The sequence below is a fragment of the Apus apus genome, chromosome 16, assembly GCF_020740795.1.
Source record: "Apus apus isolate bApuApu2 chromosome 16, bApuApu2.pri.cur, whole genome shotgun sequence".
Lineage (NCBI taxonomy): Eukaryota > Metazoa > Chordata > Aves > Apodiformes > Apodidae > Apus > Apus apus.
In genome coordinates, this window is record NC_067297.1 from 6,430,864 (window position 1) to 6,557,842 (window position 126,979).

General features: G+C 39.9%; 7 protein-coding genes across 9 annotated transcripts; 3 read left to right on the forward strand and 4 right to left on the reverse strand.

The window, feature by feature from the left end:
- Positions 1 to 966: 966 nt before the first annotated feature.
- Positions 967 to 34,963, reverse strand: LOC127391398 (protein HIRA). Its single transcript, XM_051634106.1, has 25 exons — positions 34,664 to 34,963; positions 28,051 to 28,113; positions 27,191 to 27,301; positions 26,346 to 26,436; positions 25,765 to 25,859; positions 24,852 to 24,947; positions 23,566 to 23,726; positions 22,562 to 22,729; positions 21,951 to 22,064; positions 20,155 to 20,225; positions 17,126 to 17,231; positions 16,328 to 16,555; positions 15,564 to 15,649; positions 14,901 to 15,095; positions 13,321 to 13,491; positions 11,989 to 12,193; positions 11,123 to 11,224; positions 10,174 to 10,322; positions 9,757 to 9,918; positions 8,949 to 9,007; positions 7,850 to 7,955; positions 5,938 to 6,060; positions 4,571 to 4,734; positions 2,490 to 2,578; positions 967 to 1,924 (listed from the first exon to the last, which is right to left on the reverse strand). Exons 1-25 carry the CDS (start codon positions 34,698 to 34,700, stop codon positions 1,808 to 1,810), a joined length of 3,069 nt encoding a protein of 1,022 aa, XP_051490066.1. The 5' UTR covers positions 34,701 to 34,963; the 3' UTR covers positions 967 to 1,807.
- A 280-nt stretch (positions 34,964 to 35,243) lies between these two features.
- MRPL40 (mitochondrial ribosomal protein L40) lies at positions 35,244 to 37,937 on the forward strand. Its single transcript, XM_051634362.1, has 4 exons — positions 35,244 to 35,361; positions 35,983 to 36,066; positions 37,036 to 37,191; positions 37,540 to 37,937. The coding sequence occupies exons 1-4, from the start codon at positions 35,288 to 35,290 to the stop codon at positions 37,847 to 37,849; spliced, it is 624 nt and encodes a 207-aa protein (XP_051490322.1). The 5' UTR covers positions 35,244 to 35,287; the 3' UTR covers positions 37,850 to 37,937.
- Positions 37,938 to 38,316: 379 nt separating this feature from the next.
- Positions 38,317 to 39,419, reverse strand: C16H22orf39 (chromosome 16 C22orf39 homolog). Its single transcript, XM_051634363.1, has 3 exons — positions 39,362 to 39,419; positions 39,096 to 39,263; positions 38,317 to 38,550 (listed from the first exon to the last, which is right to left on the reverse strand). Exons 1-3 carry the CDS (start codon positions 39,383 to 39,385, stop codon positions 38,425 to 38,427), a joined length of 318 nt encoding a protein of 105 aa, XP_051490323.1. The 5' UTR covers positions 39,386 to 39,419; the 3' UTR covers positions 38,317 to 38,424.
- Positions 39,420 to 40,507: 1,088 nt separating this feature from the next.
- On the reverse strand, positions 40,508 to 48,284 carry UFD1 (ubiquitin recognition factor in ER associated degradation 1). Its single transcript, XM_051634098.1, has 12 exons — positions 48,114 to 48,284; positions 47,607 to 47,739; positions 46,833 to 46,865; positions 45,879 to 46,000; positions 45,400 to 45,530; positions 45,120 to 45,192; positions 44,343 to 44,411; positions 43,386 to 43,451; positions 43,042 to 43,089; positions 42,585 to 42,673; positions 41,728 to 41,809; positions 40,508 to 41,332 (listed from the first exon to the last, which is right to left on the reverse strand). The coding sequence occupies exons 1-12, from the start codon at positions 48,114 to 48,116 to the stop codon at positions 41,258 to 41,260; spliced, it is 924 nt and encodes a 307-aa protein (XP_051490058.1). The 5' UTR covers positions 48,117 to 48,284; the 3' UTR covers positions 40,508 to 41,257.
- A 477-nt stretch (positions 48,285 to 48,761) lies between these two features.
- Positions 48,762 to 62,594, forward strand: CDC45 (cell division cycle 45). Its single transcript, XM_051634101.1, has 19 exons — positions 48,762 to 48,812; positions 49,998 to 50,057; positions 50,357 to 50,449; positions 50,899 to 51,036; positions 51,655 to 51,798; positions 52,675 to 52,730; positions 53,335 to 53,383; positions 54,096 to 54,157; positions 54,524 to 54,574; positions 55,381 to 55,500; positions 55,893 to 56,024; positions 56,632 to 56,730; positions 56,982 to 57,143; positions 57,286 to 57,424; positions 57,762 to 57,845; positions 59,018 to 59,136; positions 59,565 to 59,641; positions 60,396 to 60,462; positions 61,620 to 62,594. Exons 1-18 carry the CDS (start codon positions 48,762 to 48,764, stop codon positions 60,458 to 60,460), a joined length of 1,701 nt encoding a protein of 566 aa, XP_051490061.1. The 3' UTR covers positions 60,461 to 60,462; positions 61,620 to 62,594.
- A 14,791-nt stretch (positions 62,595 to 77,385) lies between these two features.
- Positions 77,386 to 81,135, reverse strand: CLDN5 (claudin 5). The gene has a single exon (XM_051634325.1). It carries the CDS (start codon positions 81,053 to 81,055, stop codon positions 80,405 to 80,407), a length of 651 nt encoding a protein of 216 aa, XP_051490285.1. The 5' UTR covers positions 81,056 to 81,135; the 3' UTR covers positions 77,386 to 80,404.
- A 9,397-nt stretch (positions 81,136 to 90,532) lies between these two features.
- LOC127391571 (septin-2) lies at positions 90,533 to 126,353 on the forward strand. 3 transcript variants are annotated; one of them, XM_051634466.1, is made up of 13 exons: positions 90,533 to 90,636; positions 96,163 to 96,214; positions 97,308 to 97,407; positions 98,915 to 99,001; positions 99,565 to 99,688; positions 104,401 to 104,535; positions 104,942 to 105,059; positions 108,716 to 108,817; positions 109,637 to 109,782; positions 110,838 to 110,921; positions 111,465 to 111,522; positions 118,401 to 118,494; positions 125,560 to 126,353. In XM_051634466.1, the coding sequence occupies exons 2-12, from the start codon at positions 96,188 to 96,190 to the stop codon at positions 118,467 to 118,469; spliced, it is 1,050 nt and encodes a 349-aa protein (XP_051490426.1). In that variant the 5' UTR covers positions 90,533 to 90,636; positions 96,163 to 96,187; the 3' UTR covers positions 118,470 to 118,494; positions 125,560 to 126,353. The 3 variants fall into 3 exon arrangements, with proteins under 3 accessions (XP_051490426.1, XP_051490424.1, XP_051490425.1); XM_051634464.1 differs by lacking the exon at positions 90,533 to 90,636 and adding an exon at positions 90,645 to 90,739; XM_051634465.1 differs by lacking the exon at positions 90,533 to 90,636 and adding an exon at positions 90,645 to 90,739 and having other exon boundaries at positions 125,563 to 126,353.
- Positions 126,354 to 126,979: the final 626 nt, after the last annotated feature.

Here is a 126,979-nt window from a genome sequence, read left to right on the forward strand (position 1 = left end):
TGCAGAGTCAAGCTGTGCCATCACTACATCTCCCACTGCTTGTTGACAACCCTCTGATGCCATTCTGAAGAGTCGCTGCTAAGTCAGTTGTTTTTATTTCTCTTCAAGACAATTCCAGGTGCACATGAGTTTGCTGTACAAAGAAGTAGCCTGGTGTCTGTCAGGTCTGGCAGTTGAATACAGGAGGCAACAAAACCCTCCAAATGTGGGGTTTTGTTGCCTTAAAGAACACATCCCTCCCTCTAGGATCCCAACACCCATGTAGATGCAGAGCTGCCTCATTGAAGAGGGTCAGCCACCTTCAGCCAAAGCCCACAGTAGCACAGCTAGTCCTCCTGGGTGAGGGATATTGTTTGTTTCTGCTGGAAGCTTAGGGGAGAAACTGCCCTCTTACAGAAGTTTACATACACTTACTCATTTCAATACTAATTTTCTTACTCAGAAACATCTCCAAGTAAGGCAGTAAATTAAGGCATACCCAAGTAGGTAGGACCTGGAAAGAACCAACACACTTGCTTCCTTCCCAGCACCAAGCATACTCTGGGGAAGAAAAGTTGATTCATTTGGTTTCAGTGGAATTCCAAAGCCACTTCAGAAGTGAACTGCTGGCAGCAGACCAGCACACTATTTTGGCATTATGAAATGCCACACAAGAAACATGGACATTGCTGCATGAGCTCGTATCTGTTGCAGCACTGACCACTTTTGGCAAGGGGGCAGGGGAGCCCATTTTGCTTCATGTTGCCAGAGATAATTGAGCACTTCCACACAGCTCCTGCTCCCTCAGCTGAGATGTGGCTCCAAATAAAAATGTAGGGAAATCACAAGTACTTGTCTGATCATAATTCAGAAGAAAGATCACCCAGATGGTAGAATTTATTTCCAGACATGTTAACATGATTCAGCCTGGGTTGACATTTGTGGAGATGCCTGTGCCCTTTGTAATAATTCAAGACCATGTTTTTGCTTTTTGTTTTTTAAACCAATGCAATGTTCATTTATTTTTGTACTTACAAAAAGAGTTACCCCATTGTATCCCTCCCCCTCCCCCCAAAATGTCTTTTACAAACATTTAAAAATTAAAAACCAAATGATGACAGGTTAATTTGGTAGAGTTATTTTTGAAACATAACTTTTGTATTAGAGTTAAACTTCCTACAAGATGACTTTTTAGATAGCCTGATTATTGGCCAAATAAAATTCCATATTACAAGTTAGCAAATTCTAGTACAAAAATAGTCCATGTGTTAGAACAGCCTCTTATTATTATTATATTCACAGGAAAGAGTCTATTGGCTGCATAATACCTTAATATTTATGAAATTTCTTTTTATGTGGCTCATTCATCTAATTTAATATAGTGTTGAGCCTAAATAAATCCTCAGGCAAAAAACCCTAAACAGGGTTAAATATGCTGTTCAGTGTACTCTGAAGCACTGTGCTTTTCACAGGACATCCAAGAAACCTCGCAAACAGTTCTCAGCTAGATTTGATATCAAAATGAGATCCAGATCCAAATGGACCCCCCTGAAGTACATATCCACGACTTCCCGTAGAACCAGAGGCCACAGCTTCCATGGCTGAGTTTCACTTGGGAAACGGTCTAGCTCTTCCACTCATTTTCAGGAATCCACTTGTGAGCTTTAAAAACTAGAGCAGGTCACTCTGAAGCATGTGGGACCCTTCTGGCACTGCCCTCCTCAGGAGTGTCCCTGCTGACCAGGCTTTCTCTCCTCTCCTCTCTCTGGTTAATGCTGTCCAGCAGTTTCTCTCGGACCAGGCCCCGCAGGGAAAATCTGGGGACATGCTACTTGTCTCTCAAGATGTCTAGCTGCTCTTGATATTCTGTGAAAAGCCTCTGGAAGCGGAGGTTCTGTCCAATAACAGGAAGAAGCTCTTTCAATAGTTCTCTCTTTCGTAAACCCTGCACAAAAAAAAACAAACACGAAAGCACCCTCAGAATATATTTCTTGATATCATGAATTTAGTCCATAGACCTCTTTAAGATTCATGCCTTTTTTTTCCTGCCTGGAGAGAGCTGTGTATTTTATTTTCTTACTCTGCTTACACAACTCCCAGAATAAAACTGTCTTTACATTTATATACATTCATTAAGCTAGTACAGCCTCTGCAGTTGCAGACTCCAGACATGCTTTGAGAAGGGAGGACATTTCAGTGGCATGTCACTATTTCAGTTGCATGTCACTATTTCAGTTGCTGTCAGAAGAACGTGGAGAGCTGAACACACAACTCTGCTCCTTCTGTGTGATACTCAAGGCAGCACCAGAGCCAAGACTGTGGCACTAAGGATTTGCCTACAGTTTCACATGAAATAAATACAAGTGCCATGGGAGGAAGCCTGTTCATGAGATTAGAGCAGAGTATGGAAAGGGCTCCGGGGTCAGCAAAAATAATCTGTGATCGTTTTTTTTTGCCACTAAGTTTAATCATATTTTAAGTTCTTTTGTCTATCTATGTTCAGGACTTACCATAACTGTTGATTCCCACTGACTTCCAGCTGAGTAATGGACTGGACCCAGTAAATCCTTGCATAATTCTCGCAAACGATATTCAAACCCTGAATATTATCAGAAAATAAAATCACATGCATAAGCATTTCACTATATAAACACTCCACAAGGTAACTGATAACATTCAGGAAAAAGTTACAAGAATCTAGAATACAATAAAGCCCAAAACATCGATTTCTGAAAAAGTCTATTCTTCTCCTAACAGCAAAACTTTGGAAAGATGATTTGTAAGGGATTTATTTTAGAGTTTCAAAGGGCTTTATTTTAAGTTCTCAAAACCAAAACTGCTACTAAATATCTACCACAGGGAGAAAAACTGAAGTAGTTACTCCAGTTTAAGAGTTGCCCTGAGCTCAACCTCACTCCCCCCTCCTACATAAATATAACAGCTTTCAAAGAACAAAACAAAAAACATTGGAAAACTGAGACTTTAACAGCCAGAAAACTATTACAAAAGAGATATCACAAGAGTTGGAAAGCCACAAGATGAAAACCAGTGAAGGGGAAAAGTCATTAGGTTGCATTTAGTGGCAATATATGAACTGGGAAAAATGGAGCCAGTAGTGGGGGAAAAAAATAAAATTCAGACATTCTTGTGAAACATTATAATATTACTAAACTAGAAAAGATCTCTCAAACCCTTAACAAAAAGGCTTATAACAAAACTAAACTGGATCAAATTTATCTGTATGCATGTTAAAAAATTAAAATAAAAACTTTAATAAAACCATACAGTTTTCAGGGCAGGGTTATTCACTGAAAAAAATCAGAGGGGTGAATTCCCTTGCAAGTAACAAAGTCATCCATTCAAGAATAACTTGCCAACCAAGTTATAATGGATTGAATAGTTTTAATGGATTAGAATTGATTAAACATTGAAACCAGCACAGGAGGAAAGGGTCAATAATAGGATATGCAATTTTCAAAATTTAGCAGACCTAGAAAACTAGTGAAGCATGGCAAAGCAGAATGTGCAGTGACATCCAGTGCAGGCACACACACAAGGCAGTGACACTGGCACAGTGCAAGATGAACCCTGCACACACAACACAGGTGTCCTCAATTAGTAAAGACTTTTAAAAGTATAACTGTCTCTTTAACATATGAACTAAGATAAACATTTTAATTTCAACTGGGGAAGGACAGAGAGAATCACATGCAGTTTATCATACTCTCTTGTTAAATAAGGTTGGGGTCAAAAGGTATGAATTAATGAGCTCAATTTTAATTCTGCCAACTACTACCAGGTGGCCTAACACAAACCATTTACATTTTGCTTCCCTCTGTGCAAAATGAGTATGCATGGTGAGAAATAAGGCTGAATTAATACGTGTCCTGTACTAAATTTGGAAAGACAGGCAGAGATATAGCAGAAGTCTTTAGAATCCAAGAAGCATGAAGTCAGCCTTATTTAACCTAATGGTAAAGAGATACTGTGTATTCAAATATAAAATACTGACAAGCACTCTTTCCTGTGGTTTCTTTCCTCACAGAATTTAACCTGTGGAGCCTTTTGAAAATTTTTTGGCTTTTTGAAATTTTGGAATGTAAAAAAAGAAAGTATAAAGTAAGACAAGCAAATTCACTGTAGTTTTATGTGCTCTGGCACAAAGTCTCAGAAGCCAAGATTCTTCCATTCACATCAGGCAGCAACTGTCAGTTGGCTGAGGAATGTTACGTATTTTACAGGGTGTTGCTGGTTCCTCCAAAACATCCGTAGGTGCTGCCAAGTACCTACGATATGCCTGACAGACCACTAGGCTGTTTTACAATGCAATTCCAGTCCAGAGACAGCAGAGTTTCCCCATCCCATGATCTGTTCACAGTCTGGGTGTTAAAACAGGATTCCTCAGTACTGAGCACTATGAGAAGCAAATGCTCTTCAGCAGCTTGTTTTGCTTTTAAGTAAACAGAGTCCAGAAGCCAAGTGCTAAAAGGAGAACGTTAAAGTGTAATCATAAATAGACATGACATGAATAGAGTATTTCTTAAAAACCCATCAGAGCTGCAAAGAAGTAACAGAGGGTGGCAGGTCTCACCTTCATTGACTAGGTACCGTGCATAGATAAGGAGCCAGTGGCGATATTCGTGACTGGACTGTAACGTAAGTGCTGCAGCGATCTGGCCCTCCAGGTATGCAAGAGTTGTTTCTTGTTGCACTAAATGAGGCATGGAGAACAATCTTGCAGCTTGCCTTCCTGAACTACAAAACCAAAGAAAAATGAACATGTCAGCCACAGAATCACATGCTAGTTTAAGGAATAAGTTTTTTTGTAGCAGAAGTTTGTCTACACTTCTTTTCCAGAGGCACCTAGTGCTTCCAGAGTTCAGGCTTTTAATGACAAAGGCAGCATTTAATAGGAAACTGCCTTCCCCTCCTTTGGGCCAAGATTTATAACTATCAAGGTCCATGGAGGGTTTTCTGCCTCCTGTTATTTTTCCTCTTTCTTTCATTCATCTTCTCCTTTAAAACACATTCTTTCCAGTGACCAAGTGCTCCTAAATGTCTATAAGAAACTCTGATGACTGCCTTTACTTTTTGCCCCTCCCAGGTGAAAGTCATAAAACAAACACAAGATATAAAGTTAGCTTAAAGCATTCAAAGGTTTTCTTGCAGATAAATGTATTGTCATAAGAAAGTTAATTTGAAAAAAGTAGCCAATTATTTCCTTTTTGAAAAAAATCCTAATTTTTCAGTCTGATATTTTATCTCAAAAAGAGTGTTGTTTGTTTGGATTTCAAATATACTTCCCAATTAATTCCCCTTCCAAGAGAACAGCAATAAAATAATAGAATTTTATACAGTTTTTCTCACCAAAAAATTAAACTCAGATGAAGGTCAGACATAACACAGAAAACTGCCTGGGAAATCTAATTCAAAGCCAGGTGAGGATGGGCTATTAAATTATCTACAGGAGCCTGCTGTGGCTCACAAAATTCCCTGGTGATTTTTGCAGATGTTAAAATTATGCATTAGATGACTAATCACTCAGCTTTCTCAAAGACTTCATTAAATGGATCCCCTGAGGACAACTGAACTACTCAAAATGTGTAGGCCTACTCCAAAGCTGGTAAACTAAAACTTACAAATGTAAAATGTAAGAAAGTCAGTTTAGCTAATCAAAATATTACATGTACAGAATAGTTAAATACTTCATCCGGCCAAGAAAGAGCCTCTGAATGATTAAGTTCAGAGCACGCTTTCCTGCCTCTCAACTCCAAAATAACATTAAGATACTGAGTATACATGTGCAGAGTTTTAAAAAAAGAACACATTCTATGAGCTACTGATATTTTTTTGAGCCATTAGCATCCTAAGAATTAAGTCACTGATTGAAGAACATGAATAAACAACAGGAGAAATAAAGACAAACATGCTGATCAAATGAAGCAAGTAGGTACGTACTTTGATGTTCGTCCCTGTATCACAGCTAAGGGCCCAGAACACAGCATGGCTTCTTGGGATGGTAAACTATTCCTGAAGTCTGCACATTGTGCTAGAGAGTCCTGTTTGTCAGAAACAAGATTCCTGACAACAAACAAACACAAAACAGATTTGAGGAAAGTAAGGAGCAATATCAAGGGATCTGGCTTTGTTCTGCCTTGAAGCCCGACTTGTGTTTAACAGATAACCAAAAAAACTTCACCAAGATGCTCAGCAATTTCACAGACCCCAACTGTTTCCACTCCATGTCCAAATTACACTTGTGCTGTCACAGAAATGTCCCTCCCACCCCCAAAGTTCATAACATGAATTGTATAATATAATTTAGCATTAGTTTTGAAGGAAATGAACTTGCTATTTGTCATTTTACCTCTAGTAAGAAGTCATGCCCCAGAACGAAGACAGGAGTGAGCACAGGTCATGACTTTGTCATTGAGAACTTGATTTTACCTCATGTCAGGTCCCCCCACCCACCAGACAAGTCATCACAGATCACACATGTTGTCCCTCTCTCCCATACATTGCAACTACTCCTTCATATGGAGGGAGCTGACAGTTACAGCTGGCATTTCCACACCTACTCAAGGATATCACTTTCACTGGTTTGAGATGCCAAGGGAATCAGTGGCTCTATGTTTAGACCTCCAGATAGCTCAGAGGTAAAATGACACAAATATTTAAAATACCCTTTTCTGCTTTATCATGGTTAAATTTATATGATGACTAAAGGGATTGCTCTCTCATCTATTTCAAAAGCTGTGGTACAAACTAAGAAATTACAGCAAATCCAGAACTACGGCTGAGAGCCTGTTCTCTGCTCCCTGCTGACTGGGAATATTTCTGAATAATTCCTCAGCTTATCTAAAGAACAAACAAGGTGGTTTTTTTATTCTCCAAAGGATCCACATCAAGTAGTTGAGCAGTAACAATTATTGTAGGGAGGAATTAAGACAATAAGCCTTTCATCAAGCATACTCATTACACTAAGTACCACAATTATATTAAGACTGCAACATGTTTTCTCTTAAAAATACAACAAAGAATCTGTTTTGGAAAGACACTATACATAACTTAACCATGGAAATTTCTTCTTCTGGGAACTTATGCCTTGAGAGAAGTAAGAGAATCCGTGGGGAATGCCTATCTGATATCCAATAAGGCACAGACTACTATAAAGCCTTTCCTTGTGTTTAGGACATCAGTAATGACTCTTCCATGGGAATTCTCCAAGGCATAATAATTTCTTCCTTCCTCTCCTACCTGACTTACTATCTTGATTTAACTTTTACATCTCGGACACAAAGAGGTCTCTTCAAAATTGACTGATCATCAGTTCCAAAGGACTACTAAGAAGTGATGGGCACAAGTTCAGGCACACAGACATTCAGAATTGGAGAGCATAAGTCTTATTTTTTCTGGAAACTGGGCAAAATCATTTTAATGTACCTGAAGTCCCAACACACCCCTGAAAATGGAGTTGACAAATTTTCTAGAACTGCATTATTTTACATAAAAAGTGAATGGTAAGGCCAGATTATCTTTAATCATTGCCAACTGCTTGACAGATTCAACTGATGTACATCAGCAAAAGTATATACAGGTGTATGTTAAGAAAGAAGGGTATGTGCTGTGCAGAAAAGTGATGAAGTAAAGCTGTAGTTTAACTTTTTCATTTTTTAAATTTCTTTTAAACATAATAAATCATAAGAATATACTAGAGCAAAGCCTAGACATGCAATAGTGAACCAAAGCAAAACTAAGCCTGCTGTGTGATCCTTCTCAGACCAATCTTCAAAATATGGCCTGAAGTAGTAAAGCAGAATACACATCAGTTCAGAGAAATTGCAAAAGCAGGAAATAATAGGTAACTTACCATGTAGAAAGAGAAGGATTAAAACAGTATGCCTTCCCATCAGACATGCTCATTACAGGTATGCCATGCTGAGTCAGCAAGATCTGAGAGACAGTTGCATCACTTCCTACAAGTCAAGGCAGACCAAAGTATTTCTTTGCATAACATTCATAATGGTAAAAAAATACTATCCCCCATTAATTATCACTCATGGCAACCAACAGAAAAAGGTTCACTAAATATTATTCTCCAGCACTGAAAGGAAGACACCAGACAATGATGGTAAGAACCAGCCTCAGTGCAGTAGTATTAAAAGAACTTTTGTAAAACACATTATCAGTCTTGATGCTGCAATTTATACAGAACATTGGCTTAACTGGAAATGTTCTCCATATCTAGGGGCAATCTTCAGCAATTCTGCCATGTCTTCCATAGCTCAAGAAGCCTTTATCTTTCTTTTTCCTACTAAGTTAAAATTCTAAAAACCAGCATATTCAGAAAAGTATGCTCTCCAAGGACATAGCACATGTGGGATGGCTGGAGTCTCATTTCCCAGCACAACCCAGGGTTTGTGCATTTAACTTCTTATGAAGACATTTGCAAACTGCCAGTACAACTACTTCTCTAGGTAGTTTTGATAAGTGCTGTATGGATTAAAGCTAAAATAGAAGCCAATATGCTCTGAGACACTGCTTTTTTGATTATTTGTTTTGTGCAGACATTGGCTATGCTAGAAAATTAAGATTTTGAAGCAACAAATTTGAGACAATCAATTGTTGTTTATAATTGAGATAATATAAATGTAAAGTGCACAGAAAGAAATTGCATAATAGCAGATTTAAATATTTGGTTTGTGATCTTCACAACACTGAATCTTCACATTCAGAAGCAAGCCAGAATATAATACACTACAGAATCTTGTACAAGTCTGTTAACTGCTAATATTCTCATCTTAGTTATACCTACTGTATTTCAACACTGCCAATGACTTCCCTTTATTACACAGTAACAAATTAAAATGATTTGGTTAGGGTTTTCAGGTTTCATAAAATTCCAGCATACTCATAAATGGCACTAAATAGCACAGTTGGACTCAAAGGCTGGTGACTCTTTTTATTACCTGAAAATATTGTTTGCAAAGACTCATCTCTAACAATGACTGTCTGCTTGTGAACGTTCCTGAAAAAAGACAAAAGGATAAGTCTGCAGCTTGAAAACAACTGAGAGCTCAAAATCATTTAACAAATGCACTTCTTCTATATTCATGACAAAGTGGGGTTTTTGGAGGGAGTTTGATTTGACATTTTGACATTTGATTTCGACATTTTCTTCATCGCTTCAACAAAATTATTTTGGCAAACTCAAATCCCTTATGGAAAGGCAAAAGTCAATAGCAGAGAACAACTTTTATGGCTCTTAGTCAGGAAACCTCATTACAGCCCTGCAAACACTAAAGATCCAAACGACTCCTCTAGGAGCTCTAACTTGCATGAGACATGAGATTAAATTCAACAACTGTAAACAAGTACTGCAGTTTTTATTTTGGTATCTTGAAGATGGCTAGAGTACTTCTAACTCAGAAACTCATGCTTTATTGGCTAAGTATAATGGAAGTTGGAAATACCCCTATTTCTCCTTTTTACCCCCTCAATCCATTCCATCCATGACACAAGTCTATGCTAGGGAGCTTGTTTGAACTAGTAAATTCTAGCAGATCATCTGTCTTCCTTCTAGATAAACTTCAACATTATGGACCTCTCTAGAATAAAAAGAAACAGGATTCACAACCTGCTCAATTAACTGTTCATATTACATCAAAAAATGGAGTTGTGATCAGACCTTACCTGTTTTAAGCCTCATTTTCAACTGAACACAGTTACCTATGAACACCAGCCCAGGCAGCTGCTGCAGCCTCATGTGGTACTTACCAAACAGAGAGTGTAGCAGCAGTGGTAAGAGCCATGATGTAAGAACCTGTGCAATGTAGGGTGGAAATGGGTGTGTTCAATACTATAGGGGGAAGAAGGCGACGACCACAAGCTGAAAATACTGACAATGTTCGTTTCTCACAGGCCACACTGACAATCTCACTAAAAAACAAAACAAAGCAAAACCAGAAAGAAAAGAAAAATGAGATCAAAGAGAAACACTTGCATTTGTCAAATGCAAGTAGCATGAAAAAAATCTGAGCTAATTCCCCAAAGGCAACTATTACAGCTTTTACAAAAACTCCTGGGTACCAAAGGGAAAGTTCAAAGGTATATAATATATATAACATACATATAACATATGTAATGATTATAGGTATATATACACTTATATACCTCCAAAACAGTCTCTCTTACCAGCTTCCTGCTGCAGTGAGAATTCGACTGGTGAGGACGGTCTCCCATTCCTTTCCTTCTCGATTACACTTTAACCTGCTCAACTTGGAACATCCCACTGTGGTCATTTCATTCTCTACTTCAAGGTACATTGATGGATCTGAACTTATCTGAAAAACAAAAAATAAACCCACTTTTTGGAGGAGGAGAAGTAGTACTCAAAAATCCAGCAATTACTATTAGATCCCAAACAATCCTGACTGTAAAAATGGATTTAAGTACAGCATTCTCTGTTCAAAATGTCTTCAAAATACACTGTGCTACTTCAAAAGAAGCAGGCATATGAAAATCAGTCTTGGCTAGAACATAAATAATTTAATTGTATTGGGAGCATAAGAATGAAGCAAGGCTGTGCTAGTCTGTGCTTCCTAATCAAAGGCAGCAGATCAATTCTAGATGTGCCCAGTCTCCCTACAACCTTGCAATTAGAACCAGACCACTACAGCCTAAACACATAGAAAAATTATTTCATAAATACCCAAACTAATACTATTTGCCAATCACTTCAGATGTAGAGCATCTCCAGAGAGCTGTGGGAAATCCCTCCTCAGCACTGTGCTACCAACACAGCTGCAGTAACAATGCAGCAGTTATTCCCATCCCAGCCTCTTGTCTTTATGACAAGGTTAACCAGGAGGTTAACCAGGAGGAGGGACTGATGAAGCAGAGGTAACTCCTCTCTGAAGTTTAGTTAGATGAGAAGTGTCCTATTTTTAGCTGATTTGCTGTTAACTTTTCTTATACAGACATATTCTTAAAAGCTGAAGTACACCATCTTGCTTGCTTGAACAAATACACATATTCAAATGTTAGATTATTCAGGATCTTTTGATAAAATAAGAACATTTTTTTTTAAAAGTAGGATTGTTTTTTTAAGTATTAAGTTTGTTCCCCCTTATAGTCCACTTACTTGCAAAGTAAATGATTTCTGTGGGATTGGGGTTGGCAGTTTAAGTGCTAATGCTGGTGCAGAGATGCAAGCATCCTTCTCAGAGGCCAGAGTAGCTGGGGACTGGAAAAAAAAAAAATTGCAGAAGTGGTTAAATTTTTCTATTAAAAATAGTTTAAAAGATACTCTGTAATACAGATTGAATTTGAAAGAAAAAAAGCTTTTTTAAAAAACATTCCAAATAATGCCAATTGCAAATATTAGTCTTTTTTCAATTGGTTCTGTAAATACAATTTTTTTAATCTAGCTTCTAAGAATTAAAGCAAACTAGATGTGGTCCTTTTTTTTTTTTTACAGGCACCACCATCACCTTTTCAGCTGGAACTAATTAATGAAAATTTTGGTGCACTGCATGAAAGCTAAGCTCTGAATACTGAAAACAGAGGGACCTATATGCCCTAAAATGATGGAAATTCCAATGCAACTTACTCCTTCATGGTTCCTAGGAAATTCATAACCATTGAAAAGTCACCAGATCCAAGTCACTCTCTTGTGCTTGGACCACCCTCCATCACACACCAAAAACCACTGGAGTTTCATTTTATTCTCTACAGTCATTTGGCTACCACTGCTTCACATGCTGGTACCATTTAGTAAGTAGCTGCATATTTAAATAAAGAACTGACACATTTGCCACACCAGGTCCATATGCTTTCTATAATCCTAAATTTTAAAAAAGACTAAGTTTAAAGCCAAGGAAGAAGGATGGCTAAAAATTCTGAGAGCCTGATACTCCTCATGTTTCCCTGACTTGATGCAACAAGTCAACATGGGACTGACTTTATTAAATGAACACTGAAAACCACAATGAATCTAATTTCTTTCACCTGAACAGTTAAAGTTACTGGTACAAGTCTGGAGTCTTTCCTAGGCCTTCCTTTTTTCTTCTTTTCGACCGTTTCTCCCTCAAGTTCCAGTTTCCGTTTGGGAGCACTGAGGGGTTTAGCAGCTGGAATCTTCTCTTCACTGTCACTGCTGCTCTCCAGAATATCCTTGGGCTTATTGTCTTTAATTAAATTCTGATCCTTCAGTCTGAACAAGTAAAAAAAATATACATATATTTCACATTTTATATAAGCTGATCCAAAAGCTGCCACATATCCTACACACTGCATTTTTGTCGATTCCTTTCTTAGCCTCGAGTGTATTTCAGTATGCACAAAGGCAAGAGGAGGATGACAAAGAGGATGGCAAATCCTCCACAAAAGTAGAAGGTGCAGTATGGATGTAAGCTCAGACACATTCTCTCCTTTAAAAAAATTAATCAAGCTAGCAGTTCGCAACTGGATAAAGGTATTTCCTAGAAATATTTTACGTAATCAAAATCTTTTTTCTTTGGCATCTGAATTATGCCAAACAGTATGCTTTTATCCATACTGTTCTGGCACATTAGAAGAAATTCTGAGAGCAATTTAAAACATCTTTCTTTTGCATCGTATGGTCAAACCCTTTGATATAAAAATACTGAGGTATTTAGTACAAACATATTTTGTGAGTTGGGCAACTACATACTTCTTTCAAGACTGCTATGTTCTTCTATCGTGTGTTTTGGTGAAGCAGGAATACTTATGCCATAACATGCTATGCCACAAAACAAAAGCTTTTCTTCTTTTTTATAAAAATCATGTGGATCCAGAGCCAAAAGCCCTGGAAATCAAAGCATCTTCTCTGCATGTCTTCGAGGCATAAAACTGAGACACAACCGCAGCTATTATAATTACATATTTATATATAATTATAATGATATATATTATATATACAATATATAATTACATACTATTATAACAATAGGCCCTTCTCTGCAGACATGTATGGTGATGTATCTGGGAGTCAATCTCACTCTTTCACAGAGGTGCAGGCTGGCATTTTTGCCTGCTAAGGAGCACAGATGCATGCAGCCACACATGAAGGTGTGCACACAGCCTCTGGTAACAATAGTTTTAATACAGAATATTTTCAAGAGTCTGGTTGATCCCAAATGCCAGAGCCAAATGTAGAAAGGGATAATGCCAGCAAAGAATTTACCCATTTGCAGCTGTCCCCTTCCTGTCAGATGTGGAACAGATTTCCAGAGTGCCAGTGTCAGACACCCACACCACAGAGAATCCATGTTGCTACCTCTTCCCTTCACACCTCTGCCCCCCCAGGCTATGCCTTACCTGTCCACAATAGTTTGATTTGTATTTGTTACAACAGCAGTCCCTGAGGTGGCTTTGGATCGTTCTGTAAACCTAGAATCAAATGCTTTCATAGGTTCAATCTTGGATGGAGTTGTCAGCACAGAGGAAGAGGATGCAGGAGGAGCAGTTGAGGCAGAGGTAGCATTTATACTGTCAGTAAAAGAGACATGAAAACAAGGATTAAAAGAAGTGTAGTATTTGTAACCTGAAGTGCTCATAACAACTAGCTAGCATTCATTATACTGGCTGGAAACCAGACTGAGACTTTCACTCAGGGCCATACATGAATTATGATATGCTTTTCCCCCTTTCCTATGTCACTATCTTGCAAGCTGTGCCTACGTTCAAAAGCTCTTTATGATACATCTCAGAGCTAAGGGCTTCAAGTGTCTGCAGAGGTACATGGAGATTAAAAGACCCTAATTAATTCATTTAGTATTTTTAATTCAGGAACTAAATGATACTTTCAGCTGGTACTTAGGCACTCAAAGGAAAAGGATCACTATGTAAAATGGTGACTGGGATTCCCAGTTTTATCCCTTGTTCAGGTTACCAAATACTTTCCATGCCAAGGTTATATTCCACTATTTATCAATCAAACCATTTGGGCTGAAACAATTCAAGCCAGATTTTGATTTTGTTGTTGAATAATCCAAACTAATTATTAGGCCTTTCCAAGCATAACTCTAAGGGAAAGGAATGTGGTTTCCCCACACTAAAGCATTCCAGGGATCTGTTATTTGAATAGCTGTTTATTTTAGAGATTTTTCAATTCATTCAGAGAATGAATTGAAAGAAAGAATGGCTCTAAGATAACTGATCTTTGTACTAAAAAGCAGTTAGAAGACCAGTTTCCAGAGAAAAGGAGACTTAGTTGTTTCATCTTCAGGCATTTCTCATAGTCTACCCACCCATTTTTTTAATCTGTGGCCAATTTCAACTAAAATTGATGGAGCGGTAGAGGTCCCAATGACATTGTGCTCTTACAAATGCTATAAAAAACACATTGAAGAGAAGAAACCAAGCCAGTGTTACCACTGAGGGAAAAGTAAGTAAAATGAAGTTACTCCATAACTAACTTAAAAGACATCCTGGCCAGGCAACATCTGTGCACTGACAAGTCACTGTGCTCACTCGTATTTGGTGGTTGTTTACAGGGAAGAAGTATGACTATGTTTGCAGAGAGGAGATCTACAGGACAGAACTGGATGGGAAACAGGCTTCCTTGCTTCCACTGCAGGAAAACCTTCTATTATTTACTAATAGCAGCCCAGTAACCTATAAGCAAGTCAATTTGTTAGAGCCTTAGCAATCATCCATGTACCTCATTGCACTGAAGCTCATTTTCAGAACTATGCATATGGATTTATTAATTACTGATTTATCACTATTTAAAGTAATTAAATACTAATAAAATCTTGATGCATTCAGGAATGTTAGTTTCTTGAAGTTTTGCAGTAAGAAAATCACTTTAACAACTGCTTGATTACAGAACTGTAAACAAGAATTAGTAACTAAACAGAGACATATAAGCAAAAAACAAAACGGCAAATACTGACCCATCTTTATTGGCTGCATCATCTGTTGGCTTTATACTGGCTGCTGTTGGCTCTACAGAAGGCTTTGAAGCATTAAAGGAATTTGCAGCGTTGGAATCTAATGACATGAGCTGCTGGTTACTTTGAGAAGACATCATTGAACCAGAGAGAGATCCAGATATTGGGATGCTATTGAAAAATGCTGTAGAAAAATCCCTGAGCAAAAAGACAAATAACAAATATATTTCTAGACAACAGTCTAAAAAGAATATTTAAAAATAAACTTAAAATAAAAAATTTAACTAAACTGTTTATTCCATTCTCTCCTTTTCCACAAGTGGATATTCATGCACAACCTAAATAAACCACCACCACCTAACTTTCCACAGTTGTTTCTCATCTACTAAGGACACTAAAGACAGTATAAATGCAGATATGAACTTGCAATAGAGTTCACTCATTTATAATGGTGAGTGTTCTCTCACCTGCAATAGTAGATAATGAGAATTATCTATTGGAAGCAGGATCTTTTAGCTAAGAGAAAATAGGCTGAAATTATATTCTGTATTTCCAGGTATTTCCAGCAAGAGCTTCTAGATGCCATAAGATTATACTAAGTCAGAATTCTGAGTTTGCACCGATAAAAAGTTAAAGAAGGATTTTAAAGATGACTTCTAAACATACCCAGTGTCCAGCTGAGCTATGCAGAGAGGTGTGATCCTTCTCCGACCATCTGCTGTTCGTGTTTCAACTTGCTTTTTTAAGAGATTCTGTTGGGAAATATATTTCATTGTCATTTCTGTTAAATAGAAAATGCTTTTTTTATTTTTTTCCAACTGACAATTATAGGTGTATTCAATGAAAGATGTTCCTTAATTAAAAATATGTTAAAGATTTTTTTCCATATTAACCTTAAACCACACTGTTGATGTGTAAATAGAATCAATCCGTATTTTTATTAATACAAGTGTATTTTATTACTACCATTTTTTTTTACCAATAGTAGGTGTTTTTTAAGTAGAAGTTCATACACTACAAAGTACAAAAGAATTCTGATTCCACATAAGAGAATCAAGTCCAAATCACTCTTATCTATGTGCAGAATGCTTCATTAAAAGTTGTGTTCTTCGTTTAGGGGATAACTAAATAATGCTTTCAACCTCCTTCACTGAGAAAGAGAAGCACAATTCTACAGTTGGACTGTTACTAGCTACCTTTGGCTTCCTTTCTGCACCCCATGAATTTAGCATTCATCAGAGAAATACCCACAAGCCTTTTTCACATGGTCCTACTGCTGCTTAAAAGTATTTTAACTTTTCAACAAGTGCCAGTGATGTCTCCTGGGCCATTCATGGGGTGAAAGGTGCCCTTCAACATGAAAAATACATAAGCAGGTTGGTATTTATCAGCTTAGTGACACTATGAAGTGACTCTCCCAGAACACCTACCTTTCTAATGTCCTCCAAACTCTCCCCATTAACCATGCTCGCCACTTTGGGAGCCGCTGCTGCAGACCCAGATGCTTCCCTAATTGAGGCATTCTTCTGCTCCACCTGCTGCTGTTGCTGTCTCTGTTGGTACTTGAGCATCTCTGGATTCTCAATAATAGTGGTAGACAACTGAGCTTCAGTCATGATTGCCAGGCTTTTACCATAGGTGGACTGATGAATGTTGCTCTGTGGGTGTTGAAAATGTATCATACAAAAGGAGTGACTACAATTGCTCTCATGACATCACTAATTGTAATGAAATGGAATCACACAAATCTAATGGAATCCATAAAATGCAAATGCCCTCTACACATAACAGATTTTGTTCTTTATATTTCCAGCTAGCACTAAATCAATACATAAAATAATTGGAATTCAAAGCTTTAGTTGCTAATAGCAATGAGAGGAAAACACAGCCAACAGCAATCAGTTTTAAAAGACTTGTATATATGCAAGTCAAAGAATAATTCTAAAGTGTTTTGAAGCACCCAGTCCTTGTTCCCTTGGCCAAATAATTACTTCAAATGTATAATGATTTGTAAGCAAGTGGATGCTTTCCAAACAGAATTTCTTTCCAAAATAGAAACAAAAATCCATCTCTTGACTATCTTTTTTATTATTTGTAAAGCAGACAAGAACACATTTCTCTGTAAAATGGAAATCAGCCACTACATACTTCTATGAATAGTCTGATATTTTAATTGAATCAATACATTCCTTAAATATGATCACAGATTATCTGAATGCTTACTGTACCTTCTCCTCCTCACTGAGCGGATCTCCAAGTTCATCCTGGGAAAAGTCTAAAAACGCCACTGATCCATCCATGGAACACACCAGGATACCAAGTCCATTAAGGGTCCTAAAGGAAATAAAGGTCCATATTTGTTTTCAATCTCTTTCATTGATACAAAGGGACAATACAATAAAATTGCTCAATAAAAATGTTAGCATAAGAAGTGGGACAGCAAGGAGACAGGGTGATGGGCAGCAGGACTCCATGTGCTGCTATTCCCTTGGAGGCTGCACCCAGGAAGGTGGCATTAGAGCAATACACCTACCCATGGCATGATCAGCACCATGAAAACCTTTCCATAGGGGCAAAACAATGAACAATGAGATAAAATGATGTGTTTCTTCAAAAGATGTAGAATATTGGTGTGGCAATGGAACTGGGTGAAGAAAGGGGCCTTCCACAGAGAAGCGATCTACACACTTCTTTTCAGGCCACATAAACTGCTGTTTGGGGCCCACAGAAGATGAAGCTGCATTATGCATGGGAAATAAGTAACAGATAAATAAAGAAGTTGGAGAAGTATCTCTTCTCTGTCATTATCTGAAGCAACAGCAATAAAAAGAAAGCAAGACATGCATCTGAGCAGTTCAAAGATCTCTATACTAGGCAAGAATCTGTTTTGTTATTGTTCATTATTTAGGTTTTTAAGCAAACTGCACATATTCTTCTATGTGGAGGTATAGTCTAACCATCTTCTGGGGGTCCCAAAAAGGTTTTACTAGTGGAAGAGAAAGGAGAAACTATACATTCCAGTCTTAATGCAATTATATCCTTCCACATATAAGCTATAAATGCATATTTGGAAAGAAAAAAAACAGTATGAGTTTTGACTGCTAACCCAGTAACTTCCAATTATAGAGCTCACAGAGACAGTGACTGCTTTACACATGACTGGTTACAGAGACCAGAAAAGGAAAGGGACACAGGCATTACCCTGAAATCCTATCCAAATTAGTCTAGCAAGGCTTAAAAGTATAGCACATTCATCCTGTTATAGGTATTCAAAAACATTTTTTCATGGTGGGTGGTGCCCTGATAGTTTTTACCATAGGTGGACTGAAGAATGTTGCTCTATAGGCATAAAAATCTCACACACAAAGGGTGATACATCCTCATGGCATCACATCCAGAGCAGTTTGCCTTGGCATCTTGTAACTAGGTTAAACCAACACTACTCCAAGTTAGAAAATGATAAAATATTGTTGACTTTTCTGTTTGCTTAGCAGACAAAACTGCTGAGCTTCTATTAACCTCTGGATCAATTGTTCCATGAAAACATTATTATGTTCAGGTATTATGATGATAGATCCAAGTCTAAAACTCTGAAGTGGAAAACAGACAGCTGTAACAATATGCAAGTGTCAGATTCCTCTGAATTCACTCAGTCTGTTTTCAGAATGAAGCATGTTTCTGGGAACATTCCATATTATTGGCATTTTAACCATACATTTCAATGTGTAAACAGGATATAAAATAACAAGCTTCCTGATGATCCTTTGTCTCTGAAATATCCCACAAAACCATTTTCTCAGAAATGGCAAAATGTTAACCAGCTATTACTCCAAATGACTTTACCCCATGAAAAATGTGCAAATTGCAGATGGAGAAATTAAAAATGCTACGGGAAAACAAAACTGTTCAAAGCTATTGTACTACAACAATAGCAGCACTTCTCATTAAATACTCCACATATTGGCTTTCTAGTCTTAAATCTATTAATGAAAGAAAAATGTTTTGGTTTTTTAAAGCTTTTTGTCATTCTTCACTGAGCTTCATGTCAAAATCCACATGGCACACAGAAAACAGTAAGTTACACAACTCTGCGCTTTAAAATTTACAGCATAAATCCACCATGGTTGTTATATTTATTAAAGTAGGATTTCAAAAGTTAGGGAGTGCTAGAATTAAGACAAACTGGACAATCAGCAGTGTGCCTATCATGAAAAAAAGTCTTTTATTGTACAGAACCCATAGCTCTGTAAATGACCTGATGCACAGGTGCCAAGTACTTTTTTAATACCACTTACTGAGTGGTCTCAGGTTAATTCTCCCTTTTTATTCACATCTTTCAGGGAATAAAGAAATATTAACTTCTGCACTTTTATGACAAGGCCTTAGGAAGAAAGCAGGAGAGGAGACAGCACCACTAACTGCAGAAGGAGGAAAACAAGATTTGGTATGTTGGACTGCTGGGAATATGGGTTGTCCAACTCAACCCAAATCACTAGAGATGTGCTGCAGCCTCTTGGAAAAACTCAGCCCTTGCCCTTCTGCTATGTCCTGTGCTGGGTGGATGAGGTGTGGTTGTGTGTAGTAGCTGCATTAGCCCTTCTCTGAGACTTGCTATGTGATCAGCCTCTGCTGCTCCTCAACACCCTTCACATGGTGCTGCAACAACACAGTATGACTACATTTTTACTAAAAAACAAAAGCTATTGCATTTACTTTTTTTACGTATGAAAAACCTTCAGACATTCAAATGATGAGAGAGTAGTGCATGTGTGTGTGATAAATGAGTGTACGTATAAAACAAAAATACTCCCACAAAAATAACTCTCTTGTGGTATATTGTCTCCTTAGCCATGATGGCAAGATCATCCTAGGAGGCTGACCTGAATCCTTCATAACTGTATAGTGCAATAACTTTTCATAGATGTAATGCATCTAAAACTCATCATGTTCTCCATGCTATGGTATAAATTACATATTCTATGAAAAAAAATTCAGAGAATCATTCCACAGTTATTTTACTGCCTTATGTTCTAAATATATTAGTTTTTATTGAGTTTTAATGTCATACAATCTCAAGTGACCACCTGCTATTTGCTATTGTTACTACCAAAGATGTTGCAGCAGAACCAAAAACTTCAGGAACCCATTGTGTTCCAACAGCTACAATGTGTATTGTTTTAAGAAATTTCCAGTTAATGTGTGTACCTAGAGTTGATAACACTTGGGCTTTTGTAACATACAATAGAAATCAACTTACCAGGAGATGTCCATGATAGATTTGTCAAACAGCTCATGTATGACAACTAATGGTCTTTTCAGACATGTGAGCTTAAAACAGAAGAAACAACAGAAATTTAGCAGTCATATGGTACCATTACCACATTAACACTCTCCCTGAGCCTAACAATATTTACCAAACAAGATCTGGCCAGGAGACAGCTGTGTGCCTGATAGTGTATCTGAAGCACCTAGCTACCCATTCCACTACTGGCACAGAGAAGCTCTGGAGAACAGATCATCCATCTGGAGCTGATATTCAAACCTTTCCCTTCTGAAACAGGATGAATTTCTTAACTAATTTTGCCATTACACTGCAGTCATAGAACACTCTCTACCACTCAAAAAATAATTCTGCAGATGCTAAAGTCAGCTTCTATTCTAAGCTTTACTAAGATAAGGATGTTGCAAACTGACAGCAAAAGAGGAAGACAGAAAACAGATCAGGTTTCCATGACTAGTTTCCAGACTACTTGTCTAAAAGTGAAGTCTATTGAGAGCAAAGGGAATTTGACTTACAATTATTCTTAAAGAGGATTCCTTTACACTTGTAAATCAGCTTAGTAATAAAGAATTGAATATGAAAATTCCCAGTAACCTCTTCTAAATCAGATATTTTAAGTTCTTTTACACTAAACCAATGGATTCAATATCCACAGCATGATGAATGAACTGAACAGCACAACTGAAATGAAGCAGAAGGCAATGTGCCCTAGAATGTTTCACAGAGGTAATGTAGTAGTTATTTCTTCTATGTTTCCATAGGTCTGTGTTGTATATGTATCTATTAAGCTCTTCAGGGCAAAGACTGCCTATAACTTTGCACCTCTGGTAAAACCTAGTATAACCTCAACAGGCATCATACATGAAAGCATAGTATAAATAGAAAGCAAAATACACTGAGAGTGATACTTTGATATGGGTATGCACTGGTAGCATTGCCAGAAACAGATTTAGTGTTATGCATTTAGTGATTGATGGATAAATATCACACTGCAATCTATAAATAGTAGATAGCAGTTAGTAATTGGTGTGTTCTGGTACATGCTCTCATCACAAAGCTTTACAAACCAGTTAAATGTATTCCCTGTCCTTTGCAGTTGCCAAACAACATATCTTGCATTTATAAACGTGAGAATAGCTACTTTTTCTTAGTCAGAATCACAATTTTAGTGCAGATTTTAAAGTAAAACCCTACCTCAATATTGAAAACTTGAATGTATACTTAAAAAGCTTATTCACTCTCACATTCCCTTCCATAGTAAAGACAGAAGGCCAGACTGAAGCCAGAACAAAGCAGAAAGATGAGCTGTGTATGTGCTCAGAAACTGCTACCCTGTGCTTGCTATATCTCCTCATACTCATAAAAGTGAGATGAACAAAGCTAGACTCAAAGAGTGATTAATGGGTAGATGGGCTAAACATGGAAAAACAGTAAAGGCTTTTTTCTTATGAGACTCACATGGAGAATGCATAAAAGATACAAGAAGAAGATAAGGCTGAATTACATTTATTAACTGTGGTAACATTATTTCCCTTAACAGTTCCTCCCCCCTACCAGGGCAACATACTCTGCCCCTGGCTTGTAGCTGCTTTTGCCGTTTGAGAAATGAACTAATACCAATCCACTTCCTTCCCCCCCAGCTAATCCTGCAACAGCAGAGAAAAAAAAACTAAACATTAATCTAAATATAAGACAGTACACATGACTTTTGTGCTAAACCCTGAAGTTATCCAAACGACTATGTTAGTCAAAGGTAGCAAAAACCCACTTACCCAGACAGAAAGAGATCGATCCTTGCTACCAACAGCACAACAGCAGTAGGGACAACTTGACTTGGTGGAGCTCCCATTCTTTTGTTTCTTCTTGAAGATTTTTGGATTGAATTTCTGAACACATAAGATGCCCAACATTTTATTATAGTAATTACATTTTAGTATGAGATCTGCTTTAAAAGCAAGTTTTCCACTTAATAGTGAAAAAGAAACATATCATAGAAACAAAGTCCCCCACCAGACAGACAAAAGCAGCATATGCTTCTTAAGAGGCTTCTTGAATATTAATTTTATTAGCAATCAAGAGCCCACTAGAAACCTGTGACTTTAATAAAGTCACTGAACAGCTAACGAAGTTGGTGTTTGGCATTCCTAACATCCTCCTATACTCCCCCTTCTTATCTTGATCATCTATGTCCACTTCTCCTATCACAAGAGAAAGCTGATTGCTTCCAACAGATAAAGCTGACCTTTATTTTAATCACCACCATGCATTTGCTTTGCTAATCTTGACCAATTATCTCCACCTCTTGTTTCGTTTATGCATAAAATTATCAAAAAGCACATCTTAGAAATTTTCCTCCTGGGATAAATTACTATCACTCACTCACCACTACTGTAACTGCCTTCCGATGCCCTACAAAATCCATGTTGGTTTTCCATCCATCTCTCTCGATGATCTGAGCAGTAGGTCCAGAATTATTCATGGCATGAGCAGAAACAAGATAGTGACCATCAGGTGACCAGCTAAGACGCAACACATGAGTTGTCCCTCCACACTGATAAAAAGAATAAAAAAAAAAAAATATCTCAACATGTTAGAGCTTTAAAAGTCTTGGGCACACACAGGGTTTTTACTACAAACTTTACATTTTAGATTCAGGAAATATGATTACAAAATAAGTCTTTTGTGAATATGGAAGAATGACATTACTTTAAATTCTCAGCAGTGGAAGTGTTCAAGACCAGGCTGAACGGGGCTTGGAGCAACCTGGTCTAGTGGGAGGTGTCCCTGCCCATGCAGGGGGTTGGAACTAGATGATCTTTAAGGTCCCTTCCAACTCAAATCATTCTGTGATTCTATGATAGGCGTTCACAGTCTGTTAATAAGAGCAATTGTACTAATCACAATACCATAAGATCACTGCAAAACACTCCACTCACTAAGCACCCACTTCTGTTCCCAGATATTTGATCTCTTGATCAATGTAATTATATAACAGCCCTACAACGTCAGACCAAAGATCCTTCCTAAGTACTTATGTTTCTGATAGTGGCCAATAGAAGATGCATAGGGAAGAACATAAGAACAATGTAATTAGTGAGCTGATACTCCCTTGGAATAACCTCTACATTTCCAGGAATTAACTTAATTGTTTACATAACCCATGTCAACCTTTGGCACCTACAACACCAAATGCCCATTACACTCCATTTATTCACATGTTGTGAGAATGTAGCTCTTTCCTCCCCCCCTTTTGAATCTGCCATCTGATAGTTTCATTTGATTCAGCACTGTTAAATTCACTAATGTTTGTGCAGAACCAGAGTGATCCTTACAGTGTTCAGTCATTCTGCAGGAATTCACTTTGAACGGTCACACATTCTGAAGTACCTCATCAAAGGGTTTTGTGATGCTGGTTTCCAACTGCCAGTCCATGGTCCGCCACACCTTCAAACTTCGATCATCAGCTTGAGAGGCAATATATTTTCCAACAGGATCCCAGGTCAGCCCTTTTACCAAGCCAGAATGCCCCTTCAAAGTGGCAAGAATTTCTGTGCACACAACATTGAGAAGAGAGATGAGTGACTGCTATCTCCTCTAGGACAGACTGTTGAGGAGGTTAACAAGATCTTTCTGAAACAGCGTATTCAAGATAACCTCTTCTAATGTACAAACAACATGCCAACCAATCTGGAAGCTGCATTTAAGCTAAGAATTATATAGGAAGTGGGAAAGAGAATTCTGGACAAAAGAAGGTTTGCAAAACTCTTTGTAAGAAATAGATCAGAGCAGGAAGACCAGCAGAGCCCAGGCAGTTCAGAATAGCACTTACAAGCTAACTTCAGTTACACAGTCACCCTTTCCTCTGTATCCAAAGATCATGACAACAAATTCTGCTTTGTGCACCAAACATGAACTGAGACAAAGTTGCAAATGAACAGGCTTACAAGCCTGACACATCTGGCAGCCAATTTCGGTCAATCTCTTGCTTATCAGATGGTGAGAGAAGAGGCTGAGAGGGTTGCATGGGCTACACAACCAGCTTGGAAGCCTCAAAACTCTGGTATCAGGATTGGAAGCAACCTTGAAATAAATAGCAGTGACTGGGCACCATATAATGGGAGTTTTAGCCTGCATCATGTTACATGGTGAGAAGCAGCCAAATAAAAACTTCTGCTACTGTGAGGCTCCCCATGTCCTTCCTTCCTCCCCTTCATCATGTAAAGTCACACTGCTTATTAAGCAGCTGGATTTAAAATGGAGTAAATGAGATAATGCTCCCTCTCCCCAAGGCAAAAGAATGGAAAGTCCTGAAGGTACAAAGGCAACAGGGAAAAACCTATATGCATTGTAGATGTAATATCAAGCTGAAGTTCTATTTGTTTGGGATCTTGCAAAGAAGGTGAAAAAGAAAATAGATGTAATAATGACCTTCATGTAAAATCCACAGCACAACCTGAATTATAGCTGTTGCCTACAGCAGAGCAGGACCTACTGCTCACTGCCATCCAACCTTGGAAGGAGGATTGACTCACCAGATTGCAAGTGTGTCATCTTAAAAGACAGACAATCCATTGTCACAGAAGAGATTTTCAGCCAGTGAAATACATCCATGGAGGGAAGAGTTTGTCACAAAGCTTTAGGTACTTGCACATTTGAAATGTGAGAATTCTCACCTGGAAATTTGACAGCATTCCAGATGACAACAGTGTTATCAACACTACAAGATGCCAGCCAGGCATCATGCGGAGACCACGCCACATCCATGACATCTGTTTAAACAAAGAAAAGTATCCATATCAGATGTTGATGGTAATTGGAGAATCCAAAAAATGTTTTAGCAAGAACTTTTGTGGCAACATTTCTCCTCTCACTGAGAAATGGCAATCATCTTACTAGAGGTGAAGGCAAAGAACACCAGCAACACTCATCGGGAGAGAGGCTCTCCCACTTACAATGTTCAGTGGGGAACAACAAAAAATAAATCCAAGGCAGAATGCAATGTTTAGTGATTATGGAAGGACTAATGGCTGTGTAAGTACTTTATCTTGTTTTGAATGAAGAAGCAACAGTAGCTATTGCAACATGCTCACTTTACTCCAACACATATGGAGTGATTAAAGTGATTACAATCTTTATTTTAATCGTAGCTCGTGTCAGCAGGTGCAAAATGCATTTTAAATTATCAGGTTTATTCATCTTTTGCACTGAACTTAGCTATTTTTTCTAAATTAACATTAATATTCTTTGGTTTATAAAAACTTTATCTTCTGCCAACGAGGAGATTATCCTCTGCAAGTGTGAACCTTTATTTCACAAAAAATATAGTCTAGCTTCCTTTACTAAGATTAATTTTTAAGGTAGCAAATAGCAAAATATAAGTTTCTACTATAAAGTTGCCAGAAGTTAGTTGCTTGAAAATAAGCATTTGATTAAAAATGAAATTTTCTTTTAGATTTTCGTTGTTGCTCTTAAAAGTAATTACTGACTTGCCACCAAATTTTTACAATTTGAGCAAGAAAAGGTAGCACTGAAAAGCAATTTGTTTCCAAACATGCTATTATGTTAATTCAACATCTTTTAACTTACCTCCTGAATGGCTTCTGAGGATTGATACACATCTCCACTGCTCAACATTAGTAAGTTTGCTACTAGAACCAAACACAGTGCTAGGTCCAATGTACCTAATTAAAACAGAAACAGTTATCAACAGAACCACCTCAAGTTCTTCAGACCTTCTATCTGCAGAAAATCAGCTGCACAGCACACTTATATTTTATAGTCAGTTATTTCTGCAGTGAAAACTGAAGCAAAATTTCTTTTTTTTTTTTTTGAGAAAGTAATTCCAATAATTAAAAAAAATAGCTTAAATAATATGCACAATTTCTACAGAGAGGAAAAAAAAATAACATTTAAGGTAACTCTTATCCAGAAGCTTTCTTCAAGGACAGAAGGAAATGCCTCAGCTCCTCAAGAGTAGAGAGAGCCCATGGAGAGAGAGACACTCCAGCCCAAATCTCCAACACCACTGATGTGGTATCACAGGTTTCAGCTCCTTGTGCATCAGGCAGAGCAGTGAGCTTACAAAAGGCCAGTGCAGGGAAGAAACATTGAGACATGACAGACAATCCTCCTTGAAATGAAACAAAACTGAGAAGAAATATGCTTACGCAGCTCGTTTCCACACCATAATCAACTTGTCATCTCCCCCTGAAGCCAAGTAAACTCCATTGTTTGACCATCGCACACAGTTCACACAAGCTGAAATGTAGGAAAGAAAGTTTGTTAGATGAAATAGGAGATTAAGTAGTTCTGGACCAGGGACAGAGTTTATAACAAGCAAAACTTGACAGGAGATGTCAAGGATTTAAGTGTGCTTTTTCTACTCAGAGCAGTTACTCTGCCTGCCTTAGATAAATGAATTGGTTCTTATCTTTCAGTAGCAGTTGAGGAACTTCTTACTTCAAAAAAAACTATTCCTTCTTTCAAAAAGCTTCACCAAAGTAGCTCAAAAGAAGATAGATTTAATATTAATCTAATAATGAGTGAGATGAAGATGGCAAACAAGGAAAGATACACATCTTGAAGAAAATAAAGGGTACAGTTTGTTCATATAACTGTATTTTCAAATGTCACGTACAATAAATCCAGAATGATTTAGAACTATAACAATTATACTTCATATGATGCTTCCTTTATACTTTTTCCTTCTCTTTCCCTTTCCTTCAGAGCTTCCCAGTTTCTCAGAATGTGCATTATCAGTTACCTCATGACCACAGCTGGAAAAAGTTCATGCAGAGATTTCCAAAGGGATCTAAAATTTCCCACATTTTAACAACATTGTCTGCTGAATATCTAAAGAATTACACAGCAAAGCAGAGGATCACTCTGCTGTACTTTATTTGTATTTTATTGATTGATTCACCACTGGATACAGCATGACTTTTCTAATTACAAACATGTGCTTTGGCAAATTGCCAATGTGTGTAAAAGAAAGAAAAAAAATCTTTGTTACCTAAGTGATTGTCCATCTGACAAAGCATCTTGGGAATATTTTCATTCTTTTCATCTTCCTCTTTCAGGACAGGAGCCATATTCCAGATCACAACTTTTCCAGAATCCTGACCTGTAAGAGAACAAAAAGCCCCTCCTTTTAAATAGACACAAAAGAGCTTTTCAGTTGAATTGCAGTTCCAGAACAGATGCTAAGATTTAGGCATAAGTATAGAGGGAACTTTGGAAACATTTAAATACAGATGACATTCTGATATAATTACAGCAAGTCAAAAGTGTTGTATTTTTCTTGAAGCTATTAAAAATAAAGTTCTACAGACTTGTTTGAAAAACATACTGTACATAATCATAGCAACCATAAGGATGAATTATTTATAATAAAATCTTATTTTAAAAGAGAAAAGATAACATTCAAATCCTATATTCAATTACTGTGGCCAACATAAAATTAATCATTATTATAATCCAAATAATATTTTTGCACGTATTTCTTCAGTTATTCCATGCATACAATTGGATTTTTTGTACCAATAGCTCTACTATTTGGCAGGGCAAAAAGCCAAATTTCACATACAATTCTTCAAATAAAAAATAATTTTGACTAGTATGGTCACAACTCAATTATTGCAGCTACTATCTCAATGATGTCCAGGAGGATGAGTGTATCAGAAAATGTACCCCTGCCTTCTGCAATAACAACAGCACTTTTCAATCCATTTTAATGACTTATATCACTAAGATACAGATAATTATGTAAGTGATATGTTTTTAAAAGGATCAAACCAATCAAAGTGTTGAGAAGACACAAGATTATTATCATGAAAGCCCAAAATTCTGCCTTCTCTCAGCATGCAGACATACCTTGTCCTCCTGTTGCAAACTTGGTCCCATCTGGGTGAATGTCCACTGAAAATATTGGCTTTCCTGGAATTAGAGAACATATTGAATTATTTTACAGTCAAGAGAATGCAGTAACACCACAAGAACCATAACTTTTCTGGCTGGTCACAGTTGTAAGAATTACAGCTGACTACAAGAGTTGAAAGTTAATGGCAGAAATGACAGCCTATTAAAAGTGTACATGGAAGTTACCATGCCATAACAAACCAGTGATAACCAAGGACACTTGATCCAGAAGGATATGCTAAATGCCTCAAAGCAAAATCATACCACAAAGCAAGAGCCAATGAGGCAAAACTGCATTTGAGTATGGAACTTCTTCCAGATTTCTACAGTTCATTAGCTGATGACCTGAAGCAAGTTTTGGTTTGGTTTCTGGTTTTGTTTCCTTAAATCCTTCCCAATCTCAGATTGCATCACACAATTAATTACCTGTCTCAAATTTAAATTCTATTGTTATGAAACTCTAATATTACCCTTAAATCTTCCAGTTTTCTATATGCTACATCTTTCAGAAGAAAAGTTTTATGAAAATGTAAACCCTGTAACAAATAACTAACATAGTTGGGGAACAGCTTTGGAACCAAGACAACCCTCACTCTCAGCCTATTCTCTGAACACTGAATCACATACCACTCTCTTGTATGATCACAATTCTTCAACCTCTGCATGAGAAGGAAGAGGGGAGAAAAGTAACCTTACTGCATTTCAGTGATGCTCAAAGAGCTACCACTAAGGATTAGTTGAAGGAATATCCATGTGACTTCCATATTCACGTAATTTTTGGCATCAGTTTGAACCTTTTCAAACTGGAATGCTTCTGCAGGCATGATCACACACATGCCAGTATAAAATAAGGCAATTTATCATTACAGGCAAAAGAACTAGCACCCATCATTCCAAGACTACTTGATAAAATTAGCCACATCACACCAAGGAAAATGTTCACCTAGTCCAGTACTCTGTGTTCAGAGACAATAACTAGGTATCTCCCTAGGGATCTGTACAATGCTAAGCATGCAATGCTTCTTCCTAGGATAATCTTCCAGCTCAAAAAATTTCCAACTGACTTCTTAAATCAGAGGCCCTCAGCAGACTTTTATTCTAGAAATTCAATCAGCTGTTTCTCAGACCTGTAATTAACACCAATAGCCCCTAACACAGAGATCCACAGGTCAGTCATGGACTCTGTGAGAGCCACCAACTTCATATATCCTGCACCTACCACCTGTTACTTCAACACCCCTTGGTTCTTGTACAGAACAGTGAACAAAAATTACTTCTCTCACCCCTTTTCTGCTGCTTACAACTCTATATGCATTCATCACGTCTTCTCCCACTCCCAGCCCAAAGAATCCAACTCTCCTCAGTCATTCCTTGTACAAAAAAGCTGTCTCACACTTTTTATCATTTTGGTCACTCTTCTATCAATCTCTTTCAGTTCTCTTGTATTTTATGATGTGGAGGGGAAATGGCATTGAAGACAGTGTTCAAATGATCCATGTATTTATATAGTAGGAAGTTTTATTTCAGTTCTTTTCCTAGCAGAAATTTGGGGTTCGATCTGCTGAGCACTGAGCAGGTATTTTAATAAGTTATTGTAATCCCAAAAACTCAGACCTCAGTGGAAGTCGTCAGGTCACAGGGCATTATTTTACATGGAAAGTTTAATGAGGGTATGGACTTTGCACTCAGGAAAGGCGGGGGTGATTAAGTGAAGCCCTCAATAACAAAGCAAGTTTCCTGTGTGGCTTAACTGTGATCTAGGAAGGGATCTTATTCCACAGGTAACTAATCATACACAATGATCTGCCCAGTAAACTTGGGCTTTTCCACAGAATTTGCCAATAAATTTAAAGCACAATGACTTGTGAACATGAGGCCTGTTAAATTTATCTCCTACAAGAGCCACGTAAATAGCTTCCAGCTGATAGATAATTCCTAATAAATTGGACTAATTTAATAGATCAGTTTCACCAGCAACATCCAGGTGCACCCAGTAGTTAACGCTTAAAGACATTGTGCTTCTCCTTAAAACCATTAGTTTACTAAATCAAACAGATAAGAGTCTTCCATTTTCCATAGACAGGAAATCTGTCAAACTACACCCAGCCTCAACCTGTTACACCCTCTTCTTAACAGACACTGTGCATTAATCAAAATACAAACAGCAACTGCAAAATGCCATGTCAAACACTGGCACAGCAGAATACTCACAAGCCAACTTAGATGAAATATTATTTACAGATCAGTCTGGATTTCATTTCCAATGGCTTTGGATATTATTCCATGATCAAAAAAATTCAGTTCCTATTTAGCACAAACACCACATGAAGTTTCAAGTCAGTTTTGTTACTTATATTCACAGTACAGAAATAGTTGAAACTCAGGTGGAGTCAATGGCAAGTTCAAAGTTTCAAGGTTAGCAGTAAGAGGCACTAGAAGGCCAAAGCTTGGAAAGGAACATCTTCCCACTGCCCTGCTCCAGAGCTGCATGTGCTTTTCTTGGTTATCAAGAAACACAAGGCTTGTCATGATTCAATGAGACTGCTTTGATTAAAAAAAAAAAGAACCAGTGGTTCAATAAAGTTCTATAAAGTGGTTAAATAAAGCCACCTGGTTATGAATGTATATTAACTCTTTCACAATCCAGAAGGCATTTATTTGTTTTTGTAAGTTTACTCTCTACGCTTCTATGTCTCTTAAAATACAGAACAAGTTCAAGAATAATTTGATTTTTTTGCCCAAGTAAACCAAGACTTACATGTGTTTCCAGTTTTATTAATCTAGAGATGTCAAATGATTAAAAAAAAAAGAAAATATGGAGAACAGATTAAGTGATTACAGGACAGAAATCTAGCAAGACAAAGTCATGACGAAGGTGCTCTCTCCTCCAGGGCATCATTATCAAGGGAATACTATTTCCAGTGGTGGATAACACTCACAGGTTAAAGCTATAAGACCTTCCCTACACTACTTGAGGTTTTCTCAGCTGACCACAGATAATGGATTTTTTTCTCACTTCCTTCATTTTCTCAAAAAAAATCCCCGAAGAAGGAGCCATTATTTGATAGCAACTGCTTCCTTCCCTAAGTCCATGTCTTTATCTGATTATGTTGTTAGATCCTGCTGAAAGGAGCCAAAAGGCACAAGGTTCCTGCTTCGAGGTGACTGAATGCATTCCCATGCTCCCAGGTGGTGAAGTGTTGAATCTCCCAACAGTCATGATGCATCAGAACAAAATGTGACACTTTAGTAACATTAAAATCTAACATTGTGTGTTAAGACATTTTGACCTCTTGTAGTAATTTCTAAAAAAAACCCAAACAAAACACAACAGAACAAAAAGCAAAAAGAGCTGAAATTATTGACGTTCCCAGCATCCCATTCCATATGGAAGCAAACTAGATTCATTAAACACAGAACACCTTAAGAAAGACCAGATGTCCTGTTGGATTATCTAAGGAACTCAAATATACCTTATGTACTGAAAGAAATGCCAATAATGAAACAAGCTTGGAACAGAAAGTTCCAAGATAATTAAAACCCAAGGAGAAGGTTCCATCTTTAAAAAATACACCAGCTGAAGAAAAGGAGTAACTTTAAATATTGAATAATTCTTGTTTGTTATTTAACTTTAGGCAATAATCAATGAACTACAAAGACAATTTTACATTAATTTCTACCACACTATGACTGAGTTTCTATTCATTTTACTTCCAGCCCATCTGATACATAACATCCAGCACGACTCACAAATCAATTCAAATATTTACATTCCACCATTACAGCTCGGAGAGATAATAAACTCCTTGCCTATGTTTAAACAAAAGCAGGCTCCAATTTCTACAAGTTGTTATACACGAACAGCACCTTGGGGTTTGCACGGGTTTCTCAGAATCCCAAGGGACCTCTGCTTTCCTGCAGAGCTCAGTGTTTGCCATCGTTAAGCACCAGGGCTCTCAAGACCTTGTGTGCTAAATATGTACGTACAACTCTTGGATGCGTGATGCATCTTTATGCAGGTACTGAACAGAACGCTGGGAAGGAGAAGCAGACCACACCACCCGACTTACTGCCACACATTCCCACCCCCACCCTTGGATTGTACTTCTCAATATTCTTTCTAAGTCAAAGAAACACGGAAGAGGACACAATACTAATGAGAATTTCGTGCAAAGTCTAATAAACCCCCACTAAGAGTGTAAAAAGCTTATGGAAAATGCATCTGAAGGAGAAATATTTCCACTAAGTACCCAGATACAGCAACATTAAGAATGCCAAGACAAAAAGTAGTAGAGCCAAAATGTGATTAAGTGCTTTTACTGTAAATGCACAGCATCCTGGCTGAGCTGCACACAATTCCCAGGTGTACTGAATTTCCCTGCTACGACACTGACTTCTAAAGTCTCATCTCCTGGAGAATGCATGCCTGTGAGCATCACGAAATTCATCCTAGCCCACTCAGAAAAGTACAAGTCCCAAAACTGAGTGGGGAGAGGGAAAGGCAGGAATGACAACACCTTGAACTGGTGTGTGTAAGAGTCAGTCTTGTGATCAGGACTCTCTCTCACATACCAAGAACAGCGAAGCAGTCTCTTGTGCCCGTGGGGAAAAAAAAAGGAGTAAAAATTATCACGAGTCTTCAGCACACACAGTGTAAATTATCTTCACCCTGTTTCTGGAGAGGTTTCAGAGTAAATACGTAGGCCCATCAGAAGGAAGCAGACTACCTGCATGCATCAATGCCTCCAGGATCCAGAACCTGGGTATGTTATGTATGAGAGGCCGACTAAACTCACCAGTTTTTATCCTGCGCTCTTTGCCCCAAGGACAAGCACACATGAATGTTACACAGACCTGTCTATGTTAGCAGGCCTTAAAGCACTTTACAAATGAAGCTGGTGATGAACGGCTGTTTTGCAGGTGGTGAAATCATGACAAAGTGACTTGCCCAAACTCATCCCAGCAGGACAGCAGCAAAAACAGGAATAAAATTTGGGACTGTTGAGGCCCTGAATAGTGCATTATCCACTGGGCAAAGAACTGCAGGGCTTTATACATGGGGCCATGCTGCAAGCTGCTTGGCTTTCTGCAATGGTTAGACCTGCTTTGAAATGCTGCAGATTTCAAATACATAGCCCATACCTAAAGATGCAACCATGAAAGAAATAAGATGTTACAGATCTAATCTCTGTGATTTGCAAAGATTTAGGCCGAAGTTTTTATTTAGCTGCTGGTAAGCATGGATGTGAATTTCAACTCCAGGCTTTGGTTACTGTTCTTAAAACCTGCAGCATGATTACAAAGACAACCATGCACATAGAAAGGAAGCTGTAAAGTTGCAACTGTCGTTTCTAACCCAAAGCACAGTTCTCTACCTTGAATAAGCTGATCTCTGGCTTGGATTTATTCTAGAGACTAATCAACTACATGGGTCCAACTATTGACATTTATACCAGGGTATAAAATTTGCAGCTGAAATAAAGCTGTAACCATTAATTGGAGGACAAAACTTGCATAAACAGAAGTGAGCCCTTGATGTTAGATTTCTTCTCGCTGCTTCACCAGGAATAGTACAGAAATTACTCTGAAAATTTATTGTAACCATCAGTGCAAGTATGTAACAGTGATGGAATCCTGTACTCACTACCCTGGAAAAGTAGAGGCCTTTCTGTCAACATCCACACTTCGTTCTGAAAGTGTTTTAGCTCACAAATCTCTACAAAATTACCAGAGGAGTGGCAGGCAGGATACTATATAACTTCAGGGAGTTGTTTTTGGAAGTACTAGGGGAAGAATCCTTTTCCCCCATGGCCAGTGACAGCACAGGTGACCAGTGCTAAAAATTACAGAATTCGGGGACCTGGACCTGACCCAGCAATGTGAGACCGCTGTGTCCCGTTGACACGGGACATCAGTACCTCACAGCCAAGGAGAGCAGCACGACCGCTGCCTCCTCTCTCCTTTGCACAGCCCACACCGGATTCCAACCATCCCTCCTTACTTCCACACGCGTGCAGTTGCCTGGCAGGTAAGAGCAGCTCAGCCTTCGGCTCCCAGCCCCGCTCTCCCGGCACACAGCGGCCGCAGGGCCGCCCCGAGCCCGCGGGGGAAGGCTGCCCGGTACCTCAGCCATCTTCTGGAGGGCGGCGGGCTCCGGCCGAGCCGCTCCACACACAAACTCCGCGTTTGGAAACCCCCCCTCTCTGGAAACCCCGGTTCCGTTCTCGGACCTCCGCCTCACGCCAGTCACCCAGCCCGGGGTCTCCTCACAAGCCCGCAGGACACGGGGGGGTCAGGACTCGCCGCTCCCGCCCGCCCCGCCGCACCTGCCCGCCGTTCCCCGCAGCGGCGGGGACCGAACAGCGGCACCAACAAACGGCTGCGGCCGCCCCGGGTGCGGTCCCGGGCTCCCCGCGGCCGCCCCTCGCTCGCGGTCCCGCTCTCCCCACGCGTGTGCCGCGCTCCGCCCCGCTCCCGCCGGCCCCGCCCGCGGGCCCCGCCGCCCCCCGGGGTCCCGCCGCACCTGCCCGCCCGGCCCCGCGGCACCTGCTGCCCGCCCGGCTCTCACCATTGTGGTTGACCCAGGTCGGCTTCAGGAGCTTCATTGTTCCCCGCCCGGGGCCCCCGCCGGCCTCCGCCCTCGGGACCCCAGGGCGGCTCCGCCCGGGCTGTCTCCGCGGCCGAGCGAGCGGCGGAGCTCAGCGGCCGCCGGCCACCATGGGCCCTCGCCGCGCGCCGCTCTGCCCGCCCCCTCCGCCGGCCGGAGCCGCCTCAGCGCCGCTCCATGCCCCGGCGCCGCCCGTGCCGCAGCCCCCGCCGCCCGGCCGCATCCCCCGCTCGGCTCCCGGCGGCGCCCGGCAACGCCGGAACTCGGCGCCCGGCAACCGCCTAACCGGCCCGGCGGGAAACAGCCACCCGCGAGCCCCGGCGTTCCCCCGCCTCGGCCGGCGGGGGGCGAGATCCCGCGAGGCGCCGCCGCCCCGCCTCCAGGGCGGGAGGCCGGAAGCGGCCGGGCGGGCGGGCGCCCCCTGCCGGGAGGAGCGAGGCGGGGCGGGGCGCGGACGGGTCTTCCCTCCGGCCTCCCGCCGCGCAGCAGCGCAGCGAGCTGGGGCGGAACCTTTGTGAGCCGGAACGAGGGGCGCGGGAGTCGGAGCGCGGCGGGCGGGAGCGTGGCTGGCACCGCCGGGGAGCCATGTTGGCGGCCGCTGCCCGGGTGGGCCGGGGGCTCCGCGGGGCCTGGGCAGGTCCGGGCGGTGCCCGGCTCAGGTAGAGGGGGCGGCTTCTCGGGCGTGTCTGTTGCGGCCGCTCTGACCCGGGCCCGCGGGTTGGGGGCCCAGGAATCGCCCTTTGCTCGGGGCACCCGCCTTGCCCTCCCCCGGCCGGGGTCCTGGGCGGCCTGGGCCCGCGCGCCGGGGTTGGTGTCGGGGCGTGCAGGGCGCGGGCCTGGCTCCGACCCGCAGAGCCGGGCCCCTGGGCCGGCTCCCTCGCGATACCCGTCAGTACGTGAGGAACGGCATCTCTCTCCCGCCTCCGAGTTTGAACGGAGGCGGCTTGGCTTCTCCAAAACGAGTAATTCAAAGGGGCCGTTGTCGGAGCTTACGAATAAAATTACTCTATCGATAGACTTAAAAAAGTGACCTGTTTCACCCCTCGGTACCTTGTGGATTCACAGCACTGAGCAGCCCAGGCCTGGGGTTTAGTTACCTCACTGAAGTTTCAGCTCATCACCCCTGGCAAGCACTGTCTGCTGGCATGAATTAAGTACCCAAAGATTATTTGAAACTCATCATTGTCATTGATGACTAGTAAATAGCCCTCGTGTTTTGCGTAAGCAATGCCGTTAACGTCAGTTTCTCCTCATGCTGTGTGTTCCTTTTCCTTCTTCAGCTCTTGGCTGCCTCAGGCGGCTCCATCCCGAGGGTGTCACTGGGCGGGGTCGGTGCTGGCGTCCCGGGCTTCGCTCCCGGTCAGGTGAGTGCAGCTGCCATGGACTTACATCTGATGTTTTTGTCCTTAGGGGAACGCAGATTTTTCCAGGTCAAAACTCGCTTTTCACAATAGATATTTGCTTTTAAGTCACTCCGTGTAAAAGCAGTTAAGAACTGTTTGCCTCCTGAGGAGAGTTTAATGGTAACCTGTACAATTACTGCTTTATGCTTGTGTGGAGCTCGTTTTGCCTCCTCAACCAAAGAACGTGGTTGGAGATATTTGGATTTAAGCTGTGCTCCAGAATTCCATTTTGAACTTTATAGTAAAGTGGTAGACCAGACAGTCTGCATTTATATGAGTTCATTTTGGTATCCATGTTTTGTTGCAATGAAACTAGATTTAAAATACCCTGGTAGCTATTAGGTACTATCAGAGAGGCTGTCTCACACCCTAAGTGTTGTTTGATCAGTAAGGCAGGGATGAGATGCCACAGGTCCCCTGTGAGGGTTAGTTTGTCTTTGTGGAGCGTGTGCCATAAGTTACCCTGGTTATGCTGGATCTGTGGAGAAATACAATAGGAGAGTAACATCCACACCCTGAACTTGGTTCCAAATGTGGATATTTTAAATACATGTGTAAAACCACTCACTCCTTTAATGTGAGATGACAGGAATATCTGCAGATAAACATGTTGGCCTGCTCTGCTGTGCTCTGAGCCAGTGCAACACAATTCCAGTTCAGTATTTGTGGAATGTCCTCAGGTCATTGTGATGTTCAGCACAAAATTGGAGGTTGCTTTTCTCAGGTAGGTAGAGGTCACTCTGCAGAGTATCTCAAAACATATTACTGTCCCCTGGAAATTACATTACTTAGTAAAGCTAATGGCTAGAACATCTCTTAGAGACCTAATCAAGCAAAGGGAAGGAACAGTCCTTAGAAAAGTGGAAATGAAAGTTGCTAGTGTTGGATTAAATGAAAAAATAATTTCATTCACAATTCTTTCCATTGTAGAGCACAACCAAAGAAGAAGAAGAAAGTGGATGTAAAGAGAGAGCAAGCACAGAAGGATCGTATGAAAAAGAAAATTAAAAAGTTGGAAAAAGCTGCTCCAGAACTGATTCCAATAGAGGATTTTGTAGCACCACTGAAGTATTCAGACAGCAACAGGTAAGCAAGACTGTCTTTCTCCATGTGCTTGCATTCATGGTAGAAACACTTCAGATTTCTTTCTCTGTAAAACCACAGTATCATGCCAGCCTTGGAACAAAACTTTATCTGCTCCTACTGGAACTAAAACATGGAAAATATGTTTTATTTGCTCCTTCTAAAAGTGAAAAATAAATCAATACCATTAATTTCCTGTTATGACGACCGTGGAAAACCTCAGACATTGCATGAATGAAATGCATTCTCTGGGTTTGGTGGGGTGTTCTTAGGTTGGTGCTGTATCATTTTAATTTCCTCTTAGGGGTGCAGGCTGTTTCTCACTTGCAATGTGATCTTATTCTTTACCAGGGTGCGAAGTCTTCCCCCCCTGTCATTTGAGGAGACTGAAAGACGAGTTTTACTTCTGAAAAAGTGGTGTTTGTTTAAGCAGAAGCAAGATGAGGCAGAGAAGAAAGCAATTCAGGCCCTTGTAGAAGCACAGCAAGAGGCACTGAGGGAACTGCGCCTGGAATCCGAGGAGCTGTATCAGGCAGCAATCAGACGGGATGAGGGGCTCTTCCCCTTTGAGAGGGATGGACCTGATTATACCCCACCACTCCCTGGTTATGATCCTCCTGAAGGAAAATGTGTGGATATCACCAAAGTGTACACCCAGTGATGGAGTTTGTTGTTCAGTTGGTGCTGCTCGGCTGACTGAAGGAGGAAAAAATGGAATCAGAATAAACAATTCCTTCTGCAAGTTAAAATACTGTAGGTGAGTGACTGTAAAAAATATTCATGAAGTATCTGTTTGGAATTTTTAAACAGCTGTCTAGTTAGTAAGCCACCCACCAAAACTACACTACCTGATTCTTGTGCTACGTTAAAACAAGACAAAGAAGTAATTATATTTCACAGAGTATTTAATCTTTCTGGGCTTGTATTTCACATCCCTCCATACATTCCCAAGCAGCATTTTTTTCTTCTGCATAAACTGTAACTTGGAAGATTCCTATGTTATGAGGAAAGAATGTCACAGCCATCACAACAAAGTCTGTACTGTAAGGGAGGCAGCAGCTGACTGTTGCCATCTAAGTATTGTTGCTAACTTTCTAAGGGTTTGCCCTAAAACCAAACACATCTCTCTCCAGTCATTTAAACCTTTATTTTTGTAGCAATTTTGAATACTGCCATTGACACACACCACCAATGGAGAGTGGTTGCAGTTTCAGGGTCTGCAACATCACAGTCTTGCTAATTTGGTTTGTCTTGGTCAAGTGGAAGGTACCAGTCAGGTGGTGGGCTCTTCCTGAATGTCCACACTGGAGCATATTTCTGTTTTTCCATAACCCGAGCTCTTTCACTCTTGCACAGAGTTTCCTGAGATTAAGGGGAAAAAAAATATTACCACAATAGTGCTGGATGCTCAAGTCTTACAGATGTTATTTCCTGCTGTGACTATTTCAGATAAAACAAGGAAAAAAAATTGATCATGCATAAATACAGCTGCTAAGTGCTATCTAGGGAAGCCAGGATGCATGCTTTTAACTGTCACACTTGGAGTTTGCCTCTGACTTCTCCATTATGAAGAAACTGACTCTTCTGCACTGCCTTCCCCACCAGAAGTTGTCCAGGGGGGCTGAAGGGCTCTCGCGGGGCTGTAGCCAGAAGCGTTTCTGGACACCCCGGGAATACATTTTCCCAGCAACGCGGCACCTTTTGGTATTAGGAAGGGAATATGAGAGTAACTGAAATCGTCAACTTCTACAGCACAACACTGAAAATACTCCTGCTGGGCGTCAAGATCGCCCCGCCCGCCTGCCCCCCGAGCAGACCCCGCCTTTCCAGCCCTCCCCGACACCACAGGCAGCTGCGGGGCTTCTCTCCCACCGACCCCGGCCTACAAAGCCCGGGGCGGGTGGTACCTGCGCGTCGGCGGCGCGGTCCCTCTCCCAGGCCCGGCAGGCCTCGTAGTCCTCCCGCCAGCGGTCGCAGGCCGGCAGCTCCCCGTGCGCGTAGTAATGGTGGAAGGCGTGCCGCCAGCCGCGGCAGTGCTTCCACTCCCACCGGTAGTCCTCGCACGGCCGCGGCGGCTGCGGGCGGACACAGACCGCGCTGAGCCCCGCGCTGAGCCCGGCCCCGGCCCCCGCTCCCGGCCCCGCCGCCCCGGCCCCCGCCCCGCGCCGCTCACCCGCCAGCTCCCGCCGCCCGCCATGCTGCCCCGCCTGCGGGGCGCCGCCCCGCCGCCAATCCCCTCCCGGCTCTCTAGGGACACCTACTGCTCCGGCCAATGGCGAGGGCCGACACAAACAGACGGCCTTGTGGCCCCGCCCCCTGCCCTGCCAGCCAATGAGCGGCCGCCTGCGGGGCGGGCTGCTCGGATCCCTCCGCGCGGAGCTGCCGGGGGCGGAATCTCCGCCGGGAAAGCTGCAGTCTGAGCTCAATGAGGCTTTTCTCGTTTCGTTTTTCTTCTTTTGTCAGGATGAGTGGCTGGGATTTTCCTCTCGGCTGTGCTGACACAACCCCTTCTCCTCCAGTGTGGGAGGGGAATTTGGCCCGCCGATGTTCCGTGCCAAGTTTAGCTCGGTATCATGACGCGGCCTTCGACTTTCTGTAGAATCTCAGGTCACTTTGCAAAGGTTAATTCATCTTGACAACGCAGCTGCAAGGAAACTGAGGTTTTATTGTTCCTGATTTAAAGAAAGGGAAACCGAGACCCGGGCAGTAAATGCTCTTCATAAGGTTGCACAGAAAACAAGCAGTGGATGGAGCCTGGGAGCGAATCCCGGGCGCCCAAAGCCTTTCCCTTTCTCCCGGAGCTGCAGAGTGCTCCCTCCCACACAAACCCCTTCTGCAGCATCATTTTACACCAGCCCAAAACGTAATTCTCTTTTATACTTAACTCCCAGGTTCTGCTCAAGTGGATCCCTGCAAGACCCCTCGGAGCTGCCACGGTGCGGGACGTGTTGGGGTGTGCAGACTCTGATGAGCTAACAAGACAGCCATCAAGTTCCAGGCTAATTCACAGCCATACAGGCTCTGAGGATGCATTGAATTGGAAATTATATTCATGGCAGGAAGCCATCCAAAACTCCCACTAAACCCCTCTACACTTCAGCATGAGCTGATTTGTGTGGGAGCTGATCTCTCGACAGCACGTGACCTCCATGCCCCCACCACCTCTGCTACACAAACCCAAGCTCCCACCACCCCAAAACCCCTCATTTTCCCATGAAAACCTCTGCTGTGCTGAGCAGGAAGCACTGGAGACAGGCCCCCAGAGGTTTGTTTTGTGATATTTTTTTTCTCCCCCAAAATAATCACACCAGACACAGGCTGGTGAAGGAGCCTTTATTCGATCTTGCCAGAGGGAACATGGGGGTCTGGCCCAGCCAAGCCTCCAAGACCACCCCCAGCACTCAGAAGGTCGTGCAGGTCATCACTGACCCCTTGTTACACAGCAGAGGACACAGCAGTGGGCAGAGCAGCTGGGCCTCCCCCCTCCCCACACGTGCCACAAGGTTGCTACAGTAAGTAAAGAGTACCTGAACTAGTAAAAGGCATGTTATTAACTATAAAAAGCAACTGCAGGGGGATTGCTTAGAATGAGTTATAATCCAACATCTGAAGGCAAGAGACTCCCTTCCCAAAAGTCCTTAACAACCAAGTATTAGCCTTCATCTGCACCACACCAAAACTTACCCGAAGTTGTGGCAAAAGATTCAAAGAGAGGGGAAAATACCAAGCACAGAGCAACATGAGATCATCACCACTCGGGATGTAAGGGGAGGATGCAGTGTAAGAACTGGACCTTTTAGTAAGGTAGAGCTTGTTAGTTTTACTTCTTAGTTTATCAGAGATCTACTTTCCCTCTTCACAACACAAACAAAAAAATACCTTCAGAACTCCTAGAGCTTAATTTTCAACTGAGCCACCCTGACAACTTTGATTTTAAATATGAAACCAAATCCAGTAAGTGTTCCTGTGTTGCAAAAAACAATCTCATCTCTCAACTGCAATAACTAAGGTCCAATATGCTGCAATTGTTATTTTATTTTTCTCCCTAACTGACTCACAGAACCAGAACTCAGGGTTTTCTTCCCTTCTTGCGCAGGGACTGGCCTTCTCCTGAAAAGGCAATAAACCGGCTTCCAGATTCATCCTGGGAGAAAGAGGGGAAAAAGGTGGTTACCTCTTTGTTCACTGCTTCTGAATGATGAAAGCTGAACATTCCCCCAGATCACAAACTGACTGTAGGTATTTCACATCCTTACATCTACATATTAACCACTTTATTCCTGAAAATTAAGTATGAACATTTCAGTGACATTTCAAGCACTGGCTTATTAAACTTGTATGAGGCCAATCTTTTATACATCATCAAGCAAGGACATTGGAGGTTGCATTCAATTAACTCAAACCACTTTCTAACTACTACCACTTTTTAACAGAAGTGTACTGTGAAAAAGCAAGTATGGAGAGAGGAACCACAAATTTGGACAGCAGTTCTATTGTTCTAATTCTGTGCAAAATTATGAAGCATCCAACTTTATTTACCTCTTCGACTTTCTTAACCAGTGGACGTGAGTTCCTAATGAATGTGATTCTACCAATCTTGAAGTCATAGTTGGGAATTCCTCTGGAAAAGAAAGCATAAGAACACTATGAAATAATATTTATGCCTAACATCCAATTGAACACAGTGAGACCTATTCTATGTCTGTCAGTATTGTACTAAACTGGCTGCATATTTTCATTACCAAATAATTCTAGAGTGAAACCACTGAACTATTTTCTGAAGGTTGGCACACACTGCATGAAGCAAATGATGAGATTCTAGAGCTGCTGTAGAAGCTTGCCTGTGGGCATGTTTCCACATAGCCTGCGGTTTCCACAGGACCATGGACGTGGTTTTCCACAGAGGTTCAAGTTTTATTGTGATAGGTGTAAATGACAGAACACCACAGGAACCACATCCCTGTGCAGTTCCAGTAAGCCTGACTTTTCTAAATTTCCCTCTAAGAAAAAAAAACAAACCACCAACCAACAAACCCACACATGGCTTGGCTTTGGTTATCCATCCAACTCAAAAAAAGATTTTGCTCTACATCAAATTTCACTGTAGAAAACTGGCAGGGTTCTGTACATCACCGGATCCAGCCCAATCTAGACCTGCTGCCTCTCCCTGCTTGTCTGCTATAGAACTAGAGTTGAGTGAGTGAGTTTTGGCAGCATTAATTTAGGATCTGCCTCTTAAGTAGTCCACAGTCCATCCAGAAGATTAGAGTATTTATCTTCCAAATGCAAACTTATGACAAAATTAGCTTGCTTATATTGCAGGAGCAGAGAAAAAACCACAACAAACCTCCATTCAAACATGGATCCTTCACTCGCTGAGAACTGAACAGACGTACCTTCGAATGTCTCCTGGTTTGATTGGTGAGGGACTAGGCTCAACACCTTTCTTCTTGCCATCCAGTCTGTTCCCAGAACCTGAGAATGCCTATGTATAGATAACAAGTTTTAATTTAACTATATATTGTATTTAAAAGCACAGGAAAACTATATGCTGTAAAAGCTTACTACCATGCTTATTTAATTGCATCATTCAGCATGTTTCTTTTTTGGTACATATGAGCTGATGAACCCTGGGTGTAAGAGCATGTTTCAGTCTCCCATTTATAGACTGCCCTTGTAAGGACAGCAAGTCAGAGAGTTCCTGGCTGTGGGCACCACAAAATATTGCCAGATAATGGCCACTTAAATGACCACCACCTCTAAGAAGAGGTACTAGTAATTCTGCAGTTGTTTCCAATAACTTCCCCTCACCATTTCACAACATTCAGAAACCAGCAGAAATAAGAAACTTACACGAAATCCTAAGTCACTCACATAACCACTGTGGTCTGCTTCAACATCCTATGAGGGAAAAAAGAAGTTAGTTCACTGTGTTCAGGTTGTGATATGCAGAACACAGGAAAACAGTTCCACATATTTCTGACTAAACAAAACTTCAGAACAATTCCTTTCAAAAATCAACTAGTAGTAAATAACCATCTCCTAAGTACCACAAGCAAAAGCATGTGGAGCATGTGGTAAGCAAAGTTCAAAGTCTTAAGAAATTGTTTCAGGAAAAAAGAATGTTGGTGATCACTACTCCAACAGAAGCAAGATTTTAAAAGAACACATTTTTGAAGAACAGAAAGTTAACCTACTGCAGTCTCCTCATGTTGTGCACTTCTTTCTGGTTCTTTGTACCCCAAAGGAGCATCAAAATCCACCTATTTACACAAGAAGCATGAAATAAGTTGTTGGGTTTTTTTTTTAAATCTTAATCTTTATACTACTGTATTACTTTATACTACTATTCCTCAAAACTCCACACCTATCACTCCATTTTGATCCAGAAAGAAAGAACTGAGGTTTGCTTGTTAAACATTTAAACTCAGAACTAAAAAGACTAAAGCTCCCAAGAATAACTCTTAGCATGTAACTAAAATAGAGCAGTAAAACAGAGCCCTACAATAACCTTATTAATGTCTATAAATATCTGAAGGATGGATGTCAAGAATGGGCCAGTCTCTTTTCAGTGCTGCCCTGTGATAGGATGAGGGGAAAAGGCACCAAGCTACAACACAGGAAATTCTACCTCAACGTGAGAAGAAACTTCTTTATTGTGAGAGTGACAGAGCCCTGGGACAGGCTGCCAGAGAGGCTGTGGAGTCCCCTTCTCTGGAGGCTTTCAAGACCCATCTGGACATGTTCCTCTGTGATCTGCCTCAGGTGTTCCTGCTGCAGCAGGGGGGTTGGATTTGAGAGGGATTGGACCTTCAGAGGTCCCTTCCAACCCCTCTGATTCTATAATTGTATGAGTTAACACTGGAGTTTGAATCCAGACAAGGCTGCTAAATTAAACTCAGATTACAAAACACGCTGAATCAAAACATTAAATTCTAGGCACTACAATCACCTGATGGTACATGAAGTTGCAGCTCAAGACTACAGATGTGGTACATGGGCTACTCTCAAATGACTCAACTTCACTATTCCATTTGATTTTTACCTCTCCTGCAGTATCAGAGGTGGTTGGTGTACTGAGCTACCACTGAATGAGATGCCTTTTTTTGGGAGGACACAGTATAGGCAGAGTTTCCATATCAGCTGTCACTTACATTCATATCACATTCTATGATGGACACAGCCTTGTCTGGTTTGGTCTCCATTACCCGAAGCTCATAGATCTGAAACAGCAATGAATATTTTAAGATTGCACATGAAAGAGCTCAACTTACACATTTTAAAAAAAAAAAAAAAGCGTATCTAAACCTTTCCCTTCAGATAACCTCAATAAAACTGAAGTGCTCTTTACGCTGAAGACTGTCTACTGCAGGCTCTCTACAGAACTTGAGAGCAAATATTTTCAACTCAGAAGGTCAGTATGTGCTGCAGCTAGAGAACCTACCTTTTACTGTACCTTTATCTGCATTTTTGGAAAACAAATTATGAATTTAGGATGAAGCCTGTCCCTTGACTTGTAAAAACATCAACAGTACAAAAATTTACTTTCCCCTGAGTGAAAAAACAGCAGATCAGGAGACTTCACTGATCCTTTTTTACCTCCAACAGAAAACAGATGAGAAAAATCTACCATCTGGTAGGTTTTCAACACCACTGCACAGCTCTGTGTTGATTGTTTTGGCACCAATATCCAACACCTTGTGAATGGATACATCCAACAACTGAGCTCAGCCTACAATCACAAGTGATCAAATGTGCACATGTGCTGCCAAGAATGCTCATCTATAAAATCTATTCACAAGACACAGTCAAAGTCTGTAGGTGGTCACAGTCCACTGAAATACAATGTACTTTTTTCCATGGGGCAGAATTTTTTCCTCAAATTGATGGTATCCAAACAAAACTTGCATGAGTGGTGTTGTATACTGTACCTTTTCATTGTAGTTGATGGCAATAACATCCCCAGTAGTTAGACAAGCAAAGTTTCTCAATGCATTTTCCAATCTTCAGAGTATGTTAAGATGAAAAATTTGTTTGGAATGCAACATCAAAGCTTTAGACTTACTGTGTTACACAACTCTGACCCTTGCTCTCTCAAACGTGGTTTAAGTCATCACAACTGTAGACAAGACATTAAGGTGTACAGGTTTTTCTAAGGGACACATCCCTGTATATTTTGTCCCATACTCCATAACTGAACAGGAAGGATACACAGCCTTGGGATTGGTGATGTCAAGAAAATCTGGACTCTGCGGCTGAAATTTTGAGTAAGTAGCAACTTGAAGATTAACACTCTCCACTTGGACCAGGCCTCCCTCTTCCAGCAGCAAGTTCTGCATCATCTGCAAGAACAGAAACAAAGAAACAAACCACTTATCAACATGACTAATGTTTTTAAACCTCTTTGCATATACCTATTTTTGTTGGGGCCACCATCTGCCTTGAAATGCACCAGTTTACCATGGTTTAATTTCAGGAAGAACACTCAGGTGCATCTTAAAAAGCAGCCTGCTTGGCTTACTTAGTTAAACTCTCAAGGAGGAAAACCTGAGCTGTGACTGGAAGCTGTTGTAGGAAGATGACTAGTGAAGACAAGCACTCTCAGGAAACATTCTGCCTCTTTAATATTAAACTGGCACCTCAGTAATCCTACTCTTCAGGTTTTGACAGTTCAGCATGAGACAACTCACCCAGTGTGGAAGGTAACATATGCCCTCATCAGCCACAAATTCAAGCACCCCACAGTGTGTCATTCGGTCTGAATTTTTGTTGGTCAGCTTAAACAGCATTGGGTAGGTAATATTAAGTCGGCCTGGTGAGAAAGAAGAAAAAAATGTGTTTGTTTAAAGCCACTAAGACATTTCTGAAGCTTTTAGAAATTAAAGATTTTAGCAAGAGACTGGGCCAGTCTACAGGAGAAGGTTCCTGCCACACCATTATTCCAACTGCTCAAAACTACAAATCCAAGACAGAATGCAGATACACTAGTGCTGTATTGCCACCACATTCAGAGCTTTAGATGCTCCTCCAACGTTTCCCCAAGCTCAGAGATGAGCAGACAGTAGGTACTGGCAGAGGAATCTCTTAATGTTATGTCCTTGTGCTATTATCAGTTAGCTTCCACCTAACAAATTATAACAGGCCCTGCCTATTTTAAAATTAAATCCTGACTGAACAAGTTTCTTGAAGAAATTCTATTAAGGCAAAAAAACTCAGTTAAACTCTTAGTTAAAAAGGCCAGTAAAGACCATTTAACCTATTGATTGAGTTAGCCTTTTCACCATTTCAAAGTTACCACTTATTTTGTCTTTAAAATTAATTTTACTCCAGACAAGAGCATCCAAGAAAAGCAGGTTGAGATTAAGAATCTATTGGATTAACTGTAACCATTATACTGAATATTCTATCTATAGTTAATAAATATTGATTCATGCCTCAGGAAGCCCAACATTTCATATATCTGTACTTGAAGGCAGACAAGCCTCTTTAATTCTGACAAAGTACTTCCAAAATACACTTTTTAAACTAATTAGTCTCATATTCTCTATTTAAGTCAGATTTTGATAACTAAAATATTGTGGTATTTACTTATGCATTTGCTGGTATTTCTGATGTTGTTTTCCCAGAATAAAATATTCACTTACTGAGTTGATCCAAAGCTGATGGTGGCATAATTACTGCAGAAATGAATAAGAACGTAAGATTAGCAAAAGTATGACTGCACAAAGAGCACACAGCATACAATTTTAACATTCCTTTCTCAAAAATTGCCCTAAAAAAGGACATTCTAAAAAATCTTCTGCAAAGTAATTTTTATGCTAGAGATGTCAGTAGAATCAATGATGGCAAATATAGGTGTTTGCATGGAGATTCCAGAATTTAATCAGAATAAAAAGATAAGGTTTTACAATACCTAATGATAAGGTAAGATAAATAAATAAAATGTTTCCTAAAGGTAGTTTTATTTGTTTGGGCTTATAGTTGCTCTTACATCGATACCAACTCAAAACAACACAGCATCAGTCTGACAGCATGAAAATTAAGCCGGCAAATCTACTCCCTTTGTCCAAGCTAAGTGAGGTACAACGAGGAGGGGAAAAAAGTCCTTCATCATAAGTTTCTATGGCTCACAATGGGGCTAAGATCTTAACAAGAGACCTCAGAAAAGACGAACGTCTTTTTCTAACGCTCATAAACAAGGACTCACTCGGTGAGTTTTTTAATTACACATCAATGACCTAAAACCTTCCTTCCTTCCTAAAGCCCCACCTAGGGAGCTCTTCTAGCTCCACCCAGGCAGCAAAGAGAACGTCTCAATGCTGTTCGAAAAGGTTTCTGCAGCCAAAAGTTGCACTGCTTGGTACTATTCACAAACCCTCTCCCAACAGGTTATTAGTCAAAATAAAACATGCACATACTCTTCCCGCCTTTCTCCACATCTGACCTGTCATTAGGACCGGCAAGCATGGATACCGAGAAGCAGCGGTACTGGGTTGAGAAGCGGTTCTGGAAAACCCGAGGGATGGGATGATCGAACATATTAAAGGAGAACTAGAGGAGAAAGAAAACACAAAGTGTATTAATAGGTGCCCAGAGGGTACCGGAGTTAAAGCACCCCCTGAACTCTCAACTAGGCTGAACTTGAGCTAAAACTACGCAGGGCTGACGCCGCCGTTCCGTTCTCACCCCGTTTGCGCGCCGGGCGCTGACGGGGACGGAAAACGGCAGCGGCGCCGTCCCCGTCCGGCTGGAAACACGGCTGGGCTGGGCACCGGGCCCGGCGCGGCCCCCCACCCGTGTCGCGGGTTCGAAACCGGGCTTCGCGAGGGGGAAGCTGCGGGGAAACCGTCGCAGCAGCCGGGGAAGGGTCGCCGGGCCCAGCGCCCGCCCGCCCGCCGTGACTCGGCACGTCCCCCGGGCCTCACCATGGCGGCGGCGCTGAGGCGCGGAGCGGCGCTCGAACTTCCCACGGGATGCTGCGGGAGGCGGGGGTGCTGCGGGAGGGGTGCGGGAGGGGTGCGGGGGTGCGGGAGGCGGTCGCGCCCGGACCGGCCGCTCTCCGGCCTGACGGGCTCCGGCCCCACCCTCCGGCCCCTCCCAGCGTGCCGCGCGGCGCCCTCCTCCCGGCGGCCATTTCGTGTAAGGGCGGAAGACGGGCTCTCCGACCGGCCAATGTGGCCATTCCGGAAGGATTTTCTGGCGGCTTCGCCCTTTCTCAGTTCGGTAGTGTTGAGGAGATCCCTGCTGCCTCTTCGTCGAAGTCATTTAAAGGGTAAAGCAAACAATTCACCCGTAGTAAAGATGGCAGACATGACAACAAAGCCAACACGGTGCTTCCGGCTGAGCTCCTGCTGGGATTGGCCAGTCACACGTGTCGCGACTCCCTCTTCCCAATCCCATTGGCCAAGTCCCGGAATGGCTCGGGCAGTTCGACCAATTGGCGCAGGGAAGGCGGGACGGCCGCTGTTCCATTGGCCGATGGGCCGTGCGGAGCAGACCAATGGGAAGGCGCGCTGCGTTGGCGCCCAGTTTGAGCGGGGCGGCCGTTCCCCCGCCGCTCCCGCGCCGCCGCCATGTTCGTCTCTGACTGCCGGCGGGACTTCTACGACCTGATTGTCAGCCAGGTGCGGGAGGCGCCGCGGGGAGCGGGCGCCGTGCCCCTCCGGCGTCCCCAGCTGCCTCCTCCCAGGCCGCTCGCCGTGAGGCTGCTCCTCTTCCCTCCGTTTAACAGCGCGGGGACGGTGCCGCGGCGGCCCTGGCCGTGCGGGGGGCCGAGGCGCTGCGGGCCTGCCGGGGCCGGGAGTTGCGGGGCGGTGCTGCCCGCGTCCCGGGGCTGCCGGGGCGGGTGCGAGGCCTCGGGCCGCCGTGAGGGTGGCGGGGCCGCCGGTCCATGCGAAGTGTAAAAATATCCTTCCCGGTCGTGTCTGTGCAGTTGGAAACCCGGCCCGAAGCTGCGGTCTCTGCCGCGGGTTCTCGCCTGAGCTTTTATTTGCGATTCATCTTTCTCGCGAGTGCTTTGAGTATTTTTGTAGATCTTTGGTTTCGCTAAGACATCTCTTGATTTGTTTTGGTTTTGTGTGGTGTTTTTTTCCTTCATTATTAATAATTTTGGTGCTGGCCCAGGCACTAAATCTTGTTTTCTGGCTTATTTGAGACTTCTCTTGCAGTTTTGCGTAAGGTCCGATGAGCTACTTTCTTTTATAACCCAGAGTTTGCTTAGCTTCCTTCAGAGCAGACGTGTATGCTGAGGGGGGGTGAAGCGTTTCTTGGGCAGTCTTAGTAATTCTACCTGTGGCATTATATGGATTGTACAAATGAAAGAATTTCACTCGACTTCTATTGTGTGCAAAACATGGAAAAAATGCAACTCGAAAAAGCCCCCTGGTTTCTGGGTTTTTTGTTGTTGTGTGTTTTTTTCCAAAATCAACGTTATTTCAAGAGTGGCCTTGCTCCTATTTTTGTTACAGGTTTTCTTTAGTCAAAACCATTCCAGATTCCATGCTGAAAATGTAGGCCTTTATAGACATGATGAAGTTGTAGGGCTGACTAACTTTGAACCTCTGTGCAGTTCGTAGGAGCCTGAATAATTACATTTTTGTCAAAGCAGCTGACATATTTGTATGGAGTTGTTTCTTGTTCACGTTTACAGGGATCCAAATCAGCTAATTTTGGTGGCAATGCCCATTCAGAAGCAATCCTGTTTTGTGCTTACAATGATCTATAATTACATGTCCTACTTTCTGGTCTTACAGCTCATTAGATTTGGTGCCTATCTTAATATATTAATCCTGTTCTCCTAATTTTTGCAGCGTGTTCTTCTTCTTGTTGCTTCAGATGTTGATGCGTTATGTGCTTGTAAAATACTCCAGGTAAGTCTTTTGTTCATTATCACTGCAAGCCAACAGTAAAAGGAATAATGCTCTGGGATCATTTTAATAGGTTTGAACTGGGGAAAGTATGAATGTTTAGTCTGTTTTTACAATTTATTTATTCCATGAGTTATGACACTGAAAACTGGAAAGTCATACTCCTGAAGTTCATGTACGTCTTTTATTTGAGGTGTCTTCAAGACAAAGATTTGTGTGCAATAGAACTACAGCATGGTATAGTTTGTGACAGAGGTTGTTGTTTCCTCCCATCTTTGCTAACAGGTTTTTGTTTGTTTCAGGCTTTATTTCAATGTGACCATGTACAATACACACTTGTCCCAGTATCTGGATGGCAAGAACTTGAAACTGCCTTTCTTGAGCATAAAGATCAGGTGAGAAAATACTGGAAATATTTTAAGTAGCAGCTCCTCTTATATAGACATTAATTTCTTCCCTTGATGCAACTTAAAATGGCAGCTCCTCAACTGATTGTTGTTAGCAGTTACCTCAAAATAGGGGTTACATTTTCACATACCAGTAATAACCTTGTCAAGTTTTTACATCAGCTCAGACTAATATGCTATAATTTTGATAGATTCAACTTAAGTTGGGGCACGTTTTGAGATATAAAAGGGGGTTGTATTGAATGCCTGTCAAGTCTGAATTTGGTGGTTTGTTCTAATTTTTTTGCTCCATCAAATATCAGAAAATAAATACAAGTTCTGGCAATGATGAGTGCTTTGGAGGTTTTGTGAAGGTGTTTTCAGTCTTCTATGTTTCCTGCTAATTAAAATAAAAATCTTTTTTGTGTGTTGTTTTTTTTCCCCCCTTTTGTTTGCAGTTTAAGTATTTTGTTCTTATTAATTGTGGTGCCAATGTTGACCTTCTGGAGATTTTGCAGCCAGAGGAAGACGCTTATTTTTTTGTATGTGACAGTCACAGGCCTATCAATGTAGTGAATGTTTACAATGACACACAGGTAAGCACTTCTATAAGCAAAATTTTTGCACAAAGTGGTTGTATAAGGACTTGTCTGTATTTTGCAAAACTGTTTACAGTTTTAGCTAGTGGGTTTGGAAGTAGTATTGATGGGTATTTGCAGTAGCAATGTACACAATCAGAAAAAAACAAAATGTTTTCAGTAATAAAACATATACCATTAATTATTTGATAGTTGTCAGTAGGATGCACTTGTTAATTCTGTTGCTATACACGAAACTGCTACAAATCAAAGGTTCAACAGCCTCCAGAATGTAACGTTTCAGCATCTAGCAACACTTAGAGTATTAAGCTCAAATTGTTTGACAACAGGACTTTAACAAGTATAAAAAAAAGATAATTCTTTCAGTAATGCTGTAATTGCAGAATCCCAGAATGCTACGAGTTAGAAGGGACCTCTGGAGATCATCTGTAATCAATGAATACATATTTTACTCTAATGTTGTATAAATAAGAATGGTCTTTGTATTAAAAGTAGCATTTTTGTTATGTCAGTAATCAGCTATAGAAAAAATGAGTTTTGAGTTTCTCTTACTAGGTATCTGCAGTATTCTAATTTGTCTACATAAGACAGTTTAAATACTTTCTTTCTTGCTAGATTAAGCTGTTAGTTAAACAGGACGATGATCTCGATGTTCCTGCCTATGATGACATCTTCAGAGATGAAGAGGATGAAGAAGAGGACTCAGAGAATGAAAGTGACGGGTCAGAACCTTCAGAAAAGCGCAGACGTTTTGAAGAGGTGTGTTTCTGCTACTTTGCTGGGAAAAGATGGAAAATAAAACAGTTGTTACATGTACTTCACCATCATTGTTATGAGTTTAAAATCTCGGTTCTGTTAGATCACAAATTCAAGTGTAAGATTTAAAAATAATCTACTACAACCAGTTGAGTTTCACATACACAGAATGTTTAATTAACTGATCCTCACGTAAATATTTTCTCCTTTTAAAAAAGCAAGGTTTGAACTTGATTGTGCATCACTGTGTAATCAGAGAAGTGTGTAACCAAAGAGATGGATCTCTGATTATGTGTCCTGGGCTTTTCAGTCTAGCAAACAACTTATTAGATATAAAATTTGTTTTTAATAATTGTTTGAGAAGAAAAATAATTTAGCAATACATTTTGTCTGTGTAGCAGTACATAACAAAAGTATGTTAGGGTAGACACACAACATTAAATTTGCTCTGTGTTATTATAGCATATTTTCCATTTATACCATGCAAGGAAGCAAAGGCTTGAGGGCAGCCATATTAAAAGAGAATTAAATGTAAAGACATTCTCAGATTTAATATGTGTTAATATGTTAATATTATATTTCTATTAACTTTGTCCATCTTCCCTACTAATCTAGAAAGGGAGCTAACTCAACAAAAGCAGAAATTCATAGGAAAATCTCTAAATGTTATACTCAAAAGCTACTCTAGAAGCTGTTAATTTTTTTTTTAAGCTGATTATGCAGTTTATGGAGTTTAAATATATAAGGAAGGAAAATACATTTAAGGAAGACTTTAATGAAAGCATTTTTAATGAAGACTTAGTGATTAAAATATCTGGAGGGAAGATTATCTACTAGACTATTTTTTTCTAGCTTTTTAACATCCAAATTGATTTCCAGGATGTAATAGAGAGAACCATGAAACGGCGACAAAGGCGAGAATGGGAGGCACGCAGGTGTGTTTACCTCTCTTAATGGTGCTTGCATCTCTTTTATTTTCTCTTCTTCTTTGATTAAAATCTTGTTGACAATACAAAACCATGACACTGCTGCTTGATTTGCAGGATGCTTTAGTTCTAATTTTATTCAGAAAGTGGAGAGAGGCATTTATTACATAAAAATAAAATATTTAAATGGAGGATAGTTGTAAATAGCAATTTCTACATTTAAGTAGGATTAGGTGCATTGCCTTCTGTTGAAGGTGCTGCAGTGTTCTTACCTTGTCTGTTTTAGTGTAAAATTTGCTTCATTTTTGTTCCTTTACAATCCCTCCGTTGTCAATAGGAACGAGCAGGAACAAATCTGATAAGAAAATGGGATTTGAGGAATAAGAAATGAATACATTCTTTTCTTTTTACTTGATGAGTACATTTGAGTGTGGTTTCCACTTTGCAACTAAAATCTAATTGCCTGCTAGAAGAATCATTTCTAGCCCAAGTTTATTTTTTTAGTTGCTAAAACAAAATTTAGATTTTATTTTACAACTCCTGGTTTGTTTTTAATTGAATCTAGTGACCAATTCACCACTCAAATGTTTTATTTATTCGTTTTCTTTTTTAGAAGAGAAATTCTTTTTGATTATGAGCAATATGAATACCATGGGACCTCAGTAAGTATGAACTCCTGTTTGCCATAAAAACGTAGGCACCAGTGGAAAGGCAATTGGACAATAGACAATGTTTTAATTATCTAATACAATGATGTTATGATCTAATAATACTATACATTATAATAATATTGCTACATCTTGTTATTTTTGTATCTTATTGTTATATATAAGATACAGATGGCAGACAGCAGACAACTGAGTCACAGTGGATAGTGTCATGGTAGCAGTGGGGGTAAATGATAAACCAGAACTATTCACATTTATGTTGTCTGGTAACTTGAATGCTGGTATAAAAAAAATTGGTAGTCTAATTTTTTTAGGTCTTGACCAAAGTATCTATGCACAAAATACTTACAAAAAGACTTTAGCTTGTAGGGAGCTGTTTGCCTTTCAGAGTTTTTAGTGTCAGGATATTTCAAACGTAACACTTAAGACATCAAACTGTTCCTTCTGTCATCCAGCCTCTTGTCTGATTATTTTAAGATTTTGTTAAGTGCTACATTATATATAATGCGGGTTTTCAGAGGGGTGCAAAAGATTTTTCTTTCTGCTGAGGATCTTAAGAAGTAAGGCACTGCTGCATTGTCAGACACCAGTGTGATTTCTAGAGCTAACATACTAATATTTGGCAAATTTAACCATGTTCTTATTTGTTAAATAAGAGAGAGTTCTGTGTTCACTTAGCCTCTTGTTTTGCTTTTCCTTCCTGTAGTCTGCCATGGTGATGTTTGATCTGGCATGGATCATGTCTAAAGACCTGAATGACATGTTGTGGTATGTTGCCATTATTCTTCTCCATAGAGGCTAGAAGCTTAAACCCATAATAGAAAGAGAGAATATTTCACAAAACTTTTATTTCAGTTTGAGTTTGCAATTTATTTTTTGAGCAGATGAATGTCTCGAGTTGGAGGATCTATCTGTGTAAGTTAATTACAAGCAACTAATAGATTTTGTGTGGAAAAAGGGAGGATGGTACTATAGGTGTATGTCTACTGAAGAGAGAACAATAGTATATAGCTTTTTTATTAACTTCTATGTACAGTTGGTGAAAAGTGTTTCTGACTTGTTCTGTTAAATACTTAGAGAGTTAAATGTACTGGAATATTTTTTGTTTAATTTTTTTTTCCTTCTCAATTTTAGGTGGGCTATTGTTGGCTTAACAGATCAATGGGTCCAAGATAAAATCACTCAGTAAGAAAGATTTTTTCCTAAATTCATTATTATTATTGGTTTTGTTGTTGACATTAATTTGTCTGTCTTGTAAATTTTATTTTTAGGACTAACTAATAGCAATTAACAGATCATGAAACACAAAAGAATTAATATAACACAAGATAATTAGTAACTAGTGACATCAAATATCTCAATGACTGAATTGATCTCACTCCTTCCAAAACTGGGAATATACAACAGAAAAAAAAGTATTTTCATTTTCTACTATTTCAAATTTTTAAACTAACTTTATTTTTCACAAAATTCTTAAACAAGCACTTCTGATGCAGGAATAAATTATGTTTAACAGTAGCTTATGTAAATATGATGTTAATAGAGATTTATTAAAGGCAAAAAAAAAAATATGTTCTGTATCCTCCAGATTCTTTTCTAGTTTAAGTTAATGAGTTTCAGATTTTCTCCTGTTTTTTTGTTTCGTATTTCCTAGAAGATACCATCAGAATTCTAGTAGCATGTGTGTAGGCTTCAGTTCTGGTGTTCTGTTGTTACTAATGCACTGATGTTTTTAAGGAGATAAATGTTAAAAGTAACTAATTTAATGGGTCAGTCTGTCTCCCTGTATTGCTTTTATTTTAGTTTTAATTGCCTGGGTGTTTGGCTGAATCCTGAAAGAACATTATTTAACAAGTTGCTTGGTCTTTTTTTCAAGCTATCTCTGCAGTTTTCATGCTTTTAACATCTGTGTAATCTTAAGGAAGCATTTTTGTGTTGAGTACGAAACTACAGAGGAAGAAAGTGAAGTAACACATTTGTTTTTGTCTCAGGATGAAGTATGTGACTGACATTGGAATCCTGCAGCGTCACGTCTCCCGTCATAACCACCGCAATGAGGACGAAGAACATGCTCTGTCAATTGACTGCATGAGAATAGCATTTGAATATGAGTATCCTTGCTTAAGATCTAGGGAAAATTCACTCTACTCACTTGGGGAACCTCAGTTGAGTTTTTATCTAGGGGAAAAAAAAAAAATCATCACCATCTCTTCTGCTGAGAATGGAATGAAAAAATTGGAAATGTGAATGTTTTGCTGAACATTAATCCATCTTTCAATGGCTCATGGAGCTTCAGATCAGCTTAACCTTGCAGAATTAGTTACAAGTCAATGTTGCTCGTCTTGTGGTGTGTGCACCTGCAGCTTCTAACTACTGTATGTACTACAGAAATGCAATACATAAGGGCAACTAAAGACTTACCTATTAGTTGTGGAGTTCTGTTACTATTTGTAACCTCACATGATATATGTGTTTATAATTATTTTCCGTAATTCCTGTTCAGTCTGCGCCTGGCTCTTTATCAGCACTGGTCTCTCTATGAAAGTCTCTGTAACACTTCATATACTTCTGCTAGCCTAAAGCTTTGGTCTGTGCAAGGGCAGAAGAGGCTTCAGGAGTTTTTGGCTGACATGGGGTGAGTTATAAAAATCTGAGTCTCTATTGAAGAATCCATTTTTCAATTAATTATGGGAAAATACTGAGAATATAGCTTGTAAATACTGGACTTATTGGTTTTTAAATATGATTTTGGGGCTCTGAGTAGGTTGCAAAGTCTCTCTGAGCTGAGTTATGCGACGTGTATCTTGGTGTTCCACATTAACATCAGAAAAAACTTCTTTCCTGTGAGAGTGGCAGAGCACTGGAACAGGCTGCACAGAGAGATTGTGGAGTGTCCTTCTCTGGAGATATTCAAAACTCACCTGGATGTTTTCCTGTGTGATGTACTCTAGGGGATCCTGCTCTGGCAGGGGGGTTGGACTAGATGATGTTTCGAGGTCCCTTCTAACCCCTAAGATTATGTGATTCTGTATATGAGGAATACTTCAGCTGTAGGCCTCTGTGGAATAGTGGATTAGCAATCAATGCTTTCTTGCACCCACTCTTCAATAACTGAAGAACAGAGAAAGCAAACCAGCTTGGTCAGACTTGCTAAATTATATAAAATTAAGAAAGTCTCATAAAAGGAAAGAAAAATGTTTCTCCTGGCATACCTATCCATGTATCTTTCATTCTGGTTTTAGTTTGCCTTTGAAGCAGGTGAAACAGAAATTTAATTCCATGGACATGTCTTTGAAAGAAAATCTTCGGGAGATGATTGAAGAATCTGCCAACAAGTTTGGGTAAATTGTGTTAAATACAAATGCTTTATCTGAAAATACATTTCAGTTAAGCCTAAATATTTTTGTATGAAGAGCATGTAACATCTTGTTTTAAAAATATGCTTTCTAGATTGATAGACTAATATTAAACTCATTGCAAATGTTTGGATATGATTTGTCTTGATGTTCTCAACATGAACATACTGAGAAGATGGCTGGTCAATGTTGATAATAATGTTAATAATCTTTACTGGTTTTATTTCATTTTGTAGAATGAAGGATTTAAGAGTTCAGACCTTCAGCATTCACTTTGGCTTTAAGAACAAGTTCTCAGCAAGTGATATAGTTTATGCAACAGCTTCTCTCATGGAGAATATAGAGAAAGAGGGACCTGAAACAACTAATTTCATTAAAGCTTTGGACAGTCTTTCCAGGTACTGAAAATATGTCTCTTCATTCTTTTACAATTTTATTTTGGGGGCACGGGTTATGTATTCCTGTGAAAAGTGGTTATAGAGGTCTCACTTTTGTGTGAAAAACTTTTTTAGATGAAAGTGTTTATTCTTTCTGTTGCAGGGGTAACCTGGACAAACTGCACCAAGGACTGGACCTAGCCAAAAAGCAGTTACGTGCCATTCAGCAGACAGTAGCCAGCTGTATTTGCACCAACCTTGTAATTTCTCAGGGGCCTTTTCTCTATTGCTCTCTCATGGAGGTCAGAATTTTAGTTTTTTGCCTTTCTCATAGTTGAATAAGTTTCCCCTACTGCCTGAGTCAATAAAAATGACTCAGTTAGAAAGAAACTGTGCTGTCCTCTCATAGGTCAATACCTACATTTACCCTGAACTTCCCAGGGGAAGAATCAGTCCTCTTAAAGGTGGGAGGGCTTCATATCCAAGTCAAGTGGGTGAGCTCAGACTCCTGTATTGTAATGATTTTTAGTACTGTTCTTCGAGGCACAAAACTTTTAGACTTCTTCGTAGATAGAAAAAAAAGTAAATAAGTGGAAGAATCATCTTGGATTGTAATTGAAATAATTTTTCTTATCCTAGGGCACACCAGATGTGAAGCTGTTTTCCAAACCAGTGTCTCTGTGCCTGCTGAGTAAATACTTACTCAAATCATTTGTTTGCTCTGTAAGTCAATCAAAAGCTTTTGACTAACTAACTTCTGGTTTGTGCAGTAGTTCTTGTTCTGTTGGGTACTTGCAGTAGATTTATTAGAAACATGATATGAAAATTTTAATAATGTTTTTCTGTTGACTGGATAATTTTAGCACGTCTGTGGATGCTGCTCAAGGATATACCTGCCAGGCAGCCTTTGTGCATCAAAGTTTTCATTCCTAAGATACTTGCAATCTAAAAATCTTTGTGTAATTTTGGAATTTTTGAGGGAGCATATCACTAAATACTTAGTTTGAAAAGTTAACCTGACTCACCAAAAAAACACAGTGATGAAGGACCAGTAAATTACCTAAAGATTTCTGTCCCTGTTTAAATTAAATGCTCCTATATCTGTAACTAATGTAACTGAAATGAAATTGCATTTATATTTTGAACTATTGGTTACACATTTCAAATAAAAATGTGGTTTTAAGATGAAAAATTATTCACAGTGAGGACTTCCCAATTTGTGAATGAAATTGATGGTGGTCCATCCTTGACACATTGTATCTGTCTGTCCTGACTTCTAAAGTTATACACAGTGAATAAACTAATCTTCATTTTTAAAACTCACTGCAAAATATTTACCTTAAGAACAGAACACTAAACAAACTTCTGCTTCATTTACTTAAGTGTCTAAAAACATTTCAATCTTCATAATTATTTTTGGATTTAAGTTACAAAATGTATTGAAGTTACAATTTACTGCTATAAAACAATATGAGAGTGAAAAATAATTTCTAGTAAGACTGTGTTTGTCAATGTTTTATCTGTTGTATTTTAATGTAAAATGATTATTGAAAAAAAACAACAACAACACAACAAAACTAAGCCCAGTTTAAGTTTTTAGATACCTGTATCTGCATTTCTTTTGTTGTGTTTTTCCTTTATTGCAAATAATATATTGTCTCTCTATAATTCTGTGTTAAAATTAACTGCAAGATCAGAGAAGAACTGAAAATTCTATTGGTCCTTAATTTGACTTCTATTGCAAGAAAGAAGGGGATTAAGAGATTATGTAAAGAAACCACCTTCTGTTGAACTGCTTTATAGCTGTATATCCTTAGATGAGCATTTGTAATACAGGGAGCTGAAATGAAATTGTTCTTGAGCTTTGTCTAACAAAGAGGCTTTCTGACTTCCAGACAAAAAACAAGCGTTGTAAATTGCTGCCACTGGTAATGGCTGCCCCAATGGATGTTGAGCAGGGAACTGTGATCATGGTGGGGATTCCTCCAGAGACAGAAAGCTCTGACAAGAAGAAGTAAGCATCTTGTTTAAAAATTCTTACTAAAGCTTATCTATAGACTCTTCCTGTTTCTGAAGCATATATATTTTTCCTGTATGTATTTAACATGCAGTATGTTGACTTGCATCTTATAATTCTTAAAAACCTGCATTTTGCATATGAGATGCTTTGAGAGAGCATACAGATGTTCCCCAGCTTTGTTGCAAGTTTGGTTTTGCTTTTTCCCCTCCCTCTTAACTATTTATTTATCTTAAAAGAGGGAGACGGTTCATCATATGACATAGGGTTTGATTTCTTCAAGCCTGAAATGTTAAGATTTTTGTACTTTAAGTGAACTGTATGTTGAATATTATCAGCTCTCACCAAGGAAAAAGTTCCATACTTCTACTTTGTAAACATATATTTTTCTGTAATGTTCACTTGTATTTCTCTTCATCTTTTAGCTTTTTTGGAAGAGCATTTGAGAAAGCTGCAGACAGCACCAATTCTAGGACTTTACACAACCATTTTGAGCTGTCAAGTGAGTAACGCGGCCTCTCTTGTGTCCCCCCCCAAATAGCCCTTTAGGGGTCAGTGTTTACGCAGCCTCCGCAGAGCAGAACAGTGGCCTTGTGCTCAGTCCTGTATGTCTTGGGTACAAACGCCAGGGGTGTCTACGTGATACACTATTTCTGCATCTAGTAAAACCAAGCTACACTGTATGTCAGTCTTTTTCTAAGGGCTATCTTGTTGTGCAGAAGTCACAAGCTACTAAGCAGCACCTTGCATATCCTTTTAGGAGGCAATCTACGTTTTGCATGGAGTAGTAATTTTCATATGTGCACTTCAGTTAAAAATCTGTGAGGGTTTTTCTATTTAAGCAGCCAAACCAAGTATAGTATTGATTTTATGAGAAGCATTCTTTTTACTGTCTTTGAAAAAATTAGTTACAAGATTTGCCTATCTTTGCACGTACTTAAAAAAGAGAGTTTTTAACAATACATACTTAGGTATGCATGTTGAACATACAAAGAAACATTCCTGCATTGGAAGAGTGGCTGTTACATCACGTAGCGAGCACCTAGAAATTGGAGTTTGCCAAAATCTAAAAGCAGATTAAACAATGTCCTTCGCATTTTATCCAAATAAATAGTTTGTACTTTAAGAATAAAAAGTTGATTATATTCTTAATATTTATATTCTTAATCAAGTATTCTTGGAACTACTATTCTTTAAGTGTGACATCTGGTATATCTTTCAGTTATTTACATCTTGTAATATATTTCATATTTTAGTAATTGAATTAAAAACAGAAGACCGGAGCAAATTTCTGGATGCACTTGTTTCTCTCTTGTCCTAAAGGTAAGTGTAAGGATAATTCATCTAAAAATTAATTACAAATCAAGTTAGTAACCAATTGACATTGTTTTATCTTTGGGAAGTTCTAAGAAAGTGTGGCAACTTTTAGTGAAAATGTAAATTGAAGAAGATAAGAGTTTCTTACAAAATTAATTGTTTTTCTTTTTGGGAGGAGGCAGACAATGAACAAACAAGATTTGTTTTTTCTCCTTAAGAGATTTATTACAGTTGCATCACCCATAAGCTTCTCTTCCATGGTTCTTAACTTTTTGTGGCTTTCTAACTTCAAACGGAAAGGAAGCAGCTGTTTGTTTTGTCAGAGAAAGAGGTATCCACTAATTGTAGCTGATGTTAGTGATTTTTTTCTTTTGAGATGGCTTGATTGAGCTCAGGAGGGAACCTTGGCCATAGCCAGGCCATAGTTCTCTGCCTTGACATTAGTGTAGGATTTGCATTTTACTTTCACAGGGTGGTAAGGCTGTAGTCTGTTAGTGTGTGGAATAAAGATGAGGATATAAGATTTTATTTGTAGTTGTGACTGTGAGCTTTGCACTAGTTCAAAGTCTGTTTTAAAGCTACTTTAGGGCAAGACAGATTTTACTGTAGATCTGATGAGACTGTCAAATTGTCTTAAAATATTAACTCCTTTTCAATGCTGAACTATTTTATTTGTGTGTGTGTGTGTTTATTCTGCAGTGATGATAGCTTGCTTTCTCCCAGAGAAGGCGGCAAACTGAATTGTTTACTAAAGTCTGTTCAGACAACCTGTATGACCATTTGAAAGTACATAAAGTACCTCATGGCTTTTTCATGCCTGGATAAAGATTTAATCTTTATTATTAACAGGTGAAGTAATTTCACAATATTATCTTTATAAAGATGAAAGCAAAGGAGTGAGATGAAGGATTTAACAACAGTCTCTGAATGTTGGCAGACCTAGTCAAATGACAATATGACTTTACCTTTCCTCAGTGGGTATCAAAGCTACAATATCTTGTTTCTTCTTTTCACTCAGAAGTTTGAAACAGTGTGTCAATAGCTGCAATTGCTTGTTAGACAGCAGAGTTGTGCATGGTCTCTGAGACTTCTAAATCTGCTTGTGCTTTTGTTACACTTCGGCTACTGATGGTTTCAGTTTGTCTTCTGTCCTTGTTACACAGTGGTTCTTTTTTGGTTCCTTGTGCTGGAAGCTGAGGATCAGATGCTCTGGAGTTCTTTTGGCTGTTCCAAAGTTCATGGTGCTGCAATTGTGATGTATCTTCTTTATCTTAAATGTACTGGTACAGGTCTGGACTGTTTTTATGCCTCTTGGGAGGTCAAAAGGATTTTAACCTTAGCACACAGATATTGAACACTGCTTCTTTGTAAAGATCCCATTTCCTAATGGCAAAAGGACTTGTATTCATCAAACCTGTTTTTAGTAGACATGTTCCTGTGATGTTAAGTTGTTGACTAAAGACAAAAAAAAACAGGTTTTGAAGATGTTTCATATTAACATTTAAATGTTATTTTTAAATTGTCTTGAATGCTTTTAATTTATTTTTATAAGAAACTTTTTTTAAACTGGCCTTGAATTTCTAGAATGTTGAAACTGCTTTTTAGTATTTTCAGGTTGAGGTCTTGTACTTTAATTGAAATAACTGTTTTGTGAGACAACTTTTTAGATTCTAGGGCTTTTAAAATCCAAGTACTGAGTAACTGCCAAATACCAGAATGAAAGATCTGGGGAATTCTGGTGTAAATTAAGCATTTTTAGTCATGCATTGTGATACTGTATTGTCACTTGTAGCTTGGTTTTGGGAATAATGTTCCTGGAAAGAGTCTTAAAATACTATGATAATTGTATTTAGTGTTATAAGTATTGACAGACTAAGTTAATCCTTTTCCATAACAGAGATCTCATTTCACTTCAATCATATTAAAAGGTATAGCTTGTTAGGCTTATCCTGCTGTCCATCAGGTGGGTATGTATATGTGTATGTTTGGAATTTTTTTTCTTGCAGTGTTTGCTTGAATATTGTGTGGCTTTAATGATTTCATGTACTATAATGATTATGTAAAGGTTATGTATCATTACATCATAGCTTGTACAGATTTTTAATACAGGTTAATTTAATATTGAATGTGATTTAAATGTAGCCAACAGAAAGTGAATTAAACAATATATTTTTATTCAAACAAAAGTGTTTTTTTTTCTTTTCAAATGTTTTCCTCCAATCTGAGTGAAATCCCTTTGCCAAGCTATGATGGCTAAAACTTTGTGCTGTCACAAAAGAATCACTGCCACTTCCACAGCACTAAATGACTGTTGCTTTAGTTCAGCCATATCATATATTTAGGGCTTTCATGCTTCTAGATGTCAGCGTGGGAGGAAAACACGGGTATGTGTAGCAGCAAATACAATGTGCTTCAGTGTGTGAGACCACCTTGCATGTATATGGAATGGATATAGTATGTGCTGGATAAAACTGAGTTTTTACTGGCACACTGCCTGCTCAGTAAATGCATAAAAGGTCTGGGACATCCTGGATCTCTGACTCATGGTTCAGTGAGCATCTATTAGGAAATCCTAAACAAACAACTAAATTCCCCATTTTCTCCTGGTACAAAACCTTTAGACAGGGAAAAAATGTATTGTAAGGAAGGCATTAAAAAAATCACAGCCGTGTAATATCTCAGTTTAATTATTGTATCTATATTTAGTTACATTTAGTGCCATCTTTTCAATGCAGGGAATAGCTTTGATGGGTACCCTAGCAGGCCATTACCTTTATCTTCTTGTTTGGAGTTTTGGTTTTACTGTTTGTTTTTTTTTCTCCACCCTCTCATTAGAAGCTCTGTGTGAACCCCTTCATCTCACCTCATCAATTCTCTTATTGCTGTTGTATCCCTTTCCCGTAAAATTATGTATTTACTTCATTCCCCTTTAAGGGTATATCTGGGTTCCACTGCTGCCACATTTTCCTTTCCTGATAAATACAGATCGTGCCTTGCAATGAAGAAGGAAGTTGCAGAGGTGAGGGAGGGTTTGTATTTGTTTTATTAGGTGACGGTCATGTCTTGGAAAATGGACCAGTTTTCAGGCACATGTAGCCATTAGCTTCAGCATATCACATGCTGGGACGATGAGAATTGGGAGCTATTTTTTATGCTGGAATGTGTTGGTAGTTGCTTTACTGGCAGATTCTTCTCCAAACAGATGTGTAAGCTTGAACCTCTGGATCTATTACATGGAGAATAAGCTTTCCTTGTCTCTATTGCTTTTTGGGTTTTTTTGCTGCTTTTTAAGATTCTAGTTTTCCCAAAATCTACTGGAGGTGCCAAGAATGCTTTTTCAAATTTTAGAATTGCTGAACTGATCCAAATATGGTCCCAAATCAGTCAGGAATGCGAATAATATGTAAAAAAAAAGTTATAAAATCACTGGAAGCCTGAAGAAGTCTCTACTAATAGATAAAACTTTTGCAGGTCAACATTTTACAGTAAGTAGTATCAGATACTACTTACATAGTTTATTCTGTGTTATAGAGTTTGTAGACTAATATGTTAATATTGCTTGGAGAATCATTGCACTGGAAGATCCAAAATTGTAGAGTCTTAGTGTGTGGATATAAAAGTAACCCCGTTCAGCAGCAGTAAATTGGTGGTTTGAATGGCTCATTGAAACTGTGGGTGGAGGTTAGTTAAAAACGGTCACTTCTTACAATTAAGTGTTGGACAGAGATTCCATGCCAAGAACTCCTGACATCTCTTCATTAAGAGATTTTCATGCTTTTGATTTATTTGCCCAAACAGAAAATGTGGCTCTAACGAGTCATTTTAAAGTAAATAGCTACAGCACTAAGAAATCGGCTTACCCTCTTAGATGTATGGTGACATTCCGCCTACCCATGTCTGAATACAAATAGAAACATTCCCTAAGGATTATATTTGAGCTGCAGTAACTCTTTTTCCTCTGCTGTGTTTGCTTGCTCTAACAGTACCCTCATAAATCAGCTCCTTAAATTATTTCTGCCACTGCTAATCTGTTTTAGAGAACAATAAACGTATGAAATCCTTTAAAATGTTTAAGTTTTTTAAGAAAATACAATAATGAAAATCCTTACATACCAAAGTACTGAAGTAGCTGAACAAGCTGACTAAATTACACCATTCTTGCACAGTGATTCATGGCTGTTTTCTTTCTGGGCTCATAAATTTAGACATAATTGAAATTGCACAGTAAGGACCTCATTTGATTGGAATTAAAGTGAATCCTTTCCCCCAGAGGAATCGTAGTGATTTAATAGGCTTGTACTTATCAACATCAATTTTGCATAGTGCGTAAGAATTAATTCTTACTTCCTTTACTGTTTCTCTTAAGAAAAAAATGAAAATGAAGAAGTATTGTAACTTGTATAGATGAGCTACTGGGTCTATACCACTTGAAACGTGGCAGTGATAGGACCAGGAGGCCATTTAATCAGTATCTTGCCCTCTATCATGTCAAAAACAGGTGCTAGGGAAGCGTATAGAAACAAAGCAAGTGCATATGATGCTTCCTTCCATGTACAAACATAAGTACTCTCCCAGTCCTAATACTCAAGGACATCCTGAACCACTGTGGTTTCTGTATTTGGTAACTGTGGGTAGTTATCTGTGAACCTGGATAACATCCTCATCAATCTTTGTAAAATTCTAGCCTGTGCAATATTATGCGGTGAGCAGATCTGCAACACAGCTAGATGTATGAGAAACTACCACTTTTTAACATTTTTTTCAACTTCCCAATTGCTGGCTTATTCGATGCTCTGTAGTCCCTACCCCTCTGTGGACTGATTCCTTTGTAAGCCTTTTTTATATTCCAGACCTTCTATCACTTAATTATGTATAATCGGATGGAAAGAATAAATTCTGATCATTTGATTACATAAGATGGCAAAAACCAGTTAAAGGGCTTAATGGTAAAATAAAAGTTAATGAACTCAGCAAGTTTAGAAACAAAACTTTTTTTGGAAGATTGTTTATAGATTTTTCTGTTCTTGTTAATGGAATTAAAAGCCTCTACAATGATTTCTCAGCAAATTATTTTGCAAATATTAACTATTTTTATTTGCTCTTGTAAAACTTGTTCTACAAAAGACATAAATATTCCTGGGTTGAATATTTGGAGATATTAAGGGGTTTTGCCTTGACCTAAAGGAGTGTTTATGCCTATCTTCAGATTGCCTTTAAAGCTTAGGTACTTAGATGAAAATTTGGTTGATACTACAATGATATGGGCTCTAGTTCATGAGATATATCAAATGTGGCTGCCATATGTGCTATTTCTTCCCATTCCTCACCCTGACTACTCTCTTAGAGCCTCCTGCTTTTATGGCAGAAGCAATAAATCACAGCTACTTCAGAGTCTGAGGTTTTTTATCTGTTCTATCATCAATTTGAGTTTGTTAGTAGTTAGCAATCATCACTTTTAAACCTGACAGGGTCTGGGAGAGACATTGCAGTCTTAAAATTCTGAGTGACGTGTGGGAGAGCTGAACTCTGGAGAGACTGTGGGACACTGCCTTCCTGGCAAGTGGAATGCAAGGGAACCAGAAGTCTAGGTAGAAAAGTTCCAGGTCACATAATATAAATGATGGAAAGTTTGAGTTTGTCCATTGCATTCTGTCACTTGTTTTGGAAGCAAAAGATAGCAATGTGCAGCTTGTTTTCTGAAATTTTCCACTCAAAAGTGTTACTACAAAATTATGTATTTCTTCCTTCTACAGTCATGAGGTTTCCTATGGAAAGAAGTACTCGAATTAGGGCAGGGGGAAAGTACCTTAGGATCGTCATGTTTAGAATCTGTGATTTCAATGTCTTAGACTACTAAGGGACAACTAACTCTGAGATGTTTCAGAACATCCTTTCATGCTTCAATTTCACTTTTTCGACTTTTTTTTTTTTTTAGGACGCATTTCCAGTCCTCAGTTGTGCATAAATACAAGAGAAAAAAAAATGCATTTATTTCTACAAGAGATCATTCTAATCACTAATCTGGAGTACCCAATTTTAAGGTCTGGAAAATGGAAGCTTTAAACTTTGTCTCTTTTGCAGAGTTCTTTCAAGATGGGTTTGTTGAGTTAAACTGGCCACTCAGGGTATGCTACCTTGCAAAGATGAAAGTAATACAGAATAGTATGTATAAAAAGAGAAGTGGAATAATCAAATCAGTATCCCAACTGATGCAGAAACAAAACATAAAACACTCAGGACTGTTCTCAGGACAGTAAACAAGATCACAATTTGATCATGGATTTTATGTGTACATCTGTTAGTCTTGATGGTTTTGATTCCCTCAGAGAAAGAATATTCTTGAAAACATTCCTCTAAATGTTGCTTTGTGAGTAAGTCTGGCTTTTCAAAGGGAAAGAAAACAGTGAAATATTTGTTTTGTTAAATGGAAAACCTGAAATCCCTCTTGGCTCTTGTGTGCCATTGTTGGCTTCAAGGTGGTACTGAAAGTTCCCTTTGGATCAGATTCAAGTTCTAAGGAAAAAATGCTGCCCAGGGTGGAGCCCTAAGTACAGTGCCACCTTTATGCACAAACATTTGGGTTATAAACACTTTCTTAGCAGGAAATATTACAAAACATTCTCTAGGGAAAGAAAATGATGGGAGATTTTATTTCAGACTCCCACTCTTTTCAAGCATTTGAGGTTGGTGTTTTTGCTGTTCCTACAGTGGCAGAATTAGAGAAGCAAGTCAAAAGGTCAAACACATTTGAAGTAGGCAAGAGATCTTACACTCAATTGAATGCAACTTCATGAGAGTCCTGGCTCTGACAGCAGAGACTATAGGTTTCCCAATCAGTGCTCTTGTGTGATAGAGTAATATTTATTTCCTCTTCCCCCTCAAGGCAGTTGTCTGCTGAATTGCTACCCTGGCACTTGTTACTTTGACTTGCTGTCTGTTACCGAATCATGTATCTGGGAAATATATTGAGATCTTAATAATGAGAGAGATTAAGATAGTTGTCTAGTAATTTGGTATCATAAAAAAGCATTTAGCAGAGTCACTGCTGCATGCTGTTCTCAGGGAGCTGAAGGCTAAGAAGACATCCTTATGTCTGAATTAAAATCAAGCTCTTTGCAGAGGGCTTCCATATGGGCATTTGTGGGCAAGCCTCACGAACCAACCTAAGGTAGAACATTACACAAGCCTATCACAACATAGTTCCTTCCAGGGCTGCATCTGGATTTATTTTTTAAAGAGGTCTGGGGTCTTCATATTCCCCAGTTAGACAACATTCCTCTCTAAAGTCTTTGTCACTTGTTTAAGAACTGTAGATGATTCCTCTACATATTCCATGATGTTAACTAGGTTACCTGTGTTAGAGAAGTACTGTGATATTCTGAGTCCTTTGTTTGCTTTTCAAAGCCAGTTTAATTGAGATGATACCTTCCTGATCCTTGAAAAAGGTCATGCTCCCTTACAAAAAGAGTTGCTTTAACTGGGTAAAACACTGAGAGTCAGTGTCAGTAGCTCTTCTCTGTTTCTTCAGGCCCTGTGGAGTTGGTGTCTTTTTCCACCATTTAGCTCAGTGTAATTTACTTTCATTTAATCGTTCATTTACAGTATGTCAGAGGAAAATCGGAGGCACCTGTCATTGAATTGGAAAGAATTCACAGGGACATTCAGCTCTTTATATGTTTTTATTTCCTAAAAGAAGTCACTAAGGGGCTCCTGAAATAAGTGTGGCATTAATAATTACCTTCTGTCTGATCTGAAAGTCTAGCTGGATCAGCAGCCTATGAGGAAAGGACATGTAATATGGTATTTTCTTTAAACATTTTTGTGGTCACTGTAGTAATTCAGGACTTGAGTAACAGGACTGTAGCATGTGTCATGTTCTTATGCTGTGGTATAGCAACTGTTTGCTGTTAACATTTTGCCTGAATATTTGAAGTTGTAGCTCATTTTAAGGGATCGTGGCATGCCTAAACATTTGTATATTATGTTACACATGGCAGAACTGGAAAGAAAAATTACTTTTGGCTCCAAATAAGTTAGTTTTCAAATGCATACAGACTAGAAAAAAAGGCGGTGGCAAGAGGGCCGCAATGACCTTCTGTGGCTTGGGAAAATCTTTTAGGTGAGTGAGATTGTTATAAAAAGCATTTCAGGAGAGTGGGGAATAAAAAAGCAAAAATAAAAAATCTTGCTCTAGTAATTTTTCTAAGATACCTGGTCTGTATTTTTAAAACACTGCCTAAACAGATCTAATCAGCACTGAGTATTTTTAATATTAGGAAGTAGCAATTTATCTTATGTTTACCTACTTTATGGACATTTTCAGGTATTTCGCTTTGAAGGATGATAGTGAGAAACCATTGGTGTTTTTAAGATACTGTTGTTTTGTATCTACTGTTATCAGAAACAAGTCATCTGTGAGCATGTCACAGAATTAGAACTAGGGTAGCTTGCAGGACAAAGCTCTAATGAGATGGTAAAGAATCTTCCTTTAAAATGTATGGTATTCCTCATCTTTGCAAGGTTGTGTGGTGTAAGCCCACAAAACAGGTTTTGTGAACAGCATTATGCACTGAGGGTTGAATATTCTCTGAGGTTACCTTTTGGACCCCTGCTACATACCTCTCCTCAGACAAATGCACTGACCACAATTTCCTCTCCCTATTGTACAGGGTGACAACCATCCTTAAAAAAAATAAGCATACTGCTTTTTTGTTTTGTTTACCTGAGGCTGCTGTGTTTCCTTCAGGAAAGTGTTTTAACTGGAGTTTGCCTTCTTACATTATATGGAAGCTGTTCTTTAAAAAAAAATAAAAAAACAAAAGGAGATGCTCTCCAAAGAGTTTTATTCTGGGTTTTTCCAGTGGTTCCAGTCAGTTCCAAGAAACTTAATAAAGCATTTGGCTACTTCTAGCTAATCACCCTATGTGGGGCTGGCTAGGTCTTGGGAGGTTTTGTTTACATGAACTCAAATTTTAAAAACTGTTGTCCTGCAATCTCATGCTGCAAGCCTGCTTTCCAGGCTATTCGGGTTATCCTGCAAATCCTAGAGCACTTAAAAAATGTCATAAATTAATGGAAACAAGATATTGAACTTAACAGTTGCAGAACATGTGCTGTAATATAATTCTGCAACTTGATACTCTAGGTGCAACTGGTGTTTTATGGTGTGCAATTTGGCATGTACCATACTCTGCTGTCTCAGAATAATTGCCTCCTAAAAAGATCTGGAGGTTTTTAGTGCATTTGCACTCCCCGCGTCTGACTGTTCTTGCTAGGTGAAATCAATACCCAGGTTTAATTTAATCTATAATTGAGCATTTGGGTAACTACCTAATACTAGACCAGTTCAGCACTTAATACTAATACCTTGCTTAGGCAGTTTCAGACCTTTAAGGCAGTATCCATCATTACTAGTTTTACTTTCTCACTTGCCAAAATCTTCATGGCTGGAAAGATTTTCTGCTTTTAAAAAGATAATTGGTAGGTTCTTTATTTATACTTGTCAGTACAATCCATTACCCTTTAGGGTTAATGGCACTCTGTGAGTGTATGCTATCAGTACAGCACCCATTCTGGACTGTGTAAAAGTTACATTTTGAAAAATTAAGTACAATCCTTTAAAGACCTGTATGCACATATTGTAAAGCACCGGTGGAATTTCTCAGACATGTCTATTCTAGGGAGGGAAATGTTGCCCACCTAAAGCAGTCTGAGGAAGAGAAAAGCAAAACTATTCTGCAGTTTTCCTCTCTGTCTGCCTGTTCTGTATCCTTGTGAGATTTTTCTACCTACATGTTACCTGACTCTAAATAAGCTAAACTGCCACCCGTTCTTCCTACTAGAGATCTGAATCTCCTTTGAGTGTTTAGGTTTCTTTATCCTGTTATTTGGCTGTAGTTTGTTCGCACCCACAAAGCCAGCATGTGCTCATGCAGGGTGTTGGTGTATGGTTACCTGCTTTGCAAATCCAGCGTGTGCTGCTTCATGAACATAAGAAGGGGAAGAGTATTGTTGTTTCAGCTGGTTCCGCTTGCAGTGTAGCCATGTAAGTAGATGAGCTGATAGTAGCGTTAAGGTTGGAGTAGTTAGAACAATAACTTACTGAACATATTATCTACTTCAGGCTTTTTCCTTGCTAACGCTACTGAATTCTGACTCAGTCTTGCTGGCTCCTACTGCAGAATATCCCCTCTGAGCATAGCACACTCTATGGAAGGGAAGCTTTCCAACTGTTGCATGCAAAACTAAGAAGAGAACCTGAAAAGGACTGAAAATGACAGGGTGAAGTACAAAAATAGAAAATAAAGAGCTAACAGGAAAAGAGAGACTGAGTAACAATAGAGGGTGAGCAGCAAATCCGGTTTGCCTTTTTAGCTCAGGAAGGTGTCTTGGAATCTGTATTTCAGGGCACCCACTGGGTGGTCACCAGAGCTCTTTTGAGTATGTGAAATGAAATGGAAAACAATAGCTCAGCAGCAATTGCTTTTTTTCCTCTGATGAGGTGTTCCTTGAACTGCCAGCACGACTCCTGCTTGATTTAGCAGTGAATACAGCCAGGCATTTCCTGAAACGACAGCACTACATGGTGCTATTAGAAATGCTAAGTGAAAGGTTCTGCTGTGAATAATGAAGGAAAGGGAATAGGATCTGGGAGTGTGTCCCACTAAACTGTCTCTGCAACAAAAGGGGGAATGAAATGTGGCACAGCTGCACAGGGGCCATCTACCCAGCCTGAAAAACCTCATCTCTTTGCACAAATAGATGACAGGAGCCAACAAGATGTTTCTTTCTGGAATGGTTATAAGCTGATGCCAGCATTGTTTGTCTTCACAACTATTTTTTACCTCGTATTATCTAATAAATTCTCAACCCTCTTCTTCTTCATGGAGACTTTTTGCTAGTAAACATAGATATTGTTCGTGTTCTTGGCCAATGGCCCATTCTGCCTAGTCCCCATCTATGCATGTATCTGCTTACTCATCTGTTCCACTATCTCCAAATAACCAATAAATGTTTCCTTTTTAGAAAGGGTATCTTGTCTCAGCCTTTCAGAGATAGCAGCACGGTACATGGTTCCAAAAGTATTGCATTGACTTGGCAGAAAGTACTTCAGAATCGCTACTCCTCCTCCTCCCTGATTACAGCCCTTAGGAAAAAAATGTGATGACCCCTCATTTTTTTGTTATTGAGCACATTTTTTGTGGTCTTTCATTTCATTAAACCTCAAACTGTTTCTATTTCCTCCTTGCCTCACCTTCTCCCTTCAGCAGGGTGGATGTTAGAGTGCCTCTGATTCAAACCAATAGGGAGACTCAAAAGGCCATTACTGTGACAGATCAATTAGTTATTAGGTGGGCAGAATTGTATCTCATCACATGCAATCTATATTTAGTAACTTGTGCTGGTTTTTATTCAGTGTCCAATCACTCAATTCTCTCCTGGTGTTTTTAGGACAGAAAAACTTGTACATTGCCAAGTTTAGTCTTAGAGCTGTCTATCTGTCCAGGACACACACCACCTTATGTATACAGGTGTTATGTATTGTATTTTCTAGTCTATTTGTTAATTTAAACAAAACATTTTCCAGTGTTATGTTCAGCTTGGGGACTTGTAGGCTTTCTGACACCGATTCATTGTAGTCCAAAATTTTAAGTTAATGGAGCTCTTAACTTTTTCTTCTGTCCTGGATACGTTAATTTCTATTTCCAGGCTCTCATTTCTGTTAACCATTTGTCAGTGTGCAATGTCTGTACTTTCACTGACACTTCAGGGGAAGGTTTCACTCATTTTTTTTGCCTACAATGAGGTAGTATCTTATCTCTCCTTTCTTCATTATAAAGCACTTCAATTATGCCTTTCCATTTTATTCATCTAAGAACTGTCTTACAGTTTATCTCCCTCTCCCACCCTGCCTGAGCTGTGGACTTGTTTTCTACACACAGTGCTCAATACTAGCACTGCAATCCAGCAAAGGCCTATTTCTGCAAAGCTATTAATATATTTTGCAGGCAGCAAACAAGCAAAATCTACAATCTTGTGAGATAAGCAGGAGACCAAGGGATTGTTCTTCCCACCCAGTGATGATCAGCCTTTAGGACAGATGGCAGTCATTGCTTTAGAGCATGAAGTGAGCCCATACAGCCACCCAGGTATGAAGTCAGGATTGCTGTACTGAACTGAAAGTCCAGGTTATAAAGAATGTAATCAGCTCTGGAGGAATCTGGGCAGGATGCCACGGATAATAGCTTTCCTTTTAGGAGAGACACTCTCACGATGATATGGATGTCTTGAATAGTTGTGATCATTAATAACCCCAAGTAGACATGAGATCTTCTTTCCATTTATTCAACCAGCAACATGTTACCCCTACACTCTTACTATGGTAGTGACTTCTGGGAAAATCCAATACCTGTTGTTGCAAAGGAAGTGTTTTAACAATGCCTCTGTTTAGTTTCTTGCTTTATCACCCACTGGAATGAATTCTTTCTCTAAAATGATGCTCAATTCACGCTGTTACAGTAGACTAAGATTATATTTATGGGGAAGCAATATCTATATATCTGCAAAGGTACTCTTATTAGTGTGTCTTACAGCTTTCTGAGCAACAGAAACTCCTCTTCCAGGGCATATACTACATATAAAAACTGGGAATTAAGACACTTCTAAAATTTCTGGGTAATGGGGCATGTAGACAGACTCAAATGGATAAGACAATAAAATTGGGAGATAATGGGAGAGTTTAAAAAATAATTAGGGTCTCCAAGAACATAATTAAATTCAGAGTAGATATTAAATTTTTTTAAACTTCAGTCTTGCATGTCAACATCTTAAAATGTCAACAGTAAAACAAAAATAAAGCAGATGTAAACAGTGAAATGTATTATGTTACTTGGATCTTGGCAGTCACATCCAATGAAATAATAGCAGGAAATTATAGAGAAAAAAATGGTGAAATCATTCTGCAGTCATTGGGTATTCATGTGAGTCTTCTGTGTTGAGATAACACTTGGGTTTATTTGTATTATAGAATGAAAGATTGCTGTTATAATTGGAAACTGTTAAAGGTTTTGTAGCTCGGGCTAAAGGTTATCTAGGCTGCTGCAGCAGATATCCTAATTCTAACAAAAGATATACAGTAAGGACAGAACGTTATAACTGGAAGAGTAATCTAAAAATATACATAGAGCAAGAATTCTGCCGTGCTAGGCACTTGCTAGAGCTGGTAAGAATTGTGGTTGTTGTTTTTCCCCCGACCCTTCAAATATGTGAAGCTATATTGAAACTGAATCATGCCTTTTTGAGATTTCACATATGCTCTTGTCAAGGAGTGCCTATTTTTCTTCTCTGAGTCATTTCTTTCATGCCCAAACCTAAATTCACTTAAGGTTTAACTTTCTGTGGAAGTGTTCTGATTACAAGTACTGTTAATGCTAATGAGCTGTGTATGGTGCAAGAGAAGGGAATCAATTCAGGTCACAGTGTGTTTGAGAGCAGGAATAGAGCCCAAGGGTACCTACATACAGGCTGATTAATTGTCTTAGTGCCTGGTATGAGACAGAGATAAATGTGACTCAGACCTGTCAGCTAACCTGGCTGGTTGAAACTTCAGGAACATACACAGCTGAAATCCAAAGCACATTTAGTATCACAAACTGTTTTTGCTACCGGATTAAAAATGTTGTTGTGGGATCTGGTCTTGTCTTCTAGCTTCTTGTAAGTTTGCACACATGTAACATACCTCCTGGCAGGACTTAACCAGCAATGGGTGATGGATGCATAGTGATGTTACAACTGGCAGAACTGACAGCTTGCTCATTGGATTAGAGTAACTTTTGAGAGGGTTATCTGTTGTTTACCTGTAAAAACCAGCTATTTTAAACATTTACTTTTGTTCTGTACTGTAAATAAACATGAACTGGCTTCATCTTATCTGTTATGTTTGTGTATACCAGAGCACCTTCCTGTGACATGCAAGCTCACAGCCTGGCTGGTGCAGCTTGGAAGATCCACTAGAATGGAACATTCGTAGACTCAGATCTGAGGTGTAGAAAGGAGTGGATCCACCACTCAGGCACTTCACCTTCTCTAAACTAAGCATATTTTCTTCCAAAAGAAATAGTAACTTCTGTGGATGACACCTCAGCTGGGCTTCAGGAACATCTTGTACCTGCTGTGAATACTCTTCCAGGGCTTTAGTCAATGTGAATGGCCTTTGCCATTCAAGATGCTCTGAGGAGGATGAGAATACAAGATACAGCATATTTTATTTTCTGCCTGGTTTTCTAGTTGGTCGTGGATGTAGACATGTTTCTTTTTCTTTATTTCATACATTGAACCCAAAACAGCTGGAAGTAGTTTCAAGGCTCACTTTTCTTTTGATTTACAAATATCAGTGTTGTATGTGCAGTTCCCCATGCTGTATGGTCCCATTGCTCTCAAAACAAAAAGCTAAAGTTCAGTAAATGCATCAGTTAGTTATATTAATACTGGTTAAGATCCAAGCTCATTGATACATTCATTTTCCTAGAGAATTTTTAACACAGACTCTTACTGACGAGTATTTTCTCATTTTAAGTGAAGTTTGTGTGGGATGCTCCCTCATTATCCTAAGCTTATTTATGTGCTACTGTTGAGAGTGACTGTAGGATCTACCCAGTTCAAGTGTCTGTTGAAGTGTGGGTGTAAAATAGTGCATTTCTTTTGCAGGGGCAGAGAGACTGTGCGTTGAAGACTGTAACATGTCTGATCAGTTCTGACAATTCCTTTGCAGTTTCTGTGGCATAGGCTTGGCCCACGTTCCAAGTCCTGAGTATCTTGGCGTGGTTAGCGACTCAAACAATAGGTGCTAGTTTCAGTGAGGCAAAGCTGTACCTCAGGGTGAAATGAGTGGCTGGTGTGCAGGTGGAATCAAGTGTGAGAACTTTGGCATGAGCCTTGGTCAGATGTCTTTGACATAACACGTGCTCCCACATTAGTGTCTTACTGCTCACTACCTTTCCTTGCCAGATTTTGGGTTGAAGCTACATGGTGAGCTTTGGAAGGAGGGGGAAGCTCAGTGTTGTAAACAAAATCCCAAAATGCCATAGAAAAAAGACTGTTCAATTGATTCATGGCAGAATGTCTAAATCTGTGTTTAAGAAAAGGTGAAGCAAGGCTTGTGTATTCACACAAATGTAAAGCCTTCACTGTTGCCATGGGAGGTTTTATCAGTGACACAGTGGTTGAAATTGTCCTTTTCTTATAACTGAAGGTTGTGGTAGGAAGAAGGGGTTTTCTAGACAGCGAGCCTGTTCCTGCAGAGAATCTGCGAGGAACAGTCTGGAGCAGTCACACACACGCGGACATGCACAAAGGGCTGTTCAAAATAAGAATGATAGAACTCAGCTACTTCCAAAATATAAATATAAGACCCCCTTGAGGTTCTGCTTTTGGAATGATTTATCCTGTCACAATCAGTCTAGCAAAATCGGTAAAAGAGGTAAAACAAATGCAGTGTTTGACCTGAAAACAGAATTCACCTGCCATCTCCTGATTGATGTAATATGACAGAAATATTTGCTGTGTCTTACCAAGCAGATTTACAAGAGCAAATCCTCAAACACGTGTATTTAATTAATGGCTTTCTTCTTTAGTATACGAAACAAAAATTGATTGCATTGTGGGTATAATGCAATGCTGATTGCTGCATGAACATATTGCTGAATATATGCATGGATATGTCATGTATGAGGCATATGGCTCCTGACAGGCAGGATTCTCCTTTGGCATTACAGATGTATGCATCAGTCTCAGTTTGAGTGAAGTAGGTTTAAGAGATCACTTACCTACCTTTATGGCTTGAAAGATGGCCAAGGAAAAAGAACTATTTCTTTGCATAGTATATGATCAGGGAATAGTTTTATAAATAGAAATATGCAGTTACAGTAGTTTCTCACTCCAAGAGTAAAATGGTTCAGTATGTTCCAAAGAGCAGATGCTCAACAAACATCTTTGTGCAGGAAAAGGAAATATTTCCTTAAACATCCTGCAGCAAACGTGACTGATGGAGCTTCCTTTTCCCTCTGCCTAGTGCATTTCCCTTCTTTGCACAGACAGGATCTAACCAGATTTGCAGGGTATGAACTGCAGGTTACTTTCAAATTCATAACTATGAAATGGTTCGTTTAGCAGGACAAAGGCCAAGCCGGCAGACACCCTTTTTCCAGCTCAGCATGTGCATAGCAATGGGAGGGTGGCAAGGAGCTTTTGTTAATCTCAACCCAGCTGGCAAGAATGCTGTAAAATGAAGTCTTTGAAGATGTTTTTCTTCTTTTTTAAAGCAGCAGTTTGTTCAGAAACCTTGAAAATTTTGCAAAAAAAAATAAAAATTCCAAAATATTGAAGGACCTCCCTTGCCATCATATAATTTAAGCAACTTTCCCCACTAGCAATTAGCCTCTACGGTTTCCTTTAACAGGCACTTTTTTTCACAGGTTCTGTTAAGATGAATCTGAATCTGTGAAAATGTTTTTCCCTCGGCTTGAATGCACTTTTTAGAACACTGGGTGGCAGAAAGAATTAGGGTATCAAGTTAGGTTGGTGCTGATCCAAGCTGCAGTGGGATTTTTTCCTTTTAATTGAAACGTGTTGGAATTGAAAGCTTAAAGAGCTTCATGCTTAGAGCTGTTCTCAAAATAGTTGAGACTCACAGTCCACTTCCTAATGTGCTCACATCACAAGACCAATCGCTGCTACTTGCTCTTTTGTCTGAGGCTTCAGTGGAGACCTGAGATGCTGACTGCTCCACAAGGGAAGTTCCCACTTCTCCAGAGGTGACCCAGCTGTCCCCCCCATAGGTAGCCCAGGTAGAGGTTGTCCTTTAGGCTCCAATGTCACACCCCACCTTCTTGAGCCCAAACAATCCAGTACCTTTCACAAAAAACAGTAACCTTGTTCAGGGATTGGTTTAGACGTTTTTATTTTTATGTGAAATCATAAATACAAAATAAAAACAGTAAACAAGTGCTATAGGTTTCTCATTGGGATGAGGTTCAGGCCTGATTGTGAGCACTTCCAAGTCTTAAAGTTCAGGAGCAGGTCTTTGCTCTTGGAAAACAAAACATAGCAAAACCTAGACTTTTACCCTGAAGCCAGTGACATCACTAACAGTGTTCTCTCAGGTTATTTTTTAAAGCACAAGTAATTATACTGAAGGATGAGATAAAATATAAAAATATTTTTTAAAATGGGCCCCACTTCCTGCCAGTATTGTTGGGTGCTGCCCCACTGACGTCAGCGAAATCTTGTTACATCAGCAGCCAGTTATGTTTTCAGTAAGATGATGCTGTGTTTACTAGTACATACACAGTCAGCACTGCCATCTTCCAAAAGGTCTTTTTGTGTCATTCTTTCAAATTTTGTTATAAGTGGATCCAGCCCTGCCATGACACAAAGCTACATATAAAGAAGTTTGGCTTGTTTAAAAAAATATTCCCTTCTAAGGTGTGGGTTTCTCTCCCTAATATATTAGTTTTGATTTTAAATGCACTGCCTGGAAAGATTTCATCTTTAGGTCAGAGCTCAAATCCTGCAGCACTTCTGTAGGCTTTATAGTACAGATACTTGCAGGCATGTCTGTCGAGGGACGGTGTTCTTTAGTTCTTTCATTTGAGATAAAAGAGAAAAAAGTTTACTCATTTGCTAGACACAAGAGGGCTGAGTGAGGGTGTAGTGTGTCTATGGGCTGGATGAAAAATACAGTTGGAGATTATGATTTAAAATAAAAACCATGAACAAATAAAGGCACCAACCACATAACATGCCAACTTTGGTAGATTTCTTGCAAAATATATGCATTTAAATACATTTACAGTTTACAAGGTTACTCTGTTTAAAAAAAAAAAAGTTGCAATGATGAAATACAGAATATTTCATGCTTGTACCAAAACTACATATCACATCATAACAACAATAGTCTGGCTTTTGTTTATATGGAGGTGTATAAGAGCTGCAGCTCTTTACAGAACAAAACTAGTTCTAGACATTTTGCTTTGCTTTTGTATTGTCTGATGGCCTCAGACCATGCAATTTATGAGTTTAAAAATGAAAGCAGTTATCATTAAAAGAGTAAATTGTGTGCTCTATATTCAACAACAGTAACCGTAGGGGCAAGGCTTTAGTGTCTCATTCAGAAGTGTCTAGGTATTGATACCACTGAGGTTTTAAGTTTGCCAAGCAAGGCAAGAGCACAGTTTATATAAATCTGTCACAAACCCACAGTTAGGGTTAGGCCATAAGTATCAATGTTGTAAGAGTTAATGCTCAAGCCAGGTGTGCGCTGTATTGCTACGTGGTTGTAAGGGACCCACGAGGTCCTCATTGCTCTCTGAGGAATACAAGCACCACGCTTCCTCACTGACTCTTGGCAGAAATCTCCTTATGGCAATGCAGATGCTGCCATGGTTAGTAGCACAATTCTGTGTTGATTTAAAAATACAAGTAATTCACATGGAAGAGTATCCCAGCACCCCTTAACCACTCCTTTAAAAAAAAATTAGTCTCTGCAATATAAAATGGGCACGTGTATGCTAATAGTCCAGACTGTGGCAAGGTTTAGCAGGTGCAGAGCTCAGAAAATTATAGTTATGCTGCCCAGAGCATCTTCCTTCCAGTCTGCACAGCGCTACCAGGGCAGTGTGGAGGTGCTCAGAGCTGTGAGAGCCATGACTTCACATCTCCTGATTAGCCCACACAAAGTCAACATATTTGGTGAAATTCTTCTAGCAACTTCTTTGCCTGATTTGGTAGATGAAGGAAAGCACATGGTAACAAAATGATGGTGGGGAGCCAACCAAGAGCATGTCCAACTAAACACACAGTTCAAAATTGGCAGCAAGCAGGGCTCAGCAAGAAGGCCATGAAAGCTGTTCATACCCCAGCCACCAGTATCTGGGGTAATTTTTGTTTCCAGTCTCCAGTAGTGCAGATGAGAGGATGCAGAGGGGTGCCCCGCTGGAGCCAGGACATACAAAGATCTCATGGGTCTCTGAATCTAGTTCTCCAATAATTCTGGCAATGAGTTAATATTCAAGTAAAAACTGAACAGAAGATGATGGAGAAGGGATGAAGAACCTCAAGGGGCAACCTAGTATTATCTGGTTTGTACTCCACTAAACGACAGCAACTACCTGGAATCTCTTGTGAAGGTCTCAAAGACACACATCCAAAGCACTTCTCTGAGGGAGTGAAATGAGCAAGGAAAACAAATACTCTTCTCCAAACAGTTACTTGCCTATGGGATTAAGGACCAAGGTTAGTGTCATGCTTTAAACAGAATTCCAAGTTTAGTTGCCCAAATAAAAGAACAACAACAAAAACCCCTAACCAATTAAAGTCCCAGCGAGAACAGCCAGATGCCGGCTTTCGGGAGAGACAACGAAGGAGGGAAGCCTCTCCTCGGCAACAGCGCACACCCGACGGCCCGCTACCACTGGCCACACGGGGCCCCGAGAGGCACCAGCAGCACCAGCGGGCGGTGCGGTACTCACAAGTCTCTCACGGTAACGCCGGGAAGGGCCGGGAGCTGCGGCGGGAGCCGGCTGGGCAGGTGGCGGAGCCCCCCGAATGGGGCGTCCCGGCAGACGCCGCCGCGGGTCTCGCCCGGGCTCCTCGGTGCTCCCGGCCGAGGCTCGGCCGACCTCGGCTGCGCTGTGCTCGCCCCGGCACCGCGGGCGTGCCGGTCGGTACCAGGTCCCCGGCGGCACCGAGCACGGCTCTGCCCGCAGCGGAGCGGCCAGACCCGCAGGGAGCCGGGCTGGCAGGCGCTGCCCTGCCTAGGGCTGCCGCTCGACGGGGGTCCCCGTTAAGAGGAGACTCTAGGCAGGGGAGCGCTGGAGCTCACCGCAGGCACGACCGGCTCGCAGCCGTCTGTCCGTGTCCCCGGAGGCCCGGGGGAGCGGGGCAGCCCCGCTCAGACGTAGTTCTTCTTGTCGTACTCGCCGTTGGACGTGGGCCGCCGCGGAGCCGAGTACTTGACGGGGAAGGAGGTCTCGTCGCGCTGGGAGCAGGAGCAGCAGCAGATGAGGCAGCCCCCGAAGAGCAGCAGGGCCGTGGCCGCCCAGCCGATGTAGAGCGCAGCCCCCATCTCCCGCTTCTGGGACGGCGGCACGGTGGGGTCGTAGAAGTCGCTGATAACGATGTTAGCGAACCAGCAGAGCGGGATGAGGACCAGGACCCCGCAGAGGATGTAGATGGCCCCGCCGGCCATCACGACGCGGGACTTCATCTTGCCGGGCCGGATGCAGTTGGTGCACTGCGCGCCCACCACGGTCACCATCAGGGCCACCAGCCCCAGCAGCGCCACGATGACGGTGAGAGCTCGGCCCGCCTGCATCTCGGGCTTCAGCGCCAGGATGGAGTCGTACACCTTGCACTGCATCTGCCCCGTGCTCTGCACCACGCAGTTCATCCACAGCCCTTCCCAGATGGTCTGCGCCACCACGATGTTCACGTCGATGAAGGCCGACACCTGCCACATGGGCAGCCCGCAGGCCAGGATCACCCCCACCCAGCCCAGGATGCCCAGCCCCAGCCCCAGAATCTCCAGCACCGCCGAAGTCATCGTGCCGCCGCTGCCCCACCACAGCCTCCGCAGACGGTCGCGGTCAGACCGCACCACTCGCTCCGGGCGGCTGCCGAACCGGCTCTGGAAGCCACAGCCGCCGGGCAGCGCTATATGAGGAGCCGCGGGGCGCCCCCCCTCCCTCTAAGCGCCCGCCCTCCCGCCCGTCTGGCCCGGCCCTTTCCGCGGAGGGGGCTCGCACGGCCGCTGGTGGGCGGTGGCACGGGGGGGTCTGTGACCAGGGTCGCGGTGCCCCCGTCTGCTCGTCAGCGGCTGCCGGGGGGGCTCCAGGGAAACGTCCCTCTGCTCGCCTCGGCACACTGCTTCGGGAGGAGGACGCAGGGACGCCGCGCTCTCACGGGACTGTGTGGGGCTGGAGGCATCTCCTCCCGGATTTCGGCCGCTCAGACTTCTTCCCGTTAGTGCCGTTATCTGTGTATTTCCTATTTACTGATAAAGTCCATAGCCAAACCTTCAGAGACGTCTTGCCAATCCAGGCCACTCAGCAACGTGGACGTCCTGATTATCTGCCTAATTGGTAATTTCCCAAAAGAGAGCATCCCAACTGACCTGCACATCATCTTTTGCACCTTTTGATAGGCAAAGTGTAAATAAGCACCACCAAAAGCTTTAGGAACCACCCTGAAAATGGAAGAGCTTTGTACATGGCATCTTCACATCACCTATCAGTACTAATAGACTTACTCTTAATGTGGTCCTTAAAGAATAATTGCTATTAAATTACACCAAGCATGTAATTCTGTTTGTTTTGTTACTGGAGCCAAGAACAAGACATTCTATTTAAATACATTGCCACAGGGATTTCAGGCATCTCTTTACTGTTTTACTTGCTCAAGTACATTAAGAATCTTTATGGTGTGTCAATCAATTAAGTGCCTGAATAAAAAACTTTATTTGCAAGATTTTTGACATCAGGCCATGCAGGCATTGTAATTGCCACAGTGACTTCATGGACTACTGGTGCCTTGGATTGTTCTTGCAAAGAAACCTTGGTTCAACCCATGCAGGCCAACAGCAGCTCAGAGCCCCTCCAGGCTGGCAGATGCAGTGAGTGTTGGTGGTGCAAGTGCTGCTCTTACAGCTGCAGTAGAAAACAAACCTCAGCAGCAGCCTCACAGCACTCACAAGGAGCTGCATCCAGTGGCTTTCCACTGGGAGGCCTGAGAAATGCTTGTTTTGGTTTAACCCGGGATTGTTTTGGTTTAAATAAGTTTGAGTGGTTTAGACAAAATCGAAAGTTAAGTTCACACTGACTTTTAAACTGGTTTGGCTCGGTTTGGTTTTAGTTAGTCCAAAGTATCCTTCTAGTGTAGTGATGATCACAGACTTAAAAATAACACATTTCTTGCCCTTAAGTAAGTGGTTTTCTCTGTTGTACAGTAATTTACAGCATGTATTATGGCATGCAGAGATTTGTGATAGAAATATTAAGACTGATATGAATGCAGCATGAATGGAAAAGTCCATGTTTGAAGAAGAAGCAGCAGAAGAAATGATAAGCAAAGGTTAAAGGAATCACATGCATTGACAGCTGAGAATGTGTCTGATGGGTTAACACTGAGCAATGTCCTGCTTGCATCCTGGCAGCAACAGTGATGACTTTTCTGCAGAGGACCCTGAGTGCTGGTAACAGGAGGGTGACAATAAGTTCACAGCACACTGGAAGTGGCCTTTCACTTCTTTCTTTTTCCCGATCAGAAGACAAATTTTAGCCACAAGACACAGAAGAAGCCAAAGAACATCAGCAGCTTGTGGACCATCATGGTGTGGACATGCTGACACATTATGACTGCAGCCTCCCATTGATTATCTCTGCCTGAGGAGTGGTAAACATTTCTAACACGGAAAATGTCTTCTAACAGAGACTGCCTGGTAAACTGAGTTAAGAGGAGTTATTTCATCTTCCAGCTGTATATGAGATACAGACAGTTTACTTCAATTATTTTAAACTGTAAATTCCAGTATGCAAGTCGAGGAGGAATGTGTGACTGGGGCTGTGCAGTCTGTCAAACTGAGGCTGCTTACAATCACTCAGAAAAGTGCCTGATGTCAGGGAGAGGAGAATGTGCAAAAGAACCAGCCACAGAGAGAGATATCTCAGAGGTGAACAGGAAGAAACCCAGAACACAGGCTGAATCTGAGTAACATCTGTATTTAAGATGATAGTAATGATTATATAGAAAACAGCAGAGAAGAACAATTTAAAAAAGGGGGGAGAAATGCCAGTTATCTTAGGCTGTAAGCACAGGAAAGCCCCACCCTTGTCACTTGCCCGGGAGCACGGAACTCTGAATTTCCTCCAGTAAATGTCCTGTGTGTGCTCTTGTGCTGGCTGGGAGGCACTCATGGAGCCTGTGCAGCCAGCTGGGGCTCAGGGCTGAGAAGGGAAACCAGCACATGGCTTGTGTCACCTCTGCAGCCCTTACCCCACCTTCCCTTGCTACCTGTTACCGAGCAACTGATTCCTACAAATCACTTAATCCAAAACAATTCTTTCTCTGGGGAAATGCATGCTTAATAATCACAGGGTAAACCAGCCTTTCTGCTTAGAGGCATTTCCATTCCTACTATTTCACCTTTGTCTGTTTGCTTCTTTTCCTTATCCCAGATATTAGCTTTTATCCTGGCTATTGGCAGCAGCCTCCATTTTTAATTGCTCTGTTCCCTGATCCTGCAAGTGAGCACTTTTTTCTTAATAAGCGCATCGGTGCAAGGTGTACACTGGTCTCTTACTTGACTTACTGGTAACTTGACTGACACAGCTGCTGGGAGCCGGGGGACTTTGTCAGCTTCAGCACGTTGTGGCTTCTGATGGTGTTAATGTCACAACACTGGGACTTAATTTAAATGCCTATAAATTAAAAGGTTCTAATTTCTGTAAAGGAAAAACATATCAGCATGATGTTTTTCTTGGGATGTTAAGTAGTGAAATCACTACTTAATAAATTAAATCCTTACTGGTAGAGCCTGGATTCCTTTCAGTTCAAAGGCCTGATCTTCTTGCAGCAAAGTAACTCATTAAAAAGTGGCCATTAATGTCATTACATCTATTACTCCTCTAGCCATGTATTTATTAAATTATTCTAGGGGACACACACAGAGGGGCTTTGCAGTCTGTGAAAATGGGAGGAAGTGGTATTCAAGCTGAGAACAATTGCACAGAAGCCATACTATAGCAAGAGGGGCTTTGGGATTAGAGGTGATTGTGTTTTCACTATTTTCCTGACATAATCAGGACAAATACCAGGCACAGAGTTACCAGGAGGGCAACTAAAGGGGGTCCAGGTTCTTCCTATTGCTTGTCCTGGTGTATGAGCCTTGTTCCACAGCACAGAAGAGCTGCTGTGCCCAGCCCTCCAGTCTCACTAGGGCTTTGCTCAGCCCCAAGGCATCCCAGCAGCAATGTTTAGATAGATTTGCCTTTTTGGACCTGAAACATAGTCTGCAGAACGCTCTTGGTTTATAACTTGTGGAGTGTCCTTTACCTATGTGCTTCTGCTCCTTCACATCCCTAAAATGTTAAGCATCTGGAAGACAGAACAAAATTATATTTGGTATCAATCTTATGCACAAACCTAGCATTGGTTGCATGAACAAGACAGAGTACAAGAGTACAAGTCAAAAGATTAATTAAAAGCCCAGTGATCTCAAGACAGCTTAACATAACTTTTGGATCAGACAAAAGCAAAGGTGAAGAATGAGAAATAATATTAGAGACAGATTCAGTGCCATATTTTGTCTTCTAATTAGTGCTGAAACAAAGGCAAGAATTTTTTACACATACGGAGGTGTTAGATGGGGACTGTTCTTTATTTAGAAAGCCTCAGTGAAGATGACTCCTTTCTGAATTTTCCTTTAAAAGGCAACTGTATTTCCCAAGAGGAGAGATTTAATTGGAGCTTGAGTGCACATACCACCCTCCACAGTAAGATAGAACTTCATGAAGTCCCTGTGTGTCAGCAGTGCCAGCACAACTTCAGACCAGTGTGACCCATCAGAAGACTGGCACACAGAAATGAGTCCTTGTCAAATGAGCAGGTTATTACAAAATGGAAATGCACGATTTCGCCATGGAATTGATCTCAAGATCATTTATTTTGGAAAGAAGCTGAAGTGGTTAACATGAAATTGTTACTTCCTCTCTTAGTTCATGTTTTGAACAAACAGAAGCAAAGCTTTAAAAGCCAAACCAGAATTTTGCAAGAGGGACCAGTAATGCTCTATGACTGGTGCTAATGGTGTAGGATCCAACACTTTTTTTAGTACAAGAACTGATGCTGCCCTTCAGGATTGAGAAACAAATGCCCACACTACTCTTCCCCCTCAGTGGTGATGTGACAAGACTCATGTAGAAGAATGGAAAGAAACAGATAAATATAGCTGGAAAACCAACAAAAGAGGTTACAAATCTGCTTCCAGCCTTCATGTATTTTTTGCTGTCTATCCCTTTCCAAACAAAGTCGCCTAAGCCCTGGATCAGCCTCTGCACTTTACACACCACCCTCTGCTGGCCTTTTTCTTGTGATCTGCCCACTGGCACTGCCAGGGAATCAGGAGCAGAAGGCTCTGGCTGGTCTACACATGGTGAGAATACTCAGACCATGTTATGAACTTTTCCTCACATACTGAGGAAATTAATTAGAACTGAGTTCCATGCCTCTCTGCTCAAATTCTTCTACACAAAAAACCCTGGTTTGAAACTTCCCCTTGATTAGAATTGATCTTCATGTCTCTATGTCTTATTAAAGCACCTTTCTGACAGGAATGTTTTCAGTCACTGCTGTCAGGACCAGCTGGGCTACACTGGTGAGCTGCTGTGCACCTAACTATTCAGCAGCTTGTTTTCTGAACTTAGCTTGTGCAAGGCCACGGAGGTGGCACCAGACAGCCATAACCCTGTGTTAATGGCGTTCCAGAGCAGTTAATATGGTGAATGATGGCCCTTTCCCAAAGCTTAGAATGTCCCACCCGTAGATGAGCACCTAACAGCGTGATCATCCCACTTGCCAAGAGATCATAGTGAATATAGACGTAGGTCTTGTCACTTCAAACACTCCTTTTCGACGCTATGGAAAGCTCTTGAGAATGCAGTAAATCTTGGGCAGGCAGAGGGGGGAACGCTATAGGAAATATACATTGTTTCGTGCCTAAGGGTCCATTCTATGTCATGTTTCCTATCAGGAGAACTGTAGTTTAATTTTGTCGTCTTCCAAAGTTAGCCTCCTTCCACAGATTGTGGTGTAGCAGGATCCTGGTAGATCTCTTTCCCTTGTAATTGTTGGGAAATAACAGAGCAGCGTCAGCAAGGACAAATGCCATTGTTTTAAATATACCTTGCAGATGTTAAAAGCAATTAATAAAGACATGACTATGAAGTTACTGAGAACTGTTCAGGACTAGTGATGGGAAACGTGCTACATTTCTGTAGCGTTCCAACAAAATTGTGTTCCTGAGAACCAGTGAGAGGTTTGGAACAGGTCCTCTGATTATGAGAGCGGCTAATTCTCAGCAGTGCTGTCCCTGTTCCTGATAAAATAATGTCTGAGACAAGCCCTGTGTTTGGGAATAGCATGCATCTGTTTTGTCAATCCTGATCCCCTTCTTAAAAGTGAAGCTTAAAGTGAAGGGTGTCTGTTATTGGTTAAAACATGCAAAAGCTCTCATATTCCAGACAAAGTTTTTAGGTTCTTCCTAGTGCTTCTTTGGTTCTGTAATTAGGATCTTGAAAAGGTGGGTTTGTGTGTGCTTGTAAATGCAAAATAAACACTTCTATTCCTCTGAGACTGCTAGAACACAAATGCACCTTCCTTTCCTGCAGCATGTCACTAAAGACGAGTTTATTTTTTTACAGCAAGGGAAAATACTTCTCTGTTGCAGATTTTCTTATGGATTACTAAGTAACTTGTGAAGCAGCTTGTGTCAATAGATGCTGGAGCATCTGCAGATCCTGTCTTGCTGTTGTATAGTACCAGAGCTCCAGCTCTGAGCTGCACACTTTAAAAGGGCTCAGCAGTGAGTCCAGCTTTCAGTGGATCTGACATTTCTGCATCCTGATGCAGCATGTCTGCAAAAACACAGAAGATCGAGATGTTAGACTGGTTCACCTCATTAGTGCTTCTATAGATAAAACACTACACAATTTGAATCAAATCACTAGTTTACTAAATACTAACTGAGAATGGGAAGTTTGCCCTTAAATTTCCATCACCATGTCCAAATACTAAAAAGCAGCCCGGGAAATACCTAGATTATTGTATCTGACATTCACACTATTAGTGTTTAAAGTACTTTTTTATCTATTAATCCCTTAAAAGAGGATGTCACCCACAGTGTGCAGCTCTTACATGTTTATTTCTAAAAGTTTTGGTCCTGGAGCCATGTGCTGTCATTTAGCAAAGCATATACAAATACTCTGTATCAAACACTAACTTAAATCTTATGGAAATTAAAAGGATTGATGCACATGCTTAATAATAGTTTTTTTAATCAGAACTTGAATAATTTTATCTCCAGGGAAGACTGGGAGAGTTCAAGATACTCATTGTCTTACAGTAGTGGGCCAGTATCTCCATGAATTGCTTCTATAGCAGAGCCATTACAGCAATCATATGTAATTTTAGGCTCAAATCCCAAATATTCAGCTATGTGATGAACGTATGCAATTGAAAGAAAAGCAAGTTAAAAGGAATCTCTTAATAGTTCCACAGACAGTTCTATTTTGTCTAAGCAGCATATCTTCTATTTTGTTTTGATGTAACAGCAATAATGCCAAGGAACATGGGACTGTTTTATCTACCAAAACGCAATTTAGTTTTCAGTTACATGGTGGTATTTATTTTATTATAATCAGCATCATACCATTTTCTCTGTTAAGGAGCAGAATAAAAAATACATAATGTTTTTTGCTGAATGGATGAGGTATTTCTGACTTGCTTAGACGTGACTCCACACAAAGTTAAGATTTGAATTCAAGGAAGGACTCTAATTGTGCTTTTGAGAATATAAACCTAGATGTATCAGGAACTTTCATAAAAGGCATTTAAGTTTCCAAGGGAAGAATAAAACAAAATTCTTCCAGAAATATTAATCATGGGAATGAGCAATTCACAGTCAGACTGCCATTCACTGCACTAACATTTCTAGACTATTTCACCATTTAGGGGGAACAGTGTTCTTCATACAATGATTGAGTCTGTTTGCACCTCTGTTGATACCAGTGTGATAAAGAACAAATCTGCAGCAGGTCTTCCCTGGCTATGCATTTTCTGTAGGTTTCTGCACTGCAGCAGTTCTGCTACATGCACCAAACAGCTTGTGCTCTGCTGCCCTGTGGCCCTGCACACTCTGGTTTCCTAACAACTCTTATAAAATGTTTCAGAAGTAACAACAGTACCTTTTCACCAAGTGCATAACATGCTGTAAAACTCCTTATCACAGGATGCTCTTAATGCCAAAAATTGAGATGGGTTCAAAAAGCAAGGAGAAAAATTCATGGAAGAGAAAATTATCAAGATAAAACTTCTGGCTCAGGAAGCTGCTGAGCTCCAGCTTGCCGGAAGCCGAGAGGATGCACAGACATGGTGCTGCTTTTATCTTTTCCGAAGCATCTGCTGCTGGGCACTGCAGAGGTAGGCACTGCCTCAAGCTGACCTTTGCTCTCACCTGAAGTGCCCTTCCTTAGGTTACTTTCTGGCATCGTTCAACAGTTTTGGGAGGACTGTGACTTCCTTGAACATTTTGTGTGACAGTTGGTCACCCATCTGATTCATCCATGACTGGGGAAAATCAGCAGGATGCCTCAGTAATGAGGCACTTGAAAATTCTGGAGAATGTTTCACCCATTGCAGTAAATCCTGCAAAAGGAAAGGAGTGACAATCATGGGAGTGCACTGAGTTCCATTAGACTTTGTGTTGATGCAAGTCTATAGTCTGGCATCATTCATGTTAATCTCTTGTAACTTCTTCAGGTGCTAAATAGTTATTTGTAATAGCAGTTTATGTGTGCAAAACATTTTGTGTGTCACAGTGTCCTAATCGAGTGAAAGAAGAAGTGCCAGTGTTGTTCCTTTCATGACAGTACAAAACATCTATATGGATATCCTTGGAATAATTTAAGACCTTAATTTCTAAAGAAGACTGAACTGCTACTTTTTAACTCCTCCAAGAAGGCAGTATGTAACAGTACTTTGAAATACAACATTACACTTTGTCCTAGGAAACGGAACTCGGCTCCGCTTTCATTGGCTTTTATCTTGTGCTTACTCAGATCACATCAATGCTTGGTTGATAATAGGAGCACAATGTGTGTTAGCAAATAATGCCAGTCTGCCTTCAGCAGCATTTGTTTCACTTCCATGTTTTCCTGTTGTGAGCTGCAACCCTGTTTGCTTAGCGGATGGAAATGCAGACAAAATAGAAAATTGGTTCTTGGGATCGAGAATGGTAAGGGGTTTGCTGCTAGGTCAGACGTTCAAACTGCCCTCTGCAAAATGTTTGGATGGATTAGTGGAAACTTTCCTGAACCCACACCTTGTGGCTGGAAGGTTGGCGAAAGCCGTCCCTGGACTTCTCCTGATACCCTGTTTTAATCTTGTCAGCCTTGCATGGAGTGTTTGAGCTATGTAACACCGTCTCACCATGAGAAAGTGACCTGGGTCTGTAACTTGACTGCAGGTATCATTTGCACTCCAGGTTGTATCTGGTGGAATCCCTGACACTTGCAGTTGAGAACCCTACTCACTCCTTCAGTGGTGGCCCTGACCAAGGCAAGATGTCTCTCACTTAACCAGAGGGAATGCTGTGATAAAAGACAGCAATAGTGTGGCTAAAATTAGTGCATTGGGCTTTTTCCACAATTTTTGGGAGAAAAGTTTGCTTCATGTGTGGACGAGCAGCTGAAAATCAAACAGGTGTATATTACATCCTCCATTAGTCAAACAGCACAAAGTTTGAGCTACCTTTGCCCCTGACTGTCACATCTACCCTACCAAAATCTTTCCCATGGTGAGGAATATTGCTAAAACCTGCTGTAGGTGGAGGAAATCTGAAAGCTCAACAGTATCTGGGTAGAAATAAGAACCAAACAATTTGAGAAGGGGGTGTTCTAAGCAGTATGGGCCTCAGCTGTGTCTCGTTCCTGCAGATGAACTGGCACACGTCGCTCCAGGCTTGTTAGCAGCCAGAGGGGTGCCCAGGTGGGCTGCTGCGGGATGTGGGGTTGGGGTCTTAACAAAGGCTTGAATAATTTCAAAGGCGTGACCACCGCAGCACTGGCTACCAGGCGGTGTAGCCGGCGTACGGTGGTCTCCGTAACGGGTGCCCCTGACGGAGAAGCCTTTCTCCCAGCTCCGGGCCTGCCCGGGCCTGCGGCTCCACTCGGCGTCCTGCGGGACGGGGGAGGTCGCCATGGCAACCCCCGCCGCGCGGCACGGGCGGGCTCCCCCGCTGTCACTCAGGCGGGCGGGCGGGGAGGGAGACGGTCTATCCCTCCTCTCGCTCGTCCCGGAGCCGCGCCTTGTTACTTTCCTGGGAAGCGGCCTAGACCATAGAGTCGTCCAAAGGTAGAGAGGCGTTGGGCCGCGGTGGTGTGTGGGATGCGTGAGGGCGCTGCGGGGGAGGTGGCTGGTCGCGGCCTGGCAGCCCGGGCACCGGCGGCAGGCTCAGGTAAGCGCGGGGACCGGGCCGCGGCCTCCGGGAGGCGCCTCTGCCCCTGACACCGCTCTGCGGCGCCACTGCCCGGAACCCCCTGGCTGGACCGGCCCTGCCTGCAGCCGCCAGCGGGGCGGCCTGGCGGGAACGGCCCCGGTCCGGCCCGGTCCCCGGAGCTGGCCTGCGGCGGCCTGTGCTCCGTGCGCTGCCCAGGGCCCTGGCTCGGGCCTCCGTCTTCCTTTCTCTGCCTGGGGCGAGGCTTTTCAAGCTGATGTATGAGGAGGGGAGACGCGTGTCGAGGCAGAACCTCCGAACCCCCCCAGTGGGGCTGTGGGCCGCTTTACCCATTTGGTTTTGAAGCGAGGCTGGTGTTCCTGGAGAGACGTGGGCAAGGCCTGTGTGCAGCCGGGGGTGCGGGGCGCGGGGGGGACAGGAAGCGCTGTTTCCATGGGGCATTCCTGGGATGGTTTTAACATTGCAACACTCAGCGCGGCCAGTGCTGGGAACCGGGGATGCTGCAGGGAGCGGCAGAGCCCACCGCAGCACAGAGCCACCCCCATCGGGGCTGGCAACAGGAGGAGCAAGCACTTCACACGGCTTCTCTTATTTATTTTTTTTGGTCTTAAGTTACTGTTCACATTCGAGTTAGAGCCTGTGTGGTGTCATAGGACTTGGAAGTGTTTTAAAATATGTATTGCTTATGTACACAACTATAGTTAAGCTTTTTGGGTGTGAAGCAGAGGTGCCTGTTTCTGCTGAGTGATCACGGTTCATATGATTTAAATTCAGGAAAAGCCCCTGCTTTTCACATTTACAGGTCTGTTTTACAGTATTTTGCTCGATACAGTGTCTTTGGGAAAACACTTAAAAAGCTGCTTGGGTAGGATGCCTGTAATCCCTAAGACTCATCATTAATGTGAATGGTATCACTGCCTCCTTTGTGCTTTTTAAGTGACTGTATTGAAAGGACAGTAAGAAACTTGTCTAGAGAAATATGGTATACATTGAAATGGAACTTTAAGTAAAAATATTTAGGACTAGAGCTCTAGAGTAATGCATTGCTTTTCCTAAACACTTTTAAAACCAGCGCTCATGCATGATTCTTCTCTTTTACTTGCTTAGTTCTTGCCTCCCTTTGCTGTGCATGTGTGTGCTTTTAAGTCACAGAAGTGTAACAGGATTTTTAAAGACACAGAAATGTGACTAGTTTTGACGAGGAACGTTGCATTCCCCATGTGTCATTGGGTCAAATATGTTACTGACACACAATCTGTAAAACGTATCAGTATTAAATACTAATTCAAGGGCAAAACAGTGACTTACATTTTGCTTGGTCTACCTGCAGGAGCTTTAGATGGGTTGTGTTTTGTTTTGTTTTTATCAGTTGTTGTATTTGCTATTAAGTTCTGTTTTTAGTGGAAGTGATACAGTCCTTTTCCTGGAAAGGAGCAATGAAGGAATGTGTTCAGTTGTTGACTTGTAAAAGCAGATTCCTTCAGTTTGTGAGGTCTGTTTCTAGTGAGGAAAATGAGATCACCTGGGATTGTTGATACAACGAGAGTGACCTTTTCCCTGGGAGCTTTTGGGAGGGGGTTTCCTACCAGAGGTGAGGACATGCTATGAGTAAAGTGTGACACACAGAACAGGCTCTGCTCAACCCCCTGTTGCTTGACAGAGTTGGGTGATTCATAGAACTTTGGTAGCATCAGTTTAAAAAAATGAAGTTAACTGCTTTGTGTTTGAATACCCCTATATCCAGTCTGGAATACAGTGAGTGAATTATTAATTATCACACAAGTTCCTTGTTTCTCTCTATGCAAGACCCTTGGAGAAGTTCTAAATATTTTTTTAAAATTATGTATGTGCCTCAGTACTTGACTCTGACATTTCCTAGTGGGTTTTTGTAGCTCTTGTGAGAAACCACAAATACTGATATTTTACTGAGATACTCTTGGTTTCTCTGTCTGCTTTCAGTCTGAAAATGTGACTTCAGAATGCTAGTGTTGTTTTGAGACCATTTCCAGCACTTGGAAACTTCCTTGAGTCTTTACTGTTTTCTGTGATTCCTTATTGAGCTATTAAATACGTTTTTAGTTACCTCTTTCTTCCCATCTGAGATTATGTATAATTTACAAATCTGGAGGGATATGCTGCTTGTAGGGGTGATAGTTAAGGTCACTCCAAAGTGATTATTTAAAAATGTTGTGTAATATCCTTATATGGAATCACTCTTTGAACATTCTTCATTGCGTTTTCTTTGTGCTAGTTCCTATTAAGAAGCTCCCAGTCTCCCTGTTCTGAACAGTTTACTTCTTGCATCCTGACAGGAACAAAGGAAATGACCCATTTTCCTTCCCCTTCTTTTTCTCTCACTGGAATACTTTTCTTAGCAGAAGGCAGTTGGGATGGCACGTTCCAGGCCTCTCTCTTTGTAGAGTAGGCAAGAACCGCATGTTGGTTAGGACAGGAATTTGTTTGCATCTAAAAATGAAACTTGGTTACATTATCTACTGTTAAAAAACCTGATTTGGACATTGCTGTGCTGTAGCACAGTGTTTCTTTTTTTCTGCTGGACCTGCTAAATGGGGCCCAAATAAAGTCTCACTGCTGCTTCCATGTTAATTCAATTGTATCTTACCTTTCCCTTTCTTTTTGAAACATTTTTCATGTGCTGTTTTTCTCATCTCACAGTGATAGAAATAGTCCTTTGAAAACCTGAAGGCAACAAAACAGCTGTAGGTTGCTCTGTTTTGTCTTAGCTGTTAATTAAAAAAAAAAAAATTATTACAGAAAACTGATGAAAAATAGAACACGGTTGGACTTCATGATCTTAAAGGTCTTTTCCAACCTAAATGATTCTGTGATTGCAGTTTCCAGATCTGGAACTATCTAGAGTGTTGTCAGACACTCAATTTCACGTTATTTCAGTGTGTGACTCGGTTGTGTGCAGACGGGCTTCAGGATTTCAGCAGTCATGGGTGCACAGAGTAGCCTGCTCCATTGACAAGTTTGGGTCATTTGGTATAAGGAGGTGAAACACACGGTGTTGTGTTAATTCTAAAGTTTTGATTTGTAATGATATGGTAAAGCTTCAGGAAGATGGCTTATGGTTATCTGGGGAAGTTGGTTGAATAATTTTCTAGGAAACCTCTTGAGGGCAGTGTTATGAGTTGTAAAATGTATTAAGGCTGAATGTCAGGATTCATTTGAACCTGAGTGCCTTATTTAGGTGTTGTGGAACAGCAGTTTTATCTTTTTATTTGTTCAGCTTACTTTTACGAGCATATTTCTATTTAACAAAATTCAGTGGGAAATAACTACCAGGATGCCTGTTGTGTACAGGCATTTATGCATGTGCTTCAGTCCTGATGTGGTCAGAGCAGCTGTCCTGCAGCTTTGGCTACAGCAACTTAGTAAGACACAAGGTGACTGTGATTTGCCTGTTAGGAAAAAGGGTTTGTAAGTTTTGTTTGTGGAATGATTTACTGAAATTTAGCCTTTTATGAGATGATAGACTAATTTTTAAGCCAAATGTGTCATAATCAGTTGACAATTTTGACTCTTCTGCTTTTTAATTGAATAGGTTGGGTATTGCTACAATGGATGTGACTATACTGTCAGGTTAAAGCAGAAGTGATTAGAGAATTTGCCAAGCATTTAAATCTGAATTGTTCCCCCTTCTCACCTTTAACTGTAGGCAGCTGCTCTGAGTGACTTTTCATCTGGCATCACTATGAGAAATGAGGCAGAAGGTCTGTCTCTGTTGGCACTTGGACAGTGACTATTTGTGAACTTTTCTAAACTCTTGAATTGTGTTACTGATTTTAGAGACAAAGGTGACAACAGAGTTTCCAAAGGTAGAAACAAGATATGAACAGAAGAGCACTGCGTTACACTGGTCAGTGAGGCTGTGACTGTCTTTAGGGATGTGTAACACTGGTTCTCTGGAATGAGCCCTTGCATATTGGTCAAAGAAAAATAAGCTGTGTGTTTTTTTGTTTTGTTTGTTTTTGTTTGTATTTTTTTGTTGGTTTTTTTTTTTTTTTTTACAAAACCATTCTTAGGTGAAGTTTCCCAGGCTGTTTTGAGGAATACCCAATTAGAGGCAGTCGTAACATGCTTAGGATCAGGACCTCCCTGTTTTCCAGGCAATGGATATGTTAGACTGTCAGGAGCAAGCAAATAAACTGAGAATGGAGGAAAAGTAGTTTGTGGAGAAAAAAAACCCAAACCAAACAACTTTCCTTGCTTACAGGGTGGCTGATGTCTACACAGCTGCCAGGGTTTGAATGCCTGCTTTTGGGGCACATGGAATGTCATATGAGCTGAAGACATGTTTTCCTTAAAACTCCCAAGTTGCAGTTATGCTAACTTCAACTTTTCCTTCAGTCCAAAGCTTAGCATTTCTCTGCTAGGATTGGGCTGTCGAAGTGCTGGTGTCAGAAACTGGACCATATCCTGCTAGAGTGACTCTCACTATCCAACAGGAAAGTGTTTCTGTCTGAACACACAGGTGCCTACACGGGTCACTTCCCTGCTTTCCCAGGCCAAGAGCTGCCTTGTCAACAACCCAAGCTGTGAAGTGCTCCTGCTGTCTCTGCATTTCCTGTCCTTGCTCTGTGGCCGCTTGAAATGAAAGGGCCTCGCTGCTGCTGTGTTAGCTAATCTATAGCACAGCTAACATCCTTGAGTAAAAAGATAAGGGCTTGCCAAAACCCAGCTGTTCTGGGTGTCTGAAACTAAAGAACAAATCTTCTTGATAATCCTTCAGATCAGGGTGAAGTTTCATGTCCAGTGTGGGTTAGCCAAGTGACAAAGTTCTGCAATGTTCAGTGTAGTGTTCCTGTTCAGTGACTGAAAATAATGCTATAACCTTTACCTGGATATCCCACAGGTGTCCTGGTCTCAGGAGATATTTTTTGTGTATGGTCATAAGTCTCAAATACTATTTTATTAGCAACAGTTAGATTACATTCACCTATTTGTTAATCCATCTTTTAAAACAATTCGTAAGTGGAAAGGGGCAAGATGGAAGGGAAAAGGATCTCCTCATGCTATTCTGTATGGAGGGTTGGGAACAGAGAATATTTGAATTTCGGGTTGCTTTAAGCTTTCAGTAGATATTTTTCCTTCTTTAAAGGATGGATGAAAGATATTTAAGGATACTGAATTTTGATATTTTAAGTTTTAAAGGAATCTTTCTATTTTAAAGCTTTAAAATATTTAAACAGTGTTCTGTTTCTATAATCCTGCAGAATTTCTTTCCTGTTAACAGCTTCACAGAAGCAGCCATTTTAATTATGGCATGCCTGTTCTAGTAATATTTGAGTATATGACATTCTATTCTGCTGGAATAAAATGTGATTATTATATGCAGTTGATCAGCTCAAAATTAAAATGAAACTCAGCTAACATGTACTCTGGATTTTATTTTGCAGTGTCTGAAACTTGGAGTGACAAAACATGTCTCAGTCAGGTGAAAAAGTAAAGGTAAAGAGATGGCTGCATAGCCAACATTTCTGGTTTTACTGAAGTGATAAAATGGTGAATAAATGATACCCTGTTGCTTCAGATGCATTTCTTAAAAGGAACTGTTTAGTAGAAATGGAGCTTGCATGTGATTCTAGTAATAGGCTTTTGAATGTTTGCCAGGCATTCAATGCTTTCTTACACAGTTAGAATGGTGCCTTTACCTAAGGAAATTTCATTTGACCAGCCCTCATTTCTAATGTTTGTGCCTGTCTGGGTGGGTTTTAAAAGGATTGTTAGCAAATAACATAATTGCCTTCTAAGCAATTTCCCCTCAATCCTCTCCTGTCCCACTGGAAGTGGCATTGTATACAAACTTTCTCATCATAAACTCATCTGTGAAGAAAGTGTTTGGTTCCATCTAGCTCATAAGAACCACAGCCATTGATTCAGGGACCTGTTTAGGCTCCTGTTAGGTTTTCAGTCAATTGGTAACAGATGGTGGATCAGACTCCCCTTTTTATAGCCCAAGTCTCTTTGATAAGTTTTTCAGGCACATTTCTTTTTCCTGCTTTTGCGTTAGGAGTTCAACATTGTGAAGATAGGTGAACAGCTTAACAAGCAGAAGATACAATCACAGAGAGATATATCTTGGTAATCTGCGTTACTGTACAATGTGCTTGCTTTTTTCTTCTGTATGCAGTATTTATTTTTATAGAAAATAGTAGTACAAGCAGATACCAAATTTGCACAGATTTGAACAAATTTTTGACCTCTAGCTTAAAATGTCTGGGATTTTAGCTATGTTTACAGCTTAAGACTAGTAATACTGCATTCTTGCAAGCTTCCATATATATATTTTTTTATCCAAGGAGAGACTTTTGTGTATGTGTAGTTCAAGGTACTTAACACATTTCTAATTACATCAGACTGCTTGGTAAATGGACCTGTTTCAAGGTCTGTCTCGCTATAGCAGCAAAGATGGTTTCATCCTCTGTTTTTTCCATGTGCTTTATATACCTCTGTACTTTATTGTATAGAAACACCTGAACTCTGTTTCAACTTTTTAGGGGGAAGGGAATTTCATTTATACCCACTCTTGTTTTCTTGGCAGTTTTCCGACTCCGCCGGCTATGTGGGGTTCGCTAATCTGCCCAACCAGGTTCACAGGAAATCTGTGAAGAAGGGCTTTGAATTCACCCTGATGGTAGTTGGTAAGTGAGTTGTTTAAGTATTTTTGACTGTTAATGGACAAGAACAAAATTTCTTTCACATGGACAGGTATGGCTTCCTACTTAGCAACTGACTGTTATACAGAAGAAAAACTGAGCCTCTATACACTCTCTCTAATTAAGTCTCTTACAGTTTTGTCATGTTTGGTAGGAGGGCATATTTGTAGTGATTAAAGATGATGACTTTGAGCCAACAGGACATTCTTGTATTCCTGACTCATCATCAGATGGCAGGGATAGTTGCTTAATCTTTCTTTGACTCCCAGTTCCCCAGCTGAAGGCATGAATGCACATAGTGAATCTTGCTGTTGAAATGGTGCTTTTGTTTTGGGGTTTTCTGCTGTTCTGTGCTGACTCACTCTGGTGTTAGAGCTAAACTTCTAATTTACCTGTTCTGTGATGAGCACCTGCACCAGTCTCTGATGAGATGTCCTTTAGGCACAGAGGTGTTTTGGGTGAATTGTTGAATTATACTTGATTGAGTCAGTTTAATGTAATAGAAGTGCGCAGGGAGACCACAGTATCTGTTACCTTTTTCGTAGTAGTTACCTTGGAATGACATGTTACTGAAAAATGAAAATGAGATGTGTAACTCTTCTTTCTTATTCTCTGCCCTGTAGTACTGTTTGAAATTATTTGGTGACTGAGTGTTCAGTGATGTCTGTAAATTAGGCAGTTTATGATAAGTGTGGAGATTTATTATTTCATGTAGTTTGTGATGATAAAGACAGATACCATTTCTGTCTCTAAGATTAGGTTGGTAGCATCTAAAATAACATGGCCAAGTATTGTAAATTACTCCTTTGATTCCTTGGGTGAGGAAAAAGTGACTTTTTGAAATTCAGAATTAGTCATTGGACTTACAGGTTTAACTTTCTTACTTTGATCTAAGACAAAATTTGTATGACCTGAAATTCTAGAATTACAGAACTTCTCAGGTGATTTTGGAATAATTTTCTTATGATTTCCTGTTTAATGTTTCGTAGGATGTATGTAGCGTAACTATAAGGGTGGAAAGCTAGACTGTTAGTTTAGGATTGGTTTATTCATTCTCCCTCCCAAGTGTTTCAGGTTCAATTTCTAGCTTAGGAAAACCTTAAAGCTCTGAGAAATTTTCAACAGGAGAGCTACAGCTCCTGATTTTTATAAGTTTAAATGAAAAAAAGCTTCTATTTTCCTGAAGGGAAGCATAACTATCTCTAGATCTGTAGTCAAAGTGCTGTATGACCTTTCAGCTTTTATTGTCAATCTATTTACTGTAAACTTCACATTTTCATGTAACATTTATAAAAACATTAGAGGCTTGTTTTTCCTGTATTTTTAAAGTGCTTAGGTGAACCTTTTGATGTTTTTGTATCAAAAGCTAGGGTGGATCCTAATGGACAAATTATTTTTCCTTCATAATGTGGGCTTGGGGAAAGAGGAGGTGCTTTAAGAAGCCTGGAGTAAAATATGTATATGCTTAATAACTTGAATTATTTTCTTGTAGGTGAGTCTGGCTTGGGAAAATCCACTTTGATTAACAGCCTGTTTCTGACTGATCTTTATCCAGAACGTTATATTCCTGGAGCTGCAGGTAAACATGGTTTTGCAGTTCCTTCAGCACATCCTCTGTGACATTCCATGTTCTTTCAATTTATATCGCTTCATTCTGATGGTAACTTTGCCCATGAGACCCTTTATTTATGCTACCCAGATGTATTTTAATCCTCCAAATATTTTTTGAGCTGTCATTTTCTCATATTTTCTTTCAAAGACTCAGCTTTTCTTGTTTCTTTATCAATTTTTATTAAAAACAAAACAACCCTCCAAACCTTTTATCAATATACCTAAATGTGGTTTTCTGTAATCCCCATTTCCTCTAATTCTTTTTGTCTGCAATGCCTTAAATCCTGGTTAGAAGATTATTTTTTGCATATTGTCATGAGTAAATGCCCCCACTCCCCCCCCTTTTTTTTTTAAGTTAACTGCTTGTTCTTTTGCAAAAATGACTGGCTAGCTCGTGGGATTATTTTAGAATACTTTGTCATGTAGGTTACCAGGTTGCATTTCCTCTTCTTTTGCTCTCTCCTGTCTCCTGTAGGGGTTTCTGCAGCAATTGATAGGTTTAATAACAATCAAAATGTTCCTTTTTTTTAGAGAAAATAGAGAGAACAGTTCAAATTGAAGCTTCTACAGTGGAGATAGAGGAGCGAGGAGTGAAACTGCGTTTAACAGTAGTTGACACGCCAGGATATGGAGATGCCATTAACAGCCAGGACTGGTATGTGTGTAAATACTGCTTTGCTTGATTTTGTGTCCTAGGCAAACGCTACTCTAGTGTGTCTGTCTCTGAACCTAGGTGACTCAGCTGGTGATTTTTTTTTTTGACTCATGTACGAAAAGGAACTAACAGGTTCATTATTTTTACCTTTAATGGAGTGTTATCTTGAATTCCTGGTAGAGTCCTTTCTGAGTTCTTGCAGTTAGGCAAAATTTTCTAAATATTTCTGCATTCTGGGTGCTCATCTTCATACCATCAGTGCCATGAGCATTTAGTTTGTGTGAGTTTTCAAATAAAAGTTTTCTTACAGGTTTTGTTGCCTCTAATAAATCTCTAATAAAACTGTGTTAGATTGTAATTTGTTTCATTTTTAAAACTGCTTTTTTATGTTTTTAAAAAGCTTGGTTAGTGTTTTTAGGCTGTCTGGGATTCTCCCTTGAAATGAATGGCCTTTTTTCCAGAAAGGTTCTCCATGGGAACTGCAGTCACCTTCTTGTCTGCAGAGTTGCTCTGCTAGGGCAGAATTCTGGCCCATCCAGTTTCCATATTTTTAAGGCATTGTATTTTAAGCCCTTTCTTTTATATGTACTACTAGCAATTTAGATAAAACTGCATTATTTTAATGAAGGAGTTACTGCTTCTCTCTCTAGCCTGAATATTGCTGATGGTCTTTAACAGCTGAAATAATTGTCTGCAGATACACTGGACAAATACTTAATTGCTTTAGTGTAACAATCATGAAGAAAGAAAATGGTGAAGTAGCTATGATGGAATATTTATTAGAAACAGAATTAGAATTAATAAGCTGGTTAATAAATGTAATTCTCATGCCATCAGTCATACACTTTGTGGAAAACTGATCTTGTGAGAACTTCTTAAAAGAAAGATGAGGTGTATTAATGTGCTTACTGGGATTCCTGAATTATTGCAGTGCAACTAGAAGCTGAACTTTGGATCTCCATGTGGTTGTCTTTTAAGAACTGCTAGCAATATTTATTTTGCATAGCCATTTTTTTTTTACTTTTGTGGTAGTGGTAATCCTAGGGGAAACAAAGTGTTACTGTGCAGAGAAAAGTACTGTAAAGCTAATATTGATTTGAGCTCTTCAGTGTAAGTTAAAGATCAGGAAGGAGGCAAATAGCTCATAAAATATCTATAGCGCTAATAGAATGTTTTGTGATCTTGATGGAATGCTGTGCTACCTGGAGCATTCTGAAGAATATTGTTATCAGACATGGTTTTCTTTCCCTGCTGTACTGTAGAAACATCACAAAAACAAAGGCAGTGCAGTTATGTATTAAATGAAAGTTTGAAAGAGAAGCTGTAGTGGGATTTTTTTTTTTTTCCCCCCTCTCACTTTTCCTACTTTATTAAATAAAAATAGTTGAACTTGGAGAGGAGCACTAAGGCATCTTTCTGGACTGCAGCACAGTCATGCTTATTTTGTGAACTGTTAACTAGAGCTTCCTTCCGCTGGAGCTCAGGGCTCTGCAGCCCTGCATTGTGTTACACGGAGCTCTTCCTGTTGATTGTGTTCTAATGCCCTTTGTTTATTCTGTTAAGATGTTTCTCAGAGACCTACGTGTTCAGATTTTTCCCCTTTCTTTTCGGAGACTTGCTAAACAGAGTCATCCCAGGATGATTCAGACCCAACAGAACAATTTTATACTTACGTTCTACAACAAATCTTGAACATAAAAATAAATTATGGGAACAAATAGTTACTGTACATGACAAAATAAAATGCAGTTAATTGTCTTTCTCTGGTCTCATTTTCTTGTCACGTAAAAAGACTTTGAACCATGAACGAGTGTCATTTTGACAAAGTCTTTTAGCCTTTACAGGATGTCACAGGGACTTGGATGGATAGACTCTTTGTTTCAAACTGTAGTTGAGACTAACCCAGTGCAACTACCTTCCTTCCTTGTTGATTCAGAGGAAACAGTATGTTTGTGTTCTTGAACTTAGTGTTCGGGAGCATTTACTGCAGTTGTGATTAACCAGTAGGTGGTGCTGATCTTGACCCAAGTTATAGAAAGCACTTTTTTTTTCTGGGAAAGCTGCAATTTGTGCAGTATATATATATATATATATATATATATTTTTTTTTTTTTTTTCTGGGGTGATACAGTTCACTGAGGTTATTTGTGAACAGCTGTAAATCAAACTGGCACAATGTCTCTAGGAGGCAGCAGCTGCTGATCCTGTTTCAATTATCTTTCTCCTGAGCAGGTTTCCTAATGGATTTTGGTTTCTGTCTTTGCATTGATGCAAGGGCTTAATTTTAGAGTTTGACTTTCAGGTATTGGAGCTGGAGTAAATTTTTTTGTATTTTCTGTCACAGAAGATTTGCTAGAGAGGATTGTGTTGTCAAGAGTTTGTCCAGTGGGTCTCCTGGATTGGAAGAAAGTGGTGGACTGGGAAATGAGTTATTAGAGGATGTTTTGTACAAAATGAATGAAGTAGATTATTTTTTGGTTTTCTAAATGCTGATATACTTAAAACAGCCTGTAAGGAAACAGGAGGACTAACCATGGTTCACAATAGTGACTTTTTTTTTGATTCTGTGTGAAGCTTTAGTACTGACTGGATTTCTGTGTTCTAGAATCAAACTACACCTAGGAATGCTCTTGGAGAAGAGCAACATTCTTTATAGTGGAAGGTTTGAAGCATAAAATGGCTGTTCCTTGCATAAGGACACTGGGGTCAAGAGAGAAGCATCTCTTTAAAGTAACATCTTTCATCAGACAGGAGAGACAGGATCTAAAGAAGGGAGGAAAAAAATTGCTTCATGCATAGATTTGGGATAAAATCTGGCATGAAAAGAATGATTGAGAAAAACAGGCAACCGGTTAGATAAAAACAGGCAACTTGTTTGATATTGCTGAGCATATGCCTCATTTCATCTTGGTCACCATGTTGCAGATCATTCCTTGGTAGCTGCTTTCTGGCTGCTGCTAACTTTTTTGTTTTGTTTTAACTGTCTTAAGTAGTATTTTGTGGGTTTTGGCAGCCTGGTAATATTGTTCATTTCCCCCAAATGGGCCTAGATGCAATGGTTGTGTTGTTTGTTGTTACAATACAGGATGTGCTATCTCCTAAGTAGTGAGAGCACAGGGGTATAAACCAGGTGTTTCCCGGAAGTCAGGAGGTACAGGACAGTAATGCCATATTTATAGGGAAAATTATAGCTGTTAGAGCTAGAAGACTGCACGTAAACTAATTACATTGCCAGAGAAATGTGTGATAGTTGCTTTCCCATTGTTTGTACTTGGTTTCTGTCCTAATATTTGTGGGTCTTCAGTCTTGTTACCTTTCACCAGCTAAGAGGAGCATATCTAAGAGCAACAGGAACATAAAACATTGTTTTTCAGTGCACATACAAGTATTAACATGCTAGTCCTTAAAGACTTGAGCAGCACTAAGGTCCAAACCCAATAAATTCCATGTTTTGCTGTGTTGTCTTTTGTAGGAAGACTTTGAGCGGTGCAAGTCTTGCAGAGAGATAAACGTGTGTATATATTCTACCGTGGATTCCTCCTTGATCCAAGAGCTTATGCCACTTTGAAAAATCAAATTTCCTTCAGGATCTCTTCCATCATTCTTGTTACTTTTTCTTCATCATCTTCATTACAGCCACACAGCCCAGGGTTGAACTTGGCTGCATGTCACAGTATTTGCCATCATTGTGTGTGTTAATTTTCCAGATTACTAATTATTTTTTGTTCCCTTCTCTGTTTCCTCTTTAAATTTCTCTAGTCATATTTGCACTTTCTCCACAACAGAAATATTATTTTTCAAGTTAAGCTTTCTGCTTATCTTTTCCCCAAGTAGTTTAAGATAAGGTCATGACACAACCATCTGCCTAATCTTCATCAGTGTGTTTGTTTCCCTTCCGCTGCAAGTACTTAATATAAAGTGTCCTTTTATATTAATGTTGTTTGCAGGTGTCTACATGCTCTGGAATATCTTAAAACAATCTTCTTAGTAATGCTTTATGTTTTCTTTTCTCTCTCTAGTCACTGCTCTCTGTATCTGATTATATGATCAAATTGTGTTCTTTTACTTCTTCACAGGGCATATTTTAAATTGCCTTGAACTAAGTAGGAATTATTTTTCTTTGGCAACAGAAAAGGATTCTGTAAGGTAACAAAAAAAGCTTAATAAATCATGTGATGCTCTAGTGCATGACTTAAAAATGTATTTGTACTTAATTCAAACGGAGTAGAATACCAGAATTTTTATAGGTAACTATAGAAACCTAGCTCTAAGGTCAGGGTTGTAAATCAAGAGCATATCAGGGATATGTCATTTGTCAGCTGATTTAAAAACAAATCCTAACCCCCTACCACCAGAAAAGAAACAGAAAAATCCTCAATCTTCTGTTCCTGGCTGTGTTGTCTAAGCACTGAGTGCTTTTTTTCTGAGCTTGCACTTGAACTTTTTATCCAGTGGATGGAGTAACACTTGAAAGTAGCTCTAGGCATAAATAGGCATTTGGTGGTTGCTATGAAAATACTTTTTTGTACTATCAAAATAATTTTTCTCAGTAATAGATACAATGCTAGGAAACTGCATTTTTGTAACAGAAATGCTCTTAGTAAAAGTGTGATTCTTCCCCTTCGGTTTGAATCTTTTTGTAATTACTTTTTTTTATTATTTTAAAGCTAAGGTGATCTAAGGTGCCTCTCTTTCTGCCCCCTATACCACAGCTTCAAAACAATTATCCAGTACATTGACAACCAGTTTGAAAGATACCTGCATGATGAGAGCGGCCTGAACAGGCGCCACATTATAGACAACAGAGTCCATTGCTGTTTTTACTTCATCTCTCCCTTTGGACATGGGTAAGAAAAAGCTCTTGTACTTTAGGGCATTATAAACTTTCATGTTAATTGGGTTGCTTTTTTCATTATTAGATAGCCAATTCAGTTAAAATAGTCTTTGGAGATTAATGGTCTCTTCAGCTTTGTCTCCTTTTTGGCATTTAATATTGTTGTAAAGCAGTCAGTTTGAAGTTGTTTATAATCCATAAACATAAGAGCTTATACTACCCAATTTATCTTATAGTGATAATTTAAATTGCAATTAAACCTTTACATGACTAAGTTGGTAAGCAAGTGCTCTGCCTTTATTTATTCTGGAAATACTATTTATGTAGATACTTGAAATAAATACTTTTTAATACATTTCATCTGTTAAAAAAAAAAATTGCCCTTTTTTTCCCCCCATTTTTTTTCTACTTGTTGGCAGCCTGAAGCCGTTAGATGTAGAATTCATGAAGGCTCTTCATGGAAAAGTCAACATTGTCCCTGTGATTGCCAAGGCTGACACACTGACGCTGAAGGAGAGAGAGAGGCTGAAGAGAAGAGTAGGTCTAACACTTTAACATTGTATGGGTTGCATGGTTCTCATGAACAAGGCAAATATAAAGCAAATTCAAACAGAAGAGGGGTGAATGATATTGGCCAAGGACCTAATTTTCAGGAAGTGTGAGGTGTGAGATCTTCACTGAAGTCTGATGTGCTTTACCAGTTACACTTGTTGAGAATCTGCCTGTTCTTGGCTTCATCATTTTCAGTCACCAACACACCCCAGGAGAGCGAGGTTGGAGCAAAATGGTTTGTAACAAAGGCTCAGATCATCCTGCAGTACATATAGTGTAGGTGTTTCACACTAGCTCTCATGTCATTGTGCAAGCTGAATCAAAGTTTACAAATATGTTAAGGGGGAGTGTCAGGATGATGGAGCCAGGCTTTTTTCAGTGACATCCAGTGATAGGGCAAGGGGCAATGGGTGTAAACTGGATCATAGGAGGTTCCATGTAAATATCAGAAGAAACGTCTTTACTGTGAGAGTGACAGAGCACTGGAACAGGCTGCCCAGAGAGGCTGTGGAGTCTCCTTCACTGGAGACATTAAAAACCCACCTGGACAAGTTCCTGTGTGATGTGCTCTAGGTGACCCTGCCTGGCAGGGGAGTTGGACTAGATGATCTTTTGAGGTCCCTTCCAACCCCTAAGATTCTGTGATTCTGTAAGTTGGGATGATTGGAAACTTGCTTAATAAGTGTACCCATGGTACAAACTAAAACACTACTACAGAGGCAGGACAGTTGGGCTAATATATTAGGAGGATGCTTTTTGTAGCTTCATAGTTATGGAAATAGGTATGTTGTCTGGTATGTTTTTTCCTCCTAGGTTTATCTGTTCAGATGAAATGCCAGGCTGTCATCAGCATTACATTGGAGAAAGGCTTTACAGGCAGTGGTACTAAAATAAATTGCATTGGAAGGTTTACTTGCTGCCTTGAAATTTAATTGTTTGTTTGTTTGTTTTTTTGATGAGCCTTTCCAAGCCAGGCCAGCCCCTGCCAAATATGACATTGCAGTGAATTCTACAGGAAAAAACTCTATATTGTGGTTGTGCAAGTCTTTGACCTTAACTGTAATTTCCAGTTAATCTCATAACAGAATAATATGGCCAATTAACATAAGTGCTGAATCTTTCCTGGTTGATCCTCTGTGATTGAAAATTACTTCATGTACTTAGTTAAATAAAGCAATGGGTAGATTGTATTATACCAAGAGATGGCTCAGTACAATTTAATGAGATCAGAAGCTTTTTTCAGGTTCTATTGACTGAACATTCAGTACATTCAGTTGTGAAGTGTAACAGATTTGAACCCTACCCTGTGAATTTTTACGTCTAATAACTTATGCCTTTCAGGAGTATGGAGATAATGAGTACTTGTAGTCTTTAAAACAATCTTGACTTAGGTGTATGGACACCACATTTATGCATGGACTAAATATAATGAGATGAATGCTGTAGTCTGAGGTAGTGGTTAGGAATCAGGTAGATAAGTCTTCATTCTTTTTGTGCTGCTGGCAAAGGTCACTCTACAAAATGAGTTTGTACTAAGTGAGATGTATCATGTGGTTCCAAAGCTTTGAAAGTCTAGTTACTGTATATTGTTCTAACTCAAAATCTTGGCTAACAGAATCTCTAATCAAGAATAAGAATCAAAATCCTGCTTTGCTGATGCAGCTTGAAGTTTTTTTTGGTTTTGTTTTTTTTTTTTTGTTAGATGTTTCTGCCATTTGGCTATCAATCTGAAGTAAAATGTTTTTGTTTTGCTGCTTTGGACTAAGCGGCAAGATCAGTTCATGGTACTCGCAAAGGAAACCCAGCTTGGAGTAATTCCTGTTTGATCTTTCTGGAATTCAAAGTTATTTTTTAAAGCTCTTGAGTGGGAAGAAATGCAAGGCAGTTTCATAAGCTGTGCCATGCAAAGCTGCTAAGGAAACCTGCTCAAAATAAATGACTTCATAAGAGGGAAACTTAATATTTTGACTTTTTTTTATTTCCCATGGGAAGGCTAATCTTTAGGAACACAGAATCCTCTGAGGCCAATAAAATTCAGATTTGAAGAAGCAAAATGCTGCTTCATTGTTAAGACCATAAAATACAGTTTGTTTTTATTGCAATTCTTTTTCCTTTCAGGAAAGCACTAGGACTAACAGCTGTAATATATTATTCTAGCACCCCTTGTTGTCGGCTTTCCCGTTATTGTTTCACTTGCGTTTTATCTTCTAAGATCTTAGCCAGGTTAAATGTGCTTTCTTGTTTCATGCAACCACTTAAAGGCATCGCACTGCAGCACTGTCCCACCTATCCCAGCTGTGCCTCTTTTATTACCATTCAGTGACATCTTAGTTATCTTATATTTTGTAAACCAATCACATGCATTGTTTTAAATGCAGTTGTGTGAATGTAACTGTTAATTGCTTATTGGCAACATGTACTCCCAGATTTCTATTTTCTTGTAAAAATATTGTGCTTTGCGTTGGTGGGAGCTCATTTTATGCAGCGTCTGAGTGCGGGGGAGGTTTATATACCTGGCAGGAAAACAGTGTCCTGGGAATGACTGTAGTTCATACATGGCCATTCCTCTTCTAATGGTGTGAGGGATTGTTTTATTTTACACAGCTGTTTAATAATTAAGCTTTGTTGGACAAGTTTTATACTGTAGTTATTGGTTGTCATCACAGCAGAGCATCGAGGAACCCAACAATATTATGAGAATAATAAGACCTCTTGACCATTTTGAAGTGTTTGTATTGTCAAGTTAATGTCCAGTTACATATGTAGTAATTACAGTACAAGTCTTTACATAGGCTTTTCTGAATTTTTTTATGATTACCTCAAAAAACCACAAACCGTTTTGCACAGGCTTTGTCTATTTTAGATGTTCATTACTGCAGTAGTGCTGCTGCTTGGTTCAGGTGTTGATTGTGTCATTACAGTTGCAGCTTGTTAGGGAATACTAAACTAGGAAGTTTGCACAGTTAACCATTTCTGCTGAGACATCTGAGCACTCTCTGAAGAGAATTATTGTGGAATTTAAGCATTCTTCATGCTCTCCCCATACCACCACAAACAATTCAGAAGTGCTCTCAGCAAATGGCTTTTAAAAACACCTCTCTTTAAAAGAACCTCTGTAGTTAGCAAATATCAGCAATGATTTTAAGATAGTTTTCATTTCTGTAGTAAAATAAAATCTTTAAAATCTAACCAGGTCTATGGTAGGCTTCTTTTCTCCATTTTAAGACTGTGATTAATTTTCTATTGACTATTCCTTCTTATATCTCAAAACATGTAGATTGTTTGCTGAGTGTTTTATACCATGGACTGTTCTTTCCAGGACGTTTATGGATTTGAGGTTCAAATCTCTGCTGAATGAATAGAAAATGAAAAAAAGCTGAGTATTTTTCTTCATAGGTAGAATGAAATTAATGCCATGTAAGATAGACTTGTAGGACATAAAATAATTTGGTAGTACATAAACTCAAAGCATAAGTAATGGTAACTTCAGCTAATGATACTTTGTAGGCATTGTTAAACTACTTACAGCAGAAAAACAGTTTTCTAGGTGTGACAGACTAGTAAATCAATTCTATATATATTTTAACTTAATACCTCTTCAATTAAATAATTTATTATTCTTCCTTTTTTATAAACCTCAGGTTCTAGATGAGATTTCTGAACATGGCATTAGGATTTATCAGCTCCCTGATGCAGATTCTGATGAAGATGAGGAGTTTAAAGAACAAACAAGAGTTTTAAAGGTAAGTTTCACTCCTAATTTATTGTTTTGCTGAAGTAGCTCTTCAAGCCTACACTGTGCTTAGAGGTATTTTATTCCTTTATAACATGTTGAAAATTCAAGTTTCCTTTGGATGTTGACTCTAAATTATAATCCTTTTTATTCCAGCCTCTGCTTCATCCAAATTTCAAGTGTAGTGTGTTGTGACTTTCTTTTCTCTTTTCAATGTAAGCAGCTTTTCATCAAGAACTGTGGTTTTCAGTCTGTTTTCTAACCCAAGCCTCTCAGTGTGCAAGCAAAGAGAGAGCGTGTGCACGTGTTATGATTACTATATTAATTAACACATTTCCTCTTGTTAGGGCAGATTATAAAGGTTTTACTGAAGTAATTTCCTCTGTGCTGTGATACTTGCAAAGGTGCTTGAAGAATGTATCTGAAGTTCTCACTCTATCTACTTTAATCTGTATCAGAAGTCTGTTTCTGTTGGCAGCTTTCCACACATGATGTTATGTCAGATGACACATGATGCCCAAACTGTACTTCAACAACAGTCAAGTGTTCCTAAAGCAAAGCGTCATTTCCTTCTGTGCCTCTGTTGAGACAAACTGATCCTAACAAAACCACAGGTGTTCATGATGAAAAGTTGCATTGCCTAGAATAGGATTGGCTGGTTTTCTCATGTGGAAGGATTTTTGTAGGATACACTTGTTGACGTTTCTTTTTCTCCTCTCTTGTTTCTTACTTAAAAGTCTTTGTGCTTTCCTTAAAATAAAACCAAAACCCCAAAAAAGTAGCCAGTCAGAAATCATAACAGTAACTTGTTTTGCTCTGTCTCAACTAGGCTAGCATTCCCTTTGCTGTTATTGGATCCAATCAACTTATTGAGGTGAAAGGGAAAAAAATCAGAGGCCGCCTGTATCCCTGGGGAGTTGTTGAAGTTGAAAATCCAGAGCACAATGATTTCCTTAAACTGCGCACAATGCTGGTGTGAGTAGCGGTAAAATTATCGCATCTCCTGTCGTGACGTAACTGATACAATGACTAGAGAATTACAAGAACATGAACTCTTTAATTCAAAACTAGCTCTGATGGGAACATAAAGTCACTTTTTTATTGGCTGTCCACCCCCCACCCCGCCCCCAGCATGTTTTGCTGCTGTAATCATGTGATCTTTGACTTCAGAAAATCTTTTCTATATTTTATGTTGAGGGAAATGTGGCAGTTTTTATGCCTGTCTTGTGTGAACTGATTTGATGGCTTTACGTGTCAATTGAAGTTTTCTTATGGTACAGTGTGTGGGGCAGAAATGCTCTTAAAATTACTCAGAGATCCATTACACTGACAAGTATTCTAAAGGCAGAGCTCAGCCGCCTTGGCACTGTAGGAAATCCTATGTTACACATGATACTCCACCCCTTTATGATTTTAGCTGATAAAGATTTTCTGCTTGGGTAGATTTTAAGGGATTATTTTTTCTGACATCCCACTATTGCTGGAAGTTGAATTCTGTTTATTTCTGATGTCCGTCTCTCCTGGGCAGGGATTGCCCTCTGCTGGGCATTCGGAGCAAGCTTTTTTTTCTTTTTTTTTTTTCTTTTTTTACTAACAGCTGATGTTGCCTAGCAATTTTAAATCGTGAGCCAAGGAGCTCCACCTAGTTCTCAGTTACAAATTATACTTAACAGCACCCAAGAGTCAAAAAATACTTCAGAAATCAAAGTATCTTTCTGAATAACTGTCTGCACAGGTTTCTTAACACTGCACAGACTGCAGTGCAATTCCTATAAAGTAATTAGTGAACAAGAAAAGTGCAGCATGCTTTGGGTCTTTGAAGAATATTGATGGGAGGGCACTTAAGTACGAGTTAGAAACCAGTAACATGAAAGCAGTGTCCTGGCTAGCTTTATGGCAGGCTTGGTCTGTAAGGATTGTTTTTCCAGTAAATACACCCATTACCTAAAACAAAAATAGAAGATAAAAGGGTGTTTTCCTTTCCTTTGACAAGAAGGACAGTGTGTTCAATAGCCCTTTGCATGTTCTAGAACACACATGCAGGACCTGCAGGAGGTGACCCAGGATTTGCACTACGAGAACTTCCGTTCGGAGAGGCTAAAACGAACTGGCAAGTAAGTGTGTGTTGTGCACCTTTGGTCTCTGCTGCTAAATCTGTTCTTTCTTCAAGAGGAGAAATATGTAGCAAAATACTTTGCTTACAAACAGCTGCTCTTGGTTTTGTATGTGTTCTGCATCTGCCTGCGCTTTATCATTTTTGCTAGCAACTTATTCTAGTCCCCACTTTTGCTCTGTAGGTATTCAGACAAGCATTTTGATCTTAAAGAAGAAAGGAAACAGCCCACACGGGTTTTTAATGGTTATTTTTTGTACCATGTATAGATAATGGAGGGAATAACTTTAATTAGAGTAAATGGCAAAAAAAATCCCCATAGCAGTGAAGAAATCAAATTCTAAGAAATGGAGAGTGAATAGCAGGATTCTGAGAGGTAAAGATGGTGTTTTATAAAAGGGAAGCATGGTTTTAAGCATGTCTTAATTTTCCCTGTGTGGAAGCCTGTAGACTTTTTTTTTTAATTGTTGTATTAGCTGAAATTTGAGGTTGAAATTGGAGGTTTTACTTCTGTATCTTATCAATGCATTCTTTTGTTCAATAGGCCTGTAGAAGAAGAAGTGGTAGACAAGGATAGAATCCTTCAGCAGAAAGAGGCTGAGGTAAGAGGGAGCTTCTAAAACTGTTGCTCTTTAATATAACATGCTATGTTCCAATTTCAGTATTCTATATCAGCTCCTGCCCACAGATTGTAAAATGGGAGTTGTGAGAAATTACAGACCTAATCTGAACATACAAGTTGCCAATACAAAGTGTTTTGTTTACAGTCTGTTTTGTAGTATGGATGGTAGGTAGCATGTGGACTCTTGGTTGTAGGCAGGGTATTTATCACTTCCAGTTTGTATGCCAATTTTTCATAGGGGTAGTTGCTATTTTCTAGGTAATGAAATCAATTTGTTAGTGATATGTGCTGCTTTAAACTTGATGTGTTGGAGTAGACTCATAGTCTAATGTAATTTCAGATGTGTATGGCTTAATGGAAATGTGTCGCCAGTAAATTTCTTCTTATGTCATGGGGTAGAAAAAGGTGCTGAGTCTTAAACATCCCATTACATAATTAATGTACATGTTTTGCATCTTAATCTTTATTTGCAGCAAAATTAATAGTATTTTGTTGTACCAGTCAATTTATGGATTTGGCATTTTCAGTGTCTGATTTCTTACTGTGCTGTCAAGTTATCAGTAGGCCTTTCAACTTAGAATTTTTAGGCTGAAGTTCTAAAGATTTGGTGATCTTTAGCCTAGTATTTAAATGCAAGTAGTACATTGCCAGTAGTACATTGCCAGTGCTTAGGAGTGCTTGCATTGTGAAAATTTAAGACCCGCTGCCAGTTAGATGGTGTTTTTTCTGTTTGTCCTTCTTTTATCCAATTCAGCTTGTATCCAAGTCCCTAAATGCAGGAAGGCATGATTTAAAGAATCAACACATATATGCAGTGATTTGGACTAAAATTAAAAAAACTACTAAAAGCAGGTTTGTGTGGCAAAAGATTCAGGCTCCCCTACATGGAAATCTTTGAAATACAGTTAATTCAGTCTGTGCATTTCCTTTTTCCTGTATAGCATCCATATTTAAAAATAGTTAACCCTGGTTAGCTATTGGCTAACCCTGGCAGAATAGCAGAAAAATTTTCTATAAGGAAATGCAGAAGCAGCTGATTAACACCATAACTAGTAGTTAATAATATGAATTCCTGGTGATTAAATGAGCTGCATCTTTACCACTTGATAACTTGATTTCAGCAACATAAGCTTGTTGCCCATGCACTTATGAGAGTGGAACTTCTGCAAGTCTTCTGTACACAAATGAACTGCCTCCCATGTACTGATGTGTCTGCAAAACAGCAGCAGACCATCAGCTGATAGCCAGGAATGCTCCATGCTTTGAAAACATCAAGAACATTGCTTGAGAATGTGTTGTGTGTTTTTCTTTTTTTCTTAATGCTTCCAAGATTCATACAGACTTGGAGAGTATAGGAATTGTACAAGTCTACTAGTTAAGTAGAAACTTGAGTATCCTTGTAGAACTATTTGTCTTAAGGCTTATGTCTGAAAAAATTGTCCCATAACCATTTCCTGTGGAAACTCTTCGTATGGCTGGTGCACTATTATATACTCATCTATTCTGACCATTCTTGTGTGAGTGTGTATGTAGTATTTATATATGCATGTAATACATCTTTTTATATTATTTGGCTAAAGGGATGAAATATTGAATTTCTCGGAGAACAGTCTCCTGAAAGTTTCCCCTGGGAGTAATCATCTCTGAATAATTGCTGCTGAAGTTGCAGAGGATTAGGTTAGAACTTGAAAAAACAAATAGATTTTTAACTTCTTCGTTCTATTGTCCCAGAGAGATCAAGAAGCTTTGCTGAATCTTCTGTAGATAAGCCAGTATGAAATCCCTTCATCTCTATATCATCCCTAAGGTTCAGACTGAGAAAAGTATGGGGAGGAAAGAGGCACAGAGGAAATAGGCTTGCATTCCATGGCCTTTGCAGAGAAAACAAATACCCATTTCCCCTCCTGTTTTGCATTCCCATCACTAACGGTGCTTGAAGTTCTATTTACAGTTTTGTGAGGTTTATATAACCTTGGAAGGAATGAATGCTTGGGCTAGTGCCAGGATCATCTTTAGCAAGGCATCACTTTTGCTAAATGATCTTTTATTATCCCAAAGGATGTGGTTGCCAGTTCAGCTTATCTGTCATTTTGGAGTTATTGCTCAGTCTGGTTGTGCATTTTGTTCATTTGCAAGTGATGACCTGTTTTTCTGAGCTGAGAAGTGAAACTAAGAATAAAGGTATTCATGTTCCTTACTGCAAATATGCTGCAGTTCAGACTTTTTGACTGTGTGGACCCAAACTTAAAGTTTGTAGCATTGTCCCATGCTCTTCCTACTCTGAAAGTATTTCATAATAAAAACCTTTCAAAGTTCTGAGAGTCAGTATTTCCAGAAAAATGTTAAGACCATGATTACACAAAACAGCAAGGAACAAACTTCCTCTAATTTTCCCAGTGAGCTACCCTGAGGCTCTGGGCAAATCCCTGTGCTGGAGTTGGTCAGCAGTTGGCTGAATGTAGTAGAATTAGTTGCAATGTTGAAATTGTTTTCTCTCTGTCCTTCAGCTTTCTGAATATGTTTAACCCTCTCTCAGATGAGCTGAATAACTCTGGCTTAGTATGGGAGTTGGGGGGCACATCCCACACTGGGGGGCTGCCAGGCTGGCTCCAGCAGCAGCCCTGTGGGTGGGCGAGGAGGTGATGAACTCTTGTGTGTAGGTTGCCTGCTATTGGAGCTACTTGTGTATTTTCTTAAAAGCTGAAAACTTTTATATGGAGAGACCACATCACCGCTGATTAAGGCCTGCAGACCTGAGAGAAATAAAAACAGCTCAAAGGTTTGACTTGGCTTGTGCTGTTGCCCTAGTGCAGGGGGAAGGAGCCATGCTTTATGCAGAATGCTTCAGCATTCCTCTATGAAGGGATGTAGCCTTAGTCCTGAGAGAACATCATGAGGAGAAAACCCTTAGTAAGCAATTAGCAATGGGAATCCCTTGAGAGCTGGAATGAAGAACAATTTTTTTTTTCAGTAGTTGCTTTGTTTGTTCTTTTAAGTTGTTGTTTGATGGAAAGGTGCTTGCTGCTCATGTAGTGCGATGGCTGTGGCCACAGTGTTATATTGCCAATGTGTCCCATGAAAGACATTTATCTCAATGGTAGCCCCTTTTCCAATATAGTAACTTTGTCAGGAGTGTTTTTCTTGTCTTCAGTTAACAAGTTTAGTTGTATTCTTTGGTATTAAAGTATTTTGAACAAACAGGAACTGTCATGGAAACATCCTGATGTATTAGAAAATCCACTGTCTACAATTTTCCATCTTGCCCTGTTCTTTCAGCCCCTTCCCTTATGAACTTTGCTATGTAAAGGGCAGAAATAATCATACTTGCTGTGGGGAGGGAAAGTGTGTCAGTAGGAAGTAGATGTTAGTTTTTTAACATTTCCTGTGATATCTGTAGGGCTGTTACTGAAAAGCCACTCACTTTGTTCAGACAGGAGTACTACTTGGTGTTTTGGGCAACACTTAGTACAGATGAAACCTTGTTGGTCAAACAAGGCTGCATATTGGTGGTTTCTGTTAATGATGTGGAAGCCACTAGGAAGTTGCATGATTCAGTTTTAACTCTGTAACCTTAACTCCCATTTCCTTGTTTCCTTTCTGTGTTCTGCAGTAGTTACATGCAGTCACTATTCTGTAGTTACATGATAGTTTGAAGAAAATTTTAGTCCTGACATAACAAGTAAACTCAGCAGACTTCATACCAAGGTTAAGTTCACTCTTTTGATTGTTGTTACCTGGGAGTTCACAGGAATTGTTTGTTTTATCAGATTTCCAAACACTGTCTCCCAGTTTCCTTTTTATCATGTGCATGGACCCTATCCTGTCATGTTGTACAGCCCTTTCTTTAGGGGATGAATACAAGTTCCCTGCAGAATATATTAATGCTGCTCTTAACAGTGGGAGGGTTTACTGCTGAGCAAGATGAAAGTCATGGTATGCCCTCGATGCTTGCAGTCCCCAACAGCAAAGGGAACAGAAATGACATGAATGTCAGCCTTTTGTGTGATCTTGTACATTTACCTTTGCTGAGAGGAAAAATTGTTTCTATGTGGTAGGCCTAGTAAGGTGAAGACACACAAGTTGTTACTAGCTTGTCTTGTAATGTGTAGGACTGTTTCTTGTGTCCTGTGCTCTACTTGAGAGGAATTGTGATAGAGACTGTATTCTCAGTACAATACAGCTTGACTCCTTTTTTTAGTTTTAATTTTACAGTTGAACTGAGCGGATTCTTACTTGTGCAAATTATTTTCTCTCCCAAGATACTTAAGTGTGTTCTCTCCAAGTTCAGTTATTACTTCTCACTTCTAGCCCTGTGGTTAAGCAGCCAGGTTTCAGAGTGTCCTTACTCATAGGTTGCCTGCTAAGAATACTGTTAAAAAACAGTTGTTAGTTTCCTTAAAGCTCTTGAGAAGCCACAGTTTTGCAGCAGAAAGCCACCATTCTGGATTGTTTGCATATCTAATGCCCAACAAAAACCGAAACAAAATGCTGATGCAGCCCAAGATTCAGTGAAGAAGATAGGTGTGCTTGAGTAGCTTTTGTATTTTTCTTTTTGCCAACTTTCCTTATGAAAAGGAAACTTCAATGATGGTTCTACCTATTAATGGCCTGTTGGGAGCTAACATCAGGGTGCCTAGTTTCTCAGGCTTTTTGCTTAAAAGTTTTTCAATAGAATTGTGCTAAACTAGCTTCAGAAGCTTGCTGTTGTTTAGCTAACGGATGAGACTATCAATCTACCAGTAGATCTCAAAAATGCCATAGGAAAATGGAAAAGGAAAGTCTTTTTACAAGTTTGATGTTAGAGCGGAGCAGGTCTCTAGTGCTTTTGTCCTACCTTACATTTGAGTCACAGGCAGCATCTGATTTCTTTTGTGTGGGCATATTTTTATCAATTAAGGTTAAGAAAATTCAAGACTTGACAGTGTGTATGAGTTTTAAAATACAGTGTTGGCTAATAGCAGGATGCTGTGTTAGAGCAATCGCCGTAATACATATGCAGCAGCATCTTCCCCTGTGATTACTGGATGATTTCTATTTTGGGAATGTTTCATGGCTCAGCTTGGAGTGCTCTTGGGAAAGCTCAAGTAGGCAAGCTTCCAAAAAGCTACTTTTGTTCTCATGGTAAATCTGCAGAGAGGCAATTCAAAAGACCAGGTGTCTTACATTTTTACAAGTTGGTCTTTGAAAACTCTTGTATTAGACCATAGAATCAATGCAACTCTCATTTCTGTGACTTTCTGGTGATTGTTGTTTTTTTTTTTCTCCTTCCTGCAACATTATGCCATCTTTTTTATCAGAGGCTTTTTAAGCATTTAGCAGAAGGCTGTAGATGGGTATATAATAATAATTTCAAACGTAGCTGTATCTCACACTGTTCCTGTGTGAATCTCCTTTTGCCAGAGTGTATGTGTCTGTGCTGCAGTTACAGGAACCTGAATTGCCCTCTGCTGAGCCCTGTGGTGCTGCAGCAAGAGGGTAGGTACCTGTACATAAATCAGCTAGTTTTAGGCAAGCTCTGTTACCTCTGGCTCTGCTGCAAGCTCTGCATTTCAGTTTCTTACTCTTCCCCAAATCTTTATCTGAGGCCAGGCAAAACAAAGGGATCTAGGCATTTGCAGTTCATTTTTCCCTGTTCTGTGATGTTTGTTTCTGCTTTTTATTCATTTATTTTAAAAAAGCAAACAACACCACATACATGGTTAAGAATTTATCACAGATCCTCTTGTATTGGTTCTGATGGAGTAAGTAATACCTCAGTAGCTCATGTAGTTGACTGGATGAAAAATGCAGTATACTTGTTTGAATGCAGCAGTGCTGCTTGAGTTGAAGAGTTTCTCCTCCTATCCCTGAAAATGAGTGGAAGCAATTCCCTAACTACTTTTTCCTGAAGAGGAAAAAAGCTGGGTATATTAAATCCTACACAATTATTCTTAGAATAATGAAAACTTGCTATACAAGCTTCAGATTATTACATGATCTCCAGCTTGAGGTGGACTCATTTTATACAATGTGCTTGGAAATTACAGCCTATTTCTTTTCCAGTTTGTAAGACAGGTCACTTGCAATTGTGTATGTGGAGATTCCTCACCTCCATCTGGAAGGAAATACTTTGTTATTTGTAAACCAAATTAGAAGTATTTGCATATACATTTTGAAAATCCATAGTTTTTTTTTTGTTCTTCCTTAGAAACATTTATTTAAATTAATGCAAATTTTTGGAGGGGAACATAAGTTATATGTAACTGGCCTTTTGTGAGATGGAAATTAGTTTGTGTCATAAGCAAATGCCTTTAAGAAAACAGTTGTTTTCAGGAACGGCTATTGTTTAGATGTAAAGGTATTGGTGCTTAATATGTTTAGTCTCTCTTTCCAGATTTTGTAAACATATTTTTTCTGTTTTGCTTTTGAAGGAGGTTTTTAAATTCTGTCTTCACTTTTGGCTGTTAAACTGCAAATTTAATCACAGCATCTGGTTAGCCACAAGATGAGTGTTCATACATGACACTGTGCTTTGAGCACTTCTGTCAGAGCAAAGCTGCTTCAGCTCACTCGAGCAGTGCATCTCTGTAGGCACATAAAGGGCATGTTTTCTTTATTGTAGATTGAATAGTAACTAATGATTCTGCTGGCTTCCAAAGATTTGGATTTTATTGCTTATTTGTGAAATTTAGGTGCAATACATTAAAGAATCTGAGACGGGAAAAACAAAAGTATTCAATTGTGAATTAATGTAACACTTCCAACTTATAAAGAGATAAATTGGATCTGTGTTCTGCAGTAGAATAAAAGGATTTAAAGCTACCTAGATTTTTGATTCCTCATGAAATTGTTTTAAACATGTGAGTGTTTGTCTTACAGCTGCGCCGCATGCAGGAGATGATTGCACAGATGCAAGCCCAAATGAGGATGAAGCCTGGTGATGATTAAGATGCCTCACATCTGGGTGCATCAGGTATGACTTTTCTCACTTGTTTACTCCTTACATAAGAATTTCACAATGATTATTTTTAATTTTGGACTTGGTTTCAGAGTATTTAGAGAGAAAATTGAGTGATGTTTTAGGTAGACTAGAAAAAAAGATCTATACAGATGTCACCTTTCCAGCTGTTTTTAAGACCTGTAAATGCTTATCTTCAGTGCTTTGGGTTTGGATCATCTGGATTTGTTTCTGTTAGCAAAAGCTGCATAGGAAATTAATTGGACTATATATAAACAAATGTTGGGGTGTTTTGGGGTATGTAGGCTGCTGAGTTTGTTTGGCAGGTTTTTTTGAAGAACCGAACAAAATTTTAAACAAACTGGTTATGTGTACTGAAAACAGTTGCCCCATGTCCTGTACCAAATATTAGGTGGGATCAGAGTGAAGAAAAAAGTTCTTGTAGCAATTATTCATACTTTCTTCAGAATGCACGTATTCTGGCCTAATTTTGCTTTTAAATGCAATAATAAAAAAGTAGAAGGATATGAGGAGTCTTGTTGCTTAATATTTCAGTTTAATACTCTAGTTGTGATTGCTGGTCTTCTGGAATGTAAAGCTTGAATAAAATGGATTATATTATCCCTTATGACCTTGTGGCAGCTGCCAACATTCCAAGCCTAAAATAAGGAGATTTTTTTGTTGCCTTTATTTGAACCTTCAGTCTTCCTGTTTATATTAAGAAGAAAAAAAAAGAAAAATGTCTTCTAAGGAATAAACTTGTTCACTGGATTCCTGTTTAAGCAGATGTTGATGGTTTTATTGGTATGTGCACTGTGATCTTTGAGTGAAGTAGTTAAGGGGAAAGAATAATGCAAACTCAGGTTTCTTCCTGTCACAATTTCAAGTCTTGCAGATAGGAGTCTTTAGATCATGTCTTCCAACTTCCATGCTAAGATATATTTTCTTGGAGTTGGAAATCTAAATACTGAGGATAATTCTGTGGCCAACCCAGCAGTGTATGTGATAGCAGTCTCTGACAAAATGCTCTCACTTCCCAAGCCATGAGATGGTTTAAATATTTAAATATTTATGAGGCTGTTTACATATTTCAGTTTGAACTGGAGTCCCAAGTTTTCATGGTGACTTTGTTATCATTTGGCCAAACTTTGACCACTTGAGGAAACAACTGCTTGATGCAGGAAACCTTAGGTAGTGTAAATTACTATTATTGCTTTTTTGAGGGGGAAAAAAAAAAATATTAAAAAATTGCTTGGTTCTTTCTGTGACTTACAAATCATATTTAATCATAGCATCCTTTAAACTGATACTCAGGAAGAAAAAAATCACCCTAAATCCATCAGGCTTTGTCCATAGCTGTTGCACGCAGAGCACAGGGATGGCAAATGATTCAGATCTATTCAGAGCTCTTTCTTCAGTTCCTAGATACTGGATTTGCTGTGAAATCAGTGTCTGAGGGCTAATAAGATGCAGTATTCCCACTGATGGTTAGCCATTGATGGCACCAGAATTCCCTGTGTTTCACAGCTTCTGGCAATACTGGATATGGTATTCATAAACACAAACTGGAGCATAGTTTGTCCCAGTCTGAACTTGCAGCCATGGATACGTAAATAAACAGAATTCTGAGCAGGCTTATGTATCTCCAGTCAAAATGGTATTTTGTAGCTACCTTACATTGCTAATCTGGAATACATCTTGTACCACTAAATGTGTTAAGCAGGAGAGCTGTGCAGATTTAAGTAAGCATCCATGTGATCTTGTGGTTTAGTTTGAACTAACTCTTCAGAAAGTTAGTTGGTCTTGAAATATCAAACATGAACAAATGTACCTAGAATTTGAATGAGATCTTCATATGTGAAGATCCTGCTGTTTCTTTGGATTCTGTTAAATGTGTTTCTGCTACCCTTGAGATATTGATTGATAGGCTTTTAGCATAATATTTTGGCTAATATGCCCAATCAGAACTGCAGTGGCAGAACCAGAGTGTTGCGTGATTCTGTCAGCAGTTGAAGTGAATCCTCACCTAGAACTTAGCCTTAGGGAAGTTTATCTCATGCATGTTAGTTGACTTTGCATTTTAGGAGGAATGAGGGTTTCAACCTCCAGCATTCCCAGCAGATGTATTTGCTGTATTTTGTTGAACTCACTATTTCCAGAGAAACTAGGAAACTTGTAATTAACACAGGAGTTAACAGAACCAAATTGCCAACAAATTTAAATATACTTGATACCAATCTTTTTGTTCTGTCACAGGTTATCTTGAGCATCTCTCAGGTTCTAGTTTTACAAGAACTTTGAGGGGTCAGCTCCTTCCTTTGCACGCTTATCTTTGTGCAGAGAAAATATGTAACTTCATAAATAATTTATGTAAAAATCCACATTTATACACTTTTTATTCTGGATTAATACTTATTCAAAAGCCCCTTAAAATATTTTCAGCTTCATAAAGCACAGATTTGAAGGTATTTTTGGAAAAAGAGAAGTATGTTGTAAATACCTCTCCAGATAAGAGCTGGAGAATAAACAGTAGAATAATGCTGTGTGGTAATACCAAATACATGAAATACCCACTTCTAGTTTCAAGTGTATTTTGGAGTGTGGAGAAGATTGCTGAATGTTTTGGGGGTTTCTGGAAAGAGTCTGGCGTTTCATAATGATTAAGAACTCAAATCCTTGCCAGAAATACTGAAAAGTCTGTATGACTATAAAGGGCAACACAAATGGGATGACTGGAAGGTCTGGTTTGCCTGATCCCTTTTGAATCTTTAAAATTTTATGGAAGGAGGGAAGGAAGAATTTGCTTCAAGCAGTTTTTTTTACTTTCAAGTAAAGAGGAGCATAAGCAGAGTGACAAAGGCAAAGATTATACACAAGGAAAAGTTTCCAAAGAGAATGGGCAGATTGCTTGCTGTGGAGAAGCAGAAAACTGAAGACGAATGAAGAAAGAGCAGTGGTGGAGACTGGGTTAGAAGTAGGAAAGGGAGATGATTTTGGAAACAGTAGTGACCAGTGTGCCAGCTGTGGTTTTTGACAAAAGTCTGTGAGTACAGACTTACTCTTTGTGGTGGTGGTGTTTGAGTTTTGAGAGCAGCCCTAGCAAAGGTGTTGACCTATGCTTTGTCTGCTCTAAACATTTCATAACTTTTGTGTAACAATTGTGCATGTGGAGGTGTTGGTAGCAGGCCATGTGCAGCATGGCAAAGCATTCAAGACAAGCTTGATTTTTTTTCAGATTTTTTTCTAAAATGCAAGACACTGCCATAAAATGTAGAAACTTATTATATTTGACAATTCAAATGAAGACTGCAGAGGAAGGAGATAGAGGAGGTGGAATAAATTAGAACAGATTTAGTTTTATTTGGATACTCCTGATACAAAATGCTTTTGAACTAAGCCTGCAGTAATTCCAACAGCATATTTACTAGTTTCTCAACTTGTCCATCACAGATACCAACTATTATGAAAAGCTGGCATTATTTTTTCGAGTGGGATGGTTATTGATGGGTGTTTCTTCCCTTTCGTTCTCTGTTTCTTAGACTGTAGCTTTTTGGGATCCGTTTTCTTCTTGCTATTCTTATAAATCTGGATTGTCTGTCTTCCACTCAGCTTCAGGATCACACTGAGACAAATCAGGAGCAGAAGCCAGGCTGTGGAAAACAAATACAGCCAGCTGGAAATGCAGTTATGGTTAGGTAAATGTGTTCAGAAAAAAACCCCAAGCATCTCCCACTTAAAATATCTGTAGGATGTTGAAAATTCTTTTTGTATAGCTCATGATTTCCACAAGTATTTTTAAGTGTCCTGAGTTCACTAACACTGTTCTGATTCTTGATAAGAACCATACTGGAGGAACCAAACAGCTAGTTCTTTCTACCAGTGAATTGACATCATTTAATAGAACAACACAAAGCATTGTCATAGCAACCAGCTTTCTGAAATGGTGTTGCTGAATGCTGAATTGATCTGATGAGAAGTGTCATTTGAGGAAGTAAAGATCATATTGTAGTTTTTGGCAGCTGAAATTGAGAGCTTAGGGAATGTGAAGCTTGAGCAAATGTCTCATTTGGAACAACTGCCTGGCACTGCCAGTGGATGTTTCTCTGAGTAGAAAATGAACGAGAAGAGCGCCATCGTTCTCCAGCTCCTTTCAGCTCTTCTAACTGTGGAGTTGTTCAGCAAAATGCATTGATGGGCTGGCACAGGCTTCATTTCCCTTAGGGAGTAGATTTCTGATAGAAATTGTCATTTTTTCCCTCGGCTGCTGTACAGCTGCAGTGCTGAACTCCTGTGGCTCCATAGGACCTTGGAGTTAACTTGTATAGAAGGATCTTAGTAGGATCCTCAAGAGCCACCTTGTAGCTGGTGCTGACCTGCCTTTTATGTATAATGTGGAGAGAGCCAGATGACAGAGTCATGTTATGGCTTTTAATCCTTCATGTATAGAACAAGAACACTTTCATTTGAATTTGTTCATCTAAAAATATCTTTCATCTCCCTGTTAGTACATATTGTTCTCAGTTGATGAAACAGTTGTGTTCCTAAATTGTAAGTAGAACATAGTAAAACTTGATATTGTACTTAGATTGTGACCTTGGCTGTTCCGCAGCATCTCTGGACTTTGACAGAAAATAAGTTGTGCGACTCTTCCCAATAGGAAAAAGGCAACACTTTGTTCAAGTGGTAATCTGCAAAGTGTTGTACAGAAGAAAATATGTAATATGTTAATATGAAAAGCAAGTCTAAAGTATTAGGTCTGTAAACCTCCTGTACCTAAATATTGTCTGATGTTTGACTCTTTAAGAATCTTGCTTGTGCTAAAGCCTGGCAGGGTGTCATGGGGGACCTGGAAATGCTTCAGGCCACCTTTTGCTAAAGGAACATTTTCAGGGGTACATTTCTTATAGTTCTAGACCTTGGAGCTTGGTATGTATAGTGGATACTATGGACATACTAATTTAACTCAACCATTGGAAAGCAATTTAAAGGCCAGTTTTGTATGTTAGTGTATACTTGGCTGTTGCCAAGTGTTGCTACAGACCAGCAAAAGGAAAGGCAACAAACTTGAAGCAGCAAAGTTAACAGAAGATGATTTCGGTATCAGAAACCTATGATATTAGGGATGTGAATGACAAAATTAGTCAAAACTAACTAACAACAGGACATTGGTGTCATCCAGTACTGATCCATTTCTCAAACCTCTTGCTAATGATTGGACACTCAGAGGGCTGTAGCTGCAACATAAAATGGGTGCTATTTGAAGAAAAGGGATTTAGGTCAGTGAGAAAATATAACTGCTTATAAAACAAATTTCTCTCATCAGGAATTCAGAAGTGTACATGGAGAGGTGTCAAGTTGCCCTGCATTATAGTGGTGTTCTGGGAAGCAGCTGAAGGGGAGGTAAACCCATCCCTTCCCAAGGCTTTTGAAACCTTTAAAAATGTTCGATTCTGAGCTGTCTGACCATGTACATCAGGATGCAGGCATGTGTAGTGCTAGTTAAGGTACTTACAGGGCAAACTTTTATTTTAATGGCATACTGGAGAAATGTCTTTAATAATGGTATGAATTCACATTACAGATGAAGGCTTTTATTAAAGCTAGGAATTGGTGAAAGGGGCATGGGGGGCTGTAAGGTTAGTCTAGTAAAACTGGAGTTTACATCTGTAAAGAACAGTATCAACCTAAAGTATCATAAAATACTGTCTCATAAGACTAGGAAGAAAGAGCAGTGAAATGAATCCACACTGCAAATGCTCAAACATAATTTGCCCAAGTATGTTCTGTGAGCAGGTAAAATGTGGGTATCATGTTGCTAATGCTGGTAACATCAGTGCACAGCTGTGCTTATAACCCCAGCCTTCGTGTTTATTGGAAATTCCAGTCTTTTTGTGAGCTTGAAACTTCAGTTACAGTCTGCTCTTGGTGTCTTCTCTAACAGACTAGAGTTAGGCAGGAAATGGCACATTTAGTTTCTCTTTCATACTTGAAGCAGCAGTGCATCACAAAAGGTTAATTTTGAATTTGAATATTGAATTTGGTTAGCACTGTATGGACTCTGCATTTATAACTAGTGCTGGTTTGCTTGTTCTGGTCGTTATGGGAAGTTGGCCTCCTTAAAATGTTAAGTAATTGTGTATTGAACAGAATTCCCACTGTGAGAATGGCAGAGAGCAAAGGACCCTGTTGTCAGCTTTTCCTTGCTCCTTATCCCAACTGTAGTCAGCAAGTATAATCTTGATGAATGCTGCACTGTACTAATGAGTTGACACAACAATGTTTCCCAGGTTAATTCTTTTTACCATCCAGATGAATGTTTAGATGAAGCTATTTTTTACTTTTGGGAATGCGTATTTTTGGGACTGGAGAACTTGAGGTGTCTCCCAAGTTTTAAATCTGACACAGCTCCTTAAGCAGGGCCCAGTTTTCAGGGAAAGCTGGAATTCTACTTACTTTGTAGTAGCATTTTCAGCTGGCAAGTAGCTACAGAGACATCCAAAATTGGTAATTATTTTTGAAATTACAGGTGGGTCCCTTTTTTCAGCCACATGGATACTGCTGTATAAATGCTCAAAAAAAATCTGTTTGCTTTCCTGTTTCATGTAAGCAGTGTCGTAAGAGTTGTTTGTGCATGACATCAGACTTGCTGCTTACTTTTAGCCCTATATAGAGAACAGGGAATTTAGAGAAGTGGTTTTCATTTTCCTCACCAGAAGCAGCACTTCAGATAAGAGGCTGGCTGACGCTGGTTTCTTGTGTGCATTCCTGTGGAGATGAGCTGTAAGACAGTGCTTGTATTCTTGCAGACGGAGCAGGGTGTGAGTGCTTAAGAAAGCATGTAACTAAAAATAGATTCTCATTTATGTGCTCTTATGAGACATTTGTAATAAATATTTGGGGCCAAACTGCATCTGACTTGGCTGTTGTAGTTTGCTGCGGGTCCCTGTGATGCAGTAACTGAAATGCCCCGTTCCCTGGATCACGCTGCTCTGCTCAGAGGGCCTCAGGCTGCCCCAAACGCTCTGACAGTACTGAGAGTTTGTCTTTTCTAATGCTTTTTGTTCTCCACTTCTGTTCCAGCAGTGTACAGTTCTCTAAGTGGATGGGTGCTCTGTTTTCTTTGACCGAAGGGTAACGTTCAAAGGCAAAGGCTGGATGCCACAGACCGAGACCTGCGTTAAAACACACGCACAGTCTGAAGATCGTGTTGTGAACCGGCTTGTTTTATCTATTCAATGTTAATCAAGTTATGTTGTATCTTTTTTATTCTTTTGGTGACACTGTCTTCATACTTATATATCTGGTTTTATTATCCTTCCTATACCTTTTTATACCAGAACTGGTACAGTTTGGCCTAGTTGTTGTGATGGGTTTAAGGAGTTAATTGTGGTCTGGTTGTTCTGAACAGTTTCGTGATTAATACTAAAAGAATTTGTGGCCTGTTTACAGTAAACTTGTGTGTGTTTGCACAGTATCAAAACTTTCACTTGCCATTTTAAGTCATTGTGCATTGTATCAGTTTTTCATAACTTTCTCTGTGCTTTGGTTACTTTTGAAGCTTCATCTCTGGTGACTTATGTTTGTGTGATGGAGGGGAAAATGTATGTGGCACCAATGATTCACCAGTGATGTAAAGAAGCTGACTTTTCTAAATCATCGTGCCTTAACACACCATAAACACTGCATGCCAGCAACTTCTGTGGATGCCTCTGAAGATTTGTCTTCAGGCCTCAAATATTGATTGCAAGAATTTCTGTCACAGGCATTTTTATCTGTCAGCTGAGCGATGGCATGTACTGAATTTTTTTATATACCATAACACTAATTTTCATTTAAGTTTTGTAATAAATTGTACAAATGTGGAAAATGTTGAATTCTGGGTTGGTTTTTGTTGGTTTTTGGACTTTGGCTTTTTAAGCTCATCTATGAAATGTTGTGGTGGTCTTGTGCATGGTGCATATTCAAAGGAATCATGATAGTTACCCTGGAAATGATAGTGTTTTCTAGAATTCGTCTACATACAAACTGCTTTGATTTCACCTCAAAACAACTTCAAAAGTGTTTTAACTGGAAGTTAGGTAGCAAGACTTTGCATCCACCTTTTTTTTTTCCTAAAGTTCATTAGGCACCTGACATCTTTTAGGTGGGAAAATACTTTGGAAATTGATCACACACCTTAATTTATAAATTCACGAATGTTGCTGTTTCCTTTATGTCATTACTGAATGCATGCTTCTCTTCTGCATGCTTTTGTAGCCTTGCCTGTATAGAAGTGGAAATAATTTTGCAAATATGGGATTGAGACACTTTGTCTTCTGTACTAAGTTGGGGTGTCTTCCATGTAATGATTAGCCCTAATTTTGCTGTTAAGGAGTGTTTAATTGGAATAGGATTAACAAACAATTTGCTTTACAGGGATGCATATTTGACTTATGTTTGGACTTGAACTGCATAAAATGGACATTGTTGTTATCTCAGTGGCTGCTATAAGTTGAAAGAA

Bases quoted from the DNA above. Each gene is read 5' to 3' on its own strand.
- LOC127391398 (XM_051634106.1), bottom strand. From the start codon at position 34,700: ATGAAGCTCCTGAAGCCGACCTGGGTCAACCACAATG. The intron at 26,437-27,190 runs GTAACAAAGATT...CCTACATTTCAG, and splicing joins TCAGATGGACAATCACTTAG to CTTGTGTGAACTGTGTGCGA. The intron at 24,948-25,764 runs GTAAGTTAAAAG...TTGTTTAAACAG, and splicing joins CCTCAGAAGCCATTCAGGAG to ATGTCATGGATGTGGCGTGG.
- MRPL40 (XM_051634362.1), top strand. From the start codon at position 35,288: ATGTTGGCGGCCGCTGCCCGGGTGGGCCGGGGGCTCCGCGGGGCCTGG. The intron at 36,067-37,035 runs GTGAGTGCAGCT...TTTCCATTGTAG, and splicing joins CGGGCTTCGCTCCCGGTCAG to AGCACAACCAAAGAAGAAGA. The intron at 37,192-37,539 runs GTAAGCAAGACT...ATTCTTTACCAG, and splicing joins AAGTATTCAGACAGCAACAG to GGTGCGAAGTCTTCCCCCCC.
- C16H22orf39 (XM_051634363.1), bottom strand. From the start codon at position 39,385: ATGGCGGGCGGCGGGAGCTGGCGG. The intron at 39,264-39,361 runs GTGAGCGGCGCG...GTCCGCCCGCAG, and splicing joins CGGGCGGCGGGAGCTGGCGG to CCGCCGCGGCCGTGCGAGGA. The intron at 38,551-39,095 runs GTACCACCCGCC...CCTTAATCTCAG, and splicing joins ACCGCGCCGCCGACGCGCAG to GAAACTCTGTGCAAGAGTGA.
- UFD1 (XM_051634098.1), bottom strand. The intron at 46,001-46,832 runs GTAAGTGAATAT...CTTTCTCACCAG, and splicing joins ATCAGCTTTGGATCAACTCA to GCCGACTTAATATTACCTAC. The intron at 45,531-45,878 runs GTGAGTTGTCTC...CTGTTCTTGCAG, and splicing joins TATGTTACCTTCCACACTGG to ATGATGCAGAACTTGCTGCT.
- CDC45 (XM_051634101.1), top strand. From the start codon at position 48,762: ATGTTCGTCTCTGACTGCCGGCGGGACTTCTACGACCTGATTGTCAGC. The intron at 52,731-53,334 runs GTGTGTTTACCT...TTTCTTTTTTAG, and splicing joins CGAGAATGGGAGGCACGCAG to AAGAGAAATTCTTTTTGATT. The intron at 56,025-56,631 runs GTGAGTTATAAA...TTCTGGTTTTAG, and splicing joins GAGTTTTTGGCTGACATGGG to TTTGCCTTTGAAGCAGGTGA.
- CLDN5 (XM_051634325.1), bottom strand. From the start codon at position 81,055: ATGACTTCGGCGGTGCTGGAGATTCTGGGGCTGGGGCTGGGCATCCTG.
- LOC127391571 (XM_051634466.1), top strand. From the start codon at position 96,188: ATGTCTCAGTCAGGTGAAAAAGTAAAG. The intron at 108,818-109,636 runs GTAAGTTTCACT...TGTCTCAACTAG, and splicing joins AACAAACAAGAGTTTTAAAG to GCTAGCATTCCCTTTGCTGT. The intron at 109,783-110,837 runs GTGAGTAGCGGT...TGCATGTTCTAG, and splicing joins AAACTGCGCACAATGCTGGT to AACACACATGCAGGACCTGC.